Source organism: Sylvia atricapilla, chromosome 9, assembly GCF_009819655.1.
Source record: "Sylvia atricapilla isolate bSylAtr1 chromosome 9, bSylAtr1.pri, whole genome shotgun sequence".
Classification (NCBI taxonomy): Eukaryota; Metazoa; Chordata; class Aves; order Passeriformes; family Sylviidae; genus Sylvia; species Sylvia atricapilla.
This window is the reverse complement of record NC_089148.1, coordinates 10,278,990-10,394,328: the sequence shown is the minus strand read 5'-3', so window position 1 is coordinate 10,394,328 and position 115,339 is coordinate 10,278,990. Positions and strand designations below refer to the sequence as shown.

The 115,339-nt window shown below is 50.4% G+C and overlaps 3 protein-coding genes across 5 annotated transcripts; all 3 read left to right on the top strand.

Moving 5' to 3' along the window:
* The first annotated feature begins 4,930 nt into the window (after positions 1 to 4,930).
* On the top strand, positions 4,931 to 12,917 carry SELE (selectin E). Of its 2 annotated transcripts, XM_066324778.1 has the most exons (14): positions 4,931 to 5,386; positions 5,664 to 5,736; positions 6,161 to 6,547; positions 6,885 to 6,992; positions 7,112 to 7,297; positions 7,914 to 8,099; positions 8,205 to 8,390; positions 8,942 to 9,127; positions 9,233 to 9,418; positions 9,682 to 9,867; positions 10,868 to 10,975; positions 11,270 to 11,291; positions 11,406 to 11,477; positions 11,837 to 12,917. In XM_066324778.1, exons 2-13 carry the CDS (start codon positions 5,700 to 5,702, stop codon positions 11,461 to 11,463), a joined length of 1,836 nt encoding a protein of 611 aa, XP_066180875.1. In that variant the 5' UTR covers positions 4,931 to 5,386; positions 5,664 to 5,699; the 3' UTR covers positions 11,464 to 11,477; positions 11,837 to 12,917. The 2 variants fall into 2 exon arrangements, with proteins under 2 accessions (XP_066180875.1, XP_066180876.1); XM_066324779.1 differs by lacking the exons at positions 7,914 to 8,099; positions 8,205 to 8,390 and having other exon boundaries at positions 4,932 to 5,386.
* Positions 12,918 to 39,188: 26,271 nt separating this feature from the next.
* RXRG (retinoid X receptor gamma) lies at positions 39,189 to 61,252 on the top strand. The gene is made up of 10 exons (XM_066324777.1): positions 39,189 to 39,470; positions 48,708 to 48,967; positions 53,169 to 53,313; positions 53,966 to 54,145; positions 56,484 to 56,644; positions 58,250 to 58,379; positions 58,984 to 59,116; positions 59,845 to 59,936; positions 60,241 to 60,346; positions 61,077 to 61,252. Exons 1-10 carry the CDS (start codon positions 39,422 to 39,424, stop codon positions 61,222 to 61,224), a joined length of 1,404 nt encoding a protein of 467 aa, XP_066180874.1. The 5' UTR covers positions 39,189 to 39,421; the 3' UTR covers positions 61,225 to 61,252.
* A 6,930-nt stretch (positions 61,253 to 68,182) lies between these two features.
* LMX1A (LIM homeobox transcription factor 1 alpha) lies at positions 68,183 to 109,621 on the top strand. Of its 2 annotated transcripts, none has more exons than XM_066325552.1 (8): positions 68,183 to 68,334; positions 68,913 to 69,095; positions 102,889 to 103,121; positions 107,773 to 107,942; positions 108,095 to 108,172; positions 108,280 to 108,349; positions 108,465 to 108,638; positions 109,213 to 109,621. In XM_066325552.1, the coding sequence occupies exons 1-8, from the start codon at positions 68,255 to 68,257 to the stop codon at positions 109,371 to 109,373; spliced, it is 1,149 nt and encodes a 382-aa protein (XP_066181649.1). In that variant the 5' UTR covers positions 68,183 to 68,254; the 3' UTR covers positions 109,374 to 109,621. The 2 variants fall into 2 exon arrangements, with proteins under 2 accessions (XP_066181649.1, XP_066181650.1); XM_066325553.1 differs by having other exon boundaries at positions 68,216 to 68,330; positions 68,909 to 69,095.
* Positions 109,622 to 115,339: the final 5,718 nt, after the last annotated feature.

The window sequence follows — 115,339 nt, the reverse complement described above, 5'->3', positions numbered from 1 at the left end:
GCCAGTGCAAGTGACCCCCCAGCCTCAGGTTAGATTCTTCAATGGATATTTTTGACTGTTTGGAGGAAATTGAGCACTATGAGTCACATCAGAATTCCCGAAATGAGAAGTGGAGATAAGATTTTCTGACTCCTGGGGTTCCACTCCAGACAGAGTGGAGACTGCCTTAGGCAGCCTCGAGAAATTCCAGCTCTTTGTAGCGGTTACATTGCCTACCTTATTCACGCTTAATCAGACACAAAAGCTGAGGGATGAGTATGTTTTTGGAAATTATCTTTTCTTCCCATCTGGACCTCAGGGAAACTTTGTGCCTTAAACCCTTTGTTTCTTAATTTCTAAAGAATTAAGTGTTGCAAGCTCCTCTCCAAACAGGAAACACCTTCACTACTGGCACGAGAACTCCTTTTCCCCCCTCAAGGCTGGCTTGATCTCTTACTTTTCCTCTCCTAGTGAGTGTTACTGTTGGTGAAGCTGGAGGATTTTCCACTATTTCAGAATTTCAAGTGGTTCTATGACTCTTTGCCATGGGATAAATGTCCGTTATACAAAGCACTTTGAAACAAATACTTAACAAGTGTTTTAATTCAGGAATGACAAAAATATCTTCTAGGAGAGAGGTGGAACTAGATTACTCAGAGGCACTTAAAGCTCTATTTCTGTATGTCGATATGTAAATGCAGATGCAATCTTGTAGATAAAGAACCAGTCCTTAAAAAACACATGGGAAATTAATCTCTGTCTTTTTCTCTATGCACAAATGTACATTTATATATTCCGTTTGTCTGGGATCCCGCCACATTCTGTATTTGTCTTGGATTTGTGATTTCTTCAAGTTCAACAGAGTTTCAGATAAAGCAGAATAATTTTCCATTGCATTAAATTTTCTTGAGATACTGATAAACATACTGAAAAAATGTTTCTCAAACCAAAACTTACAAATTTCCAGCAGAAAGGCAGACTCTACAAAACCCCTGTTTTAGCAATTCATGGCCTCTTTGAAAAATTCTGAATTAAAACTTTGTCACTACAAATCAAACCACCGCTACTTGTTATGCTCCAAGTGGATGTGAAACATTGTTGATCACGTGCCTCCTAAGTTCTCTAAAACACCTTTTGTGTTTTAGAAAATTGTAAATATTTCTTTCCTCCAGCACCCCTTTTTTACAGTAGGGTGGGAATAAAACACTTCTCTAGGACACATAGAGTTCTTTGAAAAACTGCCCTTTGAGTACTGCTTCCATGCCATGTGTGCTCATTTTATAGTGATTTCAGCTAAGCATTGTTTCACTTGTTTCCTCATAAGAAAGTCTCATGGGACGATATTAAAAATCTTAATCATAACAAACCATAGTGCATTCTTGTTTATTACTGACACAGCCTTGAGACACAAGCCAGGTTGATCTGCCGGGAACAGATCAATCATATCAATGTCAGTTGTTCTTGACAGTTTAGCAGCATTCTGCTGATTTTTAATGGTTTCCTTTAACATTTTTCAATGTTCTAGTGTCGTTTCTAGGGGCTCACATGGAAGGCCCAGCTTCTGATTACCTTGATCTTATTTTCTGAGATACAGAGAGACAATATTTGCTTTTTGTCCACCTTTTCCCACCTTTTTCTCATATTCTCCAGGTTAATTACTGAGGGTTTGGATCTTTTAACTGTATTTAACTGTAGCTTGATTGGTTATAACCAACCTTAATAGTCTTCACTCCATAATCTGACCTGTTCTCTTTTCCCAATTCATGACGCTATTGCAGTGAATATTAACTTTCCTTTATATAGAAAGAAATGACATTTGACACGTCCTCGGTCCTTTAAATAGCAGACCTGGCTGGATTTTGTTGTTTTTATTTCTAATATGTTTATATAGCCCTTTCTTACCCTTTATGTCTCAGAGTGGCCTCTTAAGTGAACTTTCCAACTGGGAAATTAGTTGTGGCTACATAATTGTTAATGCACCTCTGTTTGTATGGGAGAAGAGGTGATCTGGAGTGTTCCCTAGACAAAGCTGGGCTTTCAGTTGTGCAAGTGAAAGTCTGGAGTGTATAGTGTGAAAAACGATGTTCACTCTCCCGGTAAAATTTAAAAGTTTAATAAAGGATAATAGGAGACAAAGATTATAAAGCAAAGTTTTTAACGGGTGGGTGCTTGGCATTCGGCCAAGAGCACACCTGCTACTTCAGGGACACTCTTTATATATCTTTTCTATTGTATCAGCTTTTTCAGGGACACTCTTTCTATATATTTTCTATTGTATCAGCTTATTACATATTCATAGACAATTATGTATATTTCAACTCTTCAATAAACTAGTTTATGTATTTTAAGAACTGTTTAGCATGGCTTTTCCTCGGGTCTGCTTTTTAGACCATGCACCTTTCTTGGCTGTGGTTTTAGTCTGTTCTCATTATCACTTTTAGCTTGGGTTTTGGTCTATACTTTGTTCAGAAGGCAGGTGCTGATAGTTGGCATATCAGTAGCAGGGCTCTTCACCATACCTTCACTGGATGTTATCTTAACTAAGCAGGTGGTTTAATTACAGGCATAACTATATTAGCTATTTTACTACTATGTATAAGTTAATAGCAGAAATTAAAACTATATCTTCAGAGTAAAGTTACTTTAACATTATATATATATAGCATCTCTTTTAATGTTTGTGAAAAGCCAGTATTATAATACGTATTTATAACAATAGGAATGAGAAGTGCTCAGCATTTCTAAAAATTTGTCTTTAGAGTCTCCTATTTTTCTGGAAGAGAGGAATTGTATTAATTTTAAGGAACTGTGTCTGTGCTCATGTAGCATAAGAAGAGAGCAACAACTTCATCCACCTCTGTACAGCACAAGAAATGATGATCTTGTGTTCCCAAATCAATTGTCAAAAAAGTAAAAAAGCATGAATATGAAATAACTTTGAGAAGACAATAAATTAGTAACACAGAAAGCAGCTAAAGTCAGACTGCATGGCATCTTCAGCTTGATTATCTATAGTTCAACCTAAGTAACTGTATCACAGGTATTTTTCCTGAAATATATATGTAGTTTAGCATCCAACATGAGCTTTAGCTCATAGGAATCCCAGTCCCCCTGAAGTTTTGAAGTGCCTTTGGCTCTTAATAAAGAGATTTTAACCTCTATTGTGGGGTTTTGAAAATGATTTTCTGGCTTTTTTTTTTTTCCTGAAAACCTTTCCTTCATCTTCCAGTACCTTACAAGGAAAGAAGAATATAATCACTGGATAACAGAATTCCCTGGGAAAAACCAAAAAGAGCCCCATGTCAGTGATGCACAAGGGAATACAGCCAACACAAAGAAGCAGTCTTTTTTTAGGCTGGAGTTTTTACCAGCATATTGCTTGTAGGCTTTGGTGTTTTGTTATTTTTTGTGAGACTTTCTTTATCTGCTGCAGACAAGAGGTCTCAGACAGCCCCTGCAAAGGAAGACTACTGTAAACTATGAAATAAGCTCTTCCTTCCTCCGGAGATTCCACTGGCATAGGAATTCCGATAAAGTTTCTTCAGAACTTTCTTCAGAGTTTCTGCCATGGTAAGTAGTAGGAAGCTCGTTAAATGACTTGGAAAAGGGAACCTCCAGGAAAAGATGTAGCATTTTCTGCCTCTTGGCATCTGGGAATGTAAAAACTGTCCTGAAGTTGTCTATAAATTTTCTGTGCATACAGTTATAACAGCTGATCAATGCTTTAGAAAACAAACAAACAAAAAAAAAATCCTTTGCCCTATCAAGACTAATTCACCTTAGTGTGTAGTAGAATAAATGTTTACAGAACCCCTGTGAAATTAGGCCCTGCTGCATAATGTGCTGTACAGGTGCATTAAAGTACCAGCTTCTGTCTGTGTTCCTCAGGTAGTAAAGCCTCTTAACATAGAAGGGCTTGCAAACAGGAAGAGTTTTCCTTCCAAGTTTGAGGCTAAATAAACAGCAGTCCTGATCTGATGCTGCCGGGAAGCCTCAGGAAACCTGGTTCTTCTAAGCAAGGCTTGCCCAGGCCAGCCAAAAGCTAACCTCAGCTTTGCCAGTTTCTTGATTGTCCGTTTGTATTTCTAGCTTTGCTAGTTCACACCTGCTAGAAAGCATTCCTGTGCCTACAAATACCCAGTGTGTTGTTTTTAATCCTCACTCTCTTCAGTAACTGACTTGCTTTCTAACACTTTGTGGCAATTTCTAGTCAACTCTCCTGATTTGTTAGTAACTGAGGCTGCTTTAGAATATATTCTTTATTCCATGCTCTTTTCTGAGATGATGCTCTTTTCTGCCCTTTGATGGGCAGAGATCTTTGGCTACTTGACAGTTTGGGGGTTTTTTGGTGAAAAAATTGGGCAATACTAGTTGTTGTTAGCTTGGAATCCAGAAGCCACTGATTTCTCTTCTGTAAGAACAGGCTGAGGGTCCAAAATCAGAGCTCCAACATGCACTGTATAAACTCTAACTATGCTTTACAGATATGAGGTGGGTGCTACCCTGTGGCCTCCTATTGCTGCCAGTGCTTGTTGAGTCCTTTGCATGTTCAGCCTCATTAAATCACATCCATAATGGTGAAGCTTTATGCAGCAGTATAATTAATCAGGAAATACACAATAAATGTGCATGAATTCCTAGTGTATTGTCTTGTCCACCTGAAATATTATATGCACCTGTTGAGGAGTTGTAACTCTATTGAGATCAGGACATTGAAGAATATGGTCCAAAGGACTCTTCAAAGCTAGGTCCACGTTTCAAGCTTGACTGCTACAAGTGACTGATGAACCTGTATTGTGAAGAGTTCCAGCAGTCCTGGGGCTGGCAAACCTGACCACAAATGAGAGCTCTGCACAGTTGAGATCCACAAAGAAGGGCTCGTCCAGTGCTGCAGTTTCCATTTTTACCCCAACCTGGTTAACCAGCTTTGAGTGTTGGTGCCTTTCCTACTGAGAGACTGGAAGACGCAGCACCTCCTTGCTGCAAAACATTATGCCTGGTGAAAAACTGGAATCTGCTTACTCGTGCAATTAATTCAAGCTAATTGTCACCCTCCTCCTTGATATCCTGGAATTGTGTGTTTCTGTCAGTAAAAGTTTGTAATGTGGCACTTGGCAGTTTGTCAGCACAGCACGTCTTTGTGGGAGGGCTGATCTGGCAAGGGGTAACATCCGTCTTGACGTGTGTGGGAGGGCCAGATCCTGGGATTTTCCAAGAAATTTTTTTCCACACGGAATTTCCCGTCTCGTGGAGGGCAGGCTCATTGAGGCAATAAAAGGCAGAGCATCACAGACACTTGAAGCTGAACTTGATTTTCAAGGCTGAGTTCATCCACTTAGCCACAGAAAACAGTCCCTGGGAAGCAGCGCAGAGGAATTCTGTCACCTGGACACTGCAGCTACAAACTGTGAGTAGAAATGGACTCTGCTATTCTGTTTCACTACCCAGCTAAAGGAGAACCAGGCAGCTGGAAATCTGTGTTAGTTTTCCTTAAAAACGGCTTACATTTTAAAGTATCTTGATATTAGAAACTGTTTTTAAGTTAGTAATTTCCTAGAAGTGGAAATCGTACTTAATTCTTGTTTAAAAGTGTGTAGCAAAAAATTGTATGGTCAGTAGTTTATATAGAATTTTGACAGCTCAGTGTTTGTTTTTTATGAATGTGTTTCTTTGATTTCTCATAGCCATCTGCTGAAAAGATAGAGAAAACACTCAGAAACATGATTTGCTTGCAGTTCCTACCTCTTCTTACCTATGGTAAGTGTGTATTTCTCTGTGTAGAAAACTAGTGGGATGGCAATATTAGCGTGACTGTTCTCTTTGAGCTCATCATCAAACAGAATTTTTGAACCTGCCCTAATTAACCTGAGGCTGTGTTCACACAGAACAACCTCTGGATGCAATGGCACATTTTCCCTGCTTGCCTGTCAAAGCCATAATTGGCTCCTACAGTCTCAAAGCTTTGTGTGGACTGACATAGTTTCATAGGCTGAAGTCTCCGTACTTGAAGCTGACTTGCCTGGTTTGAAGCTTGCCAGGTGATTGTTTATAAAATAATTACCACTAGTTTTTATGCATTTTCAGATACTGGCAAGTTTGCAGTATTTATAGAGCTTAAATGTCCTCTTCTAGAGAGAGAAGAGAAGTCAGATGCCAACTTTTGAATATCTTCTTATTCTAGGACTTACAGTGCTGCAGGGGGTGAATGGGTGGACATACCATTATTCAGACACAAACATGACCTACAGGGAAGCAGAGCTGTGGTGCAGAAAGAAGTATACTAACCTGGTTGCCATCCAGAACAAGGAGGAAATCAAGCATCTCAATGCCTTCTTACCCTTCAATCCGGGTTACTACTGGATTGGAATCAGAAAAGTTAATGGTGTGTGGACCTGGACTGGAACTAACAAAGAACTGACAGAAGAAGCAAGAAACTGGGCTTCAGGGGAGCCAAATGGCAAAGGGAACAATGAGGACTGCGTTGAGATCTACATCAAAAGAGGGAAGGATGATGGCAAATGGAATGATGAGCAGTGTGAGAAAAAGAAGGTTGCCTTGTGCTACACAGGTATGGTGTGATAAAGGTCATTCCAGTGTGACCCTGGGGAGAGGAGGTGGTGGCTGGGATGAGTTGTTTAACTTCATCTAATATTTACCTCAGAACAAGTGGTCTTGGAGTTTCCAGCCAGCAGAATCCTTTTACTGTGAGCTAGTCTGTAAAAGGTGTGCATTTCAGAAATTCTTCTGTGAAATGACAAGATAATCCTAAATACCAAACTCTCTGATTTTCCTTTGCTATACAAAGGGCTTGTTTAGTGTCAGAAAGATAAACAAAGTGCTAGGCAGGTTTCATTAGTGGCTGTTGGCAAGTTCTTTCATAATTTGCTTTATTTTTTTTTTTCCAGCTTCTTGCAACCCATCTCTCTGCAGTGGCCATGGAGAATGCATAGAGACTATCAACAATCACACCTGCCATTGCAACCCTGGGTTCTATGGGCCTGAGTGCGAGTTTGGTAAGATTATTTCATCCTGCTTTTTGACCAAGTGGAGCTAGCTACTGTTCAGTTTGGCTTCTTGGTTTACCTGCTCAGCCAAAGAGACTGACTGTGTACCTTCTTGTGCTTCTTTGAAGTTAAGAGTTGTGATCCACTAGAGAAACCTGTTCATGGGAGCCTTGAGTGCCAGCATCCATTGGGGAACTTCAGCTACAACTCATCCTGCACAGTTCAGTGTGAGGAGGGCTATGAGCTGACTGCACTGGAGTCTGTTCAATGCACCTCTGCTGGGGTCTGGTCTGCGCCCCTTGCAGCATGCAAAGGTGAGCTTTCTGCATTGGACATGGCCCTGTAAACCTCAGTGCTGCTCTGGCAGTAGGTGCAAATGGAAGTTTGGCCAATTCTTCTGTAACTAACTACACAGTGTAGGTGCTATTTTATTTCAGCACACAGGTCTCTGTTCCTGAGGAGGTGAAATGAGTAGGATGAATGTTCTGGCCTTGTTCCTTGCAGGGAAAGACTTTTCCAACTCTTAGGTGGGAACAGCGAATTGAGATGACCTAGCTGTGAGACTGCTCTCAACAGGCCAGTTACACCCGACTGTAGGAATCATTTTCTGAGGTGTTTGGCTTAGGATGAGATACTTTCCTAAGCAAATAAAAGCATCAAAGATCACCCAACAGCAGTCAAAACGGAAATTTTGACTGCAAATCGTTGCTGTCATGAGCTGCAGATGAATTAACAATGTTACCTTAAGAGTCAGTTTACCATTTTAAAATATTTCCACTTCTATCTGCCTTCTGACATGGTGGCATAGTAGACCCCTTTCTAAAGCTTCTCCTTTTAGTGGATGTGTTGCTAAGTTTCAGAAAACAAACAAAAAAAACTTTTTATGGTTTGATTCAAGCTAAGCTGTGTGCTGTCTCTTGTGCCTTTCAGCTGTGACCTGTCCTGCCCTGGAAATGCCTGTCCATGGGGCTGTGAACTGCTCCCATCCCTCTGTGCAGTTCACCTGGGGAACCACCTGTGAGTTCACCTGTGAGGAGGGATTTACGCTGACAGGACCAGCTACACTGCAGTGTGGCTCTTCTGGGGCCTGGGACGGGCAGCAGCCGACCTGTGCAGGTAACTCCCTTCTCCCTGCTCCCCCGAGCCCTCGGGGCTGTCAGCATTGCCGTGCTGCTCTCCCGAAGCACCCGTGCCGATTGCTGTTGTCTCCCTGCGCTGCAGCTGTGAGATGCGAGGCTGTCCCGCGGCCAGCAGAAGGCTCTGTGAGCTGTGACCGTGCTCCCGCAGAGCTCACCTCTGGCTCACGCTGTGATTTCCAGTGCAGTGAGGGATATGTCCTGGAGGGCTCACCCAGCACCGAGTGCCTGCCACAGGGGCTGTGGTCAGAGCCAGTGCCCAAATGCAAAGGTAAGACTTGCTGGCTTGGAAACCATCGATTGAAATTTGAAGAATCTGAAAAGACTTTCTCAATCAAGCGTAGTCAAAGAGTAACATTCATCCCCACCACCTCTGTAGCACTTTTCATGAGAAAATCTCAAGGTGGGGTCATTTAGCCTCCTGTATTAGTAGGGAAACAGCAGAGCAGGGTGACAAACAACGCTGGAGCAGTGCCCCAAACACACACAATAACACACTTTAGAGTGGAGTCTTCTGGCAGGGATTGTTTAATCCCTAAACCTCAAATGGGAGCAAGTGTTGGTTTATGCAGTCTGGGGTGGAGAGTAATCCAGAGCCATTCCTAGGATAACTTGTATGCTTTGGGTGCATATTTAAGGGTTCTGGCTGCACTGTGCAGCCTACTGAAATCTGTTTCTGAGACGCTGCTAGCTCTGAAGGGAGGTAGGATGGCTCTGTAGGGGACAGCTTCAGGCAGGGCCTGTCTCCTTGCCAGCTCCTAGAAGAGTGTTTATCCCGACTTACTCCAAGCTAAGCTGTGTCCTGTCTCTTGTGCCTTTCAGCTGTGACCTGTCCTGCCCTGGAAATGCCTGTCCATGGCGCTGTGAACTGCTCCCATCCCTCTGTGCAGCTCAGCTGGGGAGCCACCTGTGAGTTCACCTGTGAGGAGGGATTTACGCTGACAGGACCAGCTACACTGCAGTGTGGCTCTTCTGGGGCCTGGGACGGGCAGCAGCCGACCTGTGCAGGTAACTCCCTTCTCCCTGCTCCCCTGAGCCCTCGGGGCTGTCAGCATTGCCGTGCTGCTCTCCCGAAGCACCCGTGCCGATTGCTGTTGTCTCCCTGCGCTGCAGCTGTGAGATGCGAGGCTGTCCCGCGGCCAGCAGAAGGCTCTGTGAGCTGTGACCGTGCTCCCGCAGAGCTCACCTCTGGCTCACGCTGTGATTTCCAGTGCAGTGAGGGATATGTCCTGGAGGGCTCACCCAGCACCGAGTGCCTGCCACAGGGGCTGTGGTCAGAGCCAGTGCCCAAATGCAAAGGTAAGACTGTTGGGAATTGCAGTTTTCTGGGCACTGGGGAACACACAGAAATCCATATTCCTGTAGGGCCCTGGCTCCAAACTAAACTCTTTGCTCCCATGTTTTCAGCTGTGCCTTGGAATGCCTGCTCATGGCTCTGAGTAGCTCCCATCCTACAGTCATATGAATTTGAAAATAAATTGTACACCTACTAGTGCAAAAAATTGGACCAAAGACAGGAAAGTCCTTAGTCACTCTTAACCATATCTTTTTTTGTGTTCCAGTGATACAGTGTGAACCACTGAGCTCTCCTGAGAACGGCTCTATGGATTGCTCCCACGGGGCTGGGATCTTTGCCTACAACACCTCCTGCCACTTCAGCTGCCTTGAAGGATGGACTCTCAATGGCTCTCGTGTTCTTGACTGCAGCCATTCAGGAACCTGGAGTGCCAGCCTGCCCACATGTGAAGGTATTTTGCCTGTGAGCAGCCCCACAGAGAGGTGGCACTGGATTTTTAGTCAGATGAGGAGTGGAAAAATGGTGGTAATGGTGGTAAGAGCAACCAGTGAACTAGAACATGTAATGAAGTCCAGGAATTCAAAACCCTGACAAAATCACTCATTATGCTTGAAAATAGAAGAGGGGGAAAAGTCCTAAAATATCTTGGTGGAAAATGTTGATTTCTTATAGGTATAAAAAAACCCTGCAGCCAGATTTCAGTTCTTTCTGTTTGGTTTTTAAACGAAATATTTCTCACTATGAGCTTTTTTCACTTGAATAGAGACAAAAGCTTCTCTAGAGAAACAGATTTTTGTGGGGAAATCTGCATTCATAAGTCTGTTTCTCAGTAGAAAATGTTATACATTTTTTACTTTGGTCTGATAGTTTCTTGGATAAACTCCTCAGCCAAAAGTCCTCATAGAGCTTTTCTCTCAGAGGCTGTAATTTCAATGAAAGAAAGCTCAGCCTTGCCTTCTCATTCAAGGCAGTAAGAACCCTGTCACTGCCCTCAGCTGGGACACCTCTGGCCTGCCTGGAATACTTTTGCTTGAGGTCTTAAAAGCTCAATTCCACTTTCATTTGCTTGAACAGAATTTAGATCCTTGTATAATTTCATTGATCTCAGCAGGATTGGTCAAAGAGGAAGATAGCACACAGGGAGTTAAAATATGAACTGCAACACGAAAAACAAGATCACAAATTGCTAGGCAAGGCTGGATGTTAGAGACAGACCCTGGTGCAGGGAGCTTCTTGCCTTGTCATTACTTTGGCAAAGGAAGGGGTGATTTTTTGTATTCAGCTTTTCACCTTGCATGCAGGAACTGTCCTGTTTCATTAAGAGAAAACTTAAGTGTTATAAGCTGCAGTTCTGGTTCCTCTTGAAGACCAAGAGGACAGGGAGGAAGGAGAGAGGGCTTCAAAGACCACCTGTGCCCCTTGATCTCACTGAAACCTTTTCATGCTTTCAGCCTCTGACCAAGCCAGCTACATCTCCGTGGGCATAGCAGCCACTTCTGCCTCTCTGCTGTCCACGGCATCGTTCCTCCTTTGGCTTGCAAGGCGCTTCCGGAGAAAAGGTGAGCACTTGGTCTGGCTCCACTGCTTTATTTACCTTCCTGAGAAATTTTTAGTGGAGGGAAAAAAACCCCCAAACCTCCAATGCCCTATATCTTGTTTGTTGAAAAAGTGATAATTCCCATACTTAGATAAATTCTGAAATTATTTTCCAGAACCCTCCTTGTATGCCATAGTTGGCTTTTGGATGAACATCTAAAAAAGGAAAAAAAAAATAGTAAACCCCAAATATTTAGACAGCAAGAATTAGGGCTTTTGTCTTGAAATGCTAATACCTTTTCTTGTTCTTCTTGCAGCAAAGAAGTTTATTCCTTTCAAGTAAGTTGTGTCTCAAAAAGCAACATTTAAAAACCCCCACTGCCATCACTTTGCTAAAATCCATTTGATAAAAACTTGTTGCCATTAAAGAACTTTTCACTTTTTGTTTTACAGGAACTGGCAGGAAACAGGCAGTGAAGGTAGTTTCCAAATTGCTGGCCAGAATGTCTAACTCAGGTGTTTCAGGTAAGCACATGTGGTGGCTTCACTCACAAATTCTCTTCCTTTTAATCACACAAGCAATCAATCAGAGCTGCTAATTGCTGTACAATTGCTGACACAGCAATATGTGCTTTGGGATACCTAATATGCATCTTGGCATTGCATGGACATTCCTAACAAGACTGATGGATTTATTGCTGTGGAAATGGTTGTTCAGCCCCTTAAGGATGATTGTGCTTAGTATTCTGTCCAGCTGCATATGGTATTAGGAACACTTTTGTGCAGTTCTGCTACCTGCTGCATACAAAATTCCTCTGAGATGAGAGCAAATACAAATCTCTGCCAGTTTTCTGATTTATGGAGGAATTTTGTTCTCTCCGCAGGAATTGCAGCCACCTTCACTTACATCTCAGATTTCTGGAGAATGGAACTGCCTGCAAATCAGCAGCTGTCCAGATGTTTTTACCTTTTGCTGACAAGATGATTGACCTTGTGTATGACTCAGAAATCTTAAACTCAAGCTGTCTGGTATTTCCACTGAAGACCAGCAGAAAACTCTGGCCTTCTGGCCAAACCCTGCCTACATTCATCCATGTAGTGATCCTAAACTGGGAGCTTGCCATCTCCTGTCCAGATGGTGAGCAAATAGTGCACTGCTGTCTAAAGAGGAGGCTGGTTCCTCCTCTGCTCCACTCAAAGGTACCGAGGTGAGGTGAAGACATGCATTATTTCACATCACTTACTACACTGCTGGAGTTGTCTCCTCTGGAGTCACAGGGGTTATGCTTGCAGAAACAGAAGAATCAGGATGACAAAATATTTGCTGAACAGCTTTGAAACTGTTGATCTGGTTTGTGGAAGTCAGTTTACTTCAAGATGTCCCAGGCAATACATATGCCTGGAGTGGTATGGGCAAATATTTGGGTTTCTGCTGCATATCCCAGAAAAGCAGATACCTTTTAGATACCTTTTTTTAAACTGTAACAGCACTAGGAACCATAGTGCTTACACAATGTACTCTGGTTTCTGAACCCAGCAGGTAGATCTGAAATTATCTCATCCCTGTGGGATTGTGTACTGTAATATGTGTATATACATACATATTTATTTGTGCAACTTTTACTGTGGATATTTCTGTGCTCCTACCTGTACATGTATTGTAAAACATTTGTTCTTGAGTAGGTCTGTGGCTGTTGATCAATTGAGCAGAATTTATTTTAAAATAAATTGGAGGTGTTTGTAAGGATTGCATGCCTGCATAACGTTTACAAATGAAATGGAAGACTGAGATCTGTATGTTTATGTATTGAAAACATTATTTTTGAACTGTTAAAAGCCTTCGAATGAGAGTCTCTCTTAATTTATTTTTAAGTTATGATTATAAATTAAAAATCTCTCATTTAACTCAATATGTATTGTCCTATTTGTAACATTTTTAAATAAAATGTTTTCAGTTTAGCACTCCCTATTTGTAAATGTGAATAATTTAAATTATTTGGGTCAGCCTTATGACTTGGCTTCAACTGAAGGATGTGAGCATAGAGAGAAGACTGGCTAAAAGCAAGGCTGTCCATTACTGGAGAATCACAGAATCACCAGGTTGGAAGAGACCTTTAAGATCATCGAGTCCAACCCATGCCCTAACACTACCTCAATTAAACAGTGGCACTGAGTGCCACGACCAATCTGTTTTTTAAACACACCCAAGGATAGTGACTCCACCGCCTCCCAGGGCAGACAATTCCAGTACTTTATCACCCTTTCAACAAAAAACCTTTTCCTAACATTCAGCCTACATTTCCCTCGGAGCTTTCCGTTTTTCCACAGCAGCCAAGGACGGAGCAGCCAGCAGATGGGGCTGACTGCCCGGGACTGGCGCAGCCGGGGCCGATCCCAAAGCAGCACCCCCAGGTCCGGAAGGGAAGAGGAAGCATCAGTGGTGTGTCCCAGGTGCCTGGGCCAGCAGCGAGCTCCGGCAGGCGTTGCAGGAGGGAGAGAAGAGCAGGAAGAGAAGCAAACAGGTGATCTTGGTGCATACGTAACAGCACAAACCCCTGAGCCCGTCCAGGTTTTATTCAGCCCTCCCCGCTGGGAAGTTAACAGAGTTTGCGTGGGTCTGCTGTTGAAAGCACAACTCTGACTGCTGCCTCCATCCCACCCTGACCTGGGCTGCAGCCAAACACTGCCGTGGCTGCTGCTGGGGAGGTACTGGTGGTGGCCAGACACTGCTGGGGTCACCCTTTGCCACCCCTGAGATAACCGGGGCAGCTGCACTGTAGCTGTGAAGCTGCTGCCAGGAGCCTGCCCTTGCTGCCAGGTTCTGAGTGCATTCCTGCCCCAGGCAAGGCTCAAGAGAAGCCGTCAGGCCTCTGGGTGAGGGAGTCACTTAAGAGATGCTGCACCACAGGGGACAGAGCCCATTGCTGTTTGTCCCAAACCTATTAAAGAGCTGAGAGTGGCTGTCAGCACTTCCATTGCCTTGACAAGGTGGGGCCCAACCTTGTGAGCAGATGTAGAGCAGTAATCCTCAGGTTCCCTGAGGGGACGCAGAGATTAGCCCGGAACGCCCTGCTCTGAATCCCTGCAGGAGCTGTTTTCAGAGCTAAAGCACTGCACGGATCCCCTGGCCTGCCCTTGTTGTTGTCCTCTACATGCATGGCTTGCATGTAGCATCCTCTGGAGAGAGCTGCTTATCCACCATGGCTCCCACCCCCTCTGCCCAGGGTAGTCCAGCTTCTGCTTTCCTGACGAGAGCAGGTGCTTCTAGCAGTTTTCCCTGGGATCTTACAGGGGCTTTATTGCCAGAGAAAAGACTATGAAATTATCCCTCTTCTTTCTCCAAGCCTTGTGACTTCTCGAGGCAGCGCTCTTCTAGTGAGGTGACATTTGGGTGGGATTCATCCTCCACTTCTCCCATATATCCCCTAGGCCAGACAAAGACTCTCTGAAGGAGATCTCCTTCCTTGCAGTGACTCTCAAGTTACATCTATCCTCATAATTAATGTTAGTCCAGGACACAGGCAAAAACCCAGCCTGTGCTCATCCAGGTTGCTTTATCCCCTCCTGGCAGAGTTTTTCCTGCCTCAGGATATGATTTACCAGTTATGATGGCATGGTGCGTCCTGGCCTGGAGGAGCTTCAGGAAGTCATTTTATTTGTCGTGGATGTGTCTCTGCCAGTGCCTGGGAACACAGCTCTTGTTTGCTATCTGTGTAGTTCCCGTGCTGGCAACAATGGCCATGGGAATGCTGCCTGCCAGGCAGTCCTTTAGTCACCTCATTGTGTCACTCCTCCCTGTGCAGTGCTGAGCGGCCACTGATGTGCCACAAGATCTTTGCTGGAGGGATTTCCCTTCTTTCCTGTTGTTCTGTTTCCCTTAAATTCCTCATCTCTCCCAGGCCCATGGCATTGTTCAGAACGGGACCAGTGTTCTGCCTGGCATCTTGTTTTGGTGTCTGCTTGTGCTGTGACCTATGGAAGCTGTGAAGGTGACATTAACTGGGAGGCACGCATGTCCTTTCACGGCTCTGCGTGTCCTGCTGCTTGGCAAGGGGATGGAGTTGGTGGCGTAACTTAACACATTCCTGATGAACCCAGCTACCCGGGCTGGCTTCAGCTTCTTCACTTCTGCAGTCTGACAGACAGGGAGTTAAAAACAAAAAGTCTCAGGCAGGCAGTGTTTGATTTGGGGCGGATGTTTCTGTGGGCTCTGGTGATGTGGACAGTGTAAGACACAGATTGGGTTTGTGCCTTCTGTTTTCATAAGCAATTAGCCACCAAACAAGCAGTCATTTACCAGGGCCTGGCTGAAGTTGCCGTGCAAAACTCCAGTTTTTAAGGACTGGGCTGGACCCAGCATTTGGGCAGTATTTCTCTTGTGAGGATAAGTCACTGCTCCAAACTCTGGAGGCTGCACATCCTTGCAGCTCCTCGCGTGCTGTGCTGGGGCCTGGCAGAGGGGACTCCGGAGCAGCAGCTCCCGCAGGAGTTGGTGCCGTGATCCAATCTCTGTAACCTGCTCTGGGAGCTGTCAGAGGATATTAGGGCCAGGAGGCCAGACTGCAGAACACAGTGTCTGTGCAATGCAACATTCTTAGGCCTCTGTGAGTCTGGTTTCTGTCCTGAGTCTGCTGTTTGGATTCCTCTGGTTCTTGCAGGGGGCTGGCTCCTTTCCCTTGGCTCGAGTGTCCTGCTCTTGTGTGGCTGGTGGTGGGTATTTGGTGAGGGGTCTCCAGCCCACAGACCTAGAGCAGCACACTGTTGTGACGAGCTCTTGGTCAGGGCCAGGGAAATCCACAGGTTTGCTGCTCCCTGGGAGCCATAACTCACATCAAATGAGAAATACAGCCTGGGCTTGCCCAGCCACAGGCAGGACAGGTTCCTGTTGGTACTGGGCAACAGGGACTGGGTGGAAAGCAGGAAAGCAGGCACCAGAGCCCAGCCTGTCACAGCATTTGCACAGTTGTCCTATGGAGCTCCCTAGCCTGGTTTATGGCCTCTCTCCTGCACACCTGTAGGAAGAAACAATCAAAATTGCAGGTTAGATTTGACCAGTGGAGTCAAAACCTGCTGGATGGGTTTTACTACTCACCTGGCACTATTAAACCTCACTTAGAAGGGAAACAGACTTGACCAACACAGTTCAATTGTGGCTTCACAGAAAGAAATCTGCAGCCCAGAAAGTGTTTCCACAGCTGATGATGGCCAGTGCTTTCTCCAGCTCAGGAAAGCTGCTGCCAAGAACACGACAGCATGCAAAAAGCACAAATGCCTCCTAAGCAAAGCAGCAGATGCCCCCGGGCAGCTGCCAGCAGGTTTTCTACCTGCCTTCCTACTTCAAGGAAGGACATTTCCTGAAAAGCCCAACAGTTGCTTTGACTTTCAGCCTGGGCCAAGTGGGACCTTCATCAAGTTCTCACCTTGCCAGCTGCCATGAAAGCAGTGATGGCAGGTGTGAAATTGCAGGTGACTTGCTCACTTCTGGCACTCCAGTGCTGTCATTTTTGGCTTTTGACAGCCTCTGAGCGGGCAGGATGAGGGAATCACAGTGAATTCATGCCTTCTGGAGCAAGCCTTGGGCCATGGAGCCCTTGGATGGAAGGAAAAGGGTTAAAGGGGAGATAGGAAACACTTTGTCCAGGGTTTATTCCATAGGATGGTTTCTGGAAAGGAGGGGCTGCAATCAGGCAGGATGTATTCACTTCAGGATCTTGGGAAATCAAGCTCAGCCTGGCCCAAACCAAGGGGAAAATGCAGCACAGCCCACACAGCATGAAAAAAGCCATGTCCCCGCTTTACCTCATCTCGTGTCAGTGCAAACAATCCAGATAACATGAAAATCAGACATGGTAGAATGCTGTCATTATAGGAACAACCAAGATATCCCGTGGGGAAATGATACTGTTTAAGCAGAAGGACAGTGGGGGTTGTCCTGGAATCCCTATCCTGAGACAGAGAGAAAGGGCCCTCTGCTGTCCTCACTGTATTTCTGCTGAAGGCAGCAGAAGAAAGCTCTGCAGGTAAGTTAGGAACTGCTGGGTCACTGTCAGAGCAGGGAGAAGATCTCTTGTTACTTCACAGCAGATCACTTCTTATCTGTGCAACCCCTGGAAAACAACCAGATGCAGCAGAGGTTTTTCTGTTCTGTCTTCTAAACCGTGCCTTTCCTACAGCTGAGTTTAAAATCCGCATTTTTAAAACTTACCAGATGTACAAAGTATCTTGTAAAGTTACTGCAACTACTTACAAGTGTTGGGCTTGTGGAAGTCACATAACTGCTGAAAAGAAATCAGACCCAGATCCCCATTTTCTCCAGACTGCTATTTGTCCAGTTTGTCTGCATTAAACCCAGAAGTGGTTCCTTTAGTCACTGACAGAAGTGTTTCAAATGCTGCCAGACAAAGCCAGCAGCACACACACACTCACAATGATCAGTCAAAGCTTTTTTCTTGTCACTTTTGCTTCCTGTTTCTTTGCACACACACAGGGCATATTTTGGTTCTCAGCCCATTAAATGGTGAATGAACATCCCAACATCCTTCCCTGCCTCCTGAGAGGGAGAAAGTCTTGCAGGTCAGCCTTTTTGTGGCAGAAATGGGTGATGGAGACTCTGCAGACTTCAAAAGCATTTTATTCATGTTCCTGAATGAGCAGGGGAGATGGAAATGGTTGCAAACAGCAGGTACTTTACTTCCATGAAGCTCTAGAAAGTGATTCTATCTTAGAGAAATGCACTGTGTAAGGATGAATCATTGGGAGGAGTTTTAGGAACATGGACTCCCCCAGATTTTTCAATGAGCAGAATTAACTCTGAAGAGCTTGAGCTTACACGTGCAGAAAGAACTCATCAGAGGATCCTAGAAAATAGGATTTGAAGAGCCCTGAGAAGCTGTCTGCTTCAAACCCGTCTCTGGGTTATTCTGCAGGTGGGAGCTGGTGCTGTGCACCCTGGGGAATAAACTGGGGCTCTCTGACAGGAACCTGGGTGACTCCCACCGCGGTGTCATCCCATGTCCGAAAGGATGCTCCAAACAACCCCAAGGGTTTAGGCGCCAACTCCCACTAAACCACGTCCCAAAGTGCCATATCTACAGGTTTTGTAAATACCTCCAGGGATGGTGCCAGAATGATGCAGAAGTCCTTAGAGGAGATCTCTGGGACCTCCCCAAGAAGAGCAGAGGACCTGTACCAGGGGAATGACATGTCCTATTCTCACCCCCTCCTATTCTCAACCCCCTGCCTTCTCTTTCTGCTGCTTGATGGGAGGCCAAACAGGCCTTTGCTGTGATCTGGGGCAGCCATCCTTCTGTTCCCATGTCTCCAGTGGGAAAACCTAAGCCTTCAGGGTGTTTGGATGCTGTGGGAACAGGTGCAATAGGGGGCCTAAAATACAACAGATCAGAAAACATATGGGCATGCCCCAGCCCTTAATTAACCTAATTGCTGTAGCTTCCACGAAGGTCTGCATGTTTTCCTAGCGTGGTTTCCGGTGCAGGCAAGCCCCGTTCCCCGTGACAGAGAGCAGACACAGAAAATGCTCTCAGCAGCCCCTTCCACCCCACAAAGGGCCCTGCAGGGCAGAGCACCTCCACAAAACCCAGCTGGTGGTGCCGGGGTGCAGGTTCTCCACAGCCCAACCCTCCCAGGAGGTGCTGTGGGCTTCTCTGGAGAGAGAGTGGGGGCAAGGAATGGGTTTTGGGAAGCTCGCCAGGGTTATCACAGCCCAGAGCTGTGGCTTGTCTGCCTGCCCTGTGTCAGAGAGGCTGATTGCTGCTGCAGGGCACTGACTCACTCGGGCTGATGAGTGTGTTGAGCCAGCTCACCTGCATGTTCCATGGCACAGTGAAACCACTGGGTGTTTACAGAGTGAAATTGCTGCAAAAAGAGCACAAAATGCTCCTTGGGTAAAGAGCGCAGCTGGGCTGTAGCGCTTTCTTCATGACTTCAGAGCTACAGAAAGGGCAGTCAAGAATCTTTACTAACCTCTTTTGTTGCTCAGACAACAGCAAGGTTTTTCTCACTTCAGAGTCACTCTTCCTCACTGAAAGTATTTGGAGAACAAAGTCATTCCTAGTTTGGTTAAACATTTGTCTTTCCGTGGCTTTCCTTACTGAATTGTAAATAAAGCTGTTGTCCTAAAAAAAAAAAAAAAAATGCTACAGATAACTAAGTTTCCTGAGGTTCAAAGATATCCTCTAACAACAATCCTTGTGTTGTGCTGCAAACTGAAATGTGAAATTGGCTGTCCAGATGTCTGGTAGCGAGCAGCCCAGCCAGGCAGCCGGCTCTTTGCAAGGGAGCAGCTATTCCCACTGATGCGTTTCCCTCCAGCAGAGCCTCAATCCTCGCTGAAACTCAAGGGCTGGAGATGTGAAGCACAGCAGAAGGAGCTGCCTTGAGAGGTGCAGAGATGCCAGTGAGAGAGGAGAGCGAATGCCCTGTCTGATGCGGGCACATCTTGTCTGGCCAGCCAAGCCAAATGTTTATCACCTTCGGATTCACCACGCTGCCCAAAAAAAGCAAATCAGACGTGTAGTAGTGTTGGCAATCTCTGTAGGAACCTCCTGTCTGCCAGATTCTCTCTCCCCGCCCTCCCAGCAGGTGCCAGCTGGGTTTTGCTTTCTTTCATCCTATGATTGTCTTTCATCAAAGCAAGCCCAGTCAGAGGACGCAGAGCCTAAGGGCTTACTAAAATTAGGCCTGATCTTTGGTCCTGTTTGCAAGTCCTTTCTAGGCACGGCCATGCCTGACACACAAACTGGCAAAAATCAGGGTTTGCAAGTCCTAAGTGCAGCTATGTTTGTGTCCGTGTTTGCCAAGGCCTTTGGAGCAGCTGTGTGCCTGCTAGGACAGACCCAGCAGCGCACAGGCTCGGATCAGAGAGCCCCCGTGAAATAGATCTCAACAGACAAGCAGCCTCCGCCATCCAACTACCTGACACAGGAGGAGCACAGGGGATGCAATTTGGACACGATCACATTGTGCTCACACAGTCCCCACCGCTCAGGGCTGGTGTCACACTGAGTGCTCACTTCGGAGGTCTCTGGGTCTTCTGCGAGAGCAACCAATGAAGGAGATGTTAAATCCCAATTAAGTTAATGGGGCTTAAACAAATCTTTCAAGTTGAATGTAGTGGTTTGTGTTTTAGTGGGATCTGGGTCTTGCTAAAGCTTCCCTTCCCCCCTCATCCCATGGAGCTACTTAAATAATAGTGGTTACTAAAGAGAAATTATGAGCAGCAGTTCAAACCCCAAAGTGCAGCTGGAAGAGGTGTTTGGAATACCTGTACAAAACACCTTCAAAGGGGTGATGAATAAGCAACAGAGGCAAGGAGGGAGAGTAAAAAGTGTGGTTTGTGCTTGTTTTTACACTTAGCTCACAGTGGTTTTGGAATGAAGAGGACATGTGGATGTTGGGTCTCTGGTTTGGCTGATTGTCAAACATGCCATGGAAATCAATGCCCAGCTGGTAACTGACAGGATGTCAGGACAGGGATGGAGCACTCTTTTAAGGATGTATTTGAGAGAGCTGCAGAGATTCAAATTCAAAACAAATAAAAAGAAGTGATTCTCCATTCTTGATTCACCTGTCCTGGAGACTGGTGTCCCAGAAGCTCCCTCTGAGTTCCAGGGAGAGACAGGGGAGATCCTGGTCTCAGCCCTGAAACAGGCTGCTCTTGGACTATTAGAAGCTTTCTAGGCCAAACCCAACCCCTTAAATTTCATCTGAAACAAATGAACAATCAGATCTGCTGAACACCCTTCCAGGAAGCTTTGCGAGGAAGGCTTTTGTTACGACTCCAACTATAAAGGTCTACAACCTCTCATTTGATGAACAGGCAACAGCATTTTTTTTTTCCCCTCCTAACAAGGTTTCCTTAGAAATGGATCCACTGCTGAATCCCGAGTCTGCCTGGCATATTCTGGGGGACATCTGGTGTAAATTCTTCATTATTAGATTACATTAGTTGCAGCAATAATCATTCACATGGGATTATTACATCCAAGCTTGTCTCATTGCCTTTATCCTTTCACACATTGTCTTTCCTGGTTCCCCTTCAAAGGGCTGTTGTGAGTCTGTGTCGGAGCACGAAATTAACTTGTTAGTAATTTATGCATCATTTCCTTCAGCCACGTGTATTTAGGGCAAGATCAATAAAATATTATAAGGAAGCGGGTGGGTGTTGTCACCGTGGGGCTGAAATAATTCCTTTGGTATCGCTGTAAATCCTGCCCTGGCACACGAAAACCTGCAGTCCTGGCCGTCATTAGTTTGTTTGGCTGGACTGCATCCACAGGACATGGATTCAGCTCTTTTGTGTGCTTGGAGAGTTCATGTCCTGCTACCTCTGCTCGCAGCCACACAAAGTGCCTCAAGTGGAGATTTCAGATTTTGAGAGAGCTGTGTTTCCCAGCCTTTCTTATGGCTCCTGTCGTGTAATTAAAGCTGTGCCATGTCACACTGGAGATTCATTTCTGCAGCAGCTCAGGTGTTAGGTCTGAGAAAGGGAAAGGGATGGGAAGTGGGATCTGAGCACCACAGCTCAGGGCTCAGAAAATCTCGCCGTTTGTGGGCACTGGAGAGGCAAGCCTGAGTGGATCTGAAATGTCACTGGCAGATTTGAGGGAATCTGGAGTCCCTGAGTAGTGATCTGACTGCTGGGCAGCCCTTCCTGGGTAAAAACAAAATAAAGAAGGAAAAGAAGGTGTTTGGATCCATCTTACCCACAGCAGTGCAAGGACATAAGAGGGTAAATGTTTGTGGCTGATGGAGCACACTGGATTTCTTTGGCTCCTAAAGAGGAGCCTCTTTTCTCACCTCTGGCTTCAATCCAGACTACTCTGCAGGGTTTCAGCTCCATGAGAACTTCAATTTGATGAACTTGTTGCAGTTTCAGATTAAGAATTTTCTGAAATGCAAGCAAAACCAAACCAGCGATTTGGCACCCTTGCTAATTCTGCATGCCTGGACTCCCTGTTTCTGCTTCTCCTGCAGGAGATGTCCTGGCACTTGGCACTGATGTGGAAGGGGCTGTGTGGCCCAACTTGGCTTTGGCAGTGCTCTGCCTGCTGATCTCAGCTGTGCAGAGGCTCCAGATCCTCAAAGTCTCTGGAGGGCAATATCTTGAGACCACTCTGCGCTTTGGGACCCGCATGATTTGTTGCTGCAAAAGTGAAGAAATCTAGCAGAGGTGGTTAAAACCCCTTTGCAGGTCTGACTGGTACCCCAGAGGAATTCTTGGTGGAGTTGTCCTGGGCTGGGCAGCACACAGTGTACAGGATGGGGCAGTGGAGGCAGAGCAATCTTGCCCTTCACAACCCCGGCAGTGTTGACACAGCCTGAAGGGGAGAGCAAAGGAGATGAGATAGCAAGATTATCAGTTCAGACAGGGGAGAGGAATGTTGTTTGCCTGTAGCTCTTCTCCATCAGGACTGGCAAAATCCAAACACGAAGATGTCTATGCATGGTTAGAGAATGTAACAGAGATAAGCGAGCACAGGAACAAAGCCAGAGGCTCTAACTTCAGCACCAGAAAAACCGGTCACAGCACAGGCTGGTTGTTTTCTGAAAGCCTCCTAGAGACAAGGGTCTGTCCAGGTCACCTGCAAGAGCTAGGGACACTGCCCAGGAATGTGTACAGAACATTGCTGCCTTCACACCTGCGCCCATTGTCCTCAGACAGCTTTGGTGAGGCAAATCCAGCTGTGCTTGGGACATCCACGGGACTCCAGTGGTGATGTGGCTGACACTGCCACCTTCTTGATGCTTGTTATCAGATAGAGTTAGTGCAGATGAGCAAAAATAGTCAACTGGCAGAGAGAAGGAGGAAAACAGAACTGAGACAGATGCTCAGACCGTATGGATGGCAGTTGTTGGCTGGGTTTTGTTTCTTTAGGAGCTGGGATTAGAAGAGAAGTCGCTTCCAGGAGATACTTTCTCAGCAGAGACGATTGCTTGGCGTGGCAGGGCCCTTCCCAGGCAGCCCAGCCCTCCCCAGCCCTCCCCCTGGCATTGCAACATCTCCCTCTTTCCAAAGAGACAGGAGCCAGAAGAGCAAACACAGGAAACCCCAGCCCCGGTCAAGGTCTGGGAGGTAAATTTGTAACTCAGGACAGATTGTGAAGATGCTGCTCTGTAATATGTAAATACTCCTTTCTTTCTCCAACAGCCCAGAGCTGCTGAGGGAGCTGATCCCAAACCTCCCTTCATGGTTGAGTCTGCTGAAGAGACAGGACACAGGTTGGAAATGCAACCGGGCATGCAGGCTCCGTATTCCCTGGAGATGGGATCCTTCCCTCATTTCTGTAAGTCCTGCCCTGACCCTGGGCTCAGCTGTGGGCTGGGAGGCTGCATGGGACACCCCTGTGAGCATTGCCAAGGGCTGTGGGGTGTGTCCAGCCTCCTGGGCACGCTGCTCCTTTTGCTATCAGTGCCAGCTGAACAGAGCCTTTATGGGACTTGAATTCAGGTGCAGGTTTTGGAAAGAAACCCCCAGAACACTGTGGTGCACTCCCCACTGCGAGAGAGTTCAGACACTGGGAAAAGCTGTTTAACAGGAATGGTGGAGGTGTGATGGGACAGATGGGCTCAGGAAGGAGGTGGCAGCTCTGTCCTTGAAGGTCTCTGATGTGGGGCAGGAAGATGGGCAAGCCGAGCTTTTGTTCCTCTGTGTTTCTTCCAGACCCGTGAGTCTGTGTTTTTCTTCTGCAGCAGAGGAAAAGAAAAGTTTTCAGGGTGTGAAGTGGGATACTGTGTTCATTGATGGCTTATACTAGAGGAGTTCTGGTGATCAGCTCATAAAGGGTGAAAAAGGACAGGTGGCAGTTGCCTGTAGAGCTAGTCAAGAGTTTTCTATGAGAATAGTACTCTTAACAAAGTAATGGTTTGCTGAAAACTGAACCTCTCCCTTAGATAAATATTGATTTTGTCAAATATACTAAATATGTGTTTGTGTGTACAGAGAGAGAGAGAATTCCACTGGAGGACTGTGTTAATGGCCTAATTAATTTCAGATCCCTTTGAACCTGGTTTGGGTTTTGACCTGATTCAATGTGTTTCACCACCTCTGCTGCATATGAGCTTCTTGCAGTATGTGTGTATCAATATTCTGACCAAAAGGAATATATTTACTTGCCTTTATATATTTCCAAGTAACATGAATTATAAACCAGCTACCTCTCTTGTTGCTTTATTAGTAAATATGTCACAGATCCATATCAATACCAAGTTTAATTAGCATCAGCAGGAACACTATTTGCCTGATTGCTATATATTAGTGGCACAACACTGGAACCGATCCAGTCAGATGCAAAGTAACCTTTGCACCAGTTCTGAACTCTGGGAATCAAAACCAACCTGTGTTGGGCAGATGTGTAAGTAAAGGACAGAGAGAAAATTACCTTCTTGTCTCTGAGCTCTGAAAAACTGTCAGCCTGCTTTCACCCCTCAGGATGAAGGAAGGCTGCACAAGATACCTGCTTGGTGCTCAGCCCCAGCCTCAGTTTCAGGCTTAGGCCCTAGAATCTGTTGTTTGGAAGTGATCCACAGAGCATTTGTCACCAGCTGCAGCCAGCAGAGCCCAGAGATGGAGTGCTGGCGTGTGCTGCCCAAACCAGTTGCAGGTACTCACAGGCTGGCCCCTTCCACTCTGCATCTGTCAATTAAGTGAGCATCCTTCCCATCCTGACTTTCCCCAGCTGACCTTTGTAAGCTCAGTTGCGGGTTCTGCCCGATCTTCCCATTGACAGCTCTGAAGATTCATTCTGAATGCTGCAGAGGCAGCTGGTTTAGGGGAGAGGTCTGCAACCTTTCCTGGGCTGGCCTGCCCCTCCCTTCCTCAGAGACCAGCTCACGCACACCCGAAAACACTCGCGGGGAGCTGGGGGATGCTGCCTGTGCCGTGCTCCCCTTCAGACAGCGAGCTTGGAGCTGCCTTTTGCAGGAGGAAGAAATGTCTGTGTGAAGTCAGGGAGCTGGGAAATCACAGCTGACTGGAACAACAGGAACAACTCCTGCTGCAACTTTCATGTAGCTCCAGTGACCTCTGAGGGAGAAGACTTTTCTTGCTTGGCTACACCTTGCAGTGGAGAAGGAACATTAAAAGCACTTTAATTAGCTAATGAGAAGGTTACTCCTAGGCCAAACCTAGAGTGTTGTAGCAGGAATCATTGCAGTGACAGCAGTGGAGGAAAGCATGGGAATGTGTTTGTTGCAGTTACTTTCTGCTCCAGCTGAAGTCCCAAGGACTTCTGAACCCACAGGATGAGGATGGTTTGGAATGAAATTTCTCTCATCTTGCTGTGATCTTGGTTTCTTTCCTTGCTCCTGCTGTGGTAGCTAGCTGGGATGATTCAGAGGCTGAGCTGAAAGCCTTCAGCATGTGCCTGGTGTGATGCCTGGCTCTGTAAGTCCCTTGCCTGGGCTCAGCAATGTCCTGCTGCCCAGAAGGCTGGGCTGCCCTTGGGAGAGACAGGAGCTGTCTGGAGTAGGTTCCTCTGTGCCCTCTCCTGTGTCCAAGGGGCAGTGCAGCAGCTCTGGAGGACCAGGATGCCAAAGCCTGCTCTCGCCTTGATGTCGGTGGGTTGCTGAGCACAGCTCTCTCGTCAAATGAGCCTTTCCGCCCTGTGGGGATTTTGCAAAGCTCTCAGTTCCTTCCTTGTTACAGTTTTTTAACGGGAAGCCTTTGATACAGTTCTGGCAGAAATTGTTCTCACCTTGGCCTGCCTCTTCTGAGCTTTCTCCAGAAACATTGCTGGGTCCTGAATAATACATTTTGGGGCCAGGGTTTGGATGGTCCATTGCCACCTGTGAGGGGTGGCAGAGGTGAGGGCTGCACTGTGGGGAGGCCAGGTTGCCTCCACTCCCAACTGGGAGGAGTTCTACGCTGTCAGGAGTTTTACAAGGGCTTTATCTGTATTTTTTGTTATAGCTTATATTACTCTGTTTATGTACGTATTTGTTGCTAAAGTAAAGCCTCTGTTTTCAGTGTTTGGAGGAAGAAAACCATTACACTGCAAATCCTGTAGGAGAAGCTGAGTTCAGAGACTTAGACTCAGGGGTGGATTCTCCAGTCGTTGGCACCAACCCTGCTGGGCTTGAGGGCACAGAGCCGAAGTGCACAAGGAATCTCAGTCTCCTTGTTAAAACAAACAAAATCTGAGTCTGCCATCTCTCAGCACCCTGGGGAGCTCATGGTGTGTCTGCTGCAAACCCAGAGCAGATGAAGCTGCCCGAGGAGTTGGGCTGTTTTGAGGTGCAGGCTCACTCCTTTCCCCTTGGGCCCATTTCTCTGGGATCTCCAGTGGAAAGGAAGGCATGGGAGCAAAGATGTCTTGTCGGGGTCCTGAGAGCTGTGCATAGGAGCCAGCAGGGTTAGAGGAGACTACGGCTCCCATTTTGGGAGGAAGGCTGCCTCGATGTTCTGCTGGCCCTGGGGGCAGCGAAGGGGTTAAAGCTCAGCCGTTCTGCCCAATCAGTCTGGCTTGCCTGTAATAACCAATTAACGAAGTGTAATTGTGCAAATCCATATGTGGCAGTAATTACCAGAGAGATTAATGGATTCCTTCCTTTCTAAGCGGACCCCACCGCAGCTTGCCAGCGTCCCCCGCCACCTGAAAGGGTTTGGAGCGGGGGGAAAGCGGGAACTGCTCTTCCCTGGACACTCTGTGAGGAAGCCAAGCGGACAGGGAGGCCCTGTGGGGACTGCCCCGTGCCTGTTTAAATAACCCTTTTCATCTCCCTGCTTTCCTTACGTACAGCTCGCTGCTCCCTGGCTTGGACCCGGCCTCTTGAGGACAGTTCGTGCCCAGCCTGTCGGGGCCCGGGCTGCCATGTCCCTGCCCTTCCCCATTGTCCATTCATTCCCTGCTCCCTGTTCCTCTGTTTAGCCCTAATTGCTGCAGAATATCGCGTCTGTTTGCCCTCTTCTTTTGTAGCTTTGTTATTTTAGTTGCAATGGGTAATCCAGCAAACTGTTAAAGGCATACACGAGGCGAGGAGGGGACAGCAGGGTTTCAGGGACAGAGGTTTTTAGGCCAGGATTTGGGGTTGTTTTTGGGGGATGCCAGCTCGCAGGCGGGCATGCTCCAGGATGGGTTTTCTTTGGGATGTGTGACCAGAAAAGCCAAGAGCGACCCTGGGGCATGTGAATATTCCCCTCTTCTTAATGCTCTGGGGGGTGAAACGGGGCACTGAGTGCTGCCGAGGGAGGAGGGAGTGCATTTGTGGACCTGTCCCCTGGCAAATCACACCTGGGTAGCACAGACCCCTCCACAGCCACACTTTGAGCACTGGAGATGCAAAGTGCCTTGTCCCACCCTGGTGGGACTTAACCCCACATCACACACACACACACACACACACACACACACACAGACACACACACACACGTGTCTGAGCGCCGCTGACCCACGGCGAGAGGGAGCTGGGAAGAGCTCAGCCGTGCTGCTGTGCTGGGGGATGCTCCGTGGCCCTGACAGGGATGTCGTGCAGAGCCTCAGCCCGTGGGGAGGGCTGGTGTGCTGGCTGGGGACCCGTCACCGTCCGCACGCACGGGGCCACGCATGCCCCCGGGGCTGGCTGTGCCTGCTCAGCAGGGCATGGATGGGGCAGGTGGCTTCGGTGGGATGGCAGGGAGTGGTCACATCATATCTGGTGTCAAGCATCCTCCCTGCTTCCCTCTCCAGGCTGCAAAAGGGATGCTGGAGTTTGAACCTGGGTCTGTGAATTTGTTTGTTTGTTTGCCCTCTGTGTGTAGGTTGGGGTTTGGACTTGGGGTAGGTCAGAGCTGTGTGGGCCGGGTGAGAGCTTGTCCTGGATGTAAAAAGCACCCAGACAGAGCCAAGCCAAAGGTCCATCCATCTTGAAAATGATGGATACATCCAGGGAAGATAGGAGCAGTGTGTCCTTCCTCCAGCTGGTACCTACCAGCAGCCTCTGTCCTGAGCTGCTCAGCATCTCCCATTACTGATAACCTTGTGGGTCCAAGACAGGCTGCCCCCAAATCTGTAATGATATCTGCACAAACATCCCTGCAAAATACATCTGCCTGACTCTACCCTGGCCCCATTCACTGCCCCATAGAGGATGATGGATGTAAATAACCTTTTTCTTACTGCTGACTAGTTGCAAAGGCCTGGAATGTGGCTGCTCTGGGGGAGTGGCTGTGCAAGGTGCTCATCAGAGATGCAAGCAAGGCTCTTCTCCAAGGAGTGTTACAGATGATGGGGGAGGTTCTGGGAGATTCTTTCCTGAAGGTGATGGGAATGCACAGAAAGGTGCAAATTCCTAAAGGAGTGGGAGAGGTGGAGAGCACTGACTGAGATTCTGCTTTTGAGTCTCCTTGCTTGGGATTCTGGGAGCCAGGCCACACAGATTGCTTGGTTTCCATCCAGGAAAAGGCATCAGGGCTGCTCTTGGGCATTCCAAATGGGATTGTTTTGTTTGTCAGAGAGGTGTGTCTCTTGGAGTCAGCTGAGGCCCTTGATTCTTTTAGCTCTCCCATTTCGCCTAACCACAGGTTCATCTTCCCTTGCTGCTGGATCATCCTAGGCTGATGTGTGGTGATGTGTGCCAAAGCATGGACTGTAAACGTGTTTCCTGGGTCTGCTCTGCTTGTGGGATCATTTCTTTCTGGAAAGCTTCCACACAGGGCACAAATGCCTGGGGGGATTCAGGGAAGTACTTGGTGCACTGAGGGATGTATCTTCCACAGTTTATGGCATGCTTGAAGTGTTGGGTCCTTGCCGCTCTGGATTTTAGGTGTCAGGGCTGCAAGATTTAGTAGATAGTTGTGATTTAAAAGCTTGTTACTTAAATGAGGCATGAAGACTAATTTGTGTGAATATGGCTTGGCTCTTCAATTTCCAGAGTTTGCAGTGGGAACATCCCTTGGCCTATGCTGCCTCTCCAACTGTGCTTGGGAACTATCTGATGGGAAGTGCCAGTCTTTGCAAACATCAGGACAGACCCTGGGACTGTGCCCTAGGACTGGTGAATTTATGAACCTTTCAACATGTGCTGCTGGTCTAGAAAACTTAAGGCTTGAAAAGGGGCCAGATTTTTCAGCTGGGATCTGTCTGGCCAGCAGAGGAGACAGCTCTGTGGAGAAGCTGATCTTCAGGGCTTGCTTTAATAAGCTGACTTAAGTCAGTGCACATCAGTGCAGCGCCAGTACTTGAGTATGCCCACATGATCCCAGGCCATTTCTCTGCTTCTGCTGTGTAGAGGCTGCTCCTTCTGCTCAGAGGCTCAAAAGGACAGGGCCAAAATGTGTGGCTGGTGCTCTTTTCTCTCCCTCTCTTTCTCCTGCAAAGGGGTTGAGGGGCAAAGAGCAGATATTTGACAGCAAAGGTCATTCCACATCCCTGCAAATTCTTCACGTGCTTGCTCCTTGCTGCTGGGCTGTCGTGTGTGGTGTGGTCTGTCCCTGCTTCGATCCAGGGTTGTTCCTTTCTTTGAGGCATGAGGAATTTCATCATGCTCCCACAGCTTTAAATACCAGTGGCTTTTCCATTTGGAACAGGGGAACATGAGGCTTTTGAGAGAGAACATGAAAGGTAATGGGGGGCACAGGTGAGGAAAGGGATTCTCACTGTAGTTGGCTCCTTGGCTGCGCACGGGGGTGAAGGGATTTAAACATCTTCTGCAGGGAAACACTGAGAGGAACGTTTCTCTTGGGAGAATGTTTTGGCTGAGTTTTACTTGTGTCTGTCTCCCTTTGGCTGCCACTGGAAGGTGAGTCCTGGGGGAAGGACAGCTGCCAGGACAGATGAGAGTGGTGTGTTTGCAGGCAAGGCAAAGAGGAGCCTTGGTCCTTTGCATCTCAGACAGACTGGGCTGGCTGGTGGAGTCTGAAATCGGCTATACCTACAAAGAGATGACCTCAAAAGGAGCCTGTTGCTTTTCTGTGAAATGGAAATGTCTGCATGGCTTAGAGGACAGACACAAACTACTGAGAGTGGACTGGTTTGAGCCACCAGTGGAGGCAGAGACAGTGAGGGCTGAAGTCTTTATATCCCCCTTCTCCTTTTCTTTTACTTCCAGTTCATGAAGGGATTCTTTGGGTTTGTTCATCTTAAACACATCATTTTAAGTGTCATTGCTTGGGTTGTGCTTTTTTCTTCCAATTGCCGTGCCTGGGCTGTGTCTCCAGATCTGGTGTTTGTGGAGAGGCTGCATGGACATGGCTCTATCTCTGGGCAAAGATGGGGTCTGGTTCACTGGTTGGGGGGGCACCAGTGTGGGGCTTTAATTTTATTCCCTGATGACTCAGAGGCATCAGAGGTGTGAGCTGGGGGCTTACATGGTCAGGGTGGAGGGATTGGGGCATTTGGAGCAATGTAAACTTGTTCCAAGGCTTGCTTGAAATTCCTCAGTGGAGCTCAAGAGACCCATCCCCAGGAATCCTGTGTCATCACAGAAAAAGGAGATCTTTGTGCATGAGAGGAGACAGCAAAGCCTTGAGAAACCTGCCTCTCCCTCCTTCTTGAAAGCACACTTGGGTTTTAAGGGTATTTGATTTCCTTCCCTGCTCTCAGGGGACCCAATGAACAGAAGAAATCTATTGCAAAAGGGGTTAATGTGCCAATGGCACCTGCAGAAGTGAAGTGGAGGTGGGATCCAGGTGACCTGTCTGGTTCCTGAGGAGCTCCAGGCATCCTGTGAGAGGGGCAGCATCCCATGGCGGCTAATAGAAAATGCCTTATTGACTGGAGCCAGGAGTAAACTCCAAAGACAGCTGGGTGAGAAGTGCTGACTGGAGCTGTGCCTTGGTGATTTGGTGGATGTGACTTTTGGGCCCTTGGCCCAAATCTAAAGGTCTGTGGCCATGTGACTCATAGTGCTAATCTGGCATAAATGCCCTCTCCTTCCTCAGATCTTTTCAAATTATTGTAATAATTTGATAAGGCAGGCTTTATCCTCTACCAGATCTGCTGGCTGCCAGAGAGCAGCCTCTGTTGCAGACACGTAAGGAGAGACAGGAACGATTCAGAGAAAGCTGGAGCCCTCACTGTGGCATTCATTTGACAGTGTGCACTCAGATGCTCACACCTGATCCAGGCAGAGCTCAGTGCAGAAACCCAGTAAGAACGAGCTTGAAGCTGTGCCCATCCTTGGAGAGAACACAAATCAGAAATCCAAAAGTACCTGTTGAACTCCCCTCTCCCATGTCAGGACACAGAGGGACCTGGGATTAGATGTCTTATGATAGATATCAACCTTCTGGGCTTTTGGGGCCTGGCTGCTGTGGCTGGGACCTTGGGGAGTCGTGGCTGTGCCCTCAGCCATGAAGGTACTGGTGCTAGCCCTTGATGTGAAGCTGTTCCTCTTGGATGCCTCCAGCCTTCCTCCCCTGAGAAAGGAGCTACTCCAAGCAGAAATAACCCCTGTTACCTTGAACTCCAGGACAGCCACGGTTGCCTGTCTGGTATAAATAGACCGTTCGAGGCAGCCGGATGTGATGGAGATTGACAGGTTGTCTCCGGAGTTTTGCACTTGCTGATGCAGGAGGAAATGTAAAAGCATCAACGTGGGGATGCACAGCATGAGAGCAGCAAGAAAAGCCCCCCAGCTGCACAGCAGGTTGTGCCACCTGCCAGGGAGGATGCAGGTGGGGGCCCTTGGTGGCCCTGAGCAGGGCACTGCTGTGACAAGACCCTCCCCAGCCTGTGCTGAGCCAGGCGAGGTCCAGCAGATGCTTTGTGTGTCACCCAGCTCAGCCTCTTGCTAAAACTCAATTTCTGTTCACAGAAATCCAGGTTTCCCAGCAAAAAGAGAATGAAGAATGGAGCAGGATCAATGTGGGGCGGGGGGAAGGGGTTGATAGTTTTCCAGAAGTTCTGTAGAGACAGGTATGGGGACCAAGTTTCACTTCGGTAGTTTGTTTCTAAGTAGTCAAAGAAGCCTCTAAATCTGTGTTTATTTGTGACTGAGGGTTGCTTTTTGAAATTTTTTAAAGTACTTGTCCCTACAGGCAATAATGGAGGGTTAACCTGGACAAGGAATATCTTCTGTTGAGATGTTTTGTCTGAAAAAATGGTTGTTATGGTAAAACTGGGAAATTGCATGGGCTGTGCCTTTCAAGATTTCTTTTTTTTTTTTTTTTTTTTTTTTTTTTTTTTTTTTTTTTTTTTTTTTTTTTTTTTTTTCCCAAGAGATGAGAAAATCCTGGTCAGGGTATGGTTTTCTTTGAAGGAAAATAACCTAACTGTTTTCAGGCATTTTGCAGAAATCTCAGCTTCACATCATGTGAACAGCAGGGTTAAAGATGGGCTTGTGCTTAAAAGACAACCTGTGTGTTCTCAGGTGTTCTGAGTGGAAAGTTTGCTTGCAGGGCAGTATCAGGGAGGTATCAAGTGAACCTTTCTTCACCTGTCCTTTGAATATCCCTTACTGAACACCAAATGACTTGTTAAGATGAACTTAAGAGCTGAGTGTTCTTTTCCCAAGAAAATCTTTTCTGGACACAAGGCCCTTTTGTCAGAGACCTGCTTTTGGATCTGAGTGACTTCAGCACTTGCACATAGAAATCATCACTTCATTCAGTGCTCATCCAACCTGGAATCCTGGTTTTACAGCACAGTTTGCTGTCTTGTACCATGGGCAAGAGAAATAAGACGCTCACCTTGAAGTGTGAGGGATGGGGGACTCTACCAGCTGGAATACTGTGGTTTCTTTTTTATCTTTCTGATCTCTAGTCCAGGAAAGGCAAAAAGGTGGCAGGGAAAGGCTGAAAGCAGGCAGGGAGCTGTGAACTCCCAAACTCTGAGCTTCTACTCTCTTGACCCAAGCACTGCTTCAGGATACAATGCATGCCCAAACCTCTCTGCGGCGCAGCACGAATCTCCTGCATCACATTCCCTTGAGAGCCAAATCCAAAGCAATCGGTGCTTTGGACAAAGTATTATTTTCCAGAGGATCCAAATGGCCACTTTTTTGGACCCACCTTCTCGGGAATACTTTGCTGCATGCTTTTCCATGACGCTGCTGCTGCTGACCTTTCTGCTCTGGCAAGGGGGAGTCTCTGGGAAACACATAGGCAGTGATTCTTCCCTGTTACAAAGGCCGGGATTGTTGGCAGATTGACGCCCCAGAAAGTGTCTAATTGACTCGACTCTCTCTAACTGGGCTCCGAATGGATTTTTTCTGCCTTGGGATATCTCGGCGCTATAGTGGACCTGTTGTTTTTTTTGAGATTGAAAAGTGCATTGTCGGAGCGGGAAGCGCGGGGCAGGGCGGATGCGCCCCTGAGCCGCTGCCAGCGCATGGGAGCATGACGGGGTCACCTGCCAGCCTCACCCGGGGGCTCCAAACCCTCTCGGAGCATCCCCGAGCATCGGCTTGGCTTAACGGGCACGGCTGACAGGCGTAAATCTGCCCTTTGCATCTCAGGGAGTGTTCTCCTGAAGAGATCTCTGCTAGCTCGGCAAAATGCTTGTTCACACTGATGCCGCTACCTAGAACAGAGGCCAGACAAAAATGGGAATAAAAGTAGGTATTTATTGGGAATAAAAGTGGGTGTTTATTTATTTATGAGAATAAAAGTGGGTATTTATTGAAGGCCTTCAATAGGTACACCTTGGGATGTCAAAAGCCTCACAGAGGGGCTACACCCAAGATGGATGATGCTCAACGAGTTTTTCAGACAACTGTAAGTTTGGTCTGTTTACGTATCGGGGGTTAACCCTCCAATTACAGCTTCAGGTAATGAAGTAATTTACTCCAAGTTTGCTCCCCCAGTTCGCTGTTGTTTACATCTCTTGGGGCCTGAGACAGTGAGGTGTCCTTGAGTTTCAGGCTCAGAGAAGAATTGTTTTGTCTGAATAGAATTGGAGAGCAGTAGCTGGCAGGCCATGGAGTTTTACAGTTACACACTAAAGCAGTACAGGATCTGAAAAATCTAAAATCTAAATCCTAAGGCATCAGCTCCAGCGCATGTCCAGTGTGAGCTTGGCCCAGGTGCCTTCTGGGCTGGGCAGAAGCCTTGTCAGGTATCTCTGTCACCTTGCACAAATGCCTGGGAGTGCTTTGCCTTCATCTGTGTCAAAATATGTAAGTGCCACCACTGGTGCCTGTCTGAGGAGGTAATTCCCTGCAGGATTGGGCAGCTGGGCTCAGCAACCAGCAAAGCTGCTGGAGGTGCTTAGGCAGGCGTAAGAGGATTCGGTGACACCGCTGATTAGCGTCCAGGGCCTCATTACAGAGCTGGTAATTGCAGGTCTCCCAAGGTTTCAACAGGCTTGTTTAAATCTGCCCTCGGAGGCTGCGCCTGGCTGCATGGGACGGTGCTTTCTGCAAGGTAGGCAGTGCCCTCCCTGGAGCAGCCTGGCACCGGGGATGCTGGCCCTGGCCCTGACACCTTGGGGATGGGGAAATCACACTGGCTGGCAGCTGTGGGGCTCAGGGAAGATGTGGGGAGAAGGAGAGGGCAGGCTGTGTTCCTGCAGGTGTGTTTGTGGTGCTGCTGTTTGAATGTGCTGCTGTCGGTAATTGCATTAGCCCGGTGGGGCTCTGGGCCTAATTTCATTAGCTTGGTGTCTGTGGTTATTGCTGGACATGAGGAAGGGCAGGGATGGATGGGGAAGGGCTGATGCAGCAGCTGCCTTCTTCCATCTCTAGGGAGGCAACTTGATTTTGGTGATTTTGCCTGTCCCAGGCCAATGCCGTGGACCAGTGCAACAGATGGATAAAGTTGGCTCAATCCACTTGTTGGCCTGGAGAAATCCAGTTTCAAGTCCCTGCTCTGGCACTGACTTCTTGTTTGACAGTGAGCAGGTCACCTGGTATCTGTGTCACCCTCAGAGGCCAACAGGGAGGGCATTTTGGCTCCTGGGGCAATCAGCCTGGTAGCCCTTAGTGCACCTCATTTGCCACGTGAAGGGAGCCCCAGCTCTAACACCAGCACCCCATGGGAAGTGGGTTTTCCCTGGAATTCTGTCACTCTGCAGCAGTGTGGCAGGAGGAAGACGAATGCACAGCTGTGGGATTATAAGAGCTGCAACCTTTTTATTTGGTTATGTCTATGGCATCAGTGTATACATCAGTAGATTGCCTTTGCCTTTAAACATAGATGGGGTGGGGCTTGATGAAATTCTTGAACATATTTGGGGTTTTCCTAGTTCAAGGAAAAGGGACCATATCTGCTTTCCAGCTTTCCTGGTTCTGGCACAGAGTGGGATAAAATTATTCCCCTGTAGGCCTTCATGCAGTCAGGCTCCAGAGACCGGCATCCTAAAAGGCTTGGTGGAGTAGTACTGGTGGAGGAGTTCTTCGAGATGCTATTCCAGCACACTGCAGAAATACTCTCTGCAGTACAGTGGCCTTGGAAAGTTAACTGGGAGGTGAGTGAGTGAGTGGGGGTCCCAACACAACGTTAGCATCTTGGTTCGCTCGAAAGGTTCTGCTTTGTCAGGAGTCTTGCTCTGACTAATACCCCCAGGTGTGGCTGCTGGATGCCCCCTGGCAGCGCTGAATCCCATCTGGGCGCAGCATGGCAATGGTTTTCCTTCCTGAATTAACAGTGGCAGTCGTAATGTCTTCTCCTTTTACATAACAGTGAGGATGGGCAGGGGAATAAAAAGCATTTAGTACCTCTGATGCTGTGAATTGTGCTATTCCACAAGAAACTGAGCGGCTGCCTCTGAAAGGTCCTGCAGTACTGCTCGAGAGAGGCTGGGCTGGCTCCTGGAGTCTGTCTGTCACAGACTGACTTGGGTGCAGGGACTGGAGCTTCTCCACGCTCCAAAATCCGTGGTGGTCTCCTAAATTAATCGCCTGCCGCTTGATTTGCCTGAGGAAAGGGCCTGGAGGGGTTTTCTTGAAGTTGCTGTGTGTGTGCATGTGTTCTGCAGTGCTAAGCACTCACTAACCCAGATCTGCTAAAAATCAATAAAGTAATCCACTTACTGCTTGGGACTGCCAACCTTTTTAAGGAGCTCAGAGCTGTTTTGTCTTCTTTCCTCTCCCAAAGAAAGAAAAGAGCTGTGGGGTAGGGGGTGCTGACAGAGCTGGTCTAAAATCAGGCTCTCTGCTCCGGGCAGATCAATAAAAATAATTCCCTACTAAAACTTCATTAGCCTGGAATTAAAGCTGCTGAGATCCTGCGTGGTGGGTAAGAATTACTGGTACTGCTAAACCTCGGCACGGCTGGTGCTTAGGACGCAAAGCCGCTTCGCTGCTCACACCTCCCCGTTCCCAGAGCTGCCCTGAGCACCCAGCTGGCTCTGCCCCTGCCCTGTCCCACGGCTGCTTGGCAAGGGCACAAACCCTCCTGTTTAGCCTGAGGGCAAGGGACAAGCCAGGCTGGGATGGCAGGGAGGTGTGACTCAAGCAGGTGGAAGCAGATCTGCTGTGCAACAGTGGATTTTGTCTCAAAACAGCATCTCATGTCTCAGTGCTGGTGGGCACCTGGGGACCAGGGGTACAAGGCCACACTGCATCTCTGCATGGGTGCTGGACAGACAGGCTTCCCATCACGCCAGAGCTTTCCCATGACACCAGCTCAGAAAAACATTGTGTGTGGGGCTGCACGAAGTCCCTCTCTTGCATGGAAGTTTTGGATCTTATTGTGTTTGTGTATGTGTGTGTGTTTGTGTGTGTGTGTGTGTGTGAAAAATCACTTCTTCTGAAAGCAGATTGTTTGCTAGGCTTTTTTGATTGAAAAATGTTTCTTTCAATCTTGTGACAGAGGGAAAAAAAACTTGCCCTGCTGAGAAATCCAATTTTCTATCAGGAGATTGAAACAAGCCACCTTGCAGCCTGTCCCTCAGCAGTGCCCTGGGTTTCTGCTTGCAGGGCATTGAGGTACTCTCCCTTGTGCCTGGCTTTTGCTTCCTGCCCCTAACAAGGATCCCCAGCGTGGCTGTTAAAGGACAGCACTGGAGGCAAAGCCAGTGTTATCCTGAAACAGCAAACTCTGCCGACAGGTTAGAAATCCTTGTGGTTGCTGGGATTGACGCCACTTGGATTAGACAGGGTGGAGTGTGGGGCAGCCTCGACTGAAACTGAAGCTGTGCCTACATCTCCTGCACCTGGATGTAGCTGTGAACACTTGAAGGACTGGCCCGAGCCCAGGAGATTCACTGGGGTGTATGTTGGGGTGGTGGTGGGGCAGGACACAAGCTCAGCTGAACAGAAGAGGGACAGGACACAGCACCATACAGTCAGGTGCTGGTGTGTTGTGCTCCCATCAAACCCTTTGGTCTCCCTTCCCCAGAGCTCAAAACTTGTGGCCAGTGAGAGGGATGTGTAAACACTGGTGCTCAGCTGCCTCTCCTCCTCTAAAAACAGTTCTGCAGTGCAATTAATGTTTGTGCAATAAAACAAATGAGATGTGAAAGGTGGCCAGATAGAAACTACAAGAGTGATCTCTGCTGTTTGTATTCCCCCTGCAAGACTGCAGTTGCTTGGTGGGTTTTTTGCCTCAGCAGAACCTACTCTGAATACTGATCTCTTCTGGTTTTTTGTTTGTTTGTTTGTTTGTGTTTGTTTTTGTTTTTAACTGTGAGAAAATAAAAAGCTGTGTGTAAACCTAAGCCACAGCTAATGGGCTGATACAGAATACTGATACTACTGCCTGCAAACCTCCTTGCTCCTGACAGCAGCCAGGTTATCCATTTGTTTTGCTATGTGGAGGTGCACTCCCAAATGTTAGGTTCCCATTCCCAGGTAAACTCTAAGTCCTGGAGCTGATCTGATGGATGTGCTGCCCATAAAGAGCTGTGCATCCGTGTCATGGTGTCCTCCTGATACTGCACATTACCAAGTCCTCACACGCAGATGCAGAGCAGAAATTGGAGGAAATAAAAATCATCTTTTAAAAATAATTGAAAGGTTGCTAATACGAGGGAGAGGGAGAACCCTCTCCCTTAAACTCTAGAAGAGATAAATGGATACGGAAATGTCTGAGAGCAAAGGAAGAAACAGAGCTAACACGGGTAACCTTTCCTTCTCCTGCAGATGCGATACCTCAGGGCTGACTGCACCTCAGTCAGCATCTGCCTGAGCTGCTGCTGGCTGCTCTGAACAGCCCTGGGCTGGCACATTCCATGCCTTCCCCTTCCAGCACGCTTTGTGCCGAAGGGCAAAATGGGTTCTGGGGTGACCTGGAGGGAGCCGAGTGCCAGAAGGCCCTTGTAGGACACCAAACATCCTCATTGCTTTTCCCTCTTTGTGTCTTGCTGCTTGCCTGCAATGCTCCCCACGGTTGATGGTCTCCCTGGGAAGGCAAAGCCCCTTGCCCCCTTTCTCTGCCGGGGGGCTGGTGCCAGTGACAGGTCTGCAAGCCGCCTTCTGCTCCAGCATACGTATAAGTGCAGACCTCCGGCAAAACTCCTCCCCGTCCATTCCTTTGAGGTGGCTTCGTTTGAGGCTTCCCAGAGCAGACACCAGGAGCAGTGGGCTGTGCTGTAGCCTTGCCTCGCCCCAGAACTGCATGAGTTTGGCCGGGGGCTTGCCAGTCGGGGAACTGGGACTGTCCCTGATTCGGAGCACCAGTCACTGCAGGGGGGCAGTGCTGGGGACTGCTTGTGACTCTGTCCCAGCCTGGCTGCTTGTTTCTGCTTATTTTTACACATTTCCTGCAGAACTTCACTGTCGGGAGGGCTGGGCATTAGGCAGAAGTTGTGGATGCACGTCTGGGGCGCGTCTGATGCACTCTGCTGCCCCGGCAGTGAACTTCACTGACCGTATGCAGCATGGATTGAGCCCCGGCTCTGTCCTGTGTCCCACCTCTTCTCACCGCACACAGCTTTACCAACCGCCTAAAGACGCTTTCGGTGTGGTTTTCGTGGCTTTTGTACTCCCTTGGGTGGGGCTGGGGATGAGAGTTGAGCTTCCAGCTCTGCTGACCCCAGGAAAGGTCCTGGTCCTCCTCAACCTCGCATTTCCTAGGGCCGACTGCACTCCACACCGCAGGGCCGTGAGGCGATTTGGGGAGCACAGCTGAGGCGTGGTTTGGTGTGGGACGGGAGCGTGGATGTGCAACTCCTCCGGGCTGCTCCTTTCCCTGGCCGGAGCCGCTTTCACCAAGACACCGCGGCGAGCCTCCACTGGTGGAAAAGCAAATCAGCCCCCTCCTTCCCCACCACGCTCCTCCCCTAAACAACTTAACCTCTCCCCCTGCTCCCGATTGCTGATCCATACCGGAGCCGCCGGGAGGTGATTGGTGCTGTGGCCGGGCCATTATGCTGGGCGGCCGGTGCGCCGGGAATTCTCAGGGAGCGGAGCCAGCCGGGCACGGGCGCTGAGCACGGGAGCGAGAGCATGGCTCTGGCCGGGCGGCAGCTGCTGCCGGCGTGAAGCGAGGATGAGCCCAAGGCAGGGGACAGCTGCCCCGGCGCCCTCCGAGAGCCCCCGCTCCTGCAGAGCCATGCCCCGACCCCGGCGGGCTGCGCTGGGCTCCGCGCAGCTTTGAAGTTTAGAGGAGGCGCTTGTGTTGAGAAAGGCGAGCGATGAACTGAAGATTAAACATGTATGGGAATTATCCTCACTTTATTAAGTTTCCTGCGGGCTTTGGCAGTAAGTATTGTACTTGGCGTTTGCAATCTGTGCCTTCTGGATTTGGTGGAGGAATTGATCTCACAGTGGCGGGGGGCGTAAAGGGAATTTAAAAATGCGTTTAACCTAGCTCGGATGTGGTTGTAACCTACCGCGCCGTGTGCTTGTGATTGAAGCTGTCCTGTGGTTTTATGTGCTGTGAACTTCTGCACAGCCAAACCGGGCTGCCTGAAATTTTGCAGGCTTGAGTCAAACCGCTGCACTCTGCTTTGAAGTTTAGTGGGATCATTTGGGAGATGCATGCTTGTGTCTGTGTGTGGTGGCTTGAATCTCTTCATTGTAAGAACAGGATCAAACCAAGTAAGCATCTTTCCGATTTAATTTTTATTAAGTTGTCGGGGGGGGGGGGGAGTGTGGGGGGAAGAAATTAATTTTCAAACATAGAACATCCCCGGGGAAAATCTTAAGAGGGCTCTTTCCTTGCCTCGTGGGGTTGTCTCCTGTCCTTGTGACACAGATGCCACCATAATCGTGTGAAGCCGTGTCAGATTAGCCAAAGGAGGCTGCCCGGGGAGACAACAGAGGGCTGGGGCTGCAACACCCCTGTGCCCACCACCCTGGCTGCAGGAGCCGCAGCTGCTCGTGGGAAATGGACTTGATTTTTTTATCTGAAGTTATTCCCCTTGCCCTGACACGGAGGATGTGCAAGGGGAACGGATTGAGGAGCTGTGGGTTGGAGTGCTTGGCTGCACTGGAGGGGCTGGGAGCACCCACCTATGGACTGCTCGAAAGTACTGATGGAACTTCAGGTGGATGCATGTGCAAGGTCTTAGTACCTCTGGAAAACTCTTTAAGTTGTTCCCAGCCCTTCAAGGTGGGTAAATGGCTCCAGGATTTGCTCTGGAGGCCTCCAGGCTGTATACATCAGCCTGTTATTTCTCTGCTGGAGAAGCATTTCTTGCAGACATCCAATTCCACATGGGATGTTTCCACTATGTGTGGTTTGTTGGTTTGGTTGTTGGTTTTTTTTTTTTTTCCGTTCTCCATTTTTTACCCAATGCTCACCTCTGGTAATTCTCCAACTCCAGAAAAGTCATTGGTATTGCATCAAGTTATCCTCTAGTTTCACAAGCGCTCAACTTTCCAAAACACCTTTTTAGGCTGTTTCTGCAGAAAAGGGATGACTCGTTGGAAGAATCTATTGCTCACTGGTGTTTTTAAGGACCCAGCAGAGACAAGCTAAACTCTCTCCTATTGCTGCAACAAGAATGAAACAATGAAAGTGTAATTTGTGTTTAATTTATTTTATTACAAATTTGCAATGAACCAAAAGAAAAATGACGTTCATGCTGATCTTCATAGGAACCAGGCAGAGATCCCTGTAGGGACAAGGGTCACAACACTCAGCAGAGCCTTTGGGAGATTTCTAGGAGAGGAAATTGGTAATAGGAGCAGAGGGATTTTTGTTCCACCAATAAAGACGAAGGGACTGTTCTCCACCAGTTCAGTATATTGGGACTTTAACTTCCATTTAAAGTATTAAACTGATGTTTTAACCTGTTTCCAACTTGGTATTAGAAACAGAGCTGGTTTCTGTATGTGAATGCCTGACAGAGATGCAAAAGCATTGGCCAAGTTTTGTTTGAGGTGCTTTAAAATAACGCTTCTGTCCTGTCCTGTGCTCTCTGGGTGGAGTTTACCACGCTCCCCTCAAAGCCAGAGGACTTCCATGTCCCTGAGGCTGCTTGGTGATGTAGCAGCTCCCTCTCCTTGGGTGGCTGTGTCTGCAGAGGAGGATTTCTGACTGGCTGAGAAAGGAGCGGCTGTTTTGATCAGACAGCTTTAGGGCCTGTGGGCTGTGCGAGAGGGCAGCCAGGCTTTGGAGGAGGAGGAGAGACGGTGGTGACCATGGATGGAAGGGATCTTCCACTGCCTTGGGTCCTCACTGTGAAGCCCATGCAGGCAGCATGCGTCTCCATCAAGCCCACCGTGTGTTTGTGGTGTTTACTGCTCCCCCATCCTCTGAAAAAGCCATGAAACTCTTCCTGGACGTGCATTAGGGGGAACATCAGGCTGCCAGGGTGGCGTCCACACTAAGCTGTCAGCTTGTAGCATTCATTGCACTGTGTTGCTAGAGGGCAAAGTTAAGCTGATGCGGGTTCTGCTGTTCAGCATCTTCCTGCATTCAGATTTCCTCTAGCTCTGAAATTCTGGGCTTCAATTTCAGCTTAATGGCAAAAAACCCTAAAAAAGACATCTACTTGCTGTCTTTTTCTTTGCTTTCAGGTAGCTGTTACATCTGTTTTACCTTAATTTTATCTGCATTCAGGTTAGAAATAGGGTACATGTTTTTGATGGTGTGTGTAATTCTCACTTTGATCTTAAACATCTGAATAGCACCACCAAATTTGTCTGAGAAAGTACATGCATAACTTGGTCATGAGCACATGATTTGTGATGAGAAAAGGACAATCAGACTCCAAGGTGTCACAGATGAGTTTGTAGAATAGCAGGGAAAGTGTTCAAATGAGTCACCCTTAGACGTCTAAAGCAGGAGATGTGCATCACGGCTGGGCTACAGGAGCAAAGAAAGGGCTTAAAAATGTGTTTTTATTCTCCAGAAGGATGCATTTCACCCAAAGCTCAGCTCCCAGGGCAAGGAAAGATGCTGTGCTGGCTGTCCTCTCTCTCTGACTCTCTGGCACCGTTGGCTGGGGACAAGAACTAACTTGGCTCCTCCACAAAGTCTCTTTTATTAGTACTCATGTAACTTGGCCTGCGGCCACACCACCTCCGGCTGCAATCTTGTCAGCTCTCCCAAGCAAAGCGGGGTTAGGCCAGGTCGTTTGGGGGATAGGGAGAGCAAAACCCAGATTGTGCCTGGAGTGGCTCTGCTGCCTGCCAACCTGGTTGGCTGGCACCTTTTTCACGTGTGATGGTCTCAGATTTTGTGACCTGCAGGATGCTTTTTTCCTGTGGGTGTCATGGCTTGCTGTGTGCATTTCTGTAACTGTGGATGTGAGGATGGAAAAGAGCCCTTTGACCCAGCAAAGGTGTGAGAAAATCCAGTGACTGGGCAATGCCAGCATCTAGGAAATTTTAAACTTTGTAAAAAATTTTCTTTTAAAGCAGGAGATACTTGCCTTCAATTGCCTAGGGCAACCACAGGTCCTGCAGTCAGTGGGATCCATTCTCCCAGGGACCTGTAGCCTCTCCATAAGTTCAAACTGTAGGAATTTATGCATGTTTTTTCCTGGTGGCTGCTGGCCAAGTGGGGAATCTGATCAAACAATCACGGAAAACCCCTTCAGGCCTCAAATTCAGCAACTTTTTCTTTTTATTTTGGAGACGAGGAACTTTATCCAATTTTTGTGTGTTACTGTGGTCACCAGGGAGATGTGATACCTTGTTATGGTGAGTAAATTTGGCTGGCAGTTCTTTTTTAATTACTTGATGTGTAGTTGCTAAAGGAGTCTTTCCCTGGTGCAGGCTCAGCAGCAGATGCTATTTTGAGGTCTTGGCCTGATTTGACTGAAATTGGACAGTGGGTCAATAGCTTAGTATGTCCAAGGACATTTGGACATGACACACGGCTTCTTGTGGCCAGGTTTTGGATGGCCCCTGTTTGTAAGGGAGGCACAGGAACATTATCAGAGAAGAGAGGAAGCAGCTCTTCCCACCACCTGGAGAGCTAAGGGAAACTTTCTGCTGCCCTGTTGGATAAACCTCTGCTCCCATATGTGCCACTACAGTTCCTGAAAGTTTTGCTCCTTGTTTTTAATGGTCAGGGAAGACTGCATTATTTATTGACTTGGAGTTGAGCAGGAAGATAGAAACACAGAGGTTACTGGACCTTAAAAGCAAGGCAAACCCACTATCTCACAGTATCCCTCTGTGGGATATTAGCATGGCAGTTTGTACGGTCTGTGGGAATCTGCTTGGACAGTTAAAAATATCCCCAGAAAGGGAAGGGGGTTTTGGTTCATCTTCTGTGTATTAAACAAAAACAACTTCTGCAGTCATAGCAGCAAAACTTTGCTTGGTTCCAGTTATGGTGGGTATCCTGCTTCATAACTGCAGCCAGTTTCAGGAGTGTTTCTCACAGGTATTTCACCTTCAAGGTTGTCCCCAAGGACGAGCTGTTTGCCAGGCTGCACGTCCCACGCACACTTGTGCTCCTCTCCTGAAATCAGCTCTTCTCTGCCTGTCTCTTCCCACTTCTCCATGCTTTCTGATCTGCAGGGGATGAAGTATCTGCAAAGTCATTTGTCAGGCAAGGCAACTCACACCTTTAAATGTTTATGCCACTGAAGTGACCCTTTTCTTTGAAGCCTGCAGGAGCATAAGTGTTTTTCATTATTTGATGACTTCCAGCTTTTGATTCTCTCTGATATTAAAAAGGAAACTGTGAATGTTGAGAGTGTCATCATCTCTAGGCTTGCCAGAGATCTTCAAGGATTGTTCTAGGCCCTAGTTGAGGTCAGACCCCGGTGCTGAATGTGGGTATTTCTCTCAAGGCTGTGCTGCGTGTTGGAGCTGAAGGGGCATTTGCCAAAACAAACTCACAGCCTGTGGTGGTTAAGCAGAGTGTGTGTAGTGCTTGGATGTTTCTGGTCTCTGCATTTTGATTCTTCTTTCTGCTCAGGTGTAACTGCTGAAGCTGATGCTTGCTGGCATTATTTGTGTGAAAATCAAGACAGTTTTATCGGTTGCAGCCTGGTTCCTTCTCTTTCCACTGCCTTCACCAAGGTGTTTGGGGTCACTTGTGCACTCTTGCAAAAGAGAAGTCTTTGTTTCCACGCCTTCCTCAGCTTTACCTGTGAAGTGCTTGGGGCACAGAGGTGCATCCAAAGTGCCTTTGTCAAGCTGGCATTGGTTCAGTTTTGCTTTGTTAGCCCAGAACTGGCTGTTTACCATTGGTGTGGTGGACCTGGAGCTTTTGTGCTCTGCAGGTGCATCCATTGGACATGTCTGCTGTGATGTAGATGGTGTTTTGCTACTCCTGATTTATGAGGCTGTTCATGCAAGTTTCCTATCCCTGGATTAGGATTTTGCTAAAGCGAAGATGAAACCCAGTTGGAAGTCGAGTATCAAAGCTTTGTGTGCTTTCTCAGCTTCAGTAGCCAGTGGGCGAAGGTAATGCTGGTGCTTATGTCCTCAAGGGCAGTATTTTCAAAATGCAGAAAACTGAGTGTTTCTTGGGGTCTCTCTTCATTATTTTTCCTAATGTCAGCAGGGATGCTCCAGCTGACGTTGGATATGATCCTTGTTCTGAATGCTGAAGCAATAGTATGGATGCTGTATTTGTGTCGGTGTGCACTTCCAGCTGCTCCTTGCCACAAACAATGCTGTGATTTGCAGAGCTGCTTGGAAACAGTGAAGCACCCAGAAGTGTTCTTTCTTCTTAAGCTTTGCATCCTTCAAAGAGAAGGCTGGAGTGTGTGCTTCTGTTCAAGGCAGCTTGTGGAGAGTTGATGGAGACACTGGGTTCTTTGAGTGGTGCATGTTTGCAGCGGAGAGACTGGAAAATCCACACAATCCTCTTGTCCTTTCCTTCCCTGCTCCTCCAGGAGAGAAATAAATACAAAATCGAGCTTTCCCTGAACTTGGGCAGGGAACTACCTGTCCACACATTAATGTGGAGAAGGGAAACAGGGAAGAAAGACAAACAGCCCCACCTGTGGATCAGAAATAAGCCAACGATGGGTGTGGAGTGGGTGGCGAGAAGCAGCAGCGAGCCCTGATGCTGAATGCAGGTCCCAGCTGGCGTGGGGACGTGGCCAGCGTGGTTGGTGCCCTGTGCTGGGAGCGTCCCCGGCCCCGCTGTCACCTCTCATTACCTGATGGACACACTGCAGGCCTGTGGAAATGTCACCCGTGCCCAGTGCAGGCGGGGGCGTATGGCTGTGGCTGGCGTGCAGCACTGAGTCCTGTCTCTCCAGCCCACCCTGCTCCATCCCAGAGCTGCTTCCCTGCTACAGGGGAGCTCCTCTCCAGCCCTGTCCCACTGGCATTTGTCTGTCCCCCAAATGATGGGAGAAAATACCTCGAGTAAAGCCGTTCCATCCCAGTGAACCCAAGACCTTTCTAGGTTCTGCTGGGAGATGCGGGACACAGACCATCAGTATTTTCTTGCAACTAATTTAATAGAATTATTTTCTTTCAAAACTTGTCTGTTTGCACTATCCAAACCTCCCTGGCTTCTTTGAACTGAAACAAGTTTGAGCGTATTCAGCTGAGCGAATAATTAACCCCAGGGTCAAGGATGCTTTGGCATGGCTCTTCCTGCACACCTTTCAGCCATGAAAATTGTTCCTCTCACAAGCTGATAGTCTGCTAACAGTCATTTCTTATATCCCTCTCAGAGCAGTCTAGCCTGAAAATGAGAAGCTGAGAGGAGAATTTTCCCCAGGTGCAGGAGAATGCATTTCTGCGGGAATGACTTAGCAGACTTATCCCAGAAAGAGACTGGAAGTCAAAGTTTTTTGTTGTTTGTGGGCTTTTTGTCATTGTTGTTGTGCTTTTCTAAATGGGGGCTTTATTCCAATTTGTAATGAATGGATAAAGTTGTGGTTTGGTAAGTGGAAAATTAATGCTGCTGGATTTGACCAAGGTGTTCATCTGAGCTTTGGCAGTGTGGCCAAGCACTGTAGAAACAAGCGTGTTAGCTCTGGTTTGTGTCATCAGGCCCTGGCAAAGCCTGGTTTTACACCCCTGTGCTCTCCAGCAGGTGTCTTCATTTCTCCATCCATCTCCACGAGCAAACACTCCCTTGTGCATTCCTCTTTGGCATCTCACTGCTGGGATAACAGAGGTACAGACCCTCTAGGTTTCCTGGCTTTGACTTTTGATCCCAACCTGCGGTCTGGGGGATTCCCCTGGGCACAGCCCTGAAACATTTGCCCCTTGGCAGGGGCACGAGCCCACCTTGGGGCTTGCACTGGCCAGCAGCCTCCTTGTGTGAAAGCCTTGCTCTGGGTCCTGATGGAACTCGGAGCCTCTCTAATGGAGAACCTTAGCAGTGACAGCCCTTTCTGTAAGTCTGGCATAAAAGCAAACAGTTAACTCTCCTGGGTGTCTTTTCTTATTGGTTTAAATCTTCTGCATGATACTTTCAAAATATGCCCTTTTCTGTGTTAATGGAAAAGGATGAAGAATCATTCTTCTGCTTGGCTGTCCTGGTGTGATAGATCTCTGCCCAATATCCCCTGCAATGACTTATTTTTCAAGCTGAGGAATCCTCAAAGGCAGTGTTGTTTACCTAGTTATTTAAAGAGGCGTAAAAGCAAATTCTTTCTAGGTCTCTGCTACAGTTGCTGGGGGAGGACTGTGTGTGTTATGGTACCACAGGTGATGAAAAATGCATTTGCTTTTCTCTGAAGTTGATAATGGCCTGAGTCAGAATGGTCCTTTTAAGCCCCAAGAAACATCTGAGTGTGAGCTGAGTGCTTGCTTGAGTAAGGGGGGGTCCAGGCAAACAGCACATCTTCTGCCCAGTGCTAAAGGCACTCTGTCCCTGGAATGAAGGACTTGAGCACCTGGAATCCATTCCAAGGCAGGGATTTTGCTGTCTGCTAACAGAAAGCAGGCTGTGTGTCTCCCTGGTGGAGGCAGGCAGGGGGGATGTGGGGTGACTCTGTGGCAGCAGGCAGGAGCCCTGGCCCTGCCTCCAGACCGCCTTGCTGCCTCCGAGGCTTCTGCTGTTGTCATTGAGCTGGCTTCCTCTTGCTGCACATCGCTTTCCCACTGGGAGAATTGATCCAAAAAGCCAAAGCAAGAATTGACAAAGACCTTTTCTCCCCCTCCCTCTGCAGAATTAAGTCTGAAGTGGGTTGATAACGGCGGATCGAGTCCTCCTTGACTCTGACAAATGTCTTTAATGTTATTCAGCAAGCTGACCTTTTCCCGTCTTTATTGTGCATCTTCCCTTTGAATCAGATTTGATTGTTACTTCAGGTAGAATAACAAACACTGTCACGTAAATAACTTTGCAATAATGTTAAAAGGAGGAAAAAACCCACAAACAAACAAAACACCAAAGCGCTGCCTCACTTGCAAATGCAATGGGAGAAGGTATCCTCCGTGCCAGCCACAAAAAACCAACTGTGTGACCTTCCCACACAACATCTTTGCCTTGCTTCTCCAGGGAATGATCTCCTGTGTTGAAAAACCAACAGAGAAATAATGGTTCACAGAAATGTTAATGACAGCTAATGCTAACTAGGGCTGGTAGATTCTAAGGGAGGGAGAAAAGGTCATGTAAATCCTTAAAATGCACCTAGACACACGACCCATTGGGGCTAGTGGGCATTTGATGCCTAGATACTCTCTGAATACTTGTGACTGGTCTTACAGAAGACAGTATTTGGGCCTTGGTTGAGCTGTTCAGCCTTAGAGTCCACCCTGAAGTGGCAATGATCAAAGTTATATTGTTTTTTCTACACCACCTCTGCCTCAGCAGGGTTCAGGGGCAGACTGATCTCATGGGGCTACTGCGAGGCTCAGCTTGGTGATGTGATGTGCCCTGCAGCTCTCCAGTGTGGAGGCAGGAAAACCTCTGTCCTCATAGATGTGAGAATGCCCTGGCACATCTGTGTGCCCCAAGCCTCTGCCCTGGTTTGTACAAATGAGGAAAAATAAAGGACAAATTGTTTTGTGGCTGCCTTGTCCTGAAGCCTGCATTGCTAGTGTGTCATGAGGCATTCCTGTGTTGCTCCAGCTCCTGTGGAAGATGCTGGCATCCAGCTTTGAGAGTGAACATGTGAAATGGCACCGTGGAGACACACGTGGGTGGGAAGGGGGAAAACTAAGCCATGGAAGCACAAGACCAGAGCTATCTCAAGGAGCAGAGGTGCTTCACGAGACATGTGCCACATGCAGAGCTGCCAGCCCAGCTGGTGGGAATTTCAGGGTTTCAGAAGTGTGCTGTCTCTAGAGCTGGTTTGGACAAAAGAAACGGGACCTCAGGAAAGAGTTCAGAGAAAACCAGCCTGAGGCAGTGGTGCCTTCCTCCGAGTCCGCTAAGGCCCGGGAGAGAAAAAGGAATATTTTGTTACTAACCATCATCTTCCCATTACGTTTTGTTGCTGTACACAACTCATTTTCCTGTGCTACCACCAACATTTTGTTCTTTTGCCTTTACAGCATGATTCGCTGTTGGTTTTGGGGCTGGGCTGGCGTTTTCAGCCGACACAGCCGAGGCCGGGCCGCCCATGGCCGTACGCTCAGTGCGCTTCATCTCTCTGCTTCTCCCCACAGACTCCCCCGTGCACGCCAGCTCCACGTCCGTGAGCCTGTCCTCAGGCCTTCCCACGGGGAATCCAGTGGAGGGGCCCCACAGCTACCTGGAGCCCCCCGCCAACGCCTCGCGGGCGCTGCCGTCGCCCATGAACGCCCTCGGCTCCCCGGTGAACACGCTGGGCTCGCCCTACAGGGTCATCGCCTCCTCCCTGGGCTCACACCCCGTGGCTCTGTCCTCTGCCCCCGGCATGAACTTCGTGACGCACGCCGGCCCACAGGTGGATGTTGGGGAAGATGAACCAGGGAAACTTTATAAATATGATTGTTCAGCAAAAGATTCTGAAAATATGAAACCTATAATCGAAATAGAAATGAAAGCTTACTTTGAGTTGTAGGATACCAAGTCTTAGTTACTATATAACCTGAAAACAATAGTCTAGCTAGCTGTAGGAGAATCCCTTTTGATTGAACAATACCTTTCTGCTGGCTGAGGGATCCAAAAGTCAATGTAGCAAAACAGAAAAGTCTAAAGAGTAGTTTTTAGAGTTTAAAATATAACACAGTATGGTAATGTAGTAGATCTTATAGGCTGTATGTAGATTCTATAGGATTTTGTGTCTTGTATTGGTTGGTCATTGTAGATTAGAATATTCATCACAAAAGGAGATATAATGTATTGTAACAAGGACCTCACTCTCTTAACTCTTAGCTCTTAACTCTTACCTCTCCTCTTAACTCTTACCCTTCCTCTTCCCCCTACACTTGCTCTCTCCTGCTCTCTTCCCCCGTCACCTTGCTCTCTCACTCCCTTCTCTCTCAGCTCTCACCCTCCTGTTCTTTCTCCCTCTCTCTTTGGGACTTCCCTTCAGCCCAGGCTGGTGGCTGAAGGCAAGGCCCTTTTACCCACGACCCTTGCAATAAAACCACGTGTTCTAGAATATTCAAGTCAGCAGAATTCCTTGTCCCAGCTGTCTGCGGATTCGCCTACAGGTGGGGATGTGCAGGGCTTTCTTCACTGCACTTCAGTGGGCAGGGGTGGGGAAAGGCCCAAAACTTGAGAGAGAGGATTTGGCTGGGGGAGCTCAGCTGTAAAGGACATTTTCTAGTGAATCTGCATAAATCAGCCTTGCATAGACACATAGGCCATGCCAGTTTTAAAATACCCTACAGGATAAGGGAAGAGAGCTAATTTCCAGCTTTGTTCTCACTGTGGTGCAGTCCAGCTGCCCTCTGCTGTATCTGTTGCAGTGTATAATTACTGTACATGGAAACAGACAGGATAGCCAAGGGCTGCAGCACGTGAGACATTGCCCTTCCTCCTGCAAAAGCATTATCTGCTTCGTTTCATTATCTGGAAAGGAGACAGACTTTCTAGCGAGAGACAAATGTTAATGCTAAATGCTAGCCACCTACTGTGTTGCATATAAAGTTGGCCTTAAGCAAAATGAAGCACTCCCATCTTTACTGCCTATGCTTACGTGGGTGCTGAGGCTTCCCTTCCAGAGAGGGGGGAGGCCCAGATGTTAGGGCTGGGAGCCTTCCAGGGTGGCTCTGTGGGATGGAGACATGCTGCTCCAAAAGCCTGGCAACACCTCCTGCATTTCTGGTGGCAGTGTGGAATTTTGACAGAGAGCTGAAATGTTCTGGGTGTTCCGATCTAAGTGAAAATTCTGCCTCTTAGGAGCAAGATTTTGTGTCTTATAAGTGGGACCTGAAGGTAGGAAGTGCTCAGAGGCCTTGTGGCTGCTGGTGAAGAAAAAGCAAGGAGATGGTCCCCGAGCCCTCTGTGCCCCATGCACTGCTGCTACTCCTTGGAATGCCTGAAGCTCTTCTTAGCACCTGGAAGGCTGGGAGAGGATGTTATGGGGAGGCCCCTGAAGAACTCTTGAAAGAGGATGACAGTTTGGCTGACCTTTCCCCAGTATCCCCAATTCCCGTGTGGGCCCCAGCTGTCAGCAGTGGGAATGCTGGAGGATCCCTCTTCCCCTTGCACCACCCACTGTTCCCCGTGGATCTGACGGTATTTGTGCCCGTGACATCAAGGACAGGATGGTTGGACAGAAAATTGTGGCACTATTGGCTGGTTGGAAGCCTTTCCTTTGGGACTGGGGATGCTCTGGGAAGTGGTTTCCCCAGCCTGGGCACCACGCCAAGTTCCCAGATCCGAAGAGAGGGTTCCATTTGTGTTGCCTCTAATGCAAGGAGACAGCTGGGCCCTGGGGATTCAGCAGGGAGGCAGCTAATGGATTTGGGTTCAAGCAGTTGTCCCAGATATCATACATGATTGCACTTAACCTGCAGGAGTCAAGCTCTGAGGACACTGGTGGCTAAAACTGCCCTGTGTGTCCTCCTCCCATATACCCTCTCTCCCTTTTATTGTTTCAAAGTGCAGACAGGGAGGAAGAAAAGGTGGTACCTGAGCTCTGAGGAACATTTTAAACCATAAAAAGTTCTCCTGGCTCAGCATTTTGCCAAGATGATGGACACTTGTGGGAAGGAAGGGGTTTATTTCTCCTTTCCTTCGCCTGGATTTTGAAGAATAAGGATTTACAGCTGCCAGTGCCTGGTTTGAGTCGCTGCTGGGGAGATCAAACCTCTGTTCCTCTGGGCAATTTTTCCCCAATACACTTGTATTTTCTAGTGGAGCAAAACAACTTGGCTCCCGATTTTTGCTGGATAATTTTTATTTTCCATGTTATTAAAACCTTTGAAGCTTTGAAAATGAAGGGACAGCGGTGAGGAAAGATGAGAACAGGCTTCATGTTTTTATTTTTCTAATGACAGGTCCAAAAATTCCAGTGGGATGACCCCTTGCTCTTTACTGAAATTTACTGTGGAAATTACCACTTTTTTGTGGGAAATTTACAGTTTCTAGGAGCAAATGGGGAACTTTCAACAACATGCATGAAATCTACTGTTTTAAATGTTACAGAGATTGAATTGAAGCTGGGTTTTCATCCAAACGGTTGTTTTCTATCCCTGCTTCTGCCTTCTTGCTGGGAAGTAGCATTTAAAGTGATGAATTGTCATGACTGTTCCAAACAAACTCAGGGGTGGAACAACCATCCCCAGCCCTCAACCCACGACCCTGGGGAAGGTGATTTCATGTGGGAAAACAGAGAGAGGTGGTGCTAAAGGCAATCCTGCCTCTGATACATTGCAGCTATGTTAATTACCAAAGAGTGGGAACAGCCTTGCCCTCACGGATAGGGGTGTGATAAAAGAGTGAGTTAGAGTTAGTTGGAGTCTGCTGGCCATGCTGTGAGGAGGGAGGGGCAAGAGATTGTGTGAGGGACAGGTAAGGTGAGCCACTGTGCAGGGGACAGACAGGGTTAGGTGGCTGTGCTAGGGACAGAGAGCAGTGTGCTGGAAGTGCAGAAGGAAGAGAAGAAGGAGAGAAAGAGCCAGAGCTGTGGGGAGCTGCCCACAGGATTGCTACATAGAAAAAGGCATGAAATATATCTAGATAACAAGGTGCTGATGCTCGAAGCCCTCTGAAGTTTTATTGAAGCATTCTGAGTCTCATGGCTGTCTCAACACCAACAGTTTGATGGTGGGCTTGGAGATACATTGGTCTGCCCAGACAGCTTTTGACAAGAGGTGCTCAATGGCCCTTAATTCTCCTTGCCCTGCCTGATGTGGCTCCAAAGCAAACAGCAATAAAACCAAGCCCTGGGCAACATCAGGCTTTGGTCTCTAATGGATGTGGGTTTGTAACCTTTAACTTCAGCAGCCATGAGCAGCTCCTGGGGATCTCAGCTGGGGGCTCTGCATCTTTTCCCTGCACCTCACAGCCACTGATTTTTAGATGCTCAGCCCAATCCCTTGTTTAAAATTTATAACCTGGTAAGCCCAAATCTGCCACCTGTGATAGCATTTGGAAAGCTAAATCCCGGAGAGTCATCAGCTGGCCATGTTTTCATGTATATATGCAGATATTGTGAGTCAGGGAAGCTAACCCACTAAATTTTAGTGAATATTTAGTAACCCACTATATTTCATTTATTCTTTATATTTTAATCTCCGTTACAGCTTTCCTAGCCATGCAGCAGTGCAGGTTTGATTGTAACAAACCACCTGGCTGCAAAGCTCCTCTTTACTAAGCTACTACTGCTTGCAGCTGGCAGCAGCCAGTGATCAGCATCCTCTAATGAAGCAGGCAGGATCCCACCAGCCTCATGGCTTGGAGGCTGTAACTGAGCAGCTGAGGTTACTGCCTGCCCTTTTCCAGCTCAGCTTAGTCCTGGCTTTGGTTACAACATCAGGCACTATCTGCTTTAGTGCCTGCTTGAATCCCTCCTGCTGGACTCAGCAGAGGATGTCTGCCTGCCCATGGCAGCCCCATGGACTTGCTGGGGAGAAGCTTGTGGGATAAGCCCAACAGGATCAGCAAGGGAAGGGTCAGCTCCATTTGGGGATGGTTTCGTTGAGATGTGAGTCTCTCCCCTCTAACCTGTCTTGTGGCTTCTGCTTCTGCAGCTCAATGTCCTGAACAATGTCAGCAGCTCGGAGGATGTAAAGCCCTTGCCAGGTCTCCTGGGGATAGGGAACATGAATTATACATCCACAAGTCCAGGATCCCTAGCCAAACACATCTGTGCCATCTGTGGGGACAGGTCCTCAGGTAGGAGGTTTTCTTTCTTGGGGAAGGCTTTGTGCAGTGAGAACTCTCCTGGTGCTCTGAAGCAAGGCTTGTGAAACACTCAACAGCGTGGGGGTTCGCTGGGGCCGGCCATACTGGCATTGTAAGATCCTGGCTGGGTCTGGCTGCCTGTATTGCAGATTAGCGCCCAAAAGTGAGCAAACCTAAATGCTGTGCTCTTTTCCCTTGTGTGTATAATCTCGTCTTACCTTCTGTCCCTGTTTACCACAGGTAAATCTATCAAAACCTCTGTGTTCCCATTCACTTGTGCTTTGTGTTAGCTGGGTTCTGGCTGTCTGTCAGACAAAACTTCTGTCTGGGTTTTGTCTCGTGCCCCAGTGAGCCTTGCAAGCCATCTCCATGTCAGTGCACCCTGTTTGCTGGCTGTGGCTGTTCTGCAGCCGAGATGCTCCACATCATTCTATTGGGATGCAGCCCCTCCTTATCAGAGGAAAACAGTGGTCTTACGGTTTGACTGCTGCTGGTCACTATTGCTGCTAAGACTCACTGAAGCCAATTCAGGCCTGTTACGCTGCAGCCAGTTTTTTTTCCACCTTTGGATTTGGTTTGAGCTCCTCCACGCTGGAAGGAAGGGCAAATACCTGCGTGCCCACTGCTCCCCTTGCCTCCTCAGGGAAGCACTACGGGGTGTACAGCTGTGAGGGCTGCAAAGGCTTCTTCAAGAGGACGATCCGGAAGGATCTGATCTACACCTGCCGGGATAACAAGGATTGCCTCATCGACAAGCGCCAACGCAACCGCTGCCAGTACTGCCGCTATCAGAAGTGCCTCGCCATGGGGATGAAAAGGGAAGGTAGGGCTGCTGGGAGCAATGGGATTGGAGAATTTGTCCTTCATTCGTTAGGATAAATCAGGCTCTTGGTGACCCTCCAAGGCTGGTGCATTCCAAACACCCACACTGAGAGCATCAGGATGTTTTGGACCTTGTCACACAAAGGAAATGAGAATTGTAGTTTGGGTTGGAAAAGACTTTAAAGATCAGGTCAAACCATTGGCTCAGAAATGCAGATTCCACCACTCAACTCTGTCTCTAAGTGCCACATCTACCTGTCCTTTAAATACAGGTAGATGTATTTACCAGGTAGATGTATTTACCATCCCAGATATCCCTCTGGGATAGTGACTCAGCCACCTCCCTGAGCAGCCTGGTCCCATGTTTGACAACCCCTTCTGTGAAGAATATTTTCCTCGTAAGGAGAGGAGCTAATAAGGGAAGAGATTGATGGAGAAGCTGTTATAATGCATTTTTCTGCTCACCTAAAGGCAAACACTGGTGAGTATTGAAGCTTTTAACTGATTTTGACCCAACCTTGCCTCTAGTTAGTGACCCCTTAGTGTCTTGGACCCCTTAGAAACCTGTAAACCTCTGCTGGAGACAGCACCCAGCAGTGAGGGGTCCTGCAGCCTTCTTGTCTCCTTTGTAAAGAGCTGCTTCCTTTTTTTTTCTTTTTGTTTTTGAGTTGCTGACTTCATTTGTCACCACCTAATTCTTATAGCGGAGGATAAGGGTGAAGGATTTATTTCCATCTTTTATTTTATAATTCTCTGTCATTTCCACTCTTAGCCTCACCTGCTGATCTGGATTGTCTCCCAAATTATACTAACAGATGCAAGGTCAGGAAGTGACAACCAACACAGCATTTAAGCTCATTTTTTCTAATATAAAGTAACAGAGCTGCCCTCAGGGTTGACTGCTAGCAGGGAGTGTAGCTGTCCCTTTTGGAGGCCATGCTGCTCCCCTGTGAACGTGCAGGCTGCTCCCTGCGCAGGAGCTCAGGGAAGCAGCTCTAACACTGGGCCTGAGCTGATCCTCGTCCTGTAGCATCACCAAAGCTGTGCTGCCTCAAGCTCACAGTGCAGCAGGGGACTGCAAAATGCCAGGCTGGAATCAAAAACTTAATCCCAGGCATAGCAGCTCCCTCTTCCAGCCAGGTGCAAAGTGGTTCAGAGGACCAGGGTGTTAACACAACTTCTTTTTGCAGAGAGTGAAAATGTAAACCCCAGGATCCTGGTGCATCCTGTGAGAGTCTGGCTGCAGCAATCACAGGGGCTTTTTGGGAGCTGCAGAAACTGGGGACAGAGTGCAGCTTGATTTCAGGGACTGAGTGATGGGACTGGTATTTCCTTGCCATGTTCTTTCTTCCAGTAAGATTTTGGTGACTTCAGAAACATGGATTTTCCTGTCCATTACTCTGAAGAGGACAAATGTTCTCCCCAGCTGGCTGGCATGTATTTGTGTCCTGTGTTGCCCTCCCTCACAAGCAGCAGGCTGGATGCCCCACTGATCCATCTCCTTGGGTGCTGCCACTTCTCTCCAGCAGTGAACTAACCAAATATAATGGCTGCTGGTCACTTCCTTTCTTAAGCATGATTATCATATTTCCCTATGGGATTTCTCCAATAAAAAAGCGTACCCAGGACTTGTGTTGCACACAAGGATTGGCATACAAGATACACAGGTCCTACACCAACCTGGGAGTTAGTAACTTTGGAGGGAAGGTCGTGATTCTGTGCCTTCAGTCAGTAGCTATTTTGGAAAACATACAGAGAGGGGAGAAGGGAGTGAAGGTTTTGGGGTACTGATGTAGAAGGAACTTTCTTCTGGGGAGGATTAGGATTAGATGTGCTAGAGGAGGAGGTGACACCAGGACTGGGCCAGACTGGGTTGGATTTTGCTCAAGAGTGAGACAAGCAGCATGTGTGAATCCAGCTGGAGATTTAGGACCGTCTAGCTCTGCTGCTGGATGTTTTGACTGCTGTGGGATTGTTGGAAGTATACTGTTGGAAGTATGCTGAGAGCACTAAAACACCTGTATGTGAGTGCTGGGTCCCTCCTGCCTCCTCCAGCACCTAGTGACAGCTGAGTCCAGGCTGCCACCCGGAGGGATCAACTCCTCTTCCCTTTGTTCTGGAGCTTCACACTTGGAGAATAATAATCTTCTTGTCAAATTTGGAGGGTAGTGGCCTGCAGCAACCTCAGAGCTCTTGGTGTGGGTGCACCCATTTTAATGGGTGTACATCTGAAATACACGTTTATTTTCTGTTCTCCCCCTCCTGAGGGGGGTCTCTCATCCTCTCTGTGAGCAGGTGAGTGTTGTGTGGGTGTAGAGAGCTGTGTCTGTGTCCCCCAGCTGTGCAGGAGGAGAGGCAGAGGAGCAGGGAGCGCAGTGAGAATGAGGCTGAATCCACGAGCAGTGGCAGTGAGGACATGCCTGTGGAGAGGATCCTGGAGGCTGAGCTGGCCGTGGAGCCCAAAACGGAGGCGTACAGTGATGTGGGCACGGAGAACTCGGTAAGAGCCACTGCTGCCAGGGATGAGGGGCTGTGAGCAGACAAACCCCGTGTAAAATTCTATCCAAATTCCCCCCCCTCTCCCAAATCCCCCCTCACCAGATTCGCTCAAAAAATTTCCCCCCCAAAAAAATTCCCCCAAATGTCTCCCCCAAAGTTCCGCAGGAAACACCCTGAAATTCCACGAGAAAGCTGCCACAACGTTCCACCAAAATCCTCCTCAAATGCCATCAAAATTCCCCCACCAAATTCCACAGGAAACCTCCCCAAATTCTCCCCCAAATCTCTCCCTAAATCCCTCGAACTCCCCCCAGATTGCCTCTCAAATCTCTCCCCAGATTTCCCCAATTCCCTCCCCAAATTCTGCTCAACTCCCTTCCCAAATTTCCCCAAATGCCCCCAAAATCCATTCCCCAAAATCCCCAAATTCCCACAGGGACCCCCTCTCCCCTCCCCAAATGACCCCAAAATTCCCCCAAATTCCCACAGGGACTTCTGGGACCTGGGATTTTACTCCACACCACCTAAAAATCACCAACAGTTTCTTTTTTGGAGCTACTCCGAATGATGACTAGAAAACAGCCTATATGTTATTTTCCAAGCCTTTTGTTTCCCAAGTCTCCTTAAGTTTCAATGAGCCGATAGAGAAATAGGTGCTGGAGAGTCTGAGCCCTGTGCTGGCTTTCACACATGAACACTTTTTTTGTCTGCCCCTGTGATCAAGACCAGGGTGGAGTTAAACATGGCAGGTTTACTGCTGTGGTTTTCCTGGTGTGGATGAAACTGCTGCTCATGCTGATTCAGGGGCTGCTCCCTGGCTTTTGGATATGCCCTGGGGAGCAGCTGGCCACGAGGGACTTGCTTTGTAAAGGACAACAAGCAAACAGAAAAGTCTAGCAACCAGCCGGATGCCTTAGGATTTTAGCTTTTATACTTCTCAAATCCTGTACTGCTTCAGAGCTCCATATAAAGTGCTAGCTACTGTCTTCACGTTTTGGTCAGACAAAACAATCCCTCTAGGCCTGAAACTCAAGGACACCTCACTGTCTCAGGCCCCAGAGGTGTAAAAAACAGTGATCTGGGGGAGCAAACTGGGGGGATGTGACTTCATTACCTGAAGCTGTAATTGGAGGAATTATCTGACTCCATTATCTGAAGCTGATATGAACCATGAACCAAATGAACCAAAACTTGTATCTGTCTGAAAAACTCCTGACCATTGTCCATCTTGGGTGTAGCTCCTCTTGGAGGCCTTTGACTGCCCAAGGTGTCCCTACTGGAGGCCTTCAATAAATGCCTGCTTTTATTCTCCTTATCTTGTCTAGGCTCTGTTCTAGGTAGCCACTCCAAGGCATCAAAATGACTTGGCTGGCTGCAAGAGGGGGTAGTGGTAACAAATATCTGCTCTTCCCAACAGCCAGAGATTCTTGGCAACCTTCTTCCAACCCAGCTGAGATTATTGGCAGTTTGAGTGTTGGACTTTGTGGCGTTGAGTGTTGTTAACTCAATACCGCGTGCGGCACAGATTGTGATTATCAAAGATTTTTCACTGATGAATTCTCCTCTTTCCCTCTGCTCTTTCCCTGTGGATTCCCCTCTTTGTTAGACAAACGACCCTGTCACCAACATCTGCCACGCTGCTGACAAGCAGCTCTTCACACTCGTCGAGTGGGCCAAGCGTATCCCTCACTTCTCCGACCTGACGCTGGAAGACCAAGTCATTCTCCTCAGAGCAGGTAGTGTCCCCCACTGGGGCTGTCCTTGCTGCCCCTGTCCCCTCTCTGGGCTGTCTGCAGCTCCAGCCAGGCTGGATGGGGAATGTGCAATCCTCAGCCAATCCATTCCTGCATCTCACATTCTGAGAGGCTGGCAGAGGTTGTGGATGGGGCAGTAGAATCTGTGGTTTGTAAAGGGATTGTGGTTACTAGGAATATGTTTCTTAGGAAGAAAACTGGAATATTTTCCCCCTTTCTTTTTTTATCATTAATTTTTTTTTTCCTTTTGGGCCAATTTCTGCTCCTTGCTTGCTGCTGGTCAGGGTCATAGAATTGTAGAGTATCCTGAGTTGGAAGGAATCTGCAAGGATCATCAAAGCCCAACTCCTGGCCCTGCCTAGAACAATCCCGAGAATCACACCATGTGTCTGAGAGCATTTTCCAAATATTTCCAAGAGATAGGCCGCCCCTTTCAGTGTTGGCAAGGGGTGCAGCTGGTACCTGGGGTGCCAACTCTCCTCTGAGTTTAGTCTAAAGCCAGCAGGGAGAAACCAGCCCTGCTGCTCCATGTGGGACTGATTTTTGGCCAGACTGCCTCATATGTCCTGTACCCCTGTGCTTGCAGGCTGGAATGAACTGCTCATTGCCTCCTTCTCCCATCGTTCCGTGTCGGTCCAGGATGGGATCCTGCTGGCCACGGGCCTGCACGTGCACCGCAGCAGTGCCCACAGTGCTGGCGTGGGCTCCATCTTCGACAGGTACCTGCTGCTGTCGTCCCCCAATGGGAGTGGCCAGGCTCTGCCTTCCCTCTGAATGGGAAACATGTCCTGAAGGGGAACTAGAGCAAACCCCTTGTAGTTTGGGACAGAAGTAGCTTGGAATGAACAGAGGATGTTTGACTGGTTTAATAAACAAGAATGGGGTAAAAGCACAGTGGGAAGGGATTTGCAGCTGCAGAAGCAGATGTTGGGTTGGATGTGAGGGGGGAGGAACGCTCCTCTCTCGAGAGAGTTTGCTGTAGCTGTATCTAGGCCTAATACTGCTCACCAAGAGCTTTAGATGGCACAGCCTTAAGCCCCAACTTGCTTGTGTAACAACTGCATGTGTATTGTCCCTGCCATGCCTGCTCCCTGCCTGGCAGAACACTGCCTCACCACTCTTTACACACCTGGCACGTGTAAGAACAATGCCCATGTTTTGCACTACACAGTAAAAAGTGGAGAAAACCCATGTGGTTTTCCTCGAGTGAGTGCAAATTGTGAGTGCTGTGTGCTGAACAAAGTGAGAACAGGAGCAAATTTGATGCTCAGGTCCCTGGATGTTGCTGATGTGCTTGTAGAACAGCGGTGTGGGGAATGGTTGTGCCTCAAAGATGCCTCTCTTCCTGCAGAGGACAATTGAGGGTGTTCCCAGTGCAGGTCCCAGATGCTTTTCAGTGGAGAAACTGGTCTCTGATTATCTGCTCACCCATGTTCCCCACACGCAGGGTTTTGACAGAGCTGGTGTCCAAAATGAAAGACATGCAGATGGATAAGTCGGAGCTGGGGTGCCTGCGAGCCATTGTCCTGTTTAACCCAGGTGAGTCCAAGGCTGGGGACAGGCCCAGGTGACAAGCGCTCCCTTTGGGCCACAGCAGCTCACTGTGACAGTGAACATCAGGGATGCAGACAGATTTCATACTTTGGGTTGGAAGGTCCCTCGAGGACCATGTCATTCCAACCCCCCTGCAATGAGGCAAGGACACCTCCCAGCAGAGCAAGATTTGTCCCAGTCTCTGGGTACACAACTAAAGGGGCCGTGAGTCCTCTCCTTCCCCTGCACTCCGTGGAACTTCCCCCTCTGCAGAGATTCTTTCCCCACCTGTCTGTTCTCCCTTGACCAGATGCCAAGGGCTTGTCCAGCCCCTCGGAAGTGGAGTCGCTGAGGGAGAAGGTCTATGCCACGCTGGAAGCCTACACGAAGCAGAAGTACCCCGAGCAGCCAGGGCGGTGAGTGCCCGCCAAGGCAGCGCGATACCCGCCCTGCAGAGAGGAGACTGGACCTGTGCTGGCTCTGCCCGAGCCACAGGGCCCAAATCCCGAGCCTTTAAGGTGCCGTTGACATGGAATTTTGTTGCTTTCCAAATCCAATCCTACCCTCTGCTGGCCGAGCTCTCGAAGCGCCGGCTGCTGGGTCGGTCCCCACCACTGCCCACAGAATCTTCTGCTGGTTTTGGCTCTCGCTGGCACCACAGACCCTGCCAGCGGGCTGTGGGCAGGGGGAACAGGCTGGACTCCCTTCCAGCTGCTCCAAACGGGAGGCAGTGACGGCAGCTGAGGGGCTGCACGCCCTCTCGGAGCCTGGGGATTTTTTTTGAAGCCAGATTCGAATGGTACTGTGGAGATGTAAGTCTTGCAAGGTGTTAAGGTGTTCAAATCTTGGTGGGAGAATCTGGATGTATGTGTGTGTATATATATATATATATATATATAGATATAGATATATATTTCCCCTTTTTTCTCTTTTAAGTTTTAAAAGTGTCACATTCTGTTTTGGAAAGGTACATATTCCCTCGTATACACGAGGCAACGAATTATTATCTTGAAATCTTAAGGGAATCTAAGACTTAGAATGCCCCAAAGCATTTTTTGGGGAGAATTTGGGCTGGTGCAGGCTTGGAAATACGTGGGAGAGGGCAGCCAGTGTCTCCCTTGTGCCTCTGACTCTGGTCTTTCCCAGGTTTGCCAAACTCCTCCTGCGCCTGCCGGCGCTGCGGTCCATCGGGCTGAAGTGCCTGGAGCACCTCTTCTTCTTCAAGCTGATTGGAGACACCCCCATCGACACCTTCCTCATGGAGATGCTGGAGACACCCCTGCAGGTCACTTGAGGGTCTGGCCCCTGTCTGGCCAGCCCCTGGCCCCCCGTGCCCCTGCACAGCCTCCCACCCCTCTGCTCTGAGCTTCTGAGAGCTCCAGAGATGTCGTCTGCCCTCCGCTGCTCCTCGGTGGGATTGTCGTGGTTTTGTACAGCTGTAAATCACCCTCTCGAGCCCTCCCTGGCCTGTCTGGGGTGGGGTCACAGATCCTCTACCCATCTAACCATCCCCCTGCCCCCGCCCTGTACAGATAATTGCTTTAAATTATTTTTTCATTCTCAATAAAAGTCAACAAAACAAGTAATGTGAGTGAGGCACTGATTGGGGCTGGCAGAGCAGTGTCCTCTTTTGCTGCAGTCACAGGTCCAGCTTGGGATGGGGCTGAAGGTCCCTCCTGACACTCTTGGGCAGCCCAAATCAGGGCAGGAATGTCACTTGGGATATCACTGCGTGTGCTGATGGACACAGTCCTTTGGCAGAGAGAAGACAGGTATTGCTTCTTGTTTCTGCTAAGGAAGGACCTAGAGAAACTTGCTGCTGTGAATCAAAACACTTCATTCCACCATCTTAAAAAGAAACTCTTCAAATTATTTGGAGTTTTAAAGTAATATTAAAAGTAAGTTTTTAATGTGTGAGGGGGAGGTTGTTTGGTTGGTTAGTTTGGGTTTTTTTTCTTTTCTGAGCTAGTCTAGCCACTGACAAAAGAACCAAAGTGTCTCATTTTGGTGCAGGTGGAGTATTTTGAAATGACACAGACCTTGTGTGCTCATGGATAACTTTCCATTTTCCTGAAGCTTCATGTGTCCTGGTTTTCTTTTTTTCCCCCCTCTGTATTTTTGCTCTGGAAACAGGTTCACGAGCCCCAAATTTATAATCTCACACTTCCACGAGTGAAACCTGCAGGGAAGGAAAGAACAAGACACTCTTAACAAACCATCCTCCAAGGCCTGCCTGGTCTTTCCCCTGCTCCAACAGCACCACTGGAGCTCCCATTGCAACCGAGCTAACCAGAGTCAAACGAGTTAAAGACATTAATTTGTTCAATATGCGGCGCTTATCCTGGTGGGAAAATGTCCTCCCAGGAACCCAGCGAAACTGTCTGTATTATTATTCATAAAACAGGTGTAGTGTTAAGTGATCTGCCCCTCCTGACCCTCTCAGCAGACAGTGGGGTGAGATGCAGCTTTGTCTGTCCGCGTGACAGATTGCGACGCTGCCGGCTCGGGGAAGTTGGAGGGAGAGGAGGACTGACAACAGAAAAGGAAGAAGGATAAAAATGAAACGTTTTGTTAAAGCTCCCACACGGGGACTTGATTCATTTTCCAGTATTTCGCTGAGAGAAGGGAAAGGAGAATTTAAAAGAGGGAAAACCCCAACATTAAGAAAGCGCTTTTATTTTTTCTTTTCCCCCTGAGAAAAACCCAGGGAGAATTTCAAACAATGTGAAAAAGCACTGACCAAGAAGCTATTTTTAATTGAAAAGGAAATTTTTGGTTAAAAGGGAAGTGTTTAAATACATAAAATAGACAACCTGCTTATTGTAAAACTGTTGCTGGAATTTGAGATGCTGCACACAGGCTGTGCTGGGATGGTACCACACCATGCTGCTGGTTAGATGGAGCAAGAGGTTACCTCCAGCCTGGGTTGCTCAGGTGAGCAGAGATGTAAACTTCTAAGAACAGATCCCCAGCTGGCTGGGTGGGTTTTTTTTTTCTGACTGATGCTGGTTTCAATCCACTGTTTGTAAACAAATCCAGACTGCCGCCTGTGATATTTTGATGTTGGAAGTGATAGGATATGGTAACCAAAATGAGGCAGAAGTCTCAAGGTGGCTGCTGGACAGCCTCACTCTCAGTAGTCTGCAAGAGTAGTCTCTGGGTTCTGGGCCACAAGGTCTCCAGGCTGCAGTCTGAGCAGGGCTTTGTCCTGTTTCTCCAGATGACTACTGGGTTTTTGGAAAAATCTAAGACAGAGCCCACCACACACTCCCCCACCCTGTGTCTAGCAGGGCAGAGATGCCATGACTCTCCATGTGGCCTCTGTGAAGTAGACACCACTTGCTCATCTGAAAGTGCCACTAGCAAACCTATGTCCTCTGCAGAGGAAGAAAGTCATGGAGCAACCCAGCTCTGTCTGCAGTCACTGGGGACCTGAGGGTTGATGCAATCTCCTGGATTTGGTCCCAACCCGTGGATTCCTCATTCATGTGGTAGACCTCCCCCCAGGGGTGTTGTCCAAGAGCTGTGCTTCCCCAAGCCTTGCAAAGCATAGGAGTGAGTCTTTGGAGACCCCAAGGAACAAAATCCCATGGCAGCTGGTAATAACTCACTGGTGTGGTTTTCATTCTGTGAGCTGCAGCAGAACAGCAGCTTGGCATGGCTGCAGCTTCCCTAGTCTTCAGCCACTGGAAAAACCTAATTTTCATAAAACAGTAGAAATCACAATCATTGATAAGCCAAAGAAAACTGTCCAGTCATTGGTTACCCCATGAAGCCCCTCACAGCTCCAGATTAAACTCAGACAATTTTTCCTTGGCTCTGGAACTGATTAATAAGCCAGGCTCTGGGAATGACTGGTGCAAGGCCATTTTCTCTTTGCCATCACACATCACATCTCACAAGCTTCCCAAGGTAGCAGCAGGTCCCTTCCACCATGGTGTGTACATGCCAAATGTGTCAAAGTATTTAATTCTGAGCTGCTCCCTCTGCAAAAGCTCTGTGGATGGGGCTTCAAAAAATAGTGGAATTTTGGGTTCTGTACCAGCTGCTTCAGTTTCTACTGAGTCAAACAGCAGCGCTTCTAGATCGAGAATAAAAAAAACATCTCAAACGATAAATGTTTGAGCTGGTTTATGATCAGTTTGGCTCTGAGCTCCTTGATGGATTGAGTGATTCAGGGGCACATCCTGTAGGCCTGACATGACTCTCAGACACCAACAGTGTGAATCCAACTGAGTGCCACCAACACTGACCTTTTCTCAGGGGTCTCTTGTCTGGATTGGGCCCTGGACTGCCTTCATCTCACCTGACCTTCCCAGAGATATTCTCTTTGCTGCCTGATTCCTCTGCTCCTCCTCTGTACGTCCTCCTCAGCTCTCTGCTGTCCCATCAAAGGCCCAGCTGGAAGGCTGGGAATGCTGAGCTCACTTGGAGCACCAGAGGGCACAAAGAGAAGGGGGGAGAGGGGTTTCCCCAGAGCTGCTGCTGATGGCAGTGGGAAGCAGTGTGTTGTGTGTCCTCTTTCAGGGGACGATGGCAAGGTACATTGTGGTGCAAAGCATGATAGAGAAGCCCTGATAAATCCCCATGTGTCTATCAGTGTGAGTGGACAAAGACCAACCTCTATCTAAGCAAGGCCAGTGGCTGCCACTCCATTTCTCTCTCCTCTCTTCCTCTGCCCTCTGTGCAATCAGCTCCACCTGAGACAGGCTTGGTCTGGGGGATTTCAGTGGTAGAACGAGAGGATTTTTATCACCCCAGGGCTATCTGACAGCATCATGGCTGTGGGCTGGTCTCTGGCTTGCCTCTCTGCCAGGCTGGCCAGCCCAGCTGGCCGTGCAGCTGCTGATGCCTCTGAAGGGCTGTGAGGGAGGCAGAAGGAGAGGGAGGTGTGGTCCTTGCAGGGCCGAGTGGTGTCCACAGATGTCTGTGATGCTGGACAAGGCTTTTTCTTCTGTGCCAAGGTGGCATTCAAGGCACCTGGGTGGTGCTGGCCCAGCATGGGACTTCTGTCCCATGAGAGGTGGCTCACAGCCATCTTCTTCCTCGTGTTTTTTTGGGTTTTTTTGTGCCTGCTTCTGGGGCCAGCCCTGCCTGCTCCCAGGTGCTCCTGCATCTGCTCGGCTGGGCAGAGTTAAGGTGATGCTGGAGGAGGGATCTGGCTGCTGCTGTCTGGAGCCAGGGCAGTTGCTGTGGCTGTGGCTACCTGGGAGCTGAGTGCTGCTGAGCCCCTTCCAGCAGTGAGCAGTGGGGCCCTGCATAAAACATGACAGCTGGGCAGCCCCAGCGGGGAGACGGCTGGGGAAGATGTGCAGCCCCTCTGCCAACGTTGTGGCCTTGTTAATTCGGTTGGCAGCTTCTGTTTAATGCAGCTCTCCAGCACCACCCACTTTTTTGCAACACCTGGCTGCCTGCAGACCCTGCAGCTAGAAGGAGAAAAGCAAGACCTGCTTTTCCTCTGGTTTAATTCTCTTTGGCTGCTGATGTCGAGGGCTTCTGCCCCTAGTTCAGCTCTGAGCAAGCTAATAATGGAAACTGGTGCTCAGAGGCTGTAGTGAGCTGCCTGAAATACTCCCCCCATGTTTTGTAGGGACACTGCCCATGTTGAAGGTGTGCTTTGGGAGCGAAGGAGTTTGGAGTGTATTTTTTGCATATTTTACTGGTTCACCTGGTGATCACCTTTTTCACAAGGCCAGGTGTGCTCCAGTACCTCCAACCTCTGTGGGAGCTGGTGGATGTGTAAATCACGAGCAGCAACACCCTGCTGCAGCCTCCCTGGTGTTACCTCAGCCCCCAAACCTGATCTTCACAGACCAAGCTGGGAATTGTACATGAGAGCTGCAAGGTGAGACAGCCTCCAGACCCTCCTCAATGGAGAAGAGGAGGTGGAAAACCATAGGGTGGCAACATCCAGGAAGGAATGACTTCCCTTCCAGCTGCTCCTGCATCTCTGAGCAGAGCAGATCAGGTGGGCGGCCTGAGTCTGCAAGCAAAGTGCCCTGCACAGAGACACAGTTTTTAGCAGAGCTCGTGGATGGTATTCCCACCCCACGGGGCTGCCACTCCCTGGCTGTGTAAGGAAAATCTGCCCTGCATAGCTCTGTGGGTGGGATGGAGAGTGCGGGGAAGCACAGGCAGGGAGAGCAGCACGCAGTGCTTGCAGCCCCTGGTCGTGCTGCAGTCCTCGCTGGGCTGCCGTCTTGGCAAGGTGGCTCCGGTGGATCTGGCTGCTCAGACACTTGGCTGTAGCTGCTCGGAGACCTTCAGGAGAGACAAAAACAAAGGTGTCAGAGCCCGGTGCCTCCCTACTGCAGCCCAGCCCTCCTGGGTGTGAGTGGTCAGAGCTGTTTCACACTGACTGCGTGATAGTACCAAGGCTTTCATGCCCGAACTCCCGGTGGAGTTATACTGGGATATAGCAGGGCTGTCCCAGGACCGCGTTTCCCTCTCCCATGGGATTTCGGCAGGACGGTGAGCTGCCTGTGATAACCTGTGGCCTCTCTCCTTCCTACGAATTCCCAGAGGACACGACCTGGGTCCCTGCATCACCCACGTCATCTGGGTGTGGGGAGCACTTGGTGACGAGGATGCCCCACAGAGAGGCTGGGAGCGCATCTGCCCCTGGCGCCAAGGTCAGCGCTGAACACAGGAGGTGAGGCCCCTAAAAGCCTCCCATCCTCCGCGATCCTATAGCGGGTCCCTCGCAGCTCTGCGGCCGCTCCTCTGCTCGCCGGCCGGAGACGGGAGGACTCAGCCCTCCTCCGTGCCGGGGAAGCCGCGGATCCCCGTCCAGGCTGCTCCGGCAGCGGCAGGTACGCGGCCCCAGCCCCACTGCGGACCGCTCCGACCCGCGCGGCCGTGAAACTCCCCGAAAAACAGCGAAACCCCCCAAGCAGGAGGGAAAGGACAGCCAGGCAGGACGGGAAAGCAGCGCCGGGACTGCGGGAAGGCTCCAAGTTTCATCTTCCCTGGCCGGGCGGGATCATTGCTCCGCGGCTTTCCCCTCCCCGAAACCGATGCGGTTTGGCGGAGCCGGAGCTCCGCTTCCCCAGGGCCGACTCCCCCTGCGGCCCCGCGGAACCGGCGCCCGGAGCGGACCGAGCCCCGCTCGGCGCCAGGGATCACTGGCGACGAGCCCTCCGGGGCAGCTCTCCGGCTTTGGTGTTGGGATTTTTTCTTTTCTTTTCTTTTTTTTTCTTTTCTTTTTTTTTTTTTTTTTTTTTTTTTTCGTTTTTTGGTAGTTATTTCTTTTTTGTTTTCCTCCTCCCAGCACTCATTTTCCTTAAACACTCCGGAGCAGCGGGAGCGAGGCGCCCGGGGCGATGCGCAGCGCGGGGGAGCGCATCCCCGCCGGGGACTGCCCCGGGCAGGGCACCGACTTTCCCCAAAAACTGCCGGCCTGGGCTTCTCCTGGAAGGGGGACTTGATTTCCAGCCGGTTTCATTAGTGGGAGAGACGCTGTAGTGGGGCACCACCCTCTACCTTTTTTTTTTTTTTTTTTTTTTTTTTTTTTTCTTCTTCTTTTTTGGCTTTCTAAGAAAAGAAGGGGGAAAAAGAGCCAGGGAGCGGAGCGGAGCCGGGGCCGAGCCGTGCGCCCCGGAGCCGGGAAAGGCCGCCGGCCCCTCGAGGCGTGGCGGGGCCGGTGCCTGCAGCCAGGCAGGAGAGCGGGGAGGAAACTTATTTCGAGTGGGGTGGAGAGGGGAGGGCAGGGGGTGGGGGTCGGGCAGGGAGGTATCAGCTCCAGGAAATGTGCCTTGGCAGCAGTCGGACGGGCGCTTCCCCGCAGGTTGGTGCGCTCCTCCCCGGAGCCGTCCAGGGAGCCGCGGCTCGCTCCGCACCCCGGGCAGCGCCGGCGGCGGGGAGGCGAGGGGCTGCGAGACAGCCGGGGAGGCCGGAGCCGCCGCAAGCCCCCCCAGGAGCCGTGGCTGCGGACGCCTCTCCCGCCGGCTCCTCGCAGGAAGGCACCGCCCGGGCCGCCCCAGGTAAGCGGCCGAGCCCCGCCGACGGCAGCCCCGCGTTCCTCCCGTCCCGCATCCTCCGCTCCGCGGTCGCGGGGAGCCCGGGTCCGATCGCCTCCCCACGCCGGGGCCGCGGGGCTGGGGGGCTGCTGCGAGCCCGGCCGGGGCAGCGGCTGCGCAGCCGGAACTGGGGGCCCGAGGGGTTCTCCTGTTGGGAGGGAGGAGGGAGCGCGGCGCCGGGGAGCGGGCGGGCAGCCGGGGAGGGGAAGCCCCGGCCGGGGGCGGCGGGGCCGGGCTGAGCGCGGTGTGTCCGGGCTGTGTTGGCAGGCGGGCGGCGCGGCCCCTCGCCCGGCCAGGCTCCCCACCATGCTGGACGGGCTGAAGATGGAGGAGAGTTTGCAGAGCGCCCTGGACCCCGCGACCCCCTTCTCCTCCTTGCTGGGTAAGTCGGGAGCACCCCACTCCTGGGGACCCCATAGGGCGGGGCACGGCCGGGCGGGCCCGAGCGATGGATGGGCACGAGGGGTTCGGGAGGCCCGGGGGCAGCTTTCCCCGGCTCGTTCCTGCCCGGCGCCGCTGCCTTCGCTCGGGGTGTGTCCCCGGCGCCCGCCTTCGCTGCTCCCGGTTCGCTCCGGGATTGCATTAAATTATGTGTCCCCCTAACCTCTCCTTGTAACGAAGGGCTCTCCTTCGTATCGAGCAATAATTAACGCACTTTTTCTTTCTATCTTCGTTTTAATATCGGTTTCAAACGGTCGCTCCCTCTCTGAGCTGCGGCTCCGCTGCCGCCTTTCCAAGAGGAACGAAATCGGGCGCGATGTGTCTCCCCCGGAGCTGCCCTAAGGCACAGGTCCCTCCTGGATTCCGCAGCAGCTCCCGGCACAGCCCCGTCCCCCCGCGACCCACGAGCCTGTGCGGGGGAAGCGAGAACCGCGGGACCCTCCGTCCGTCCCTTGCCCGGCCCGTCTCCCCGGCCGCCTCTCCCTCCGCCCACCCCAGCCCCCGGCTCCTTCCCCGCAGGCAGAGCCGCGACCCCCAAGTCGGTGTGCGAAGGGTGTCAGCGAGTGATTTTGGACCGGTTCTTGCTGCGCCTGAACGACAGCCTGTGGCATGAGCAGTGCGTCCAGTGCGCGTCCTGCAAGGAGCCCCTGCAGACCACCTGCTTCTACCGCGACAAGAAGCTCTACTGCAAGCTGGACTATGAAAAGTAAGTGTCGCTTGCCCCTCGGGGAGACCCCCCTCGCTTGTTCTCACCGCGCACAAAGCCCCAGTGCCCTGCAAAAGCTTGGGGGGGACTGGTGTCCCGCTGCTGCTCCCCACTTCCCCTGCCCTGTGTGTCCCCAGAGGTGTCAGCCCTTCCTGTGCTGTGCGGCGAGTTGTGCTTCTGCCCCGCGGTCTCGTTGCTGCCCGGTTCTCTCCTTTTTAGAGGGGTTTTGTTGTGCCCAGGTTGTGACCTGGGAATTGAGGATGTTTTGTTGGGAGCCTGGGAGACCCACGGTAACCCCAGGTCTGCGCAGGGACGAGGCCAAGCATTTTCCCCTGGCTTTATTGTCCTATGGAGCATCTGCAGGAGGAAAGTTACATCCTCCCTGATCTGGTTCTGGACGAATCTATTATCTTAGTATCCTTGTAGGCAGGGAAATGCTATTGCTCTCCCCCCAGTTGGTGGGGAAACTGAGGCATTCGGCAGGAACCAGGGAAGGCCCTGCTGAATTCAGAGTGTTGACTGTCACACAGAGGCTTTTCCTGCATCCGGGTCTGTGATGGTGAAGAAATTTGGGTGTTAAAGCTCCCAGCCCTGACACTTTCCCCTTTGGAAGTGTGGGGTTGAAAGACAATGAGAAAATTATTTTTAATTTTTGAAAGAAAAAACATTCCAGTGGGAATGGGGAGAAGGCTGCCGAGTTTTTCCACCACCACGGCTGCTTTCGTTTTTTCCTGCTCATCCCGCTCTCGCTGTCCTTTCCAGACCCCAGTGCCTGGCCGAGTTTTGGAGCTGTTAAATTTTTGCTGCCTCTGGGCTTGTTGTTTCTTGAGGAGGGTGTAGATGGGGGGCTGGATCCCTTGCTGTGGCGATAGCACGGCAGTTGAAGCCCGCAATTTAATTCCCTTTTTTTATGGCAGAAAACAGTGATCGTTGATCATCCCTGGTCTTCGGCAAGCTGGCAAGCCTGCCAGGGTCTAGCCCAGCTCCAGGCCTTTTTAAAGTTGGGATTTTGGGGTTTTTTGGTTTTCTTCGGGTTCTTTTTCCCCTCCTTTAAGTCCCGTATTGTGGGTCTGAGTTTAATCACTATGGATACAAGGCAAATTGAAAGCAGAATTTGTGCGCGTGACCTTGTTTTCAAATGTTTACGAAAGAGCGGAAGAATTAGCTGCCGTGAGAGTGGAAAGGAGAGAGCTGCGCCACAGGGTGGGTTTTTGTAGGCAAAAATTTTGTTGAGGTTGGGCGCGCTGCTTGTTTGTCTGTAGAAATTTGGCTACTGGTTCCCGTACATTTCCAACACGATTTAATTCTCATTTTCTGCTTAATCGGTATTTTTGTTTGGACCATCAAGGGGAAATTGGGGTGAGTGTCACCCAGAAATGCCTTTCCATCTTGCAGCACATGTGGATTTTACTCTTGACTGCAGCTTGCGAGCTCTTGAAGTGGCTCCAACCTGAAACTCTCCTCTGATGTCTGTTGGCCGCGAAAGAAATCGGTGCCACAGTTGGCTTCTTGTTGTGTCCATCTATCTCCCTTCTGGGATGTACAAGGATGATTGCAGGAAAAAAAGTCACAAATTTTTCCTAGGGCCCAGTGATAGCACCATTTTTCCGGGTTATTTCCTGGTTGTGTTTGGGGTGGTGACTTTCGCCCGAGCTGGGAAGCTCAGGCTCTGCGATGAGCGCTTTCCTGAGATGTGATGGTTTTAACCCTGACTCACTGCTGGCCTCTTCCCCTCCTGCCCCTGCCTGCCTCTTGCCACCATGTCCTCGTCGCCTTGCATTTAATATTAATTATGTTAGCACGGGGGTGCAGGTTTGTGTCCCTTCTCCTTTCATCTGCCCTGCAGGACTCTGCTGTGCTGGTGGTGCGACCCCTTACCTGGTGATGGCAAGGATGCAGAATAGAGTCCTAAAGGGCTGTTCCTTTGGGCTCTGCCGAGCTTTATATAATATTCTTTATTTACCAGAAATCCTTCTCTCTTTTCCCAGATGCCTGTCCTGCCTTTGGACTGAGCATTTCCTGGGTGCAGGAGCACTGTGCCTGCCTTGGCTGCGGTGCTGATGCCGATAGCAGGGATTTGAGAGCGAGACGCGTGGAGGAAGAGCCGCTGCTCTCCGGCTGAGCTCATTATCTCGAGCTGGTTAATTATCACAAGTGACTGACACTCCTTGTGCGGTGGAAAGCGGCCGATCCTCCCGGTGGCAGCGGCGTAGCCGGGCTCCGGAGGCCTCTCCGTGTGGGAGGGCTGGGGGTGTCTGCGTGTGGAATGCTGAGGGAAGCGTTCGGGATCCAACCTGCCGCTGTCACGGCGTCGGTGCTCTGTGCTTGTGTTTGGTTTTGTTGGTTGTTGGTTTTGGTTTTTTTTAATTGAAAGAAGGGATTTCTCTTCCAGATGGTGAGCGTTGGGGTGTTTTCCCAGGGACAAGTAGGTGCAGAATTTTCCAACACGTCTCTGCGCTCTCTGTTTGAGCTCTGTTTGTAACAAGGCCGCAGAGGGTTAACGAGGGAGCGCGAGACGGCAGCTATGCTTTTGGTTATAAATACACCCATGGAAAGTGTTACGGACGGATTTAAGCGAGCATCTGACTTGCTGGGCTCTAGAAATCGAGGAATAATTTGTTAAAACACATGTTTTACATTTCTTTGTCTTTCACAAAGAGGAAGAACTTGGGAGAGGACTTGGAAAGGGAATGGATTAAAGGCCGAGGATGCCAGGTCAGGTCTCAATGTCTCTTTGGGGTGCTATGGCTCAGGGCCCGTGGGCGGATGGTGATGCTGTCTGGGAACTTGGGGGTCACTCTTGGAGCAGTTTCCCCAGTGCTGACAGGGAGGACTCCTGGAAAGGGACGGCTCAAGCCTGTGCCCCTGGGACAGCATCTATTTGGAGCAGAGGACGTTCATTACAGAACATCCCGAATCCCGCGGCAGCCCCCGGCGCTTGTCCAAACCTGATAAGTCTCAACTATGACAAGGTTCAGTCTTCGCCCTGGCCGGCTCCCCGACTGCAAAGTGGCCCTGGGGACATGCCCCGGCTGTGGGGCCCCTGTGGTGGTGGTCAGGGGAATGGGCTTTTGTGGTGGCGAATTTAGGGGGGGCAACACCAAACCTGGCCATAAACAGGGAAGCAGTGGGAAGAGTAGGGCTACTCTGGAGCCTTAAAATCTGCACGAGGACCGGAATTGTTGAATCACCCCTCTTGCCTAGTGGTATTTCACATTAGGTTTGCACGGGCCAAGCAGAGTCGGGGACGCAGGGAGGACCTGGAGGCACAGGAAGATCCCCACTGCAGGTTCTGGGGGCCGGGAGCGCTGACAGCGGTGTGGTCATGACGGGGGGCGCAGCTGGGGAGCGTGGCGACGGCAGGACGGCTTGGCACGTCCCCAGCCACGGCGCAGAGCCCCGGCCCCAGCCCCGGCTGGCAGGAGCAGATGGCCAGCACATCTCGGAGCAGGCCTGGCATGTGGGCGCCGGCAGTGGAGGGGCGGCTGTAGCCCCCGAGCCGCCACCGCCGTGCCGGGCTCCCCGGCCGAGGCAGGCAGTTGTGTGATGCTTGCCCTGTCTTCGCACGGCTTGATGGCTCTGTGCTGCTGCCAGCTTCCGCGCCTTCATCGCAGGGCTCTCCTTGCCTGCCTCCAAAATCCCGTGCTCCCGGAGTCACGGGCTTGTGCGGGGAATTCGTGTTAAAGGCGAAGTGCCCAGCAGGCGCCTTCTCCTTCGTGAGTTAAAGTGTGAAGTTGTGTCCGGCTGCAAAAGAAAGAAATAAAAATCCTTCTGCCCTCCTGGTGTGCATGCGGAAGAGCGCTGGTGCAAAGGAACTCGTCGGCATTGGGTGTTAAAATCACACCCAGTGCCTTCGCATGGAGGGTGAGCCTGAATCCTCAGCAGTGTGGTCCTGCCAGGCCAGGATGGACCTGCGGGCTCAGGGTAGCCTCCTCTCACCCGCTGGAGACTCCTCTGGCAGCTGAGGGGAGAGGGGGAAGAGGTTTGGAGCATGGTGGCTGTTTATCCTGTCTAATGTGGGTAATGGATGTCATTGTGCAATTAGCTGTGAGCCCTGGTGGTGCTTCCCCAGCCCAGAAGGGCTGCAAGGGGAATAGTTCCAGATGGATCCAATGGAGGTGGTGCTGGACACTTTAGCAGAGCCTGGTCCCACCAGCTTGGAAGGTCCTTTGATGTGGTGGGTTTCAAGTCCCTTGTCTTCTTTCTCTTGGAGAAGTGGGAGTTCCTGTGCTTTTTGTGGCTGATGGGAGAGACCTGTCCCTCCAGAGGGCCACAGGTCAGCCCAGCTGCAGTCCAGCATGTTCTCTGGAGCCCTGTTTCCCTTCTTGTAGGTCATCCTTGGAGAGGATGTTGCTGACTTGGGTTTCTCCAGCCGGCCGGGCACTGGGAGCAGTCAGGCTGGCCTGGATGGGGTAGCAGAGCATATGCCAGCTCTGTGGCACAATGTCCCTCTTGGTGGTCTCTCTTTTCCCATCTCTCAGTCTTTCCCTCTAGTGCTTCCCATGCTTCTTACCTGCTCTCCATCCCCACCTAGCACCTCATCTCCTGTAGCAAACACCTGTCTGTCCTCACCCACAGCTCCTGGAGGAATAGTGCTGGCTCCTTGTGGGCTGTAGGGAGTGTGGCTGTGGGGCAGCCGAATCCCCACCGGGGGTGCCATGGTTGGTGCTGCTGGGCTGGAACCAGGCACCACCTCTTTTGGTTTTTTGTTATTAAGTCAACTTTTTATGCTGGCAGAGGGTTGGAAGGCTGGGAAGCAGTGGGATGCAGCGGGAGGGGTGTTACAGAGGCCACTGTGGGATCCATGCTGGAAATGCCAGGCAACCAAAATAGGCCTTGTCTCCGTCTCCACCAAGCCCTGTCCTCTCACTCGTGGGGCTCCCCCTCTCCAGAGGGAACGAAGGAGAGATTTGGCATCTTGCTCCTTCTCTCGGCCCTTAATTAGATTTGTCTTAAAATTAATGTTTCACAGAAAGGCCTGTAAGTGAGTGAGGTTTGGCAGATTGGGAGCGAGGCAGTCGAATAGACTTGTCATCTCCCCCTCTGTGGTGGGGACAGGGTTCACCCCACTGGCAGTGGGATCCTGGAGACTGCAGGTCGGTACCATCAGAGCCACGACCTGAGCATCCTTGGGACTCCTCATGGTTTCTGCCATCTTATTTTGGACGTACTGTGGGTTTTTTTTTTTACCTTTTTTTCACCGCTCTACAAGCTGGTGCTCCCTGAACAGCTCCTGACGTGGCTCTTAAAGCTGTGGGAATTGCTTCAGGTTTTTTGCAGTCCTGACAAAGGCACCAAAGAGAAATGGACTGGGGAAGAAAGAGGGGTTTGTTTTGTTTTGATGAGAATTTTGTCTCCACCAGCTGGAGAGACAGCTGGGGTCCTCTCCTGCCCCAGCTCGCCAGCCCTCGCCTCGCCGATTCTTCACCTGCTTGCAGCCGCCGGGCGCAGGGAGGGATTTGCCGAGCCGGGGATTTCAGAGATCCCACAGTTCGGTTTCCTGCTCACTGCTTCCTCAGGGAGCCTTCCAGCAGGCTCTGAACATGATGGTTTGGCCACCACCAGCTGATTTGGGAGCGGGTGGCGGTGCTGGGTGTGAGCTGTGCTGACTGACGGCTGCCCAGCGTGCGGGCAGGATTCGCCAGTGGCTGCATGTGTTACTGGGGAGACTGATCTCTGCTGGCTGTCCCCAGCCCCACTGGCAGCAGTGGGATGGCCTCAACGTGCCCAAACCCACAGCAATTTCTGATTCTGATGCTGCATGCTCACCCCGGGGTGTGGCAAGGGGGACTCCAAAGCCCCCTCTGTAGGGAGCAGGAGAAAAGGGAATTTGGCGTCTAGGGCTGACCTCCTGCTCACGAGGGTGTAGGTCCTGCTTGGGGCTGAGAAGGAGGAAAACCCAGCAGTTTGGATCTGGATTCACAGTTCCCCACTTCTGGTGAACCTTGTGTGAGCCAAGGGGATACCCAGCACTTGGTGCTGGAGCATGTCTGAGGAAGAGGAGGCTGCAGCCAAGGTGGAGGGAGGTGGAAATGAGAATCGTCCTGTGTATTTTTGTCCTCAAAATATTCTTTGTCTCTTTGTGCTTTCTTGTCTCTGGCTCATGTCCTCTGCAGATGTAAACACAAAGCAGGGAAGGGGCCTGGGCTGGAGGACTGTGCCTTTACTTGCAATTCAGTCAAGCACCTCCTCTGTAGCAGGAGTGAGAAAGATATTTAAAGCAAGGAGAAGATATTTGGATTTTACTAGGAGAAAATACTGGAGTCAACCCAGCTTAAATTTTTTTTTTAAATAGTATTAATGTGTTTTCCTGAGAAATTTGAATTTCTCTGTATTTGTTCGGGATTGCAGAAGGAGGAAGGTGAGGGAAGGTAGCGACGCTTTCTGTCAGGGTAAACTCTGTGACAACCCACAGTTTTGTTCTTCAATACCTTTATCCTGGATGGAGTTCTGCTTCCTGGCAGAAAGAATCCAGCTGGTCTGTGGTTATCTTCTCCTGGGGTTGTTAGCCCTCAGGGGCAAAGGATGCACTCGTGTTGTCTTACGTGTCTCTGCGAAACCAGCAGGCATCTCATTGCAGCTCTGTTTGAGGTTTGCTATTTGTTTTTGTAGGGTTTTTTTTTTTGTTTTTTTTTTTTTTTTTAAGATGGTCAAACCTTGGTTGCCCAGGAGAGGGGTTCTGTAATTCCTGGCTTCCCACCTCAAATATTTACGGACAGCCAGATGCCAAAGCTTTTGCAGAAAGTGTGGGGCAGGCTGAGCTGTGCCGTGCTGGGGCTGTGCGAGGCACAGTGTTGGGCTGAGGGCACCCAGTTCCCTTTATTTGGGGGGTTTCTGTCTGGTGGCTCTGTTGTCTTGCTTATCTGGGATTTTTCTGGGGTCTTGTTAACAAAAGACTGCTTTCTTCAGCTTGTCAGGGACCCTTCAGGTGTTGAATGTTTTGTAGGCTGGCTGACTGAAAATGGGACTTCCTCCCACAAAGGCTGGAGCTTTCAGGAGGGTGATATGTGAGTTTCTGAGTACAGGGATGAAATCATGTCATGTTCAGTGCAAATAATTTATTTTCTGCTGCTGCACTGTACTTGCATGCACCTACATGTTTTCAGTAGTGTTCCAAGTGCCCATGAATATGATCCTGGTTTTTGTGGTCAGGTCTTCTGCACTAGTGCCTGGTCTGGGTACGATGGGCCATGGCTGCACGCAGGAGAAAGAACTGAGAATTAGCTCTGTCACCTGTGAAACGGAGCTGGAAATACAAATCTGGCTTAAAAATACTCCTTTCGTCATCATAAGTGCTTACAGCATGTTGCTGGGCGAGTTTGAGTGCTGGATATGAATCTTCTCTGTCTCTCCAGATCTGCCTGATTTTTATGTCATGCTCACTTTTGTGTTTTCCACCTTGGGCTACCTTTGACCAAAGGTGAGCCAGAGTTTGTGTTGCAGCTCCTCCCAGGCACAAATTGGCACGATTAAGGCACAGATTGATAGGAGAAGGCACAAATCATGTATCCCAGCACATCCCAGCAGGCAGCAATGTCAGAGGGTCTTCGTGGCTGCAGGTGAGTGGTTCTCCCTGCACAGGGACATCCTGCTCTTCCTCGGCCTGAATGCCTGGAAGAGCAGAGGATGCTGGAGGACGCTGGTGCTCTGCGAGCCCATCAGGGCTCAGCATTGATCCTCCCCAGCTGTCTCCCTGTCACTGCTGTCCCTACATTGTCTTTGCTGCTCCCTACCCCTCTCCTTCCCTCGTGGGCTTCATTTCCTAAGGCGGTCCTTGACAGCGGAACAAATCCCTTTTCACGGGACCCGCGCTCCTCGCCCCGCTGTCCCCTGCCCCTGCTGCCACCGTGCAAAATCCCCCTCCCCGGTGTGTCTGCCCCTCTGGAATGACAACCACCATCCCAGTGGGGTGGAGAGCCCCTGAAATCCCTTTGGGCAAGGTTGCCTACCCTGTAAGGGAGCAAAGTGGGGTCTTAAAAGCATAAGAGGCGAGGGTGATTCCTGGAGAATCCATTGTTTGGATGCAATTGATCTCTTTGGGAGGTGCATCCTCTCCTCTGATGTTGTGCTTCAGAGATCCTTGGATGGACCTGGAGTCTGTGTGTCCAGGGACTCCTTCCTTCCTGCCTGGGGCCAGTGGGGCCATGCTATAAGTTGGTTTTTCACTGCACAGCATTGCCCAAGGTGGCTGAGCTTGAAGAGGGAGGTGGGAATTTTCTCTTTGCTGCTGAAAGCTCGGGGAAGCTTCTGGCTGGAAAATTTTGGAAAGGAGAGAGAAACAGGTTAAGGGACCTGAAGGCAGTTTTCAGCTGCAGCAGCTTTTTTTCTTTGAAAGAGTCAGTGTTGTCATTTCTTGCCTTCAACCCTTGCCATTGTAAAATCATAGGGGTGCTTTTGTTGGCAAAATTTCTGCTTGGAATTTGCTGGCCCTGCTAAGCCTTTAATTCTGGAAAACGGCATTTTAGCTATGAAAAGGGTTATTAACCCCTGCAGTGATTTATCTAAATGGGAGGAGGGCAATGTCAGATGTTTGCAGTGGCCTCCACAGGGGTGATTGAGATGAATAAATTCACGGTTGCTGATAGTGGAGGTGGGCGTTTGTTGAGGAACAGCCACAGAACTCCTGCCTGGTGATTTCTGTGTTGAGCCTGGATTGGAACGTCAGCACTCTGACGTGCTTCTGGGGCACCTTTTCTGGGCATCCTTTCCATTTCTGGTCTTGGAGAGTCAGCAGGAGAGGAGGGAATGTCAACTGTGCTCTGTTGTCAGGTGCGTAGGACCCAGCCCTGCTCGGGGTGCTGAGGAGGGGATGACAGCCTCCTTTCCCCTTACAGACCACTTTCTGTAGGTTTCTGCAAGTGCTGTAGGAGAGGAAGAGGATTCAGAGAAGCCAAGGTCTGAATTGCCCCATGAAGATGCTGAACTCCAGGTTTTGGCTGCAGGGAGAGCAAGATGTTGCTCACCTGAACAGTGTCTTTGAACCCAGCCATCCTCTTGGCTTGGGTGTTTGTGAGCTCTGGAGTGCTGGGATGGCTCAGGCTTTTGTGTCTGGCGTCTCACCTGTGCCAGAGGGATGACCAGCTGGGTTGGTGATGGGGAGCAGAAATCCTGAATTATTTATATCTTGGCATCTCCTCTGCCCAGCAGCTCGCAGGAGTGGTATCGAGCAGACCCTTTTAAACATTGCTTTGGATGTGGGAGCTTGGCTAGGAAATCATTAAGTGTCTGAAACTTCTTGATGCCTGCTCAGGTGGATGCTGCTTCTTCCCTCTGCACCCGTAATTATGAGGGGCTGAGAGAGCAACCTCAGTGGACTGGCGTAAAAGTTTAATGAAGCTTGAAGTCTTGTAGCTCAGGCTCTTGAGTGTGAGCTTGTTTCAGCTCTGGATCTGGGAAGGAGAGTTAACCAGAAAGGAGGGAGAGGCTTCCTGCATGCATTACCTCAAGGACATTAAACCCCACGTTGATGGGAGGAGCTGTTATGGAGATGGATTAGGAGAAAGTGATGAAAGAAGACATCAGAGATGGGTGAAAGTGGCTGAAGGGCCCTACGTGGTGAATGCAGCTCGGGGTGAGATGTTTATTTTGGCAGTGGGAAAGCTGCCTGTGACAGGGACAGAGGTTTTCTGCCCGCTGCTGTGCCAGATGCCCTGTGCAGCCCTAAAGCCAGGCAGTGCAGGTGGGTGGGTGCTGGCATGCAGCAGGACCTAGGTGGCTCAGCCAGCTCCTGTGGGAGATGCTGCAGGCTGGGGAGGGTTGTTGAGACTTGGTGTGTGGGACACAATGAGTTCCATGGCATTGTTTTGTTTTTCCATGGCCAGTCAGGGTCAGAGGCACTGATGCCACCCGTCCTTACCCCAGCAGGAGGACGTGAAGTGATGAATCTGGCTGCTAAACCAGAGGCCCAAATCCCAGCTCTGCTGGGATGGCCCATCCCCATCCTCCAGAGGAAGTGCAGTTTCCCTGCCAATAATGTCTTTATGCTATTTCCAACCACATAACAAAACATCCCAGGAACTCCCTGAATCCTTGGCTTTTAAAGTAAGTATACCCCCACCTTGAACTGATTTATTTTTGCCTGTTTTGGCACTTCTGTCTCCAAGCATCAGCCGTGATCCTCCCCTCCCAGGCCTGATGCCTGCAGAGCACCATTCTCAGGCAGAGCAGCCCCATTTTGGGGTGATGTTTTGCAGGTCTCCTTTGTCAGCCAAGGACGTGTATCAGGCACATTGTGGGTGAAAGGTGCTGATGAAATGACACCCAAACCCACGCCTTCCCCTTTAGTTCCCTTGTGCCAGAAAAGTGCAGCAAAAGTCAACCAACAGTGCATCTTGCCGAAGCTGCATTTTTTTTTTTTCTGTGAGGATTAGTGGTTCAAGAGCGGGGATTTTCAAACTGACAAGCCCTTGGCAGAGAAATAATTACAGGCTTTTTTATCCTTTGTATTTCCTAAGTAGTTCTAAATAACTTTTTCCCTTGAGGCATTTTTGTAAGTTTAAAATATGGGGGGGAAAAAATGTGAATTTCCTTAGTGTCCTTGAAAATATGCAAGATGTTTGTGGAGGCCATTTAAGTTTCAGCTATAAGGTTTTCTGCGTGCGTTTTTCGCTTTAACCACGACCAATCAACCAAAGTTTCTTGGCTGGTGATGCTTCAGAAGTGGATCTTAGGAATTGGAGATGGAGGGAGATAGATGTGATCACTTCTTGGCCATCTCAGGAATGCAAGTTTTGCCTCTCCAGTATATTCCCCGGGGTCTTTTACCCCACTCCTTGCTGTAAGAGAAGATTTCCACCCGCTAGTGGAGCGGGTTTTCCTTGTCAATGTCTATTATTTGATTCCTCCAAGGTGCTGTGTGTCCCTCTGGGAAGCCATGGCCATCCCTCTTTCCTCAGCATCCTGCAGCATTTCCAGGCGCCCAGCCCTGTCCTCTGCTGGCTCCTCTCCTTGCCTGTACCTCCATCCTCTGTGCTTTCCTCAGTCTTTTTAATTTAAAAAAACAGACAGCATGATGTGAAAAAAAAACTCCTGGGAGCAGCTGGGGGCAGCTCCAAGACACACACATGAGCTTGTGCCTTTTATCCCTGGAAAAATTCACCTCCTTGGAGTTTCCATGGAAGCCCTTAGCATGAAACCCTAATTTTCTGTGCTGCACCATGTTTTACCATGCCTGGAGTTCTTTTTACCCCTGCTCTTCTACCTCTCTTGGAATAGCCCTCTGGAGGGTGCTGTCCCAAATCTCAGCTATTCCATGCCTGACCAGGTATCCATTCATCCCTAGCACTAAAGCACTGCTTGTGATGCCAGGGGGAGCCTGGGAGGACCCGCTGGGGTTTGCACTCACTGCAATATCACAGGGCAGTGCTGGGGCTGCGTTATTGCCTCTGCTGTCAGGGCAGTGCTCCCCTGGGATTGCTGCTGCAATATTCCTGCCGTGGGCAGACTGCTGTTAATAACAGCACTGCTCTACCTTGGCTTTATTAAGTGAGGGAAGCCTCCTTTCCTTACACCCCAGGCACATCAGAGGCTGGCCTTTAGGGTGAGAGGGAAGGAGGTGGGAGAGGAGAAAAGGAGTGTTTGAAGTAATTAGAGATGCTTGGTGCAGAGTGGGGAATTGCCAAGGTGGGTGATATCTTGATGAGGACCCTCTGCAAAATCCCTCTGTGGGCTCTGTCTGACTCACCCCACTTCTCCCAGCCCTTCGTCTCCCTTGGGGCTATGGTGGTTGGAGAGTGGGGTGGTGAATGCCTTGCTTTCCCTGTTCCCCCTTCTGCTGAAGACCATTTCAGGGTACTTGAATTCTGGTTGAGCTAGTGAGGAGCCCACAAGGTAGCTCCAGGGCTCTCAAAGTCCCTTGTACCCTGCAGATTTGCAGGTGACTCTACAGGGGAATACATGGTGCCAGGAGGGGACCTGCCTGCCCTGTCTCTCTGCTGCCTGAGCCATCGTATCTCAGGGGAACATTTGGGGTTTTTTTTCCTTAGCTTCCCCTGTCCAGACGCTGCGAATCCCACTAAAACTTTTGACTGGAGCAGGGATTACGTGCTCGGGTTTCAGCCCTTGTCTGCAAGTGGTGTAAACTTTCTGCCCGCACTCAAGTGACATTTTGTGGGAGATAGGAGAGTATTAAGTGTTGGTCCTTGTAGATATAAATAGCCGCTGGCCCAACGACATTTTCTGTCGTCTTTTCACTGCTCCATGGCCTCCAGGCTGGTGCTCCCAACTTGGGCTTTGCTCATCATCAGGTGCTGGGGACACCTCAAACCCCTGGTCCTGCCCTGAGCATCCTCACCTGCCTCCCCAGCAGCACCTGGCCAGGACAGGGGTGGGCACTGGGCACTGGGCACTGCAGGGCTGAGGCCAAACTCTGATAGGAGCAGCAGGTCCTGGTTTGGTGTTCCCAGGGGCTGGAAGGAAACACCAAGCCCAGGATCCCTCTTCACCTGGAATCAAGAATCCACATTGCTCATTGCTGCAAACCTCAGTGCTGGAGTGGGAGCTCTCGTGGTCCAGGAATCCTCATGTGCACACACGTGGCCTCCTGTCTGTTTTTCCCGTTGCTGTGTTTCCGAGCTGATGTTTTTATCCCGAGGTTACAGCCGGGGCTGGCTCGGGGCCCTTCAGCAGCATCGGCAGAGCTGACTCTTGCTGCTCCAGAAATGCGGGTCTGGGGCCAGGAGAAAGGAAAGGGAAGGAGAGGAGGAGGAGGAGGAGGAGGAGGAGGAGGAGGAGGAGGAGGAGGAGGAGGAGGGAGAGGCAGGGTCTGGCTTGCTGCTGAGCTGTGACCAGATCTGCAGCTGGGAGAGGCTCCCTCACCCTGCCTGGCCTGCACCTTCCCCAGCTCTGCTTTGGGGCAGCATCCACCCGCTCTGTCTCCAAAAACAGCTGGCATGGCTCTGGGAGAGCTCGTGTGTGGCCAGAAGGATGGCAGCAGGGACAAGTTCTCCTCCTGGTGAGCCTTCCTTCCCATAGCTGGGCCAGGGAGTCCCCTGGTATTGGACTCTGTGGCCTGGGCATCCTTTGAGGGATCCATCCTTCATTCCATCTGCTTGTCCTTCTGAGAGTTGTGAATGATTCTCATCATCCAGCCCAAGGACCACTTCATGGGGAGAGCTGCACAGTCAGGCTGGCTTCAAGGCAAATTTTTAATTGCAGTCCTTAAATACCTTTCTCAAACAAGAGAAAGCATTTGGGAGCAGCATCTTTTCCATGTTCCCTTTGCTCTCTGGTTCAAGGCCCACCTGCTCCCTGGGGGTTTTATCATCTTGCCTGGTGTCCTCCATCACTTGAAGCATCTCTCCCTCCAGAAGCGTGGAGCAAGGTCCTCCTCACGTCTGGAGCCAAACCAATGCAGTGACACTTGGCCACTCACAGGAGTGGGCGATCCCTGAGGCCCTGCCAGGAATTCTTTCAGTGGGATTGGGAACGCTCTGGGGTGTTAAATTTGTCCTGCAGAGTGTGAGCTCTGAGCAGAGCCCGGCCTGTTTTGTAACGGGTCATACGATGCCGGCGATGGCAGCCGCCCGCCCTGCGCTTCAAGGTCAGAGCTGGGGGCCACAGGGGCAGCTCCTGGCTGCAGCCCTTCCTGCCTTCTGTGCCTCTCCTGGCCTCTGCTCCCTCCTGGGGCAAAGCCTCTGTCCCCTCAGGAGCTCAGGCTTGGAGCTGGAGGCTGTTTACCCCCATCTGGTGAGGCTGCAGCCCTTCCTGTGCCTCCCACCAGGCTCTGCTGTCTTCTGGGGTAAAGGCTCCAGCCTTTGGGAACTCAGGCTGTTTTCTCCCGTTTGGAGAGGCTGCAGCCCACATCTCAGGATGGATCCTTGCAAGGATGTTCTCCTGGGATGCAAACCCTGCCTGTATCTCATGTGTCCCCAACACGCTGTCTCCACACCTGCAAACCACTGCCCTCAGCCAGGACTTGGGCAGGTGCAGCTCTGTTCCCTGAGAGTTTTGCAGCATCGTGCCAAGGACAGGACCTTTCAGGATACTTATGGACAATATTCTCTCATTCTCCTTGCCTTGAAACATGTCCCAGTAAGGAATTTATCTTGCATCCCTGAAGCTGAGGGAACTGCTGAGTAGAGAAGGGTCTGGCAGAGGTGAGGAGTGCAGGGTCTGTGTCATGATGAATTATCAGTGATGCTGCTGCCTGCGCTGTCCCATGACTTTGAACCCATCACAGGAAAGCGCATCCATCCCAATGGGAAGAGCTTCCCATAGTCTTTATCAATAAATGAATAAATATTTTATTTTATTTATCAATCAATAAGTATTTTATCAATAAATAAATATTTTCATTGTATCAAGGAAGGGACTGTTAGGACAGGCCGTTAAATAAGAATTAAAGGTTTCAAATATTAATGGGCAATTGGCCCCCACCAGTTCTCTTTTTACACAAACGTTTCATTTATAATTGGGACCCAAGCTGGGATGTGCTGAGAGATGCTCAGGCTGCAGCCTGCACACGGGGGTTAACGTGGTGCTCTCTCCTGCCAGAAAATAATAAAAGCCAGGGACTGTCTAGGGATCGTGTATGAAGGATTAGGAAGAGGATATGCACGGGCCTGTCTGCAGCTGGTTGAAGTCTAGTGCAGAGGGGTGAGCCTGGAAGTCGTTGTTTTCTGATAGCTGTGAGGGGGCCAGCATGGAAAGGGATGTCTCCTAAAACCTGGGGATCTCCACAGCTGGCTGATGTTTTCAGTGGGAGGCAGTGAGTGGGTCCTCTCTCCCTGAGAGACTCTGTGCTGGCCAGGAGGGAGGAAGCACTGTGCTGTGGATGCCTCTGCCTCTGCTCTCCAGGTGTTGCACTTGTTCAGCATGAGTGGAGGATGCTGAGCTCAAGGGATGGTATTTTTGGTGTCAGTGGAACATGCCAGGCTCTGGGAGGCAGAGTTTGGGGGTTTTTTGTGTGTGAGTGGAGCTTGCTGAGATCTGGGGAGCAGGGTTGTTTTGGTGTGAATAGACTTTGTTGGACTCCAGAGACTGGGTTTTTGGTGTGACCAGAGGATGCTGAGCTCCGAGGACCAAAGTTTTCCACCTTTCTATCAGATCCACGGATTCTGCTGGGATCCTGGCTTCATCCACAGCATTATCTGTGACCTTTTGGCTTTTGAAGCTGCAAGTCCCAAAGTCAGGGAGTTCAGTGAAGTCCTTGCCTAGAGAGGAAAAAGCCAGAAGATGCCGGGGTCTTGTGTTTGCTTGACTTTGATGCTAGCAGTGCTGTTCCCTGAAATGGTCACCTCGAGCTGGCTCAGGAGGCTGGAGTCCTGGCTCTTCAGGTTAGAGGGAGCATGAAGATTTCCCAGCATCAGGTATCCACCATTAGGGATTTACCTCTGCAACCACCATGCTCGTGGAAGGCGCCTGCTGAGATGGAGGCATCGGAATTCCCTGGGGCAAGTCAGGCCTTTATGGACCTCACCCAAGACAAGCACTGGTTGCTTTTGTGGCAACTATTAATTGCTTCCTGAATTTAAAAAGCATAAGCAAACTCTCTTGCCGGGGAACGAGTTACCTGGCGCGTAAATGCTTTGCCATTAATGCCTGGCTGACCCTGAGGATGATGCAAGGACCAGAAGAGCTTTCAAAGAATTTACCAGAAACCATTTCAGAGGAGGTTGTGTGTTGTAAATCCTGAAGCAATGGGATGGAGGGAATTAGGTTAGATCATAGTTTGCAGAAACCGGGCACGATTCCCCATCCAGGGCCTTGAGATCATCAGAGCAGCGTGGTGAGGGGAGGCCCCCACATGTCCTCAGCCACTGATGAGGGAGTTTACAACCTGGAAAATGAGATTATCGGAGGGTTTGTTTCACATGTGTCACTGGGGAGAAAAATGGGGTCCTGTTACGTCCAGAGGTGTGTTATAAAGCTGCAGGGATTCCTGGAGGAGCAGCTTGGGATGGAGCTGTTTGTGCTGGGTCGAGGATGCCTAAGGCTGCCAGCACCCATTGCAGCAGCACTGAGGTGCCTTGCAGCTTTTCGTGGGGTTGTGTTGGGTGGTCCTGTGCCTCTGCTGAGCTCACCCCAGCTCAGGGAGATGCTTCTCAAAGATATTTAACTGTTAGAGCAAGGGAGGTAGTGCCTATCTCACTTTCACAACCTGCCCCTGTGTATGATCCATCTCTTCTCTCCTGCCACGAGCTGTCCTGAAGATGTTTGCAGGTTTCTGGGGGGGGTCAGCCCAGAAACTGAGCTATTTCACAGGGTGATGCTGGCACGTGGGGCTGTTTGCTGCCTGCACCCTCCAGCAATGCCTTTCATTTTCTTGCTACCTCCTCTGCTTTGCTTTTCCTCAGCTTGCCCCACACCGGAGGGATGGGGCCGGGCCAGCTTTAGGGATGCCAATGGATTGTTTCTTTTTTTTCTTTTTTAGCTCTGCAAACAGTGTTAAACCGCTCCCATTTGAAAGGGCAGGTGTGGGAAAGGAGCTGTTTCCCCTGCAGCAAAAAAATAAAAGTATTTCCCAAATCCAATATCTATGCAATGAGGGTACCGTGGTGGGAATTACACATCCTTCCATGGGGCAGCGCTTGCAGGGAAAACAGGCAGAGGCCAGGCTGCCTTGAGTCCTAATAATAGTCTTGCTGGGCTGCCTGGGGCAAGGCACTGGGGCTTGAAAGAGCAAGTCTAGTGGCTGATATTTGTCTGCCTGTTGGTGTTGCTGTAGCAGATCCCATCCCACTTGTCAGTCTGTTGTGGAATTGCCTGGCACACGCAGGGGTCCGTGATGTTTGCAGGACGCCAGCGCCTGACCCTGGGGAAGGTGTAAGTCTAAATCGGAGTTGGGGTGTGTGTTTTTTGCATTTCACTCTCTCCAGCAGAAGGACGGAGTTCAAAGGGGTTCTGGCCTTCCTGGAATAGGAAATGGTGGGATCCACCCCGGAGCTTTTTCTCCTCTTACCCAGAAGAGTCCCACCCCAGCCGGGAAGCCCTGTGTTCAGCTGGGTGTGGAAGTGGGGATGGAAAAGTCGATGTGAGGACTGTGCTCCGCTCCTACAGTTGGTCTTTTCTTCTTGAGCACGTGTGAGGTTGTGTTTGATCAGGGTCTGAGCTTGGGGTTTGTCTTTATTCTCCATTTAAAAGGGGGAAAAGAAATTCAGGAGGCCTCGGCAAGATGGGCCTGGAGCAGGGTGGCTCTCCCTGTGCTGAGCAGGCGTTGGCGTCCAATTTTCTGTCTCACTTTGTTAAATGGACCTGTGAACCAAGATTCAAGCCAGGATTGCAGAGGCGAACACCCCGTGGCCAGATTGCAGTGTCTTGCTTAACCCAGCTCTGCTGGGCTTCTCCCCACAGTTCTCCTGTGAGGTCCCAGCTTCACCTTTTCACCAGTGAGAAGTTCTCCAGGGTGTCATGGCTGGCCCGGGGTTTTCTTTTGGAGACAGGTTTTAATCAGCCTCATAGATGCTTTCCTTGACAGGTAGTTAGAGGTGGGAATTACCTTGTGATGGCCACAAGGCTGCTTTGGAAGCAGTCCCTTCCTTTCTCCCTCTCAGGAGGTGATTTGGAGGAGCCTTTTCAGGTCACTCAGGTCACTCTTGACGTTTGCCACCCCAAGAGGCATCAGCCCACAAGGTGTTCAGCAGGTGACATCTGTCGGCGTCAGTGGTAACACTTGGTGGGAATAAGCAGGGAGAATCTGTCAGGGGTTGGTTCCCTACCCCGGGGCTCTGTGTGGCTTTGATTTGGGCTCTCTCCCTGCTCAGATGGTTTTCCTCCTGAAGCATTCCTTCTCCACAGGCTTTCACAGGGACTGAGGCTGGCTTTGGCTTTCTGCCTGCACATACATAGCCTTGTAGCTTGAGGTGGTGATGTCACCACTGTGTTTCAGCTTTGTGTGAGTCCGTTCCCTCCTCTGCATCCCACAGAGGACTTCCAGGGACACAGGAGTCACCTGAGGAGGAGGGATGCTGTAGAAATCGAGGCCTGGTGTGCCATGTCCATCACTGTGTCCAAACACCCAGTGAGTCACATCCCTGCCTGGCTTTGGGGATCACCAGAGGCAGAGAGTGTCAGGTGTAGATTTTTTTCTGGGAATAGGGACAGAGAAATACATCCATGTTTGCAAGCCACTGGAGACATCTCTGGAGGAGGAGGAGGTGTGGAGGTGCTTGGCATGCAGCTTGTGGATGGGCTGGGGTGAGTTTTGGGGGCTTGGAATCCCCTTTGCGCTGATGCTGCTGGGAGAGGCTGTCTTTATCTGGTGTTTTCCGTTCCTTGGCTCAGCAGTGGAAGGTGAAGGGTTCCCCTGCCTGCCCTGGCTGTCAGCAGAGCTGTACAGGCAGGACATGGGAAGGGAAGGAGAAGAGGATAACGCCCCAGCCGCAGGCCCTGGCCATTTCTGGAAGAGTAGGTCATCTGGGTGTGGGAGGGGAGCTGGTGTCCAAGCCAGCCCAGAGAGGCTGGGATTGGGTGTATGTGTGATTTGGGGGAAAGTGAGAAGGGATTTCTTAGGGCGAGAGGAATGCAAGTTTCCTCCTTCACATATGTCTCCTGTTCTTCCAGTTTGCAACAAAAGTCATCAAATTGCCCAAGACCTGGCAGCAGGGACAGCCTGAGAGCAGCCCACAAATCATGGAAAAGCTTCTCCCCTCCTCCCTGCATGCCTCCAAGTACTCAAGCATCAGGAACCACTTCAGCTCCCCTTTGGGCAGTAAAACTCTTGCCCCTTCCTGATGTGGGGCAGCTGCACAGCCCAGAGCTCTTGTGTGCTGAAGCGCTGGTCCTGGTGGGTTAAAATTTGGGCTTTCCTTTGAACTGGTTGTACTTTTAAACCCTCCAAATGCGCCACGGAAGGGCTGGAGTGCTCAGACATCTGGGGTGACAGCAGCTGTTTGGAGGGGACACCGTGACACGACTGGTGTGACCTTCCTTGTCGCCAGGTGCTGGGGACAAGTGACAGTGACTCAGGTTCTGCCTGGATTATCAGGCACTGGGAGAGGAGACAGGGGCTCCCAAGGGTGCCCGGCTGGGGAGTTTGGTAGTGTAGGGCTCCAGCTGAGAGGCAAAGGAGCAGTGGAGTCTCAGGATGAAGGGGATTTTAATGGGCCCAGCCCTTTCCTGCAGTCCTGCTGGCTGCTGCTTTTTGTTTGGCACAAGGAGCTGTTGGTGCAGCAGAGCTGCAAAGATCAGGCAAGGCTGTCTGAGCTCTCCTCTTCACCCTCTGCATCTCGGAGATGGGCAAAGTCCCTCCTGGCATGAGAATGGAGAGATTGGGATTGCTGCTGAAGGGGGGCTTCATGCAGTTTTCTTTGTGTCTCCCGGGACACCCAGAGCTGTGTGAGAGAAGCTGCCACCCCATCATCCTCCCCACTGTGAGTGCTTGCATCCTGTCTGGTTTTGTATCCACATGGTTTGTGCCAGGAGGTGCAGGTCCTTGATGATCCCTGTAAGAAAGGCACTCTGGTGACCTCATCTTGGACATTTGACTAAATTACAGGATTTTCTGACAAGAAAACAGTTCTATTCAGTTCACTATTAAGTGTAGACTGGCAGTGATGCCAGGACTGGAGTCACCAAGGTGTCCCACCCTCAGGGTCCACCCTGCATCCCATGTCCTAGTTATGGGGCAGTTTTCCCTAGGGGATCTGGGGGCTTCTGTGGTGTAGTTGACAAGAGGGGCTTCGGCCTGACAGGGAACAAGGGCATCTGGCACATCATGCTGGTCAAGAGAGGCTATGCACTGAGAGCTGGAGGCACTGTGGGGCTCTGCAGAGGAGGAGAGGAATTGCTTCCATGTCCAGCTGGGGTGTGGGGGTCTCCTTTTGTCTCTGTTAGCTCTGCACACCGACTGCTGTCCCTTTGCCTTGCCCACCCGGGGAGAAGGTGACAACTCTGCCACCTCTCACCTTCCCACGTGTGGCCAGTCCACCTGGGAGCCAGGAGGGGAGATATTTGTGCAATGGGGCTTGCAATGTGGTGGTGGGGAAACAGCTCCAGGCGAAGTCAAGTTTCATTTAGTGGTTCTACTCGGGATATGATTTTTTCCTAAAAGAAATGCCCATCCCAGCAGGATGCTCTGCCACCATGAGGTGCTGGTCCTTCTCCCACTGCCTGGTGAAGCCTTGCAGGCTGCCCTGCTCCAGCTCCAGGACCTGGCTCTCAGAGAAGCAGGGGGCTGCCTTCCCTTGTGCTCCCACACCGAGCCTCTTTCTGCTTCCCTGCTCCCGCCTTCCTCCTCCTCCTCCCGCAGCATCTGCTCCGGATGTTTTTTCCCTGAACTGCAGAAGCTGCATTTTTCCAAGCTGAATTTCCTTCGTTATTTTTTTTTAAATCTCTCCAGGGTCCCTTTCAGATTGCTTTGCTCCCTTCCATCCTCTCCGGTTTATTATCTTCTACGAATGTTATTAACATGCTAATTAACATCCCTAATTGCAATTGCCGATGAAGATGTCAGATAGGGCTGATGCTAACCCTGATCCTTCGCAGCACTAACCCTGGTGCTTCGCTGTTTTTCCCTGAATCCTGTGGGTTGCTCTGTACCTCTCCCATCATTTTGGTTGTGTTACCTGGTTTGGTTTCACAGAGGAATGCTCACATGTGTGAGATTGCTCCCCTAGGACAGACTTGCTGAGGCTCAGCACAGGGTGCTTTATAAAGGCCCCAGGGCCAGGCTGGTGATGGGTGAAGCTCTGAGAGACGCTTCCTAGCTGGTCCCAAGGCTTTGTCTCAAAGGCAGGGTCATGACTGGCTCTCCATGGCAGCTCCCTTGGGAGGCAGAAGGGAAAGGATTTTGGAAAGTTGAAGGGTGGCATTTGCCATCCCGCCTATACACTCAACCCCCTGGCTGCTCGGGCACTGTGCAAAGGTCTTCCATGCCTATAAATAGGCAGAGAGGTAGGCAAAGAGATGGGGAGATGGGATGAGGACAGGCGGGGAGCCAGCCCGGGCCGGCATCTGGAGCTCTCATCGCCTTCATGCGCACAAGGGGCGCAGTGTGTTCCGGCCACGCTGTTCTCAGCAGGCAAGGTTTGCCCCCGCAGAGCCTATTTTTGAACACAAAACCCCCCTGATTACCTCTTGGAGGTGCTGCAGAGGGCTGGGGCTGCCTTGTGGTGGCGAGGTGTCCTGGCTGTGCTGTGGAACACGGAGCCACGTGCTCCGAATAGCTCCATGCAGACGTGGCCTATGGAGATGAAATGTGGCTCTTGACCGATTGCGAATAAATCAGGGTCAGGAGCTTGAATGCTGGCCAAGAAACCCAAAGGGATAAAATATAGCCTCTCCACAGACTGTTAGCAAACAGCACGTGGGCTGAGATCTGCTAGATAAATTTATGCGCTGTGAATTGTTCACCCAGCTGTAGTGGAGGGATGGATGGACCCACGGAGAACTAATAACCATATGTGGTGGACATGCCTTCGGTGCTGACCTTTAGAGGGTTCAGCAAGGCTGGGAGGTGGCACAGTGACGTCTTCCTAGGGATGCCACCGGGAGGGAATGGGGCACATGTGTTGCTTGACGTGAGGGAGGGGGATCCAGGCTGCCTCTGCCCTGCGCATCCGGGAGACAGACTGGCAAAACAAATTACTGCTGCTGACCTTGGTCTTCCCATCATGTCATTAGACATGGATCAAGGGAGAATACCAAGATTTTTGCCTTTGCAAAAATCTTGTTTCTAGGCCCATGGGACTTGCCAGCCTGAGGGCTCCCATTCCTGGTGCAGCCCAGGGAGATCGGTTTAAAATGGGAGGTGCTATCCGGGGGAAAGTGAAAAGGTGAGATTCTCACCCAATTCCAAGCACCCGCTGTCACCTATTTCGGGTGAAATGCTGGCAGCTGGCAGCACTGGGGGCTGCTTCCTTTCTCTTGCCCTGAGCTCCTTGTAGCCACAAAGGGGAACATTGGCTTCATGTTGGGATGAAACAGCCTGGTGGCATTACCAGCTCCAGGCAGGCTAACTCAGTGTGACTTTGGGCTCAGCTCAGCTGCTTTGAACCAGAGAGATGGGCCTGGCCCCAAAACACAGAGCCAAACAGCCTCATCCTTGTCCAAGCTGCAGAGGACTGTGAGTGGTTTGTGGCTTGTCCCTCCTTTCTCTAACCAGCATTTGCTTCTCGCCCTCCACCCAGGATGCTGGATGTGTGCATGCTGTCATCAGATGGGACTGGCTCATGTTTGTGTGTCAGCAGCTTATACATCCTCTGTGCTGGCCTTAGCCCAGCTTGCTTGGGGGGACCTGACCCCCTGTGGGTACCAGGCCCTGCACCCTGGCCTGGATGTGGGGGGTGCCACTGCTCAGTCGTCTTGTCTCATTTCACCCCATTGCTGTAGTGGGAACCTGAACTCACCCAGCTGTGATTCAGAGAAATGTAGACAAAAAAAATACCCCCGTTTTGTGAGGGGAAGAAGCATTTCTCTCTGATGCTGGGCTAGTCCTGCAGTCCAGGGCTGGCTGGGCAATCTGCCTTCCCTGGGCTGCAGGGGATGTGGAGGGGGGTCGTGAACTTCCTCGTTTTCTGGGATTTGCACTGTTGTTTTGGAAGTGGGACCTGGGAAAGGAGGCTTTTTCGAAGCTGGGCAACCTCAGCAGCCTGGGAATCCTCACTGGGGTGGACGAGTGGCTGGCTGTGCCCAGCATCTCTCCTGCACTGCTGCAGCAGGGTGATCCCCTGTCCTGCAGACAGGCTGGCTGATCCATGTCCCACCTCTGTGGCTCATCCATCAGCTCCCGCTTGCTGCACCGCCTGCACCCCCTGCGCCTTTGCCCTGGGCTGTGACTTTTGACACAGGCAGGACACATTTAACAGTGTGCTCCAAACGCTTTGCAAGTGGCCACCACTGGGCTGTGAGCCATGGGGCCGTGTCACAGCTCCTGCTGGAGTGACACCAGGGCTGGCACCGCCATCCCAGCCGGTGCTGGGGCCCCTGTTCCCGAGGCAGCTGGCAGAAGATGAGTGTCACCAAAGGCTCGTGACTCTGCATGTGAGAGTGGAGGATCCCCGCCATGCCTCACACCACCATGGGTTCAGTCGTCTCATTTGTTCTCTTTACGTTTGTTCAGATTTCATCAGAGCAAAACCCAGCAAGTCTTTAAGGCTTTCATCCACCAAGATGTCTTTCCTTTCTCTCTGTGGCAGCTGCAGATTTTTACAGAACCTTTGAAGGAAGTCACAGATAAAACCCAGAGCAGTGAAATCAGTGTGATGAATGGTGGTGAGGTGCTTGGGTTGGATGTGCCTGTTGCTGCTTTTGGTAGAGGAGCTCAGAAAAACCCAGCACTGCACAGGCAAACTCTAAAGACATTTTGAGGGAAAACCTTTTTTTTTTTTTTTTTTTTTGTTTGTTTGTTTTCATTTAAATGACATGATTCAGCAAGAACCTGTCCGTTGGTAAGAACTAACCTCCTACCTGGACGCATTTCTAGTCTCTGGGGCTGGAATTAGTGGCATTGTCACTCTGGCAGTGGACTGCCCACTCCACTGGCACATCCTCTTGCTGGGAGAGCCTTCTCCCGAATGAAGGCGTTGGGATATCTTCTGCGAGGGGTTCGCAGCTAATTGGTACAATCAATATTTGTTTTGCAAATGCAATTGGAGGGAAAGAGGGATCGAGAGCGCCAGAAATTCAATTGACCTGTAAAAACAGATACGGTGTAAAGGGAATCCTTCCCCTGCCAAGCAAATATTTAGAAAGGAGAAGCAATAAAATGAATAAGCAACAAAGTAATATCCTGCCTCCACGGCTGCGGGAGGCTGCCGGGAAGGGCTGCTGCCCCTGATGCTGCGATAACCCTGAGCAGACGAGTGGCAGGAACCTGTTTCCTAGAGAAAGCATGTTTGCTTTTGCCATCGAATTCATCAAAAGCTCATCCTGCTGCCTTGACGGCACTGGGGCCTGTCTCAGGTAGCCTGGCAAGCTGGGCACTGGCCCTGTACCCCTGCAACCATGACTGTGGCATAAACCCAGTGGTGGCACAGGGAACAAGAGTGTCCCTGCACCCTTGTAGGGGTCTCTGCTCTTTGCTGCCATGTCCCTGCTCAGCCTTCTCTGGTGCCTTGGTGATGAGAAGACACTGGGGAGGGTTGTGGGTGCTGTGGGGTGTGAGGGGTGCGTGGGAAAGAGCATCAATAGTTCCTGCCTGGAAGGACATTCCAGTGCCTCAGCACTCCTTGGTGTGAAAGTCCAAACGGTTAAGGGGAAAAGAAAACACAACCAACCAAAAAACCCCAACAAAACCCCACATGTTTTTAGATCAAAAAGCTCCAGAAAAACGATTTGGGTAGGGAGTGGTGAGATGGCATCCAGCCAGGGCTTTCGCTGGATGGAGCAAAGCACCCGAGTCCCTCTTTGCCAGATGGCTCAGCATCCCTGGGCACAGCCCTGCAGTGTGACCTGAACTTAGGCTCGTGGCTGAATTTAAAAATCTCTGTGTAAAGCTAAGGTTTTTCAGAAAAAAAATACCTCATGCACACGTGCACGTATGCATATATTATATACACACACATATATATGCGTACAAAATAGAGCAAGCAAAACAAAGAAAGATAATTTTATGGGGAAGCTCTTTACCAGCTTCAGTGCTCAGCATCTTCAGGCCACTTTGGAGCCTTTTGAGCATCTTTCCCCTGTGATGGATATTGACCCCTCTGTTTGGTGTCGGGATCTGAGATGTCGTTTATTGGCATCAGTGAGTGCCTTTTCTGAGGGCTGCTGGATTCACCTTGAAATGCATTCACTACACAGAAATCAAAAAGAGGTTTGGATTTGCATTGGTATATTACTGAATTTTCAAGAGAACATTAGCTAAAAATGTGAACTTCTCAGACTGAAGAGGAAAAACTCGAGAGAAGCTCAAGCAAATTTTGAACTCTTAATGGTCAAATTTTCCTGAGGTTTTATTCCTCTTATTGTATAATACTGAGCCTCTCTAGGATGCTCTGTACCTCCCAGAAGCTGATGCTCAGGCCCACGTAAGGCAGAGCTCTGGTTTTCCACACGTGAGGTGTCATTTGGGAGCAGGTTCTTGCCGGGATGGTGGAGGATGAGCTGCTGCCCATGGCTGCACTGGCTTTGCCCCTACGTCCCCAGACACTGATGGCCCCAAATCCCCCCCGTGTAACATCATCTGTTATCTCATCCCTGTCTCAAGAGCCACGAGGCTGGAAAACACACCCCAAACATTTGTTTCTCCCGAAACCCCATCCTGAGAGCGCACGCTAGGAGAGAGCAGCGATGTGAGCTCAGGCGGAGCGAGGAGGTGGGGGGAAAAAAAGATGGCTTAAATTTAAGGTCTTTTTAGATGAGTGTTTCCATTCATTCCAGAGCATATTCCTCTGGCATTTGCAGCAGGAGTAGTTAACAAACTTCATGGAAACACATGTTATAGTGCTCTCTAGTGCACAGAGCTATGTATGAAGGATGCCTCTTCTGAGATATCTTGATGCGAGCGCAGCTTTTGCTCCGGAGCAGCCTTTTAGCCGCAACAGCTGCTTCCCATTGTGGAAATGCTGTTCAGGGGAAAAAAAACCAACAAACCAACCAAACCCCAAAAAAACCCCCAACAAAAACAAACCCTCAATCCCATCCCAACAACTTGACAACACACGCAGATTATATTTTATGCAAAGCCCTGCGCGAGGGTGAGGGAAATCAAAGATAAGGCAAGGAATAACCGGGGCGGGAGAGCACTATCTCCCTGCCGGCAGCGCCCGGTGCGCACCCGCCGATCTCTGTTTGCCGAGCTGCTCCGAAGCAGCTGGTCCCTGTGTCCGACTGAGTTTACTCTGTTTAGCTTTTATACAGCCGAGCGATTTTTATGGCCACCGGAGCGCCGGGAAGCTCCACAGGATATTGGTCGCCTCCTAATGAGAATTTGCCGCGTCGGCACGTCGGCACAAACACCCCGTGAATTTTAAACGCCTGGGAAACGGCAGCTCCTGCAGCCCCATCCCTGGATGCTCCGAGAGTCCTTGGGGGGAACGTGGGGTTTGTGTTTAATAAAGGGAAAGGCAAGCTTTGATTGTAGCCTAGGAGACTCCAGAGCGGTCGAGGCTCCCGGCTGGAGCGCCCGCACTGGCCTTAGTGGTGATGCTCCAGGAAAGCCTTGCAAGGCTGGGGGAGCCCACGCTGCCCTGGGCAGTCAGGGATTGGAGGGGTCCTGAAGGTGAGGTTGGACTTGTGGGTCCAGGCAGGTGCTGAACTCAGTCCTCTGGATTTGCCTAATACCTTTTAGAACCTGTTGGTACAAGGTGGAGGTGAATTTATGGCATCACAAGGGAGCTGGGGCTGGCGGAGACTGGAAATCTTCTCAGTCCTTCCTCTGCTTGGAGCAGAGCTCACTTGGATGTGGATCAGGTTGTTCAGGGCTGGAACCAGTGAAGTATTGGCTGTGCCCAAGGAATGATATTTCTGTGTTTGATCTGAATGTGCTGTCTTTCCTTTCCTTTGGTTTATTTGTTGTTTTGTTGTTGTTGTTTTTTGTGTTTTTTTTTTTTTTTAACTCTCCTTTTGAAAATCTGAATGGAAAATGGGAAGGTTTAATTTTGGTTTGTGTCTGTATTAATTTTCCATCACAGGAGGTTTAAAAAAAATCAGAAACAAATATAATGACTTGCAAGAGGAGTACATTAATCTGGAGCAGAATGAAAATAGCTCTTTCCCCCACGGTGGTACAGCACGTCAAAAAACTAGCATGTGTGTAAAATCCCCAAGGGGGTAGGAAAGCCAGCCTGCAGGAGGTTTCAGCCAGGATATCTTTTTCTTGGAAAACAAACTGAAAAAAAAAATTAGTTTTCAAAATCTTACATTTTTATCCACAAAATGAATGACATGAGCAGCATTTCCTTCTCTCCTGGTTATTCCTGCCCCGCTCACAAAGCCAGCCAAATCAGAGTGGTGGCGGCAGCAATGGCACATCCTCTTGCTCCTGGTGACTTTGCTTTTCCATCATTTGCCTCTCCATTAATCTCAGTACAAACAAAGGCTCTGAAGAGACAAGCTGAAAAGCTCCTGGGGGTACGTTTAAATCAGTCCTTTCTAATAATGTCTGTCGACCTCTCTGTGGAAGCACTGCTCCCCAAGGAAAGGACACGGAGCTGCGGCAGCGTGCTGAAATATGGTGGGGTGTAATTAATTCTGACCTCTGGCTCCCGCTCACTCACTCTCAATATTAAATTTGACTAGTGATATTGTGGTTTTTCAATTATCCTTGTTTTCTTGGGGGCATGGGGGGAGGTGAGGGGGGGGTCGCTGATCAAAATTCAGCTTGGTGGGAGATGCATTGCTTGGATGCGGAACTGCTGGGCTCTGGGCTGGATGGGATTGATCCTTGGGTTGGCCTCCCTGGGATGGCATTTGGGCTTGGATGTGGTATTGTGTGTGCCTCTCCCCCTCCTACCTGTGTCCCTCCTGCCCCTAAAACCTGGTGCTTCATCGGTGCTGGGAAGGGGCCAACACCCTGTCTGATGGTACACGCTGTTATTGAGGGTGAGGGGACACAAAAAGAATGGGCCATCAGGGAAATGGGGAGGAAAAGCAGCATTTTGGTCTTGGCCTTCTGGCCTTGCCTAGGAACTTGTTGACCACTCCTGCAATCAGGCAGAGGATTTTTTCAGGCTCCTGGAAGGGAGACAGAGCCATCAGCTGCTGCAGGACCTTGCTGGTGAAAGTCTTATTAGTGTGTCCTCGATCAGAAATGGAGAAACACTAAAAACAGCCTTGGAAGATCTGCACTTGCTCGACCTTTTCCTTGGAGCCAGGGAAGGCTCGAGGGTTGCTGGTGTGTTTTGGCAGCGGCTGCTCACTAGGAAGGCTTCGTTTGTCTGTTTACTTAACCCCATCATTGTAGCAGTGCCCCTGCATGTCACACTGTGGTCTCGGGAGGGTCTGGGAGGTGTTAAGTGACCACTTTTGGATCCCTTCCAGGAGTCAGGGGCGAAGGTGCCCTTTCCTGGGAAAGCTCGGATGGTTCCCATGTAGCAGAAGGAAGGGTTGGACAGCCCAGCATCAACCCCCTCTCCTCTGCTGCCCTCTCTTTCCTCTCTGCCACCAGCTCCCCAGCGTGTCCTCCATCACCGATGTCCCCTGCCCTGGGACGAGGCCCTGGGGGGTGGGACGTGGGACCTGCTCAGGTACTTGAATCTGAGCAGGAGTTTCTTCAGGGGTGCTCCTGCAGAACACCCCTGCATGGACCCCGTAATTTAACCTCTTCAAAACTTCTGGGTCTCTGGATGGGGCTGCCCCCTCCTCCACACCTTCACCCCCAATACCAGCTCTGCCTTTTAGGAGCAAGCTGTGCTTATTGGCATCCTCTGCCAATAAGCAGAGCAACACGATGGGCTCTCTGAGCATGCATGGTACAGTGGGATGCTGAATGGGGTAGGACCACTGGGTTAGGACTGGAAGAGCTGGATTAGGTGAAGAAAGGCCAAAAATAGGACTCTCAGGCTTCACCTCTCTTCGTAGCTCTCTTGGTCCCTCCAAGCATACAGCCACCAGCCAAGTGCTCAGGGGTGAATCTGCCAGAGGCCACATCTTGGCTTTTTGGGCTCCCTGTTCCCTGTTGAGAGCAGCAGCAGCTCAGCTGAACCCCAGGGAGAACTTGCACCCCAGGGCCATGGAGGCGAGCTCGCATCAGCCCCTGGGGTGAAATAAGCCCATTTCAGCCAGGTTGCCATGTCCCCTCAAAGTGTTGGAAGACGCATTCAGGCAGCAGGAATGAGAAGGGCTTGAGCTGGGGGGGAGGGAGGAGAAGGGAAATTAAAGGAGCAAAAAAAAAAAAAAAAGGAAAACGCCACTTGCTGCAGAGCGAGTGAATTCTCCAATAAACCCGAATCTGCTGAGAATACATTTTACAAACATGCAGCGAAGTTGGCTGCTTTTGTTTGGGCGTTTGTTAAGCATTAACTAAAGAATGCCATGGTCCAGCCTGCTCGGTGTGAAACCTAATTCTCCCCCTTTCTGGAGCCATGGCATGGAGTGCTCAATTTTTTTCTCTCTGTAGGACTGCAGCCTTCTGGTACTCCAGCCAAAAAACACTCATATTTTAGCAAGCTTAGCCCCGGCCCCGTTGCCAGGCAGTAAAGCGAACACTTGTCCGCCTCAGGGATGGTGGGGGAGGGAGCTGGGAGACGGGGAAGGGTCAGGAGAAGAGCCCCGGGGAAAACATCCCTCCTCTGTCCCACTGGAGAGCTCCCTGAGGGCTTGGGGTGCACGAGGAGGGAAGTGAGGGCGGCTGCGGGTGCTTTCCTCCATCAGCTTGGGAGCCTGGAGACACACAGTGTGGGTTTGGAGGTGCCCGGGATCACTGGCACAGAGTTGCGCTCTGGGTTGTGGTTCCCATGCCCGGGGTGTGCCAGCCTGCTGTCCACAGCACTGGGGTCGACTCAGCTCTTTCCTGCCATGGTCTCAGCACTCCTCCTGCCAGGGCCAAGGGTCCACGTTGGTGCCCCATGGCGGCAGCTGGGGGATACCCTCACTGTCACCATCCCCGCTCCTGCTCGGCCTTGGTTCATGCCCTCTGCCTCCTCCTGGCTCCCCGAGGGCTGGAGCACGGACAGGGTGATGAGCCCAGCAGCAGCCGGGCACTGGCTCATTCCCAAGCCACGGGTGCAGCAGGGCTGACAGCAAGTGGCATTTTTCCACTGCCAGCTTCTCGAGGACCCGGTGCTGACGTCCCTCCTTCCAGTGAGTGGCAGTGAGTAAGAAGATGACCAGGTGCCAAGACAACTCAATCCGATGTCCTCACTCCCTGTGGCTCACTGCCGGCACTCACTGCCAGCCTCCTCCTGCACCCCTTGGGCTGTGTGTGGCTCTTCCCCACGCCGGGGTCATGGCCTTGGTGGGATTCATCATTTGGAGAAGGCTCCGAGTGGCCAGGCTGGAGCTCCCAACACCTCCTGACGGCTTGGTCAGGATCTGCTCAAGCTCCTCCGGAGCCGTGATGAGAACATCACGGGGTGAGTTGGGCAGGTCTCTGCACAGGTGTATCGCAAAACCCAGCACATCCCTGCGGATGGTGCCATCGTGGGGTCACTCAGGGGCTGCTCCTGCCCCTCTCACCACATCCCTGGCACAGGCAGGGAGGGAAGCAGAGCTGCCTCACCTTCCCCTGCCGCCCGAGCTCGGCGCGGCAATTGAGATTTGTCCGTCACGATTTAATATCGGTGTCCTCGCCTCGGGAGGCTCGGCGGGGCCGCCTTTGTATGCGGCGCACGCAGACAGACAGACAGCAGCCGGGAAGCGCCCGTCAATCACGGCTCCTTGCAGCCTCTCACCTCCAGAGAAAGGGGACAAGAGGCACTGGTGGCTCTGCTGGGCATCCGGGGCTGCCCGTGCTGTGCCCCGGCCATCAGGAAGGGACACGGGATGCAGCATCCCAGAGGTGGCTTTGTCCGTGTGTGTCCACGTTTTTAGGTTCAGGAGGTGCTGTGTGGATGGGAAACCCCAAAGGAGAGGTCTGGGATGCTTTGCTGGGGAAGAGGAATGGCATGGAGAAGTGGGACTGCAGCCTGGGGGCTGTGCCTAATGCTGCCAGAAATGTTGCGCTTTCAGAGATGCCCAAATATTTTGCTTCAGGATTTTTTTTTGAAAGTCACCACCAGCCCCTTTCAGCTTCAAAACTTCAGATTGTCGTTTCAAAAGAGACCTAAACTTAAAAAAAAAAAAAAAAAAAAAAAAAAAAAAAAAAAAAAAAAAAAAAAGAGAGAGAAAAATTAAAAAATAAAAATAAAAAGGGCAAATTAAAACAAGAAGAGGAATGTTTTTAAGATCAGACCCAAAAGGCTATGTGTGGTGATGAAAATTGCTTATATCCCTATCTTTTTATTCCAGTTCCTCCTAAGTTGAGTGTGTTGGTTTTATTTACAAGTGCTCACTGTCAGTGCTTCAATGAGGTGTTTCCTGAGCGGCTGGTGGCAGCCTGGTTCTCCACCAAGCTGCTGAGCAGGTCTCCCTGTCTGGTGCCCTGGCCAGCTTCCCACCTGGCTAAACAAACCCAGTGCTGCCAGTCAGGCCTGACTTAGCTTTGGAACCCCAGACTATGGAGGGGAAAAAAGCCCTGCTGAGAACTAAAGCATCCCTTAGATCCTGTAAGTGAAGTAGGAGAGAGCTGAACATAGAACTGAAGGTCCTGGAGATGGAGGGAAACCTCTCTGGATCCAGGCTGGTGTGTCTCACTCAGGCTAAAGTGTTAAATTAATTATTAGAGCTGGTGCTGCAAGAAAATTTTCCCCAAAAATTTTTTGAGAAAAAACCAAACACAAAAATTTTTTGGGAAAAAAAACAAAAATTGGTTATCCCCAAAGGGCAGGATCCATGTGTGTGGGTTATCTGTGTGAGGGGTTATCCATGCAAGCTGTTATTCCCCAGTCCCTGTAGAGCAGCTGGTACAGTCTGGTTCTCAAGGGAGTTGGGACACCAACAAGACCCTTTGCTCTCCCTCCATTTCTACTTGTGGTAAATCTTGTTGTTTTTTTTCTACCTGTGACCTTTTAGTGCCTGAAGTCTCAGTTTCTTGTGTGTTTATATGCAGCTCTTTGTAGTTTCATACTGTGGAAGAGGCTTTATGGGGATTTCTCTGCAGCTCACATTGCCCAGGGATGGAGGGAGTCCTGCACTGGGCAGTGAAAGACACCTGGACTGAGCAGCATCCTTCAATGGGAGCTGCTCTGGAAATAAAGTCCTTTGTTAAGCGCCCTAAGGATGGCTTTAAGTGTCTGATACCAGGCAGCTGTTTACCTAAATCTCACACCTTCCTGCTGTGCAACATGCTTCGGGCTTGGAAACATCCACTGCTGGGTTGGTGCTGCTTGTGTCTGGTTGGCAAAGGTTTGTGGCTCTCTAACAAGTGCGTCGAAAGCAAATTTTGGGCACATTTATTCCTGGAGATTAGATGGCAGTAATGAAATATCTTATCAATATTTTATTACTGAGAGCAGTTGGTAATCCCAACAGGTAGGGCTTAAACATCATTTAAACAGGATGAGAATGTGTTGCCAGACGAATACAAATAGCCTCCACTTTGACATAAAAGAGACATAATTAAAGATGAAGCGACTACAGAAATATTAACACAAGCCAGTGTGTGTTTGAACTGGAATGAGAGAAAAATGACCCTCCAGAAGGGATGCTTTCAAGGGAATACACATTCCCTCTCTTCCCAGGGCAATCATAGGGATGTTGGGAATACCTCTTGGGGATGGCAGTTGTAGGTAGACTTGGGGAAGTAAAGCTGAATGTAGAAATATATTTAAATTTAAATTTAAATTTAAATTAAGTATTAAATTTAAATTTTAAATTTAAATAGTATTAAAGCTACTAATGGCAATATGTGGAATTATAAACTCCCTAACCTCTACATTTTATTTGATGATTTCCCACTCTCTGTGGTGATGATAGTGTTTTATAAAAGCTTTATAACACCCCTTTCCTACTTCCTTGGGAATGCCACCTTTTGCTGAGAGCATGCCCAGGATTTGGCTGGCATGGGGAGAGTGTTGAACCAGACCCTCGTGCTTGCCAGCACTGTTTGGGGAAAACCTGGGGGGGAGTAAGCACTTTTTCAAATGATCCCCATTTTCTGATGGTTTTCCCGAGAGGGTTTTGCAAATATCTGATCCTCTGCTCGTCAGAATGGAGCTGATTCAGCACATTTCTTATGTGGGTTTTTGTAACAGCCGAAAAAAAAAGATGGGATTGAAAGCTCGGAGGTAACCTCTGCAGGATGTGTGCTGACTTTTGACTTCTCTTTCTGGGCCAAAGTCACCAAGACAGGGGAATAATAATGTCCAGTTCCCACAGATATTTCGGACAAGCCTGGGTAAACAGTGGGGGATTTTTCTGTATGATGTCGAAGCCAAGAACTCAAATATCTGGATGTGGCAAAAAGGTTCTGGTTTGATACCTTCAAACATCTCTGTTGGGTCATCCTATTTCCTGAAAATATCTGGCCCTAAGATTAATTCCAGGTACCTCCAAGTCTTCTGAAGCCAACTCTCATGCTGCCACCTCCACTCTCCTCACCTCAGTTTTCCCCAGCTGTAAATCATGGATCATTCTCAGTAGGACATTTAAACTCAGAGAAGGAAAAGCTCTGTTCCAACCTAAAATGTTATTGCTGTTGTTGGTATTATTGGCTTTTAAATCTAAAGCCAGAGTCTGGAAACCTGGGAACAGTTTAATTAGGGATGCCTCAAATGCTGTCACATCAATGTCAAGGAACAAGCTGAGCTTTTCCTTTTCCTTTTGACACGTCAAGTCTTCAGTCTGGCACTGGCCTTAACCCCAATTTTGCTGTCTTGGAGATTTCTATGATACATTAGACATTCCTGAGGTGTTTGCAAGTGGGGATGGGGTGACCCAGGCCAGAGGGATGGGGTGGTTTGTGGGTGAGGGAGGGTGGGGTTGCTTTCTGTGGGTGCTGGTGGAGAGGCACAGATGAGTTCCCTGACCCCACTGCTGTCTCCAGCATCTCCTTGGGTCTAGGCATGAGCTGGAGGGAAGTGACATGTGATAAAACCCATGTGGAAGTGGTGCTGTCTTGTGGTGGTGGTACCTGGGCTCTTGAGTTTGATACCTTTTTCTGTCACTGGAGCATCTGGGTGTCAGTGTCTTCATCACTTGCCCACGTTCATGGTAAGCACCCGCTAAGCCCCAGAACGGCTAAAGCTGACCCAAAAGCAGCAGTCCCCTGTCACTGTGGGCTGCCAGCACCGCTGTCCCCAGCCCCTCAACGCAACCCACACACCAAGGGGGCAGCACAGCACGCTGATGGCCCATGTCCCCGCCATGGGGAGCCCACCCTTGTCCCAAGCACCCGCGGGGTGTCACAGGGGCTGTCCCCTTGCTTGTCCTGCAGGCTGTTTGCGGTGAAGTGCGCGGGCTGCCTGGAGGCCGTGGCGCCCAGCGAGCTGGTGATGCGCGCCCAGAAGAGCGTCTACCACCTGCACTGCTTCTGCTGCTGCGTCTGCGAGCGGCGCCTGCAGAAGGGCGACGAGTTCGTGCTGAAGGAAGGGCAGCTCCTCTGTAAGGGCGACTACGAGAAGGAGCGGGAGCTGCTGAGCTTGGTGAGCCCGGCTCTGTCGGATTCTGGTAAGGGGCGCCCGGCGTCTCCCTGGCTGGTCCCGCTCCGAGGTCCCTGGGGGGGTCTGGAGGTGAGCTTTGGGCTCGGTGCCCTGAGCTTCTGCCCTTTGGTCTGAGGGGACGAGCTCTGTGAGCACCGTTGGGTCTTCCAGCCGGGCTCTGACACCTTGATGGTGAGGTCAGAGCAGGGAGATCAGCTGTAGGGCTGGAGTGTGCTCTGTGGACATTCCCACCTCATAAGGCTCGTTTCTGTATGGTTTGTGCTCCTGGCCTGCAGAGCCACCAGCATGCTGCCCAAGGGGTGTGCAGCTTCCTCAGATGTGGGAAGGGAGAGCTGGCCACTGACTACCTCTGGCTACACCTTTGTCCCTCCCCTGTGCCTCGCTGTCCCTGCCTGGGACTCTGGAAAGGCTGAGAACAAGAAGTGAGCTGCTTCTGCTGTAGTCACCGCTTTTAATAACAAGGGGAAACTGAGGCACGGAGGTGAAACATGAGCTGGCAGCAGGGAGTCTGCAAACCTTGTGTCCCCAGCAGCTTCCGAGGCAGCTGATGGCTGGAACCAGCATGCTGACCCATCATAGGGACATTGTGGGGACACTGCAGAGCCGAGGGGGGGCTGCAGGAGAGGTGGCACTGTGGCTGTAAGTGGGCAGGGGTCGGCATCCTGCTCCAGCCAGGGTGACAGAGCCGGGTTAGGTTGCCCAGAGCATCAGACCAGCATTAAAATATGTATCTGCAGTCAATGCAGATTTAACTCGAATATTTCCCAGGAAGACAAATTTAGTAAGAAAGCCCAGCACTGGGGACTGGGAGGGTGAAAATGATCTGATGATTATCTCCTAGCCAAAATCCTCGTGATAACACCATCCCCACAGAGCCCTGCTCCTCACCAGTCTCTCAGTTCTCCTTAAAATCCCTCACTGGGGAAAAATCTGCTTTGTGGAGGGAAAGGATTTACCTTTGAAATTCCCTACTCTGGAAAGGGCTGCTAGTAGCTGTGGGGGGTACCAAGTGGGGCTGTCTCTGTCTCTTCCCTGCTGGAGCAAAGCACTGGATTTAAAAAAAAAAAAAAAAAAAAAAAAAAAAAGTAGAAATCAAGATTAGGAGTGTGTTGTTAAGGTATGAAGCATGGTGACAGCAAAGCCTGATGCTCTCTGTCACTGTGCTGTAGCTGGGAGAAGATTTCTGAAGGGATGGGGATGGTTTTTGTAGATAGGGACCAAAAATTGCCCGAAGCCTGTATTTCTCTTGAGTATCATGCTCCTCTGCAGTGAAAGCCCATCTGTCTTGCATCACTGCCTGTGTGGGTTCTGTGTGAGCTCTGCAACCTTGCTTGCTCAGGACAAAAAAAGTCCTCCTTGCAATTAACGGTGGGGATGTTTAAAAATTAGAGTGAGTCCGTGGGAGGAGGGAGGTGGCTGGGGGGAGCTGGTGAGTGATGGTGCAGCCCTGGAGGAGCTGGAGGGGCAGGAGTGCAGGAGGATCCAGCACACTGATGCTGGCTCTTCCCTTAGCCCTGGGAAAGTCCTTAACTGATCGAAGAATTACTATTTTTTCCTCTGGGGTATACAAATCCTTTTCAGTTAAAATAGGAACCAATGAGGAGATGTCATGCAAAAGGAGAAAGCAAATCAGCCACAGTGTTTTGGGTCTGTTCCTAGTGGGGGAAAAGGGCAGCTGGGGAAAGGTTGGGGAGCTTTTCCTCCCCAGCCGCTCATCAGCCTGTGGTCCAGCCCCACTGTCAGCAGCTCCGGCCAAACCAAGAGCTTAGCAAAAGCCTCCAGGGGAAAGACTTATTTTGGTGGAAACTCCTGCTGAGACCTGAGGGATGTGAAGGGCCAGAGCGGGAGTCAAAAGGGCAAGGCAACCCCTTGGCTGGTCAGAAACCTAACCCAAAGCCCCTGACATGGCCTGGCAGCCTGTGACTGGGGGGTCTCGGCCCTCCCCATCTCCCCACAGCCCATGTACACATTCCCCGTGGATGCTCAGCGTGTGGTGGCTTCTCCCCCTCCTGCTGCATCCCTCCCAGACCCTACTGCTGTGCCAGGAGATGCAGAGTGGTGTCCCCTCTCCGACACAACACCGGGATGCTCTTCACCCAGCAGCATGTGATGAGCTCGTCCAGCCTCTTCCCAGTTCCCCCCACGGCTGCTTTGAAGCCCCCCACCCTGTCTCCCGGCCTCCCCCCGGCCGCCTCACACCGAGGGCCACTTTATGAGAAAGCGCAGATAAAAAAGCGAGCCATATGTTGTCTGTAATCTCCCAAACCCTCGCTTCAATTACTGCCTCCCCCGAGCCTCCGCCGCCCAGCCTAAGTAAACAAGCCCCTCTGAAAGAGGACCCTGCTTTCCAATTAAAAGCGTCCTAACGTTTCTCCTCTCCCTAAATCCTCCTGAGCGAGGAATGTCCCGGCCCCGGCGGCGGGATGTGGGCTCGGCAGGTCGGACCGAGGGCACGGCGCACAATATCCATCGCCCCGGCCCCTTCCCAGGTGACGTCAGGGGCAGCCCCAGACACTCATTAATTTCTTCCCCCCCCCCCGTCCTCAGTGGGGAAAGGCTTGAAAGGGAGAGTTAATTAAAAGTAATACCCCGCCAAATCCGGCTTCACTTTTCCTTCTTTCCCTTTGACACTGGAAGGGATTTGGGGAGCAGGTGTTGGCAAGGGGGGAGGGCTTGGAGAGGCTGCTCTGAGCGGGTTTTCCCCCTTGGAGTGGGTTTTGAGCGTCATGGACTTGATGGAGCCCATGAGCCTGAGGCTCTGCAGTGCTGGGCTCTGCCCCTCCTGGGCTGGAGGGGAGTGGGGGGCTGACCCCGTGCTCGGGTGGAAACGGGTTCAGGCACCAGTTGACATTCCTTCTCCCACGGTTTGTAAAAATCTCTACCTTTCCATCAAAATTAAACTCCTTCAGCATTCTGGAAAGGCAGGAGCTTGGCAGAGCAGGGACCTGGCACTGAGAAGGAGGCGGCAGCAGCAGCCAGTGCTCAGCCCCGTCAGCCATCAGAGGCCCCTCAGCTTGGGCCTCCCCTCGCTGGGGTTCTTACACCTGCTCCGGGGTGGCATCCCTCGGGCTGGGACACTCAAGAAAACAGCGGTTTGTCTTTCCTGTTGGTGTAGGAATGTGATGGATGTGCTGTGAGTAAGAAGGGAGCTCGAGCAGCAGCAGCAAGGCTCTGATTCCCAGGGGGCAAACCCAGCTCCCAGCTGCTTGGGGACTGTCAGCAGGAAGAGCTGTCCCTGTCCCATCCCTCCCAGCCCACAAACTGGGAAGGTCTCTGTACTGGCTGGAACTCAGCAGATAGCCTAGCAGTGTGGAGAGGAGAGGTAACTGGTGCCTGAGAGCATTCTTGCTGCTCCACTGGGATCTTTGCCTTCCCTCTCCCTGGAGATCTGCTCCCATCTTTCCTCGTTCCCACCTAGGCTGGTGTTGGATTGAAACTTTTCTGGGGTGTACGATCCATGATGGGCTCTTGCCATGGGGTTTGCCCCTTTTCACCATGAATAACCCTGAGCCAGGGCTCACACTCCCTGGTGCATCCCCATCTCCCAGAGCCACGGCAGCCCTGGGATGGACTTGGGCCAAGCACAGCCTTGCAGAGCCCACATCCATATCAAACCAGCACCTCGGCTCCATTACTGATTCCCAGATGAACAGTGCAGGAACTTTCTGGAAAAGGCTGTAAGTGATTTATAGCTAGCCAGAGGGAAGGTGCTGTCAAACCTGCATCACAGCCCTTCTCTACATGGGCTGAGCAAGCAAGGTCATCAGCAGTGGAGATGCAGTAAATGAGAAAAGCTGGGAAGAGGCATTGTCCACTTTCCCGGAGCAGTTCCTACCCAGAAGCTCCATGCCCTGAGTGGTGGAGAGCAGCAGGGAGATACATCTCAGTGCCTGGGAATGCAGGGGAGCAGCACATCACAGTGAGTACTTGAGGGGTGAGGGCTAAAAGATCCTGGGTTTCTGCCCAGAGAGATCTAAAACCCCACAGAAAGAGGGAAATAACAGGCAGAAAGTGCCCCTTGTATGTAGGAAGAAAAGTCTGTGCTCTAAAGGGAGATGTCCTCTGTGGCAGAGCAGATCAGGAGGTGTTTGTGAGAGGCTTTTGGCTAACATGTGTCCCTCCCTGAGCATCTCTGCTCACCCATCACCCTGATCTCCCCCAGCCTGGTCTGCCTGAGCAGAGAGACCCAATCTCTGTCTCCACCTGGGCTGGGGGACAGCCCCAGGGGCACAGTGGTGCTGGACGACTGCTGGCCCCTCACGTGGATGTGACCTGTGTGTCTCTGTCCGGATGTGTCCCCAGCTGTTGCCTGGCTGGAAATGCCTGTGAAGCAGGCAGAGATCTGGTTCTGGTGGAGAGAAAATCAGCTGTCCCAGGATTTCACATGGCAGCTGCTCAGACTGTTGGGGAAAAGAGGAACCCAAAAGCACATCTGCTGGCTGAGTAGTCACAGATTTCTGTGGCAGTAGCCCTCCCCCACTCTCTGAGCTGCCATGGGGCAGCCACTCCCAAGCCTCAGCTTCTCTCTCACACATACTCAGAACAAGATCCCTACTTACACTAGCTAGTTTTAAATCTCTCAGATAATAACCTGACCACGCGGGAGATGGTGTGTCTGCCTGTTGTCCGTAAAGGACCTGCTTTTTTTGCATCCTTAGGCAAAAGTGATGATGAGGACAGCATCTGCAAGTTGGGCCAGGCCTCGGGGAAGGGTACTGAGGATGGGAAGGATCACAAACGGCCCAAGAGGCCTCGGACCATCCTGACCACGCAACAGCGGAGGGCGTTCAAGGCGTCATTTGAGGTCTCCTCCAAGCCCTGCAGGAAGGTATGGGGAGAAGGGCTCGTGCCCAGCTGGCTCTAGCTCTTGGGTATGTCCTGGGTGCTGAGCATGGACTTACCCTGGCTGGTCTGCCCCTTCCTAAAGTCCCCCTGAACAGCTGAGTGGGCTGAGACACCACTGTCACTCTTCTGTCCCAGGTGCGGGAGACGCTGGCAGCAGAGACAGGGCTGAGTGTCCGTGTGGTGCAGGTCTGGTTCCAGAACCAGCGAGCAAAGGTGGGTACAAGGGCTGTCAGCATCCACTGCTGGGGCTCCCTCGCTCCTGGCTTTGGCTGGGGGGATGATTTCATTCTGGTTTTTTTTTTCCCTTTCTTCTCTCCCAGATGAAGAAACTCGCCAGAAGGCAGCAGCAACAGCAGCAGGACCAGCAAAACACACAGCGCCTGAGCTCAGGTACCCTCACCACAATTTGGGTTTCCCCATTTCCCTGCCCTCTCCAGGCTTCCCCCCCTGCTGGCCAAAAAGCAGCAGCCTGACTGCTTGATCTTACCTTGAGCTTGTCTTGCAGCCCAGACGAACGGCGGCGGCGGCGGCTCGGGGCTGGAGGGGATGCTGAACCCCTACACGGCGCTGCCCCCGCCGCAGCAGCTGCTGGGCATGGAGCAAGGTGTCTACGGCTCCGACCCCTTCCGGCAAGGGCTCACCCCGCCCCAGATGCCCGGAGACCACATGCACCCCTATGGTAGGGCTCTGGGGGATGGGCCTCTTTGCCTTCTGCTGTCCTTCAGAGAGATGCTGGGTTGTAGTGGGGGTCCCCTCACCCCTAAATACCTTTTATGCTACTGTTTGGGCTTACCTAAAAACAGAGGCCAAAGTTAAAAGGGTAAAAGGTGGATATATATTTAATGAAGGGCCTTCAGGTACATTAAGGGCAGACAAAATGGGTGATGGTCATGAGTTTTTCAGACAATTTTAAGTTTGGTCCATTTATAATCCTCCAATTACAGCTTCAGCTGATGAAGTCATACACCCCCAGTTTGCTCCCCCATAATTCACTTTTGTTTATACTTTTTGGGGCCTGAGACATGAGGTGTCCTGGAGTTTCAGGCTTAGAGGGATTGTTTTGTCTGACCAAAACCTGAAGACAGTAGCTAACACTCTATATGGAGTTCAGAGTTGTACACTAAGGCAGTACAGGATTTGAAAAATATGAAAGCTGAAATCCTAAGGCATCACTACAAAAAGCTGGGGGTACCAGGCACTGTCAAGGAAGAAGCAGGCTCTGAACCCCTTCTGTCCTTCCCTTGCTTCCCAAGGTGCCGAGCCCCTCTTTCACGACCTGGACAGCGATGATACCTCACTGAGCAACCTGGGGGACTGCTTCCTCGGCACGGCAGATGCAGGGCCACTCCAGGCACGAGTGGGAAACCCCATCGACCACCTGTACTCCATGCAGAACTCCTACTTCACCTCCTGAGCGCAGCGTGGTGCCCCCGGGAGGGGCCGCAGAGCTCCCGGGGTCAGGAGGGAGGGGAGCAACACTGCTGGGATGATGCCGTCAAATAATGTTGTAGCTTGGGATTCCCAAGGAGCGAGTTAAGTTATGGGATGCTTAGTTTCATGTTTCTCTTAGGAGCCTAGGATTAGGGACAGGAGTGGCTTTTGCAGCTGGCTGGTGGATTTTCAAATTTCAGACGGGGGACACAAATTTTCTTGGTTTTGGCAGGGGGGAGGGAGATTCGGCTGTGGGAGCATCCCAGTGCTGTATCCCACCTTTGGAAAGAGCAAACTGCCGACCTTCGTGGGGAAAGCCTGCGGCATCAGCAGGGCTTTGAAATTTGAAAAGCTGACAACGCTTTGGAGAAGCACGAGGGGGAAGTGTCGCTGCAGGGCTTGGGGTTTTTTTTCCCCCCTCTGTTCCCTCAACCGGTTTGAGTGCCCGCTGCTTAAACGTAGGGACTTTTAAGATAGATGTTCCCACGCGAAAATAGAAAGCTAGAAACCCCTAACATTGTCCCTGTCCCCGAGGACAGGGCTGTGTGTGTGGATGTGTGTGTGTGTGGGCACGCACGTGTGTGCGTGCAGAGCCGTGTGGCTGGGAGTGTTGCACTGCACGGCCACACCTGCCAGATTGTATCAACAGAAAGTTTATTTCTAAGTCTATCAGAAATTTACTGTACAGCAAAAGTAACTTTATTTTCAGTGTGAACCATATTTAAGGAAATACTCAATGCACTTAAGTTATAAGAGGAAATAATTTTACTTTTTATAAACGTTATGTTTAGGTTGCAAAAGCCCAGTGGCAGGGAAGGAACATCAGTTCATTTCAGGCAACAGGTTTGGGTTTTGGGGTTGGTTATTTTTGGTATTCTCAGGTTGCCCCAGTGGTTTTGAGGTGCAGTTGAAACACAGAGCAGAGCTGGGTCCAGAAACCTGCTTTTTGCCAGCAGATTGATGGAGGCAGTGTGGTGGCCAGGTCCTGTCCCACTGCTGGATGTGTCCAGCAGGTCAGTGTGGGGTGGACATGTTGGGGATGGTGGACATCCCAGCCCACTGGGGCTCTGCTGTGCTTCTCCACATGACCTTCTCCTTCCCCAGCAGGGCCCAGCCCGCCTCCACCAGCGACCCCATCGCATTTCCTCAAATCCGGGTGCTAGGCTGGTGTGAGCTGGTGTCCTGGCACTGGGAAACACTGCAGCCTGAGTCCCCCACCCCTCAGGGGAAGCAGAAAGGAGGGACAGCCCTGCCTTTCCCACCCACCCCGTGCTCCGCTTCACCCCTGCCAGACCTGTGGGAACCTGGGGAAAGTTCTCCTTGGGGCTGAGCCTTCAGCTGGCCCTCACCTCATCCCCACTCTCGTTTTCATGCGTTGTGTCCTTTTGTGCTGCTGTTCACAAATGGTGTAAGAGACGACCCCGTAGAGATGTGCAAGTGACTGTGAGGCTCAGAGCACTGGCGGGTGGCCGCCGTCCGGTCTGACACTGAATGTAGTAGCAGGGTCTGGAGATGGCTGACCCGGCGGGAGATGCTGGCAGCACTGTCAGAAATCACGCACCGAGCTGAAATTAAAAAGGAAAAAAAAAAAAACTCTGTTGAAAAAACAAAAAAAAAGAAAAAAAAAAGAAAAAAAAAAAAAAGCGCCTGGTGTTTTCTTGCGTGGTTGTGTCCTCTTGACTGGGAGAGGGGAAGGGTTTGATCGTCTCCAAAGGCAGAAAGGTCTTGGGTAGGGTGTGGTGAGGAGTTTTTGCTTAATGAGCTTTCCATATTGAATATTCACGAAATCATAGATATAAACCCCATCACGGTGTGGGTTGGAAGGGACTTTAAAGGCCACCCAGCTCCAGCACCCTGCCATGGGCAGGGACACCTTCCATTAGACCAGGTTGCTCCAAGCCCCATCCAACCTGGCCTTGAACACTTCCAGGTGTGGGGCATGCACAGCTTCTCTGGGCAATCTGTGCCAAGGCCTCCTCATATTCTGTGGTCTGGGATTAAACTGGCCCTTGGAGTGTCCTCTGTGGCCAACAGACAGAGATTGGTGGGTCTGGAAGGTGAGACAGCTGTTTCTGGCCCCCACCCAAGGTGGCAGAGAGGGGCTTGCTGGGGGTCTTCACCAAGCTCTCACCTGGACTAGCACTTTGTGTGCCCCAGCCCTCCATGTTAGGACCATGAGTAACCCATGTTAGGACTGCCTGAAAGGTATGGGTGGGTGTTTTCCAAAAGGAATTGCTCTTACCACAGCTCCCAGACACGGAGAGATTCCACAAATAGGCCATCAAATGGGGATCCACCGCTCATTTTCTGAGTTGTTCAAAACATGGTGTGCTCCTTCCCGCCCATCACCAGTCCCTGCTCTGCAATTCCCGTGTTAGGAAATGTTTTCTAAATCCAACTTGCAAAAAAAAGCCATTCTGAAATGGCATGACTGTAAGAAGAAAACCTGTCATTTTTATCTTCCAAGCTGTAAAATAAAGAGCAGCCCTAAGAGCAGCCTGGATCGGCTGGACTGGTTCGGGGTTTTGCTCTGTTTCAAGACAGCAGCAGGGGAAAGGGTTGGGCTTGTCTTGTGGTGGACAGGTTGGGGAAATTTTGGCTTGAGGTTTCTCTGACACTGGGCTTGGTGGTCCTGGAGAAAGAAATACTTGGCTGGTGCTATGTGGAAAAAAGGGCAGATTTGGGAGAGGTGGATGATAGGTGGTGTGGAGGAGCTGCTGTGGCCACGAAACCAGCATGATTTGTAGGATCAGCTCTGGGCAATGGCTGAGTTAACACCACCCAGGCTTGCAATGCAAAAATAGGTTTCCCTGAACGGTTATTAAAACTGCCTCAAAGATTCCTCTCACTTGGATAGTTCTTAAAACATCATGTTTAAATTTGTGGGGGTTTATTATTAATGTTTTAAAGATAAAAGGTTTGTCTTCCCCACCCACAGCTATTTCCTGTTTGAAAAATGCTCAGGTGCATCAATCTGGTTTTCCATCAGCCCTGCTGCAAATTTACACTTGCTAAATTGCTTCCCCCAAATAAAAACCCTCATGTCATACAGACTGGTTGCCTACTTTTAAAATCTTGCAAAAATTGTAATGACACCCTATAATAACAGTCTCTTGATGCAAATGTGGGTATGTGTATAAAATTACTATATAGAGTATGTAATTTTGGGAAAGGATCAGAACTATGGATGAGGGCAGATTTTTGTCTAGCAAAATCACGAGAATTCATGGTTTTAAACTTGTTCTTCTGCCAGTTGGCCCTGTGCTTGACACAGGCCGAACATGAGCCCAGTTTGCAATCCTGCCATGGAGTAGCAGATGTGGGTCCTCCTGTCATCTGGATTTCATATCCTCCTGTTCCTTATTTCAGGGTGTGGATGGATCCTGGCAAAGGAAAACTGGCTGCGCTTTATCTTCTGCAGGTGATGGGAGTCACTACATGGCGGATGACTGGGTTGTCAGGTGTCCCTTGGTTTGTCCCCCTGGGGTGTCCTTTTGTGGGGCTGCCTTGCCATGCTGTGCTCCATGTCTGAGCCCATTCTCAGCTGGGGAGTGGCTCCCTGGGACAGATGATACCTTCTTGTCATAGGCAGGAAGAAAAGAGCAAGGTCTGACATGAAAACTGGTTCTACCTTGCTCTCCAAAGCAAGGGCAATGCCAGGAGCGGGTTGGGAGCTGACCTTTGTGTCTCCAGTGACTCCAAACAAAGCTGCTTCTGTTCAGGATCTCTTCAGTGGCCAAGGAGAGATCAAGTCAGAGATTACTTGTCAGTTGAGGACACTGATTAGATGATACTGATAGGCAGCCAGCTCTGAGTGATATTATGTTAATTAACTTGCTCTTTGTGAATGGACGACTCAGGAGCTTGTGGCAGATGCAGCCTGGAGTGAAAATCAAGATGGCATTGGCCAGTGCTGGCTGGGTTTGCAGCTGGATATTCGAGTCTTGATGGTGTTTTTAGGTGTTTGTTGAAGACTTGTAGTGCACAGACGTAGGAGACCTTCCTGACAACCTTCTAGGAAAGATGTGACCTTGCTGTCTAGGAAAACCACCTCCAGGTGAAGGGCTGGAGTCTTGCTTTGCTCTGAGTGGTCTGGCTCAGCATGTAACTGCAGTCAGCAGAGCTGTGCTAGCTCCTGCCAGCTGGGTGTGGGTGGGAGCAGCCCCCAAACCCAGCAGAGATCCTGGTGCAGGAGGGACACACCCATGTGGGAAGCCTGGGTCACAGGCACCTCCGCAGCCTCTTGCTGCCCTGGGTGTTTGGGGGCTGCTTTCTGGTGTGATATGGGCATGTCCTAGGGGGGAAGAACCTACAGGAGAGTTTCTCATGTGCCCACACCCATGGGTCATGTCACTGCATGTAGGAAGGTAGGCCTGAATCCAAAGGAGACATAGACAGGGTCCTTTCCTGGAACTGGACATGAGAAGTGACAAAATCTGGGTGGTTTGTTGGGGTGGTGTGGAGTTTTTTGGTGGGTTTTTTTTTTGTGTGTGTGTTTTTATTTTTGTTTTTGTTTTTGTTTTGGTGAGAAAATGCCAAAGCTTTGGTTGTTCCTGTCACCTTTCTACAGCAAAATAATTTACCAGATGTTTGATACCTACATTGACACTCTTCTGGGCACTAAATGTCACCCATCTTTAGAAAATGCTCGTCTTGTGACACATGATAGGGCTCAAACCACTGAGGACCAGTGCCTTGGCTTTATTGTAGGTCTGTGAGCAAGACCCCAGGTAACACCAGCTGTCCAAAGCTGTTACTTGCATTTGCTAAGTCTTTTCTTTCACTGCTGGTCATCTGCATGGAAAATTTATTTGAAAAAAGAACAAAAAAACTCATTATAAAACGGTGAAGACTTGTGATGGAAAGAGAAGAAAAGGGTTAGAAGCTCCTCAGGTGTAAAAAAGGTGAATAACATCTTCTTATCTTGCTGGAGATCAGACCAAATTCTTGTCTCCATGCCTCTAAGTGGCAACTGTGTTGGTCATGAAAAGGTTATCTTGTCGGCTGTAGACCTCCTAGACACTGATGTGGAGGCTGACATGTGCTTGCCTGATTGACACGTCTAAGTTCACAGGCTGAGGACGAGCGTATCCAACTGCAAACCATGTCAAAACACTGGGAGTGATCAAATACCCGCAGCACTTTCGGTGAAGAGCAGCAGATTCCCAGTGCCCCGGGCCCTCGGAGCCGCCGCTTCAGAGGGGAGATCAGATTTCTCTTCTGATGACCCCGAGAACAGGGGGCTCTTTCAGAGGGATGCCTGGTGGGTTGGATCACGGTCTCGGGGCAGGGTGAATCTGTAGCAGGAGGCAAATCCCCGTGGCAAAGGCGTGGGGAGCTGGTGGTGAACCCCAGAAGGCGCTGCTCTGCAGCCCTATCAATCTGGTGGTCTTGAGTGAGGCGAAGAGCCCCAACCAATTGCTCCTGACCAACCTTATTCAGGACTCTTAGAGAGCCCAGACAAGACTGGTGCTCTGGAGAGCTGAGCTTTGGCGTTTCAGCTCAGGGCTCTGAAACTGGCTGGCCCTCAGCAGCTCTGGCTCTCTGGCCTCTGCTCCTTGCAATACAGATGCAATCGTATCTGCTTGGGAGAGGAGGGGCTGTGCAGGGAGGTATCCACGAAGCCTCGGGCTTTTTCTGCACATTCCCAAGAGCATCTGTGAGGAAACAAGTCTGTGCTCAACACAAGCTCAAAATAATATGCAAGCACGGAGAGCCCCGAGGCTGTGCATGAGACAGCGAGGAGGAGAGGGGAAACAGTGAGCAACTCTGCTCAAAGAGGCAGGGACTGCCTGGAAAATGCAGCATGAGATCATGGAACTGGAGATGCGGCATAACACCTGTGCCTTGGGTGGCTGGTTATGTTGTCCTGACAACCTCACACTGGTGTCCCAGGCTTGGAGGGCTTGGCTCTGCAGCCGAGTGTGTGGAGGTATTTGGGAAGTAACT

Bases quoted from the DNA above. Each gene is read 5' to 3' on its own strand.
- SELE (XM_066324778.1), top strand. From the start codon at position 5,700: ATGATTTGCTTGCAGTTCCTACCTCTTCTTACCTATG. The intron at 6,993-7,111 runs GTAAGATTATTT...GCTTCTTTGAAG, and splicing joins TGGGCCTGAGTGCGAGTTTG to TTAAGAGTTGTGATCCACTA. The intron at 11,292-11,405 runs GTAAGTTGTGTC...TTTGTTTTACAG, and splicing joins AAGAAGTTTATTCCTTTCAA to GAACTGGCAGGAAACAGGCA.
- RXRG (XM_066324777.1), top strand. From the start codon at position 39,422: ATGTATGGGAATTATCCTCACTTTATTAAGTTTCCTGCGGGCTTTGGC. The intron at 39,471-48,707 runs GTAAGTATTGTA...TTCTCCCCACAG, and splicing joins GTTTCCTGCGGGCTTTGGCA to ACTCCCCCGTGCACGCCAGC. The intron at 53,314-53,965 runs GTAGGAGGTTTT...TTGCCTCCTCAG, and splicing joins CTGTGGGGACAGGTCCTCAG to GGAAGCACTACGGGGTGTAC.
- LMX1A (XM_066325552.1), top strand. From the start codon at position 68,255: ATGCTGGACGGGCTGAAGATGGAGGAGAGTTTGCAGAGCGCCCTGGAC. The intron at 69,096-102,888 runs GTAAGTGTCGCT...CTTGTCCTGCAG, and splicing joins TGCAAGCTGGACTATGAAAA to GCTGTTTGCGGTGAAGTGCG. The intron at 108,639-109,212 runs GTAGGGCTCTGG...TTGCTTCCCAAG, and splicing joins AGACCACATGCACCCCTATG to GTGCCGAGCCCCTCTTTCAC.